The sequence below is a fragment of the Pseudonaja textilis genome, chromosome 8 (genome assembly GCF_049901715.1).
Source record: "Pseudonaja textilis isolate UNSWEBS1 chromosome 8, rPseTex1.2, whole genome shotgun sequence".
Classification (NCBI taxonomy): Eukaryota; Metazoa; Chordata; class Lepidosauria; order Squamata; family Elapidae; genus Pseudonaja; species Pseudonaja textilis.
The window spans coordinates 28,588,965-28,710,860 of record NC_141997.1 but is presented as its reverse complement, the minus strand read 5'-3'; the positions used below and the strand labels follow the sequence as shown (position 1 = coordinate 28,710,860).

The following is a 121,896-nucleotide window of genomic DNA, read 5'->3' as shown; positions in this document are numbered from 1 at the left end:
TGATCACACACTGAGGTGAGCTAGTCATTTCTTCCAAAGGTTAAGGGTTGAAAGAGCTCTTTCTCACCAGCGAAGTTAAGTTTGGATCTCCTAGTATCGGTTGTCAGGTTTTATTTTGTTCCAAGTAGTTTACTTTGTCCAGAGGTGTGCGAATAGCAACATACTTGTTATAAAACGTTTTGCTCATTCATCTGTATTTTCCATACTGTATGATAGTATGGAATGATCACATAGGTCTTCCAAGTAAGGTACGTTTCTTAAACTGCATTACTTCCATCTAGTGGCAATAAGCAATACAGAATGGTCACCAAGAGCATTTTATGAGAGAAAAAATGGGAAAGATTTTGTAGAAAGTTGAAATGTTTTGATATGGCCATCAGGATTTTATAGAGGTCCACCTCTTCAAATTCTTAGTACTGCTCCCAAATGCGTTTAAAACAAAACAACAAAATCATGAGAAGCAAGGATATAAGAATATCTGCAGAATCAATTAACACAGAAAATAAGTAGAAAATTGGGTTTTCCCCTTTTTTAGTTGATAAAACTTTCCAAGTTTCACTGGAAATTAACTAACAGCACAGAATTTAGAAGATTTGTTCTGTAACATACAGTATTCGGTCTTTAGAAGTAACTGTTCCAGAAAATAAAAGATCCCTCTCTGTCCTCCATCACTTCACTCAAAAATATTTATTACTCAAAGTAATTCAATAGAATTTATAGAAAATCTCAGTGTTTTATCATTCTAAAATGGCTTACTCTTACAAAGAATGCAGTTATCAATGTACAGGGAATAAACCCCATTGAAGTTAGTGGCACTTATTTAATTGACATGCACAGATTTCAGTTAATTGGAATAATTTTTCTGAACCTTGGAATGCTACAGTACAATATACAATGTGCAGTTAAAACCATGAATGAACAAACACATGAACTGACTGAAGCCAAGATCACCTTTCCACAATAAGTTAACTCCTAGAGATGAAGTACTGCATGCAAGAGCAAATCTTTGGTCCTGGTGATTGACCCAGATTTGATCTTATATCACTTTTAGAAGGCATATGAAATTAAGCCAACATGAAAAGTTGAATATAAACATAAACAGGCTCTCCACAGCTTTACAGTGTAGAAGGGTAAAAACATGAGTGATTGAAGAGTAACTATTTGGAATGTGGATTAATATATGAATTTGGAAACAATTTATTTTTACTGGAAGCAAAGAAGAAACCACACAGCACTGGACTTTTACACAAACTCTGACTGTATTCAATGTCATTTATTGAGGGAGTGGATGAGATACCGTCAGACATGCCAGACACTTCACATTCAAGGCTGAGAACTCAATGGTTTTCTTGAGCCACTATACAAGCCTGGTTCAGAAAACTGAATTCGATATCAATGAAGTCTTCATGCTTGATGGTGCCTTCAATTTATAGATCCTTAATCTATTGGATGGGTGGGCAGAAGGAAGTTTTCTACCCTACAAAAATACTCACTCCAATATGTTTCAACACTAGAGGGTAAAAATGCATGTAATCTGTTTTATAATGGGTGCCTACGAAATACCTGCTTTAAAGCTGTCTCAATCAGTTTATCCTTAAAAAGAAATTTCAACTTGTTTCCCTTTCACTGCCATACAGTTGGTTCATACCATTACAAAAATACTCTTCAGTGCTATTGTAGGATTTATAAGGAATTGCGTCTGTGCTGATGGGGTAGAAATTCTTAGCAACACCATCTGTAACCGTTTCTTCCTGCTGCTACAGCATGTAGGTTGCAGAATGACTTACATGCACTGCAGTTTTCTCTTAGAAACAAAACAAAGAAACCTAAACCGAAGGGTAAATGTTTATTTGGAGTTTTTGTGGATGATAATTAAGGCCCTTTATGGAGAGTTCAGGAGCTCCTGTATGGCTGCCTTCTGTTCTGCATTTAGCTGAGATATGCATTCTGTCCACAAGCCTCCAGAAGTCTACAGAAGAGAGATAACAGATAAATGAAGCATGAACATGTGCGCACTCTCCACATGCCTTAAACTAATTTTTGACCAACTCTGGGTGGCTCATTAGATAAAAAGAACTAAATAACAATATTCAATAGATAGAAATTAAAGAACAGCATGGAAAATCCATCCACACAACACCAAGAATATATGCAAAATGTATTTTCAAACAGGGTAACATGGAAATGACATTTTCTGTTAATCCCCACCAATATTTAAGATATCCATGTTAGTTTTAAATGTGATCCAAAACAGATTTAACAATTTTATATGGCTGATGAAAGGGAAATAATAAAACCTCTCTAATATAATCAACAATGCTATTATATATTTTTCAAAATTCAGCATCTTATAAAGAAAGTGTAACATACTTGTAACATACAAGAGTGAAAAACTTTTAAAATAACATTTTTATAATTTTTAAATAGAATAGCAATAGCACATAAACTTATATAATGCTCCATATGCTTTACAACACTGTCTGAGCAGTTACAAATGTCAGCATATTGCCCCCACCAATCTGGGTGCTGATGTTTTAAAAACAATGCACCATTGGTATATGATACCAGGGAAATTACCTAAAATATATAAAAATACAAATCTATGCTGGAAAGGAGGAAACCAACATGCAGGGTCATTAGTGAAATTGTAATAAAGATAGAAAATTGTGGGTTCAGATACATATAATGATATAAAGTATTTTAAAAATTAGTATTCAACTGAAACCCAAATTTTTCTTGCTAAGGGCTAATGAGTAAACAACTCTCCGCATGACACTAAGTGAGATGACCAAAACTGATTTTCACGTCATATTCTCTTCCTTATTTCTAATTTATGAAAGTTTTTCTTTTTTGCCCTTAGCCAAATCTGAAAATCTCAAGGTCTGAAATCTCAACTGTGGTGCCTATGAAATGCAATCTCATCCCAATCATTCCTTCCTTTCTACTATCTGCTACTTCTAAAATGCAATTATATTTTGTACTTGTTAGGAGCACAAAAGCACTGAATCTGCTATTCAAAATAAAATTTGAAAATTGCCTATATCTATAGTTCCCCATCCACTGATTGAGGGTGGAAATGAAAGTTCAATTATATCAAACAATACCATAATCTGCCTATCAATATTAATTTGCATTTACCTGTACTTGTCGAACTACATTTGCCAGTCGTTTGGTACATGGATCTCCTTTCTTGATTGCTTCACTAATTTCACCGTCCGCAATTATACCAAATATTTTGGGCAGATTAGTGTTGTTGGGACCCAGGACAATGGGATTATTACTGTTGAGAATAAAAACAAATGTTGAATGTTAATGCAAACTGAGAATAACCATCAGCAGTAACAATAAGTTTAAGCTCACCTAACCTTCCAACCCGTGCATCTGGGGTAAAAGCCATATCTTAAGGGAAATGTACACCTGATTATTATCAGCATATTGATGATAATTTGCCCCATGCTATTGAACAGCCTTGCCCAGCGGCTTGTGTACATGTTAAATAAGAGAGTGGAGAGTCCTAAGCCTTGATGCAGTCTGCAAAGAAATGGTTTTGGGGTCAATCTCTATCAGCACTGACTGGAACTGACCACGACAAAAGGAGCAGAATGAGCAAAATATTGTGTCCCCAACTTCCAACCTCTGGAGCTGGGGCAGAAGAATCAGTGGTATTGAAAGCTAGTAGGTTAAGAGCAAGGATGGACACACTATTCCCTTGATCCTCCTACCAGAAGTTATCCGAAAACTGATCAATACTCTTCCCCACCCCCATTTTTCTCATTAGAATGATAAAAAGTTGAGAAGGATGTATAAAAAGGCAAAACAAAACAAACCAGATTTTACTAGATCTGTCAAAACAGTACTAAATGCGCTAAATGATCTAATAATCATAAATTTCTTTGTTAAAAATGTTTGATCAATTGACGGAGTCACTATGTCTATGAAAGCATGCCTTAAAGCAGCTTTATCGAAACAAACGTAGCAATAAGAATTCAAAATAAATTCATTCGATTCTTCTGTTTCTAAAACATATAAGGATAACTTAGGATAAAGCTGCATTTGCTAAACAATAATTTCATTCATTAAAATGAAATCAATAATTCTACCTAGGGGATATGGATATATTATTTTGTCCATTAATCAATGGTGTAATTCAATCTGTGGACTGTGGACTCTGGCAGGCTGCAAAGTCATCAGTTCTGCAAAGGCTTGAAGAAATGTTATTATTTAAATCTTCAGTTAAGTCTTGATGGTCCACAAAAGGTATTGGGGGGTGAGGGGTGGGGGGCATGGTGAAGAAAAGGTTGAGAACCACTAGTGTAAATTATCTCTAATTATTTTTCCAAAAAAAGGAAAAAAAAAAGCTTTAAAATTCCCAACATTCAAATATGCCATCAAATTAAACAAATAGTGATGTCTACGTATTTTCTAATTACCTCTCTATTAAGTCACACAAGTAATTGAATGTATGGACAGCTTCCTCTTTGTCTTCATGAAGAGGAAGCCATGATAACCAATGAGGCAGAACTTCTTCAACATTTATACAGTCAGGTTTGAACTTCATGATTTTCCCCACTGCTGAAATGCAGTTTTCTGTTGCGTTGATATTTTCTTTGGTTTTGGCCTCTGCTGACTGAATTACTTGTACCAGCAATGGAAGTGCCTCTGATAAGGTGAAATTTAAAAAAAGCAAAAAACACCTTGAGCAATAATACTTTAATATCAGCATTTAAATATAGCATTTTAAAGCACTCGACTACTTGGACTTGCAAGAGAATACTTTTCCAGACATAATATGGCTTCTAATCATGGTACTGCATAACATAATTAAAAAATACATTCTTCTCAACAATCTTTTTAAAAAGTGAAAAAGGAGCAGTCAGGGATGCTTTCAATAAATGAGGACAATATTAAGTGAGGACCTCAAGACTGCGACTTTGACCTCCTGCTGGTTTCCCCATAGGTCTTGCTTGACGAAAGCAGGACTTTGGAAATCGTGAGTATATGACCATGGCTCACTGCAATGGCCAGAACTCCAAGAACCTTTCATAAGTTCCTCACTGTTAGTTGTTGAACAAGTAGTTGTAACCTGTACACACATTTCACTTTTTCCATTCAGCAGTGCTCATTACTCTGTGAATTACAGACATTCCAGCAAACATGTTTGAGATTAGAAATATCCTATATGCCTGTTACACAGTGCCAGGGCATACCAACTTTGAACAGTTAGAGACAGATTCTATATCCAGGTAACTATGCCTGAATATAGACAACAAATGTTAAGCATGAAGCAATGCATCATTCTATTGGTTATTCTAATATGCTAAACATGATAAAGCACTACTTTTAAACGAAATATATTGGTCAATAACGCTTTTATTTAGATCATGCTGAGAAATATCTTTACGTACCTGTACAGAAAGGCCGATAGTTGTCCCCACCAAACTGTGCCATAACTCCAATACCATATGCAGCTGCTTGCCTAACTTCTGGACTGTTATCGCACACAGACTGTAGCATAGGTCTCAAGAAGTATTCTGCGTATTTGAATGAGGATGGACTGCAGTGTTCTATGACATCATCAAAAATGCACAAACCCCATTGCCTGTCAGGCCATGGCCTATGTGGACACTATGAAGAAAAAACAAAGAAATAAATATCCAGCTTTCTGTTTATTTAAAATGTAACTCTACCATCCAACCACACTATATGAAGAGTAGTCTCCCTGCTGCTTGAAATACCTTTCATAGCTTTGAATATTCTTGTGATTACCCAGAGCATAGCTATTTTAACAGCTTTATTGTTTACTCAGCAGTACATATTGCTGAATACAGCACACACATACAAACTTTTCCTATAATACAATTTATTGCTAAGTTCTAAAAAAAACCACATTGCAATAAACATGTTAAAACATATTTACAAAACAAAACCTGACCTTTTTGCCTTCTTCAATATCATTCTATAGGTTTTTAAATCATTGTGGATTAACATATTCTTCTAAAGTCAATATGGAAAATCATTCCAGACCAAAGGAAATGCTAGAGGTGGATAAAGCCTACTGAGCTAGTGAAGAATAATTTATAATATTTCAGAATGTTCCATTTATCCAGGAGTTTGGGTGTGGATCAGATGTTTCCCCAAGTTAGTCCTGAACCAGAAGTTCATAGGATTCTGGAAATGTGTTGTCCAAAACACCATTAAATGCTTCCATTTCAAAAGAGTACATACATTCTACTATACTTTCTCTTTCAGATTAAGTACATTATTATTATTATTTCCCTTGTAGAAGAAAAATAACAGTACTCTTCTAACAATGAAGGATGGATGCAGTTTTCATATACATATTAAGCAAAAACACATAAGTGGTTAGAAAAGATTTCACTTTATAATTCTCTTGAGTACTGTATTCATCTTCTTTTAATGACCCCATAATCCCTTGTGGGATGAAGCCTGGACAACTGAATGAAGCTGAGTGTTTACTGTCTGGATGTTCTTCCATACCAATGCAGGGTTATATTCAGCAGATAGAGTCTCATTGTGCCCACAGAAATATCTGTCTACCTAGAATCTAACTCACAGCCTCACCGTGAGGTCAGTGCTCCACCTCTAGGCCACCACCTCTTAAGTACTGTATTATTTTTCATAATTCTTTTTAGCATACAGTAACTTCACACAACTGTGTAGCACCTTATAACACCTTCTATTTTTCTCTTTTCCATGCAGTTTCCATATCATCTTTCCTTAAGTCTACTTTCCATTCATTTGTTCAGGAGATTAATCTACCATCTAATGTTATTCCATACAGGAGAAACATTTTTCTTTTGGAAAACTGTCAGGTCACTCTTAAAATGGCCTGATCCAAAGAAATGGAATATTCCAAAGTTGTCTAGACTGCTCTACAACTACCATGGTGTGTGTGTGTGTGTGTGTGTGTATGGTATTCAGCTTTGTTCGGGTATTTTCCCACGTCATTATAGTTGTGCTTTTAAAGTTGTAGCAACGTTTCGGCAGAATCTCATCTGCTATCATCAGGCTTGTGTATTGTATTTGTCTGTGAGTCAGACTTTCACAGCCCTTGCTGTTTTAAATTTGGGGCTAGCCTACTGCTGTGCCAGAATGGTTTTTTCTTCATCCTGATTGGTTGGGAGTCTTGGTCTGTGTTTATTGGTCTTGGAGTTTGCTGTGTTCTGCTTGATTGGTGTTTCTAACATCTTCTGTCTGTTTTGTAGCATTTTTTTGTCTTGATTAGCTGGCAACATTGTGTTTCCTGTATTGGAGGCTTTTAGTGCGGCTTGGCTTCGAGTAAACGGATGGCTTCCTAATAAATGATATATATCATTTATTTTATATATATAATAAATGATATATATCATTTATTATATATAAATATCATTTATTATATATAAATAAATGCACGCATCGCAGAACACAAGAACGCAGTCAGAAAAGAAGAAAAATACTTCCTCCCTTTTCCAGCACCCTAAAGCCACAGGACATGAAATTAATTTTGAGGGAACCAAATTAATCTCCAATACTGAACACTTCAACAACAGAATAATCAGGGAAGCCATCGAAATAGAGAAACACCTCCATAACATGAATAAACGGGACAATGCCTCCCGCCTACCAGACATCTGGAAACTAGTCCTCACCAACAAACGAGTCCCAGCCATGAAAACCAACACTGGACCCAAAACAACACATGACACCACTACCATTCCCCCTCACCAGACTCAAACCCAAACCCATCCCATAGACGAAAGACAACCACTGTCCAGAAACCAGACCACGGCTGCCTCACCAGCTGCCACACAACCTAACCCCGAAACCAAGCAAACAGACACATGCCATGAACACATATCCAGGCCTCAAACTCGGAGCCAAACCAAAACCCAGAACGTCACATCACAGCCACCCGCTTAGGATATTACATCACAGAACTCAGGAGGTTATGCCACAAAACCTCAGGATGTTGCAACACAGCCAACGACCCAGGGGATTACAGCACAATACCCAGGATGTCACAACAATAGAAGGTCATCACACAGCCCATTACCCAGGTCGCTGCCAACACAGGAGGCGGATAGACAGACAGCCAATACCTCAGCCACACATGTTCTTACGAAAAAGCCAGCCAATCTGCAAACATCAGCCAATCAAGAAATGACAACATAGCCAACCTCCCCACCAGTATATATAGGGAGATGGCAGCTCTGATCACACTTTGCTTGCACAAGCACGAAGCCGAAAGCCTGAAGATGGCAAGTGGGACTTCGTTGAAATGTTGCCAAGATGCTCTCAATCTTACACGGGAAAAGACCCAAACACGCCAAGACTTGCATACCAGTACCCATGAAAATCTATGAAAACAAATATATGTATATATGTATGTATGTAGCTCTAGGTGTGTTCAGGTCTTTTCCCATGTAAGATTATCTTGGTAATGTTTCATTGCCAAGATACTCTTAATCTTACATGGGAAAAGACCCGAACACACCTAGACCTATATACCTGTACCCATGAAAATCTATGTATGTGTGTGTATATATACATATACATACTTAAGAAAACACACACACACACACATACACATACATATGTATATATATATATAGAGAGAGAGAGAGAGAGAGAGGGAGAGAGAGGGAGAGAGTATATGTCTAAGCTTTGAATTGATGGCATCAATACAAGGTAAAAATAAATAGGCAAACAGTTAAGCATCACTCCCATGCACTTTCTCTTATTGGTCTTTACAGTGACACTTTACTGCTCATAGAGGCTACTTACAATTAAGTTGACAATTTGTGGCAACAGCTGTTCAAACCATGGTAACACGTTTGCTTTGTAGCTACTGAATATTGAGTGCAAAATATCTGAAACTTTAGTCAAAATGTAGACATCACTGTCATGCTGATGAAGAGAACAAAGGTGGAATTTGATCAGATATGACAGGGAAACCTTTATATATTTGAATAATTGTAACTTTCTTAAATATTATACATTTCATAAGCTTTGTGTTTAAAACAATTTGTGTGTTTCTTAAGAGGAAGAATTGACAAATGAGCCAGTCTGTGTAAGGACATTAATGGGCTCCAAATACAAAAGTTCTAACACTGCTGCCAGCAAGGAAAATCTCAAAAATATATTGAATTGGCAGAAAGTAAAGCGTTAAATTGTACTCCAGTTGTAGTTGTTGGGTTAACTGGTCCATGGGATAATTTTTTTTTTAAAAAGCATGGTTCTAAAACCACTATTTCTATTGTTTATCTTAACATGTTTAAGAATGTGAAATTCCTCATTGCCTGCACTATACTTGTTTGAAAAGTAAGATTTCTACAGCAAGTAAAGTGCTACTAAGATTAGCTACAGTTTTATTGAGTGTTAAGGCAGTATGGTGGTGATAATGGAGATTGAATTAATTTTTTTCTGCCAACATTTTTAGATTGATTTGCTCAAGTAGGCCCTGTAAGCTATATACTGTATTTTATGTTCTGCTTTTTCTGTACACAAATTATTTTTAGGTATAAATATGAAAATTGTGTGCAGGTCAAAGCAAATCTGAATAATCTGACATTCCAGGACCTGTTAATGATTTCTGTCACTATACTGGACCAAATGACATGATATTTTTTAAAATTATTGTATACATGTCAAAACCTGGACAATCTTTTCCGTTTTTGCTGAACAGCCAATACTGCTGATGTATGCATTGTTTCTGACCACATGAAGAAAATTTTTATAAAGATGCAATACATGAACAAAGCTTTTGAAAGCTGTGTTTCCTTTTCAAATTCTCAGGTTTGTAACATGAAATTATACATTTCAACAATTATATCTTTAACAAATAATAAGAGCCTTACTTCATCTTGCAAGGACTCCTCAACTTGTTCATCATAGTCTTCATCTTGCCTTTTCACTAATTAAAAAATAAATGTATTAGCATGGCTTATTTTCATAAACATTCCAGCTTTCTGTAAGACAGATATACAAAAGGAACACTGAGGAATTATTTGGTATTATCCTAGCTAACATGGATAAATTATCACCAAGCTATCATGGAAAGCTCAGATTTGGACAAACTCAACTTTGAAACTAATTTGGTTCAAAATAGAGACAAGGAATATAATACATACATATAAAATCAGGAAATAAAAATGTCAAAAAAGTTTTGACTACTAAAATTGAAATGTGTTCCCCCACAGCTAATAAGCTACTCATACTTTTTCTTTATTACAATTATATAATAGGAAGGTGCCAGAGAGATTTTTAAAAACATATCACGACACCTTTTCTACTGAAAAATCATAAAGTTATCAGTTAATTAATAATCACCTTTTTCCTAGCAATAGTGTAAATAAGGAGGAACTTTTATTTTGCATTTACTCCTAATTTCTTTATAAAGTGTTGTGATAAATTCATGCAGAACTTCAAAGCAAATTTGGACGAATTTCTGAATTGCCCAGATTGCTATTTTAACTTTAAGTGTGAGTTATCATTTTTCTTTAAAGTATTTACATTTTAAGTTCTCTAAACACTGAAATTTGGAAAGATAAATACGTGTTTAAATTTTGAAGCTCTTGCTCTGAAATGCATATTTAATTAATATCTAGCAACATTTAATTGATTTACCTTGTCTTAGTTCTTGATTCTTAAAGTGCTCTTCTAATTTTCCTTTCAAAATTCCTCCAAGTTCTTCAAAATGTTCATTGTTTAGGCAGCCATCTCCCATTACTTCAATACACTAAAGAAATAACATTTATTTGAAAACATATTTAACAATAACTATTGCCATCACTGTAATTTCTTGCATCTCATATAATTAAATACTATAAAAAGGAGGCTTGATCTTGCAAGATGGATTTTTGTTTTGTATAGCACATCGAACTTCTGCTATTGGGTGGGAAATAATTAAATCGGAAAATAGCTTCCTTCTTGCATGTTGCAGCGAAACATGTTTTGGGTAATAGAAGTACAGGGTTTTGATTAACTAAGGAAATGTTTGCTCCTCTTTTAATGAATGCACATAAAACTACTGATCACATTTGTCTGGAATGGACAGATCTAGTTCTTCCCATTGATAAACATTGTTCTATCCCCATGTAGAAATTCCAAGATAAAGACTACTATATTAAAGAAATAGATGATCAGAAACCTGCAGTTTCATAGTTTTTTCCTCCTTTCTTTTCATTGTAAGAGGAGAAGATTAGAAATCTGACTTTTTGGTAAATCTATAAGGAAGCACCCCCCCCCCCCAAAAAAAGTTAGGAAATATAATGGTAAAAAAAATGTTAAGTTCAATGAAACAGTGGACTGAATCATTGTGATACAAAAGAAAAAGTAAAATGGCAAAACTTGGGAATTCGAAGATTAAAATTATCCATGTCTTCAATGAACATTTGAATAAAAGGATAGAAAAATTCAGCCAATAAACATACGCTGAATAATTGCGTATATGCTACTTTATTTTTACTCAATAAAGATCCCAGGAGATCAGCTATTATTAACAGAAGCAAAATGCTCTCCACGTAAAATAAAAAATTACCTTGGCAAAAGAATGCATGATTTCTGATAGAACATCTGAGTCAGGTTCTGTTCCTATAGCCTTGATAAGAGCATCACACATAAAATGCCACATCTGGGTGAGATACTCTGGGCCACGAACTCTTGCACATTCCAGAAGTAAAGGCATTGATTCTGCAGCTGCCACACGAACCCGTTGAATTCGTTAAGGGAAATCATTATATTTTTCTAGCAATGTAAAAATTATTTTAGAAAATGTGATCAATGTAACCATCCCACTTTTGTAGTTTAAAAGTCAAGGCATGAACATACACCATATCCCTTGGTCTTCCTATTTTCCCCAACAACCACCTTGTGAGGTAGGTTGGGCTGAAAGAAAGTGAGGGGTCCAAAGTCACCCAGATGGCTTTCCTACCTGAGACAGGACTAGAACTCACAGCCTCCTGGCTTTTTAGTCGGATGCTTCAATCACTAGACTAAACTAGTAATAAACATTAAATAACAATTAAGGATGAAGCAGTATAACTTTTATATTTTAATTTTGCTTAACTAACCCAGATTTAAATCAAGTGAAATTGAGAATGCTGTTTTCTTTTAAAGCCACATTCTCAATTTTAAGTCTCACATTACATTTTAAAAATATTTGCATCATTAAATGGCAGGAATTGCATAACTGATCTGGATTTGCAACAAAAGGATTTACTTGGACAAATAAGAAGGCTGGAATATTGTCATCTTCCTGAATAAGCTATATTAGAATGTCATTAAATAATTTGATAACAGACATTAAAAACTGTCACATTAACAGTTCATAGGAAAACAGAACAGACTTAGAAAAAGATATCATCATGGAAGTAGAACTTCAGCAAAGGAACCATTAGCTTCACAACTTGTTCAGTGTACTCCACAAATCCTTCTTTCAATTCTTTGGCATAACAGACCTAAAATCCAAACATAAATTTCTTCAGCAAAGGAAGTTAGATCATGAATAAACTACTAGTGGTAGACTTAAAACTGATAAAATAGATAAATAAATACCAATAAAGGAGAATAAAGACAAATAAATGTATTTCCCCAAATTGTGAAATTCTATTTGAACATGAACAGAGTACACATGCAAAAGAAAACTGCAGTGTTATAAGTGAATAGTGGAAGAACATATTTTTTAAAAGAATATATTTTCTTGCTAATAGTGATTTAACATATATTTCTTAAGAGTGGTGGGTGTTTCAATAGCTTCCTTTCAAAGTTATGGGATTCAAATATTTTTTACCACCAGTTAGATGGGTGTGGCTTGTGTGCATCCACCAAACACACTTTGCGCAGGCGCAGGTGTTCCAACTCACCTCCTGCAAGACTGCATTCTCACGGTCACTTCAACAGCTGCCACGCGGCACTCTGCTCTGCCGCGCAAAGCAGCTGCGCTTCAAATTCAGAGGATAAAGGTGAGTATGGGAGGCCGGGTGGGCAGGTTGGCCCAACAGCAGAGCAGCGGAGAAAACTCTGCTGCTCATCGCCGCTACCAGCTCGACAGAACCGGGCCGAACAGAAAGAATACCACCACTGCTTTCAAAGAGTTCTGTTAGGAATATAAGTCACCTAACAGGTATTTGGGTTAGAAATATATAAACCGGGATAAACATTTTAAAACTGTAACTTTAAGAAAATGCAAAACTGTAATTAGGTGTGGTTTCTCAAACGGCCATAAGATGGAGCCAGAAACCTGGTTTGTATTAGTCTTAGTCTCAGAAGAGAGTGTGTCTGAGTGAGTATCTCGGTTTCCTTCTGTTAGAAAGTATTGCCGTTGCTCCATTTTTCCTAATTGACTGATATTTTCTGGATTTAATGTAAGTTTGTTACTGAACTGTTTTTTGACACTGGACTTTGACATTTGGATTATCCCTGGATTGAAAATTGACTGATTTAACTTGTGAATGACTTTGGATTGCTTATTTTGGACTTTGCTTAAACCTTTCTGGAAGTAAAAACATATATTTACTGTACAGTGTATCTGTGTGCTCTGTGTGTATTATTCCAACACTACTCTCTATGAGTCTCCCTGTATGCACTCATTCTCCTACCGTGTTTCTCCAACAATACGGCCTCCACCAATAGGAAGCCCCACCATGTTTTATTGGCATAAAATCAAAGTAAGCCCCTCCACCCAAATTAAGGCCCATATTAAACATGCAAAATGGGAGGGAATGGCCGGGGGAGGGGGGCTTGCTGTTAGGAAGTACTTTTGTTGCATGCCCGGATATGGTGCTGCCTGCGTTGGTGGGGCACTTCATATCGGGAGACCTTCCACCGTTGCTTTCCCTTCTCCCTTGCTGCCGTGGCGTTAGAGCAACGCCTCGGCGTTTGGTGCAGCCACGTGTGGCCAGTCAGGGCTCCTCCCTGCAACCGGAGCCTTGAGAATACACTTGGCTTCAGGCGCTCCCGTCGCCACCTTCCCTTTGCTTTCGAAGGTAAAGCGAATTATTTTAAAAACGACACCCTACTACAACAAAGCCTCCCCTGCCCGAGGGCAGCCCAACCCCATGTGGGGAGGCGAATCTCCCGGGGCGTCTTCGGTTCTTCCCTGACCTCCCTACACTGCACGCCTCTGACGCGCGGGTCCCTTCAGCACAGCAAGCTCTTCCACCTCAAAGAAAGGCCAGGAGGGCAGCTGCAGAGCAGCAGCAGCAGCGGGTCCGAGCCGCTCGCAGCGGAAACAGCCACCACCTTTAGCCCGACGCGGGGAGAACGACCGAGGTTAGCGCCTGCCAGCCCACCCTTCCCGCCTTTGGCACCTGCACCAAACGCCTCTGTGGCCAGCCTAGCCATGCCGCTTCCGACCGACTCCTTCGAGAGCGTCCGCCAAGGGAGTCTTCGCGGCTCGGTTTCCCCTACTGGCGGCTCCTCCTTTCGTGCAGAGGGCTGCGGAGGAAGGCGCTCAACTGAGAGGATCTCTCCCTCTCTCTCCCCGCAAGGTCAACGTCTGCGCTGCGGCTGACGAGGAGGAGGCTGCAGCCGGTTCCTCCTGCTTGCTGAGAGGTGAGGAAGCCGCGGCTTTGCAGAGCAAGCGAAGCGCTGCTCGCCCGGGCGAGATTTGGGAACGAGGGACAGGAGGCACGCACGCACCCGTGGCTCGCTTTCCCGGCTCTGCTCAGCCCGCACAGCTCTGGCGCGGCCCTGGCGGGCAGCGAGCACCTCCCCACCGGACCCTCCGGTCATCCCGCCAGGGCCACGCCAGAGCCGTGCGGGCTGGGTAGAGCCGGGAAAGCGAGCCATGGGTGCGTGCCCGGCCTTATGTGAAAAACACGGTAACAGGGAATTACCTCAACAAGTTCCATCTTGTTTTTAACTCTTCAACTTTGAGGAATCTCATTCCCAAACATTTTGGGCATCAGGAACCAAATTTTTATTTAAAAAAATTAATTAAAATAGCACCTACCAACATCTGGCATGCAGTTGCTTTTTCTTCGAGACCTGCTGTCTTAATACCGAAACTCTGTTGATCTCCTAAATTTACAAATTCCCAGCCATCATCATCACTCATATTTTCCATATCTTGAGCTAGTGAGAAAAAAAGGTTAATTTTAGTAAAGTTGTACCATTCCTAATTAACTAAGAAATATAAATTAAAATATCAGAACCTACTGTCAAGAAGGGCCACTTCAGGTTTAATTGATGCAGTTTTCATTAAAGGACCCATAACAACAGGAAGATATTGTTGGAATTCCTTTCCAAGAATTTTGCACATTCTAGCCCATGCAGAAATCATATATGATATCTGTAAATTAATAAAATGAGATTTCATTTTCTTCAAGGATAATGACTATAAAACTATATTACAGCTGGAATTGTATAAAAACCAATCCCTAACAAACCTGTTTTAAAAGTTAACTGTACAGATTTGGGTAGTACTTTGAAATATCTGAAATGTCTTTCAAAAATACGTTTACAAAACTATTAGAAAATATTAGTGTCCTCCCAAAATTAATTGGCCTTGAGCTAACCAATTCATGGCATAAATGAGAAAAGAATCTTTCATAGGTCAGTCTTAATCACTATGGAATATGAAGTCTCCATTACAGAAGCTTGACATAAGCATTGCAACAGCACTTTGCTACAAGCTATCCAATTAGATTTTATCACATCAAAAGCGTAAAGGACATTTTTGTTCAATAATTTCTGTACAAAATATGTGAATATGTTTCTTATGTATATATGATAACTGGGACTGGAATTGCCACTGCTAAGTGATGCAGTGATAAGGTGTGACATTGTAAGAACACATTGTTTCGGGACAGCAATTCCACTAATTGCTGCCATGAAGCAAAATCACAGGTCGTTAAGTGAGAACCTTACATGACCGCAACTTATGACTTCTTCCTGGCTTTCCACAAGCAAAGTCAATGGGGAAGCCAGTTGAAGTTTCAAGTCCTGGGTTGCCTGCAAGCAGGTTGGGGGGTGGGTAGGTGAACACTATGGAAAGAGGTAGGGAGGTGCTGTGAGAGACAAACTTTGAGGACTGGTTTTAATTACCATTTGTTCAGTGCCAATACTTGCTGAACGAGTAGTAGTTACCTAAGGAGAACCTGATTGAGTAAAATGGGCAAGCTAACAATATTTTGAAATTGCAGAAGTCGCAAAAGCCTGAAAGATGTTGAGTGCATTTGGGGAAAAACTTCAAACTTTTCAGGCCTATCCTGATTATGCTTAGCAAGCTTTTAGGTGGTTTGGTAGCTAAAATGCTTCCTTGTCCCTACTGCAGTATGTCAATTAAAACTGTGCTGTCATTGGGTAAAATGTAGATTTCTACCATACATGGTTTGCAAAATATTGAATTAAGTTAAATGTGGTAAAGCAGATTATTATAACTTCATTTAGGAATTCTCTTCCAAATATATGTAGTTTTAGAAATTGGGACCAAACTAAGATATTCTCTGTCACATACCTGAGGATCATCATCTTCCAAGTCGTTAAAGTCAGTCTGCGTTTTCAGCAAGAGCTGCATCACATCAGATGCATCCTGCATAAACTAAAAACAAAGAGAGAACCCAAATCAAGCTGTGGCAGTTTTTAAACAGATACATCGTATCTTTATATAACGATGTACTCAAGAATGGTTTCAATTTACAAGTACAGAAACAACTCAATGTGCCTACAAAGCTGAAGACAGCAGAGAATTAACTTGATACCTACCTTCTCTTTTCCTACTGCAAGGCCTATTAAGCTGATACATTCTATAGTTTTGCCTCTTAAAAGCCTAAGTTCCTTTTGCACAGCATTTTCAACTATGTGTTTCAGAGAAGGCATAAATAGATCGTAGTATGGAACGAACTTTTCTTCTGCTGTATCAGCCACAGAGGCAATGGATGTAACGACTTGTTCCAAAACAAGCTTGGTGCCTTTTTCTATCAACTGTGAAAAAAAGTAGCAAGTAAATAAAAATAAAATTGAAGTCTTGCTGAAACAGTAACTTAAATATATTCCATTTCATCTTAAGATGTCCTCACCTCCTGTAGTTTTAATACCATAGTGGAATGAAGGTGCTTCACTAAGTTATCTAAATATGGAATAAGCAGTGATTTTGGACAGTCTTCAGTAAAGTTGATCAGAGCAGCAGCTGCGTGAGCCTGAACACGTTGGTTGCCTTGGTCTTCCATGGTCTGCAGAAGAGCTGCAATTACCTACAACAAAGATAGCAACCATGAGTGATAGGTCCCTAAATAAGCTTCGTTAATAACTGTGCAACACAAAGCTTTATACTTGCCTTCTCATGGAATTTTTTCTGGAAGCTTGGTGCAAAGTCTGTAGCCATTTGGCCAATTGCATTACAGGCTGCGTATCTTACTCGTGGATGCTGAAATATTTATATTTAATTAGTAAGATCATAAAATAAAACACCAAAATAAACATTTGGAGAAGGAAAATGCCATTCAACTTACAGGATCCTGAAGGAAAAGCAATACCAAGTTAACGATTTCATTCAAAATTCCCTCCATTTGTTGGTGGCAGCCTTCGCCAATAGCTGATAGAGCCATCAAGCCAGCATGCCTGCATTTCCAGTCAGCTGTAATTAAATGGAAGAATTCAGAGTCAGGAAAAAAAGCATACAGAAGATAACAATATGTTTTTATTCACAACATGAATTGTTCAAACTACTTTCTTTTCCATTCCAATTTCCAGAACGGCAACACTCTCCTCTCTTGCATCCCAGTTAGCAATTTGATAAAATTGGTTCAGAGAAGTGCAGTGTGCGGTCATGGGTACCTATTTCAATGAATTGAAAGAAACCTTCATGATACAGGCAGCTCTCAATTGCAACTATTTGTTTAGTGACTACTTCAAATTATCACAAAAAAGTTATATATGATTGGTCCATGTACAGCCTCCACATTTGTGATTTGGACACTCTGCAACCATTATATGTTTATACATATTTATACTTTCAAGTTAGTATTGACTCCTGGGGATTACTTGGACTAATCTCTGCAGTTTTCCCGGCACAATTTTTGGAAGGGATTTGTTTTTGTTTTCTTTCTAAGTCTGAGAGTGAATGATTGGTCCAAGATCACCCAATCACCTTGGTTGGCTTTGCTTTTCAGGCAGGACTAGAACTCAAGACTCCCAGTTTCTAGCCTGATGACCTATGCGCAAATACCAAACTAGTTTTCATGCAAGGGTTTCTTCACTATAAATTCGTTTAAACCCATTTTTAACTGCTCAGTTCCTATATCATTTAATCAGCAGCTGAAAATCAAAATAAAATTACTTACGATTCTGAAGCATTTGCATAATATGCTCTTTGATCATAGGTAAGACAAGTTTTCCACCAAGGCCACATGCCATTCTATCCAGTGCACTCTCACCAGCAACAGCATTGCTAAAATTTGCAAAACATCAGTAAGAACAAGGTTTAGAATATCAACTGATGCTCCTATTCCTATTGTTTAGACTTTTGTTTCAAAGAAAATCCTGCTTGAAAAATCTTGTGCTTAACCTTCGCATTTTCCTAAGCGAAATCTGAACCTCCAGGTCTTACGCTGCATAATTATACATCTTATCTAGCACTGCTTTCCTAGGGCTAATACAGAGTTGCTTCAACTACATTTTTGTTATGACAGAGAGCTTTCAACCCACATTGCAATCAGTTCCATACCAATTTATTATACATATTATCTGTTTCTGGGGCCTCATCTGATTTAGTTTTGACTCTGCTCTGGAATGCTATGAACTTCAGCAAACTTTGCACTTTCCTTTTAAATCATTGCACTACTTCATGTCCTATGGCAAATCATTCTATCCACAGACAGAGCCATCTGATGTTCACTATCTCTCATCTCATCTTCAATATTCTGTTCCTGGACTTTGTCTCCTACTGTATATATTGCCCAGATTTTAATTCACTCTGCCCAGTTCAGTGATTACTGCAGCATAAAATAATGGTCAAAGTTGTTCTGAAAAAACCTCCATTACAAAATTGTCAACCTACTGCCATACTACTTCACAATTAACAAAGAGTTTTTAAATGTAATGAATTAACTGTGACCAAGAATTTTGGAGCAAACTCGAAGGAAACTCTAAGAACTTCATACAATAAAGACCTAGGTCATGTGACACTTGATTTCTAGAGTAGATTCTTTGTATGGATTCTTCTTTGTATCAAATTGGAAATTATTATTTTTCTTTCTGTGAGGATGTTTTCTAACTTTTGATTCGCTTTTACTTTATTAAACAAATGGATTAAACTTTTATTTTTCTGTACAAACAATGGCTCCTCTCAATGTAATTTCTTAAATATTGTACATCTTTTTAATGAGAAAGAAAATGTGTCTACCATTGATCCTTAACCAGTTGAAATGGATGGTGCACCCATACATTTAGGGCTAGGCCTTGACATGAATTAAATGTCAACACAGATTAAAGTACAAAATAATCCTGGGAAAAATCGAGGACCCTAAGTTGAATTTCTAAAATAGGCATCTTTACCTGTCAAAGTCATCATCTTCCAATTCATCAGAATTTGCCCAATCTTCATCTTCTTCTAGATCAACCATCATTGCTAACATCTGAGGGACTAAAACAAATTTAACAGTGCTTATTAACAAATTTCCAACAATGCACTGGATGTTAACATAGCTTCTAACAATCCCAAAAAGAAATGTGGACTTTTACTTACTGCAATATACATTGACACAATGTGAAAAACTGATCAGTTTGATATTTGGAATAATTATAGCTAAGTAAAGTAAAATATGGATATACAATATGTTCTGAGTACTTTGAAATTGTAACAAAACATACATGCTCCCAACATTTTTCAAGACTCAAAACAAAACATATTGACTTTATCCTATCCTCAGCACAAAATACTTTTGTTCTGAACCTGAAACAAAATATTGATATTTTAAATGGCTTGTTCCAAGCTCTTGAGAATCTAATTGTTCTATCATTTTATACGCAATCTATATACAGTATATAATTTGCAGATCCTGGTGAGCCATAGTCATTTAATTGGCAACTAAAAGATTCAGCTAAAAGGTGTTAGTGAGTAGTTAGTGTTTGAAGTTGGTTAAAACAAAATGGTTCATAAATGTCAGAATTTTATAAAGTAACTTTCTGTTCTTAATTACAGCCATTAATCTATGACTTCATCATGATGTTTGATACATGGGATTTGTGCAAGTATGTATATTTACTGCTTTTCTATTAATCTAAAATGATCTTTTATCCATTTCCCTTTATGTTTTTTGTAGCTTATATATTAAGAGAAGAGAGTGGAAGGCTAGGCTACAAGTAACATATTTGGCTTCTCATTTAAAATTACAGAGCTGAAAAGAGCCATATATTTAATAAATAAAAGGAGATTAAAAGTTCTTGACGAAAGCAGTAACAAACGGCAAAAGCATTTAACATGTGATAAAAGCTCTACTGAAACAAATACCAGGTTTCTGGATATGCACTAATTCTTTGAACTGAACAAATTTCAAAGACAAAAAGACAAAGACAAAGGGAAGTTAACATTTTGAACCGATTATAACCAGGAATAGAACCTGATTAAAAAGAAGTCCTGTGTGGACACCATATGATCACTATAATCTAAACAGAGATGCTACTTTCAGAATACTCTAGAAAGAAGCAAGTGATCACCTTTTGCCGCCTTCTGACAAGTCAGATTCACATAGTAACTGTGTTACTAATTTAACACTTGCAATGATTCAGTTAACTGTGGCAAAAAAGGTCAAGAAATGGGGCAAAACTCACTTAACAAATATCTCACTTTGCAACATAAATGTTGGGCTCAATTGAGTACCTGTGTTATAAATTTGAGTAAAATAATGAAAGTGGCTTACTTACTAGCTTGTGCAACAATGTTGATATGCCTTCTCAGCATAGCAGCAGCAGTCTCTGATAATGTGACTATTACTTCAAGGGCCAGTTGACGTTGCATGTTATTGAGACTTGTGTCTGCGCATAGCTAGAATTGAAAAATATTTCAGGAAAACTCTAAAATCAAGGCCAGAGTTCTAACAAATAAATATTTCAAATTGAAGTGCTAGAATACAAACTTACTTTTAAACTCAGTTGTAATGTAGGTTCTAAGTGCGGGCGTAAATATTTTGGAACTGTATCTGCAATCTCTACAAGAGACTTTAGGACCGAATCATCATTTTGATAACACGAGTCATTGACTGCCTGAAGAAAAACAGTAATTAATATATTTTCCCTTGTAAATTTGCACTCAAAAGCATTTAAAAGGAAACCACTCAACATTTTGCAAGCTTCCACAACAAAGGCATTTGACCTTAACATCGAAAGTTTCCCTTAGTATGGGCAATTAGCACGGTGCTTCCAAACTTTTTCATTACCTAAAATTATCAGAAAGTTCTTTTTATCTCATGTAGGCAAAACACTTTAACTGGCCCTTTTGTAGTTTGGCAATAAATTCGTATGTTGCTACCCAAAGAAAAAAACACTTTTACACAATTCTGGGTGATTTCAGCTAGGTTTGGGAAGCACTGTTTTATCACATTTTAATCAAGTGAGGCTTATTCATGTTCACCTCTTCTATAACTCATCTGATGCAATAATCGTTTTTCTATGATATTATTTTGAGTGACACCCACTGTACAACAAAAATAATAGCAACAAGCTTAGCCTTTCAGTCACCATAAATTTTCTGAGATTTTACCTGCAAAATTCCAGGAAGTAAGTCTGCAAAATGTTTAAGAAGGGGAAGATTTTGCTCATTAGCAAGAACAAATGCAGCTGCAGCCCTAGCAGACAGTGTCCTGATCTAGAAAGAAAACCAGTGGTCAGTAAAGTATGGGGCTTAATTCTATTCAATCTCTACTAACATTAGGATGAGGACATACTCAGAGAGGGGAGGGGGATATGGATAGCTATCCAAATCCAATAAAAGTCATCAAGGGATGTTAGTGAAACACACTGACATCACCCAGATTTCCATTAATTTGGCAAAGAAAATACTGCTGTCTACGAGATTCCAAGGTCAGTCTTCTGAACTGATAATCTCTTAAATATCAGCTCTATGAAGAACAGATCACAACAATTCCCCAGAATCATTTATCTAAAATAATCCCAGTGTAGTTTATTTAATTTATATTGCCGCCTATTCGCCCATGGCGACTTGAGGCGGCTTACACAATGTAAAACCATATTCAAAACAAAAAAAACAAAAAAAAACAATAAAAACTAACAAAAAGAATCAAATAAATTAGTGAAGTACAATGGAACAAAATTTGGAAATAAAATAAAATAAAAAAAACAACTTCCACCCTCCCGCCCCGACGACAGCAGATCACACTAGCCATTTGATGGGCTCCATCCCTCTCTGGGTTCCCCAGGCCTGCTGGCAAAACCAGGTTTTCAGTGCCTTCCGAGTGCTAGAGTGGGGGCCATTTTAATCTCTGGGGCAATGATATTCCAGAGAGAGGGAGCCAGCATAAAGAAGGCCCTTCTTCTGGGTCCCACCAGGTAGTTATTTCATGTAAATTACTAAACAGAATGAAGAACTTTAAGTGCCTTAAACAACTTTTTTTTTTTGCAATGGCATTAAAATAAAAGACAAAATTAAATGTTAAATTACTGTTGGATTCTCCTGATCTTGCATACATTGCACCAACATTCGTTTGATGACCTCCAAATAATGTTGCTGTTGATTTCCAAAAATACCAGGAAAGTTCCTAAACAGAGAATAAAATAAATATTGAATTATTAAAATGTACTAAAAATTCACTTGTGGCCATTTCTTTGTCATTACTTATTTCACCGAGAAAGGCCCAATAGCAGCACAAGCAACCTAAATGAATTTCAGTGCCTATCTAAACAAAATTGCAAGCATTCTATATAAATAAATCTATCGCCACAATTTTTTCTTTGCAAGCCATCGAAGTCTTTGAACACTGCTTGTTGGACATGTAATACTCTTATTGCTTTTTTTAAAAAATGGACTAAAATATGTTAATAAAAATTTCTAACTATAATATCCTGCAGTTCCATGATATGAAGTGCATCCTTGCTGGGAAGCAATGTAAATGAAAGAGTAATCAAGACGAAGACATAAATTTTGCACCAATTATTCAACGATAGTAAAGAGGCATTTCCCAACTAGGCACAGATGATCCCTGACAGCCCCCTCCCCTGTTTTAATCAAGAATTTTTCATTCTGAATATATTGTGAAATAATGATCAGGATTGATGGGCTTGAAACAAAGAAACTGTCTAGCTGTAATGTATAATGTGCACGTGAGCCAGCGACAAGCTTTTAAAACAAACTGACAACCTTTCCTTCTTTCACAATTTCTATCAGAGTACATAAAGGCCTCATGAACTATTTAAGAATAATTATACCAAAAGATATGTAGAGCAGCTTCACGCAGTCCCACATTTTGAGAGCTGACTGAGTCAAACAAGAATTTCAGACCTTCTGGCCACTGGTTGTTGCCATCTTCATCTATGTGAGAGAGAAAAATTAACATTTTAGGTGTACAGTTTTTAAAATTAAATAAAAATAAAATGGAAATCATGGCATTTAACCGAATTAGATCAACGAAGTCTGATGCATATTCTTCTGCTTCAATGGCTTGTTAGCTCTGAACTCTTGATGAACACAGTGAATTTTCCTTCCAAAGACTTTTATCACTTCCTAGCCTGGTTGACTAGTCTTTGCAAAAATTTCACAGTACTTAGAAAATCTTCACTTTAACCTCCACCCTTACACTTAGGATTTCAACTGACCTTATACTGGCTGTTGAAAAAGCAAATGGAAAAGAGTAAGTAAAGCACCCACGAAGCATAATACTGAAAGGACAGTGGTTGCATACTGTTTCGCTAAATTAGAAAGTAATCTGAGTGAATGCCCCATTATTTCAGAAGAGATCATTCCACCAATGCAGAAATATCACGTGCAGAGATGCCATACTCACTAATGTCAAACAGAAAAGGCTGCACAGAGATCACATAAGGTTGTGGATTGCTATAGTCCTCAAGGCTTGCGCAGCATATATATTTCTAAATATGAAAATGCATATTTAAAGTGGTAGATGTTTAATCATTATTTAAAAGTGTTATCTTCATTTCAAAGCCAATAATGGAGCCAAAGCATGATAGAGTACAAGGAAATTAAACATTCCAGGTTTAGACACATACTATATCATAGCTTAATCATGCTTATATTTTGTCATGGGCTAACTTTAAAGAGTAAATCACAATTGACCTGATTCACCCAACATGCTAAAGGCAAATGAACCCTATTATGACTTAGCACAATCTATGAACATAGCTGCAGATCCAGAAAAGCATTTTTTTAACACAACAACCATCATGTCAGCTAAAATATTTTTCCTTTATGCATCTGTACCAAAATAAGATTTTATACCTATTAGATTCCTGGCCAATTCAGCTACAATATCACAGATTTTTCTCCTCATACTGGATTGTGTTTCCAACTGAATAATCACAAGCAGTTCACTTTTGATGGCAGTTTGGACTTCAGAGGGTAATGTTGGATAAACTTCCTCAAAAGAAGCTGACAAAAGTCTCCGCAGAAGGACAGCAGCCATTTGTCTAGCCTGATAAGACAAATACATGGTAAACTGTTTCCTTTAAAAACAAACAAACCCAATAGTGATTTTGTAAAGGCATTTTTCTTACATATATAAAAATTTAGCAGCTGAGCCAAAATGCTGACTCAGCTGATCTATTTTTGGTATCTTTAGTTATTCCATCCCCCTCAAATATTTCACTCCATAACTAATATAAGAACTAAATGAGACATCTGACTCTATAGCAAAAGCACTATGAACTAAGAAGCATGTAGTAATAAATTAAGCAATGACACTCTATTATACATTAAAATGTAAACATGACATCTAGACAAAGTAAAAACTATTAATGTAGAGGAATAAGGAGTGTTATTTTAAAAAAACAGAATGACTTAGTATATGAAGAAATGCAAAGTAAATAAAACTCTAGAACTAAAATAAAACTTTACAACAGAAAGTGTTGTTCAAGAACAAATGATAGAAGAAAGACACCTTGGATAGCGATATGGATATCTAAACTTAATAATAAAATAAAAAATTGAGTAAGGATCATTAAATCCCACACTGATTATACCAATCGCAGCTGTAACAATTTATACTACAGTAGGTTATAGGGACAGGGAAAGAAGACAATTAATCTAATAAACAGCCAAAATATAAACATATTATTGCATAAGATCACATAAATGGAAAATTTGGAGAACTGATTAACGATCTCCACTTGTAGTATGTAAAAATTATTACGTCATGTATTATTGTCTGCGTTCTTCTAAAGACAAGATTAGAGAACCTATCCACTATACAGGTAGTCCTCAACTTACAACAGTTAATTGAATGACCGTTCAAAGTTACAACGGCACTGAAAACAATGACTTACGACTACCTTTCAGTTACCACATTTGTAGCATCCCTATGATCATGTAATCAAATTTCAGATGCTTGGCAACTGGTTCATACTTATGACCATTGCTATGTCCAGGGGTGTTTGTGTGTCATGTGACACCCTTTTGCGACCCTAACATAAATATATAGTAATTTATCAACTGCAGTGATTCATTTAACAACTGCGGCAAGAAAGGTAGTAAAATGGGGCAAAGCTCACTTAACAAATGTTTCAACAACAGAAATTTTGGATTCAATTGTGGTTGTAAGTTGAGGACTACCCCAACAATTGACTGCATTTATATAAAGATATGCTTCATTCAATGTACATGCAGCTCATTTAAACCACTATTATTTTTTTGTATCTCTTTAGAAATTTAATGTAATCATAGTTACAGCTCAAGGAGTTTCTTCATTGAAATGAAGAATGAAACACATATTTGACTCCTTTATTTCAAAGCCCTTGCACCTAGTTGAAATGGGTTTTGTGGAAGTACAAGGGGCCACAGAAAGCAGAAAAGCCATGTGCTGTTCATGAAAAGAAAATTGAAATCAAGAGTATTTATCAATTTTATAATTATAAAGTCAAAATATTAAACACTGGTTTGTTACAAAACTAGGAATGAAAACTTCTATATATGTGATGTGTTAGGGTTTAGCAGTATGAGTAACAAACATTAATGCTGCAATTTCCTGACCATTCGCTTAAGTTGTAGTGTTAGTAATATATTCCACCTTAGATGGTATGACCATAAGTCACAATCACAAAATGATGTTTTACAACAGGGGTGTCAAACTCACATCGTCACGTGACATATCGGGACCCTCCCCACCTTCACTAAACCAGGTGTGGCTAGCCGGTGATGCATCCGGCCTGCAGACTGGGAGTTTGACAGCCCTGTTTTACAACATAAAACATTCCTGCAATTCTTATAAGTTCCTTAGGTGAAAAATACCTCTTCGGCAACCGTAGTATTTCTGACAGCCTGTAGAAGGAACGTAATCTTAGACTGGCCTGGTATGTTCTCATACGTTTCCTAAAAAAGAAAAGATCAGAGACAGTTTAGCATTAAAAAAATGAGGTATCAAGACTTAAACAGCCACTTAATACACTTTAAGTAGATAACTGTTTAAGATATACCAAAAAATCTGTTATAGTAGTTATTTTACTCAAAGCAGGAATATGAAGTACTATATTGGGAAAGATACAAGACCTCAAATCTCAAACGAAAGAGAAATTATAATATGAAAGGAACCTTTAATTCACAAAAAATAATTCTAAAGCATATAAGGAAGACACCCAAAGATTTTCTTCTCCTTCAGAGAAATATATTGAATTTACTAATGTAGATTCAGTCTGTTTCTTCCTCTCAAATATGATCCTGTTAACGAAGGTTATGAAGATATACAGCAGCTGGTTAAAAGAAATTATAACTTTGTTTTAATCCTATTTTTTTCTTCCTAGGACAGTTTAAAACAAAATTTATTGCTTTTTAGTACTATTAACATTAGTACATTATCAACATTATTAGCTATATGTCATAATGATGTCAATCTGGTGATCTTCAAATGACCTTGGCATAAATTAATATGCTGTACCCATCAGGGTGAATCTTACAAATTTTGGAAAATAGCCCAAGTTCTCTGGAAAGTACCAGGTTGCAAAATGTTCTAACACTGATGTGCTATGAAGTGCTGTTTAATACTCTTCCAGTTACTTGGAGCATGAGTGAGTAACATTTGCCATCCAGAGGCTGCAGTTTGAATTTTTTCAGCCACTGAAAGCCACATTCAATACAAAAGTAATAGAACTTATTTATTTATGGGATTTATAGGGCAACTCAATACATTACAACTTTAAACTTACCAGATACCATATTTCTTAAAAAAATAAAAATAATGAAAATCAGAAAGTTCAGAAAATAAGCAGCAAACATTAAAAAATCAAAACATACAAATGGTTCATCAGCTTTGACTTTAACCGGTAGGTCTTAGGGCTTATTTTTTTAAGGGCTCATTTAAGGAGGTGGATAATGTCCAATTAAACTGATTTATTGCTAAACAACCTTTGCACAGAAATCTTTTCAATTAATGGTTAACACCTGTTTGCAGTTAGATAAGGATCTACATAATTGGAGAGGGGGATTTAGTTTACTTTTGGCTATGTCGGGATTCTAGGGTGATCCTTCTTTTAACTCTGTCCTGGGTCTGTCACTCCTCCCATAATATCAGAAGTGTTCTAGAGATAGTAGGTGCCATGAGAGAAAAGACCACTTCTAGAGTCCTGTTGGATGACACTGTTTAAAAGTGATATTTCAAGCATAGTGACAGATCATGTGGGTCAAGCAGAAAACTATGAGGTACAGGTGGATCCTCAAAAATCAGGTCTTATGCCTTGAAGTGATAGCCACAACTCTGAGCATCACCAGTCTGTGGCAGTGTCTTTGATTACAGTTCAACACAATTGTTTTATTTCTTCCCAATAATTTTTTTTAAAAAGTCATACTTTTATTAAGAAAGTTTGCTGCTGTATTTTGGCAGTAGGATCTTGTGGAATTCTGGCAACCAGAGCTTAAAAGTCATCATTAAATTACTCAAGAAATGGTTATAATTGTTAAAAGTGGTTAGAAATGATTGCTTAAATTTATTATTTCATTAAATAAGAGGTGCTCAACTTACAAAGATTCCAGACATGCCAGGTTAGCTTTTATCAACAACTGTTTTTTATATCAAATTTTAAAGCTTCTGAGGCTTATAAATATGATAGTTTTTAGTTTTAGTAGTTATATAAATGGAATCAAGATCTTATTTCTTATACGTGTATTTTAACGAAGTCTGTGAATACATGTTATCTAGCTACCTGGTGTAAAATGCAAATGTTTGTGGATGGCGCTCCAGTTACTTATCTCATATAAGCATCATTGTTGTGTGGAATCTATGATGTAACCTGCACAAACAGCCATAAACTTGCACTAATGGTATTAATGAAGCAGCTGTCACTGCTGAAAAAGACAACATTTTCCTTTCTCTTAACATACACATAGATGATCATCATAGTAGCTCACAAACCTTTTCAGATGATACTGCCATTCATATAACCTGAAGGTTTTTTATTGATCTGGGCTTTTAGGATTTCACTATAGCAGTGTCCCACAGTGTGGTTTAGAACTATATGGTAATGAATAGGATTTATATAGCCAGTGATTCTGGAAACTCTCAAGACTATCCAGGAAACAATCCCCCTACTTTTTGTATCTAACATTTAAATATTCAGATATGGAACTCAGAACTGTTGCCACAGTAAAAACCCGGACATTATCACAATCAGGCAATATTTATACCGATAATTTGCCATCTTATTCATATATAAGTAATATGCCTTTTTCTACATCTTACTTCACAAAACTCTTTAGAATCTGGTCATACTTTTATTTTCCCCCATTTGCTGATTCTTTTGTCTAATTTTTAGCAGATTTGATACTCCTAGTACTTAAACAGATTGCAATGATATGCAGAATTTTGACTCTGAATGATGGGTGCCTATTTCAGACCAGAAAGAAAAATCAGACCATATTGTTTTACATTTGGGCACTGAGAACAGCTTTTTGTACAACTATTCACAGTGAAAGAATGTGCTGAACTCTGCTGATCGCTCAAGTGATGTCAACGATAAAAGCCCAGCCACAGCCATACAATGAGAAAACTCTAACCCAGGCACTGGCATTTATTTTGAGGGACAAAGATTCCCCACTATTTTTTTTTAAATAACAAAGAATGAAAAGCAATCTGGAGCAGAAAAAGTATTATCCCTTTATACTAATTATAGAGAAATCCTGCAGTTTGGAATTGTAACTTATAATAAAAAAGACTATTCAGAACCAGAGTAATAAAGCAGTTAGGTATAGCATGTTCCTGCATTATGAAAAGAAACCATGGTTTCAAGTCTAATTCGTGGGAAACAGCAGCCCTTTTACCCTTCTATATAATTTTCAATTCAGCCAGTTTCTGAATGAAATCTATCGCCATAATTCCTTTATTCAAGGCCAGCATCTTGAGCTCAGAATATTCTGAGAAGCCGAAATATTTCCCTAGCTTTTTGTTTTACTGGAAACTGTAAATGAACTTAGTCACAATGCTCCTTCTACTGCGAGTGTGGTACTTAAGGACAACAGCCAAGAGACTAGTTCGGATTCCTCACTTCCTTAGCCATTTCCAAGCCCGGCATAATACAAATATTATTAAGCACCGTAGAAACAAGAGATCAATTGGGCGGCCTAACAGCCGAGGAGTTTCCCTCCTTTGTAAGCATTACTTAACTTACTACCCCCTCCCCCATTTAATTACTCATCAGTTACAACCTTCGCTCTTTCACGTACAGTATTATCATTCTCATTCATCCCAAACAGGGAGGCGGGAACAGAGACTCTTTAAGTTAGTTGTTGAAGGGAGTTGGTGGAGGTTGTCGTTGTCCGAATCACAAGGGTCAGGACCGTAAAGCGAAGCATCGGATGGGGGTGGGGTGGGGAGCTGGGTAACAAGAGCTGGGGAAAAGCCAGAGAAAATGGGGACCGAGCAGGAGAGAAAGCCGGCTTCGCGGCGGAGGGAGAAGCCGGCTCCGCGGCCATCAGCGAGGGAGAGAAAACCTCCATGGGGATCGATCTGTGGGTGGGAGAGAGGGCGTCTGAACCGGGGATCGGAGCCGAGAATGGGCGAAAGAGAGCAACCAGGCGCCGGCGAAGAAGACTCGGCCGGAGTTTAGCGGGAAGCGCAGTTGGCTTCTTCTCCTCCCCGCCCCCCCGAACTGGGTTCTAGTTCCCGGCCAACGGCTGTAACGGCCGCCGGCTTGGCCGGAGCACGTGGGCCCGGCGGAGGCCCTCCGCGACGCGGCCACTGCTGACAGGCAAAGGCCAGGAGCGAAAACCTCGTGCGCGGCGGGGCCGGAGGAGAGGACGGGCGTAAGGGGGAGCCGCGCGAGTCGCTCACCTCGGCTTGTTTGCGGACGACGTTGTCCGGACTAAGCAGGTTGCCGAGAAGGAGGTAGAACTGCTGCTGTTCCTGCTCCGCTGCCGCCGCCATGGCTGCCAGAGAGAGAGGGGCCAGCCGGGCGGGGAGGAGGAAGAAGGGGACGCGAGGCCGCGCACCGACCACAGGAAGGCGGAGCCGCCGCCACTGCCGAGCTCTTGGGAACCTCTCCCCTCCCTCCCGGCCAGACAAACCACTCCTGCCGGCGCCGGAATGCCGCGCGCTCATTGGCTGCCTTATGGCGGGCGTGAGCTGCAATTGGGCGGCGAGAGCAGGGGCTTTATGATTGGGCGGGAACGACCCATTGTGACGTCACTTCCCTTTCTCCTCTGGTTACTCCAACGCTTTTTTTCCCCACTACCTAGGGGTCGCTTCGGCCCGGGCTAGTATTAAGAAGAGGCGGGGGGGCGGGTTTGCTGGGATAGACCCGCTCTTGGTGGCGGGAAAAACGCCGGCCGGGAAGGAAGCCAGTTCGGTTAATGGAAGCAGGCGGGTTGCGCGCCCGCGGGGGGGGTTCCCCAGGGCAGCCAGAAGAGGCTCTCTGGCGCAGTTCGAGTACTGTTTCGCTACTTTTCTCCCGGGACCCTGATAAAGCCTGGCTCGACCCGTTTGGCCGAAATGGTGACCCGGGTTGCCGCTTCCCTCATTGCACGAGTCCTTCGAAAGGATGAAGCGGGTCAGGCGCCTCTTTGCTATGGAGGGGATTCTGTGCCAAGGCTGACCTTTCCCGAACGGCTCTGCCCGGGATGAGTTGAGCGTCCGACCGTATCTGAAAGAACCACTGCCTGGCTTCGTCATCGCCGCTTTCATATCTCGGAAGCAGGCAAAAGAAGAAATGCAAATCCTGGGTGTTTGAACTAATTTTGTCAACCTTTTTGTTTGTTGCTTATCTGAGTTTCTGTCTGAGCCAATCTTTCTGAATGGATTACCAAACCCTACTCTGATTCTAGTTTTTGTTTAACCTTAGCATCCCACTCTCCAATGGTAAAGGAATGGGGAGAAGGAATGCACATGTTTACTGGGAAGTAGTTCAGGCGTTCATAACAGCTTGCTAGCCTGATCTTAAAAAATTAAGTGGGACAAAGCTGGTAACATTTGAATGGGAAAGCCAGAAAACGCTAGTTTCGGAAGAACTGGGGGTGGGGTGGGGAGCAGGAAAAGGAAGCAACAAATTACATTACGTCGTGTTTTTGCTTTTAAAAAAAAAATCGCCTTGGATCTCTACCCTTATTTTTAAGTAATTCTGAGCGCGTCTGTCGTGTGTAGACTCAGAATTTATGCCAGCTGCTTTTTGATCCTAGTTTCTCAGCAAAATTCTTCCAATGTTAAGGGACAGCAGAAGGGAAAAAAAATGAAGAAATGACATTTCTGCGGTTGCAAAAACGAGAGAAGCGCTCCTTGCGTGTTTCTCTCGTCCTGATGCTCTCACAGCCTCTGTAAGAACTACATCTCCCAGCGGGCAGCGCAGTCTATTTGTGACGTAATAACATGGCGCTGTCTGGGTGAGCGGCGCTTTACGTTCTTCCCTGTATCTTCTAGGTTCCCGGATGGATTCGGCCGACTTTTTTTCACGTTTTATTTTATTTTCCCACTCAAGAGCTTATCTTCGCTTTACACCAATTAAGGTTCGTCGTTCTTTTCGCCCTGCGTTGCAGCAAGTCCCTTTTATTAGAAGTTACGCCCATGTGAATTCTGGTTTCGGTGTCGGAAGTTTGATAGGCAGCAGGAGCGATTACACAACGACCATAATGGCTTTACGGAGTTGTAGGAAAAAGTAAAAAATAAAATAAAATCCCTGCGTCCCGGAGAAGATTGCATTGGGGAATTTGTCTTAGGAGATCTAAAGCACAGAGGAGAAATGCAAAATGCAAAGCAGGTTAAGGGTTTGTATCTGCGCAGTTAAGGCAAGGCACTTAAAAGAATTGGAGTTGGGATTGGATTTCCTCTTCAAAGCGAAGACATTTGATAGCATTTCCAAGACTACCAGAAAAATTGTCTTACCAACGCTTTAATGGCACCAGATCTCTTATTTGTCCTTACGAGGAAAAATCCTTTTAAATAATTCAGACCAGTGCTAATTCAGGATTAATTAAAAATATATACTTCAAACCCTTAAACAATCTTGTAATTTGATTAGGACTTTTTCTGCTTGTCAGCTGCCATCTTGCTGAGGAAATGGAGCAAGAATGAATTATTTTAGTAAAACTGCAGAATAATATTTTACGAAGTTATTTATAATATATTTATTTTACACAGTTTTACGTGTGAATACTAATGTTGATTAGGTAATGTAGCACCTGAGGTGGATATGTATTGTAGTTGATGCAAGGATTATTTCTATTTTAAAAAAACTGATTTAAAGCAATATTCATAATTGGTTGAATTAAATCAAAATATATATGAAGAAAGCAATACTTTATAAGTATTATTCCTTTTCTTGTAAGGTTTAACTATTGATTTATTGGTTTATAGGTAATGATGTGAGGCAGGGTGTTGCTTTTTCTTGACCAGTTTTCTTTTCATTTTATCTAAGTACTATTGTTTTCACATATTTTTAGTAGAAAAACTGACATTTTAATAAATAAACTATTGTTTAAAGTTCCTGTTCAGATAAATCAGGCCTTCCCTAATTGTGCAGTTACCTGTAGGTTTCTTAACTCTGTCATTATTCAACATGGCTAATTGGGGAGGAAACAATTTCTTTGGAAGGCACAAGTTTGGAAAAAACTTGAGTTAAATATTTTTAAATTGTCTAGCAAGATTGCAGTTCTGCAGTAAGCTAATAGATACAATGTTATGATTGGCATATTTAATATATAAGCAATTATCCATATTTTATTGCTTTCAACAGATTTTACTTTCATTATATTACTTAACGAACAATGGGAGTTCATGGGCTTTGGAAGTTACTAGAATGCTCAGGAAGACCTATAAACCCAGAAACGTTGGAAGGAAAAATTCTTGCTGTTGGTATCCTTTAAAAAATGAGCTTCCTTAAGAATGTTTTAATAGATTTCATATATAATTGCTGATTTTCTCCAGTCAATAAATATTGAACGCCAATATTTTATTTTCAGTCTTGTTAAATTTACCTGATATATCGGTTTTACAGTCTTAGGAAAATTAATAAAATGTGCTTCGTAAAATGCTGATTATGTAAGCGTGAATGATTGGTATGTTTAAACAGATCAATGCTTCTTTGTATATGTCACTTTTCTGTTGTCTTCCTTTAAATGCTTTCTTAAGATATTAGTATTTGGTTGAATCAAGCTATTAAAGGAGCAAGAGACCGTCATGGGAATTCCATCCATAATGCTCATCTCCTCATATTGTTTCGCCGGCTTTGCAAGCTGCTCTTCTTTCGGATCCGCCCCATTTTTGTTTTTGACGGAGAAGCTCCTCTGTTGAAGAGGCAAACTTTGGTATGTAAGCCATACCTATCCCGCTCACAATTCCATTGAAATTGGAATTACTAAGTTCAATACATGTTACTTTCAGATAAGCAAATTTAGGGAAACCAAGGATTAGAGAATTTAGCAACTGTGGCAAGAATAGAATAAAGGAATAGGAGAGACTGGAATTAAAATCCTGTTTTCTTTATGATTCAGACTGTTGTATTTAATCCCTCTGACTTGCTTTTGAAACTAATGGTCTGATTTTGGGATAACTTGATTTGTATTTACCACAACAAAATGTGGGCGGTATATTTAAAAACAATGAGTACCCAAAGTGGAAACTGGAAGGACGAATTTTGTAAACAAAACAGAATTTGTAAACAAAATTTTGTAAGGACAAATTTGATAAACAAAGCAAAAGAAATTTTTAGGCAAAGAAAAGAAACACAACATGGCGACATTCTGTAGAGGAGCATCTTGTATCCCTCACCAGCTGGGAATCTTATCCTTTTTAAACTGTTGCCCAAATTATTTCATCTAAAGCATAGTATTATTCCTAAGTTAGCAGAAGCTCAACTTTAGAAGGAGTCCAAGAAATTATGTAGTGTTCCTTTACCATTACTCATATTTTTAGTTAAGTGCATTTATTACAGAGGCTTCTTACTTATCAATTAATAATTGCTACTGAGAGAGCGGTAGCAAAACAAAAGCCTCCTTGTCAGTGACTGGCTTTGGCAAGCCACTTATTTATTATATTTATATGCTGCCCATCTAGAAAGAAGAAAGAACATTCCCAAATTAGGCTACATCAGAAGATGCAGGGTGGGGCAGAGGGATAGACGTTCTTGAAGGCTTTCTTTTAGAAAATTAAGGCCTTACTTGGCTAGGCTGTGCAAGAGAATACGGAAGAAAAGCCATTTGAAGCAGGGACGCATAGAAAGACCAGTAATTTCAAATTTCAGACCAATACAGTTGTCTTCCACAGTCACAGTCAGCAGTCTAAGGAATACTTTAAAAAGAAAGGCATTTGTCAATCTACTGTCTTCACTGAAATGAGAATTAAATTTAGGAAAATAATCACAGCAAATTTAGCTTCATTGGGCTTTGCTGCTGCTTCTAACAGCAGTTACACTAGGTATGGAATAAGGTCATGCCCTCATTCAGATGAGCCACCACTAATTGTGGGCTTTTCCTCTGAGCAATTTCCAATCCAGTGGGGTTTGCACTAATCCCTTCCAGTAATTACAACATTTGTGTATCATTAAGAATCGGTAGCTAAATATCCCTTTTTCTGTAGACTCTTCTCAATCCGTTTCCTTTTTTGTGCGGTAATTCCGAGGACAAGAATTGCCTTTTCTTGATCTCCAAGTTGCTGGAGCAGCCATGATAGCAACAAGGTGAGAGACAAATAAAGGCTTTAATAAAAGTAATGACTACAAAGTATTTTACTCAATGTATTGCAGGCTAAACGTAAGCAGCAAAAAGAAGCTGCAGTCACAGATTCAAAGAAAACTAAGGAGAAGCTTTTGAAAACCTTCCTGAAACGTCAAGCGATCAAGGCTGCTTTATCAGGAAAGAGGCAAGAACAGCCTTATTTATAAACCTCTGTTTATAAATGCCTATGGGGAACTTTCAATTTTTAAGTATTTTGGTTTCCCTAACATGAAATATCCTTATATTCCCAGCAATTCTGAATTTCCTAGTCTTGCAGAGGTGAGAAGGAAAGAGGTGGATGACATTTATGTGCTCCCTGCCTTACAAGAAGATAAAAAAGACAGGTGAGTGAAACAAGTTTAAAAAAAAATAGATTATTATGTAAACAGTAAGAAGCAATATAATCTAAAATACTCTTTCATTTTATGTGGACAAATTTTGTCATTTATTAAATTAGTTCTGTTTTTTTGAAATGACCTAGCTCAGAAGAGGAAGATGAAAAAGAGTGGGAAGAAAGGATGACCCAGAAAAAAATATTGCAAGTAAGGCCCCTATGTATTTTATATTACATTGCAATCCTTTCAAAACAAATGGGTAGTAATAATAATGGTGATATCAGTGGTTACTGGCATATTGGGTGCCATACCAAAAGATCTTGAACAGGACTTAGAAAATCTGCATATCAGGCAAATTTCCATCTGTCATTTATAAATGGCCACACTGTTTGGATCTGCAGATACATTATGCTGATACATTATGTCATCCTAGGTTCTTTGGAAGAAGTCAGTGTGCGTGAAGGCCAACACCAACTAAAGACCTGCAGCTGTGACCTCACATTGTATATATAGTAATAAAACTACACTAAATTGTTTTTCCCCAAAAAACTTTCATTAACCGATTGAAATGTCAAATACAGTCTAAGCAACTGGCTTGGTGTGATCAACATAATATTAAAAGTTATTGCATTTATTTGCTGCCCAACTCCCTGTGATTCATAAGGATCAAGAAGTCCGTATGCTGCACTGAAAAACACTAGACCACTTTACATGGCACAGTAAGCTAGAACTTTGAATAACTTCTTCCCATGGTTTGTTCAATTTTGGTTTAGAACTAGGAACCATGGGTCCTCTAATACGCCAGAATTTGAAGCTACAGTTTCTCTGAATTTGGTTGTTTGCACTTCATATAGTGCTAGATCTATGAGCTGTGAATGATTTCAGTGGGATTCTCTCAGATGGCTCAAAAATTGGTTCCAAATTGTTGTCTTTAATGACAGGATACATATTAAATATGTTGAGGAACTAATGGTTGGTTACATTTACTTAGTTAAAATGAATATACAGGTAGTCCTCAACTTACAACCATAATTGAGGCTGAAATTTCTGTTTGTTGTTGTTAAGTGAGTTTGGCCTCATTTTACAGACTTTATTGCCACAATTGTTAAGTGATTCATTGCAATGTGAAGTTGGTAACATGTTTGTTAAGTGAATCTGGATTCCCCATTGACTTTGCTTGTCAGAAGGTTGCAAAAGGTGATCATATCACCTCGAGATGTTAAATACATGCCAGTTGCTAAGCATCTGGATTTTGATCACATGATCAAAGATGCTGCAATGGTCATAAGTGTGAAAAACATTCATAAGTTCACTATTTTCAATGCTGTTGTAACTTTGAACAGTCACTAAACAAATGGTTGTAAGTTGAAGACTATCTGTAGATTTGTCCCTAGCATACTCATTTTTGAAGCAGAGCTCTTGGCTTGTAAAAGACTGTATGATGTAAGTTAGAAGATTACATATTTTAAAAGCAGTGGAACTGGTACAGATTTTAGCATGAGATCATTGGAAACTCATTCTAGACAGAGCAGACAATACTGGTCTAGTTGAAATAGAGGCTTAACCCTCACAGGCTTGTGATGCTGTCTGAAATTTAATAAAAAATACTTTATTTCTATTTTGGAAAATGTCCCAAAGTTCAGTTCATTGTGCTGCAGGATTCGGGCAACAGCACACATAAATGGAGAAGAATTTTAAGTAGGAAACTTCTGCATAAACTTTTGGACCTATAAAATACTGGGTTTCTTAAAAACTAACTTTCATAATGCAATTAATAAGGATAGGATAGTGTAACAAAAAGGGATTAAGCTGCAAATCAGGAGGAACAAGGTTTTGATGCTGACTCTAATCACTTCATTAATCATGTTTGCTATAATTATATTTTTTTGTCCAATCTACTCTAGCATTTTGCTTTCCCACTATGGTCAACCAAGTGTTTCTGGGAAATTCATAGGGGAAGATTTGTGAGGACAATAGTCACTTTCCTGCATTATTTCTAGAAACTGATATGTCAAAGCATATTAACAGATCCTTGTGATAACAAGCTAGGTCTCTTGGCTTTCCTTCCTTAGATATACAAGAGGACCCTATATTTCATATGTACTTTCATCTTGTGGTCTGTGGCATGGCATCAGAGATGCCCTATAGTTTGTCTTTTTTTTAAAATAAAATTTTATTTGGGTTTTCACACATGCAAAATACAAATAAAACATCTTTTTTGAAAATAGCATGGTCCCAGGTTGAACTTCTTTATACAGACACAAAACTCAATTTCATGCTCCTTTTTGTGTTCTATTCCATATCTTATACTATTCTACATTTTGTATATAGTTTTCCCCCTCTTTTAATTTTCTCAATTTTATTTTGATTATCTCATCTCAATTCAAATCATTATATTTATACTTTTGTCTGTTCTGTTTCAATTTCATATTATCTTTTCTCAATAAATAAATTTTCTCCTGTAGTTACTAATTGGAGTATGACACCTTTATATCTTTTAATTACATCCATTCAACTCTTATTTAAACTTCAATAAATACCTTAAGGTTATGACCTTCAATGTAATACATAATACATAACTTCCAATCAAATTCTGCTTGGTACATTCTTATAATACACACTATATTCTTTAAAAAAAAGATTATAAATATATGTAATTATAAACCCTCATTCCAATCCAATTCAGTTCTATCATTAATAATTAAAATCTTAACATCTTTAACATTTCTTTTCAATTAAATATCATACTTCCTTAAAGACACATATAATCTCCATAATTAATTTTTCCCTTATTTCTCTTCACATGTGTTTTGTAAATAATTAAATATTCATTTTGTTACATTTATTTATTGACAAGCATTCTACTGAATTACGATAGCTATTTTATCAAACATTTTAATCATACATTGTTTCATATTTTCTAAAATTATTTTTGTTTCTAATATAACAATACTATCTTATGTACCTTTGCAGAATCCCTTTTTCCATTAAATTTTCACCCATTATCTCTAAATAGGCCCTGTTTCTCTATATTTTGTTTCTGTCCCTTATAACTTCTTTTCCTTTCTTTCTTCCCTCTCTTCTTCTCCCTCCCCTTTTTACCCGCTTGTCTCTAATTCTCTCTTCTGCTTTTCCCTGTTGCTTTCTGATTTTATACTTATTTTTCACTCTATTTTTTGTTTCTTTTGCTGTTTGACCCGGTCAACCAAAACTTTCTTTTATTATCTTCCTCCTGCATATTCTTTTCCGGTCAAGTTCACCTTTGTGGTGACCATTTCTGATCACCGCTACAACCACCTTTGGGAAAGGGAGTAATGGCCAGCTGTGGAGGAAAGATGCGGCTCTCCTCAACCCTGCAGACAGTCTCCCCCTTCTTCACCACCTCTATGGGGTGGCTTAGCCCCGAAACCACCCAGCTCGGGGCGCTCCAGCAGCGAGCACGGATCAAAGCCTCGCAGAAACGAGGTTTCGGTCTGTCGCCGAAGAAGCTCAAACCAGAAGTTCATAGTTTGTCTGATTTTTCCTCCTCTTATAATAATAAAAAACAGTCTTAGAAGGGTAAATTTTGTCTCAGACTTTAAGGAAAACACAAGGGGCAGATTTGTTCTTTAATCTGAAAACATCCCAATTCAGTGTTGTCTTCCCCCCCCCACCCCCCAATATACCAGAGGTGTACTTTGGACATTATTGACAAAAGTTGATACTGGATGGACTCTTTTTCTAATGCTGATCCACTAACTTCCTAATGTGTGTTTACAACGTTCTGCTACTTGTTTCAGAAAACCATCTTCAATCAGTGTAAAGGAGGTTTGGTTAATCCTTTTTATGCTTCTTGCCTAACCTACGTGCGTATCTTATGTCTCTCATTTTACAAAATGTTTTTGTGCTCCTCTTTCCTCCTTTCCAAAGAAAGAATTGCTTGAAAACCCTCGTTCTGTAGATGTTGAATCCGACGATTTCTTGAGCTTGCCTCCTGAAATAAAACACGAGATCCTGACCGACATGAAGGAATTCACTAAACGAAGAAGAACATTATTTGAAGCCATGCCTGAGGTATTGGACAGACTTTCCTTTGCCTTTTCAAGCAGAAGGGTGCCTTGTATCTTTGTTAAGTAATAACATTGAAAATACTTAGGTAATAATATTGAGTGTAGCGGTCTTAATAGTATTTCAGTAGTAGGACGTTCATACGATGACTACTTAAACAAGGATACCTTGGGAAATAGGATATTTGTTATCATTTATAATCCCTGGATAGTTTGAATGACAATTTACAGTAAGTGAAGTTTCCTTTTAGGCAGATTTTATTATTTGTGCACTTAACTGCTAGCTTTGTACTTATCTATAGATTCTTGTTACATTTTTATCTTGGCTGTTTCGAAAAACAATAAAAGCAGGTGACCTAGTATAAACAGTTAAAATACCAATTGTAAAAGTAATAGCAAAAGTAAAGTTTTGGTGTTTCCCTGGTGAGTTGTTTTTCAGATAGGTAGATTAGATAACTGGATGGATGGAGACATACATACGTATAAACATACACACACACACACACACACACACACACACACACATACACACACAAGAGAATATCTAGCTCAGGGTTGAACTGTAGAGTTCTTGGTGTTCTCTGAGCTTGGTTGTTTGTTTGCAGACATTTCATTCCCAACTAGGCAACATCATTATGCCCAACTTATGAATAATGACAGCACTGATGATACCCTCACTCTCATACATCCAAACGTACACAAGCATGAATTATGTGTCTGCATATTTCATTTAACCATCTAAACCAGGGGTCTCCAACCTTGGCAACTTGAAGCCTGGCGGACTTCAACTCCCAGAATTCCCCAGCCAGCTGGCTGGGGAATTCTGGGAGTTGAAGTCCGCCAGGCTTCAAGTTGCCAAGGTTGGAGACCCCTGATCTAAACTATGACCCCTGAGGTCAAACCAATGAACCTACCTCATAAAAGCAATGAAACTTGCCCAATCTGTTATGGTTGGGAGAACAGACGGCTCTTCAGTGCCTTACTAAAGGCTAACAGGCCGCCTGGATTTCCAAAGGGATACTGTTCTATACGGCATGTGCTTTCATAGAGAATGCAACCTTCTTTGCTCTCTGGCTGCAGGGTCTCCAGCCAGGGGCTTAGTATAGGTAGTCCTTGAGTTACAATAGTTCATTTAGTGACAGTTCACTAAATGTTTCACACTTATAGCCATTGCAGCATCCTTCTGGTCACATGATCAGAATTCAAATGCTTGGCAAATGGTTCATATTTATGACTGCTGCAGTATGCTGGATCATGTGATCAGCTTTGGAGACCTTTTGACAAGCAAAATCAATGAGGAATCCAGATTCACTTAACAACTGTGTTACTAACATAACAAATGCATTGATTCACTTAACAACGATGGCAAGAAAAGTCATAAAATGGGGCAAACTCATTTAACAAATGTTTCACTTAACAACATACATTTTGGACTCAGTTGTGGTAGTAACCCGAGGGCTACCTGTATGACACTATGGTAAGGACTTGTCATATACGAGGAAGAACTATTCCTACTCATGTTCAAATATTTCAAAGTCAGTAGATGTGCTTTCATGTTAAGTTCATCCTACCAATACACAAAATGTTGGTACTGTTAAAAAACAAATTAAAGTCCTTAGAGGAAATTTTTAAAGCGATGTTGCTTTTGCCCCTAGAAATCCTTTTTGTTGCAAACCCTGTTTTTGTCAATATATCTTTTCTACAAATATAGGATGTCTAGTTCTTTCAGACCGTCATTTAATTCCAGTATTTCTTTTAAGGAATCCAATGACTTCTCCCAGTATCAGCTCAAGGGTTTGCTTAAGAAAAGCAGCTTAAATCGACACATAGAAAAAGTGCAGAAGGAGATGAATGAACAACACTCTGGCCAAATCCAGCATCAGTATGAAGAAGATGGAGGTTTCTTGAGAGAATTGGAAACCAGGAGGGTTGTATCTGAAGATACCTCTCATTACATCCTCTTAAAAGGTATCATGGGAATGCTCCGGATTCAGAGTACGATTGAGACTTCCACGATAGCTGATTACTGTAGCTTAGTTTCAAGTAATGTTTTTTAAAAAATTGCATTTGAATTTTATTCTTTTAACATTTGAATCAAATTCCTTTGTTTATGCCTTTTCTCTTTCAGGTACCCAGTCCAAAGGAAATACTTCTAGTTGTGTGACATCTGCAATCCATTCTTCTGCAATGCCGAAAGATTTAAAACCTAGCAAAAATATTGCCGGTAACGACATGCAAGTTAAGCCAGTTTCATGTGACCTTTCAGTGGAATCAACCAGTAGTACTCGTGAAACGCCCCCATCTCCCAGAACGATGCTTGCTATCCAGGCTGCTATATTGGGAAGTGATTCAGAAGATGAGTTGGAAGATGGAAACAAGAACCACCTTAATTTAGACAAGTGTGAGTCCACATCCAGCGTAGACAGCGGTAACATGTCTCCACGAACAATCAAGGCTATTCAACAGGCATTATGTGAGGAAGAGGAGGAGGAGGAGGAGATTATCACAGCACCATTTATCAATAGGACTAATATTACTCAAGGAGAAAGAATGTCCAGGAAGGACCATCTTGCTAACAGTTCAGATGAAGAAGGAGCAGTTCCTGAAGATAAGAATGAAAAACAACTTTTACCAGTACAGAAATTGGAAGGTGGAAATATTAAAAAAAGCCCATGCATTCCTGCTGTGCAAAAAAGACTTTTGTCTGGGGCAGGAAATGAAGAAAAAAATGTGGAAACAGGGATTTCTCAAATAGATGGAAGTCCTGGACAACGTCAGAGTCCAAACAACAGCATAAAGCAGCCAGAAATATCTTTGTCTCCAATTCCATCAGTTGGCTCAAGTCATTCAGGTTTTGCAGAGTTAGCCCAAACTGGAAAACTTCAGTGTTTAAAGGAATTGGCTGGCCATTCAGAAAAAAGTGTACCCTGTACACAGAATGAATTTTTGTTTGCTTTAGATACCCCTAAACTTGAAGAGTGCGTGGAACATCAACAGTCTGAAGAAAGTGATTCTGATGGTACGTCGGTTTTAATGTAACATTAGATTACTGGAATAATTTTAAAAGTATATAAAAGTACATGTCAGAAAGTAAGAAATTATATGAACCTTACTGATAAATTGGCTTGTGAATATGCATGTCCAGGTAATTCAGAGATTTTCATCTGTTCAGTTTAGGAAGGCATGCATTTTTTTCATTTTTTAAAGTTGGCTATTTAAAGTTATGCTATTTTTTAACATTGAAAAATTTTTTAGTTTCATGAAAAAAAGTAAAGCTGATTTAAAAGTACAGATAGAAAAGATGTGCATATTGTAACCGTAGCCAAAGTTTATTAACTAAGTAGTGGTAAAATGAAAAAAATATTGTGGCAAGCAATAGCTAGAGGGCATCTAATGTAATGCCACAAAACCGGTTATACACCATTGTCATGGTACGTAATATATAATGCAATATATTTGCAGGTAGTTTCATTGAAGTAGAGACTGAACCAAATGGTGAACAAGATCGAACATCTGAGTCATCACTTGCCTCCATTGAAGAGGAGGTTGGAGCGGTGTCTGAAGCTTCATTGGAAATGAGAGAGGGGAGTGAGGACACTACGGAGAATAAATCAGAAAGTGGTGAAGATGCAGAGCTGACTATGCAACAAAATGCTGGAATGGAAAGCACAGAGAAAGCTGAAATTAATGAATGGCAGAATATTAGTATGGTAATTATTTTGCAACTATCTGTATTTGTGGAATAACAGGCCAGAACTGTGAGCTGTGAACCATTTTTATTCTGGGAACTTTGTGGAGTCACATGGAAATAAGGAAGAATGAGATGACTGAAATTTGTAGGGATAATTTTTTCCTGTAATCGTGAGCATCGGAAAAGGTGTGTGTGTTTATGGATTTAAAGTTGAAAATTCTGGATTCTGTTGGTGGGAGCTCACCTAATGTAATATTACTACCTGTGACATATCTCCCCTAGATTTAATTTTTATGTGGTCCTTTGGCAGGAAGTGAGAGAATTGGTTTCTAATTATATCTATCTATAAGAGGCTTAAATGAAGACAGTTAACAGACCTCAGTACTTTAGATTTAACAATGTTTTGATTTGTATTTTTGTAGGAGGATTTGGAGGTCTTGGAAACAAACTTGTCTGTTGAGCAAACAGCACTTCAAGCTCAGAAACAGCAGCAGGAACGTACGGCTGCCACTGTGACAGGACAGATGTTCTTAGAGAGTCAGGTTTGTGTTTATGATTGTGTCTATTTCATTTGTTCTCAACGGGTGATGGAGACGACCTTTTTTTTTTGCAATAATTTTTTAATTTTTTGTTACAACCAAAGTATCATTGGGTGAACAGTGTGATTCCGTAGTGTCTTACATTTTGATACAACTATGACAATATTCCTCTTGTTTAATATAGTTGAAAATCTTTTAAAAATTGATATTAATACATATATTTTGTTAAATTATCAATCTTGATTATTCTATATTGGAGTATGTTATTTTTTGTGTCAATCTCTATAGTCTTAATCTCACTCCTTTTACTTCCAATTATATATTAATAATCATATTTGCAGTGTTTACCAGATTACATAGTTCTAATAACAATTCACACATTTATATTAAATTATAGTTTTCCATTGTTTATCCCCTTTTTAGTTTCTAAATATGCCACTATTATATTTCAAAAAAATTCCCCCTTCTAGTGACATTTTAATATAAATACAATAGTATTCATCATATTTACATTTAACAGGATGTGCAATTCTAATAATACAGTTTTTATTAAATTATAGCCTTTCATTTTCTTATACAATACCTCACAATATTATTTTTATGTCAATCAAACTCCATATGTCATTCCTTTTCCTACAATAGCATGTTAATATTCTTATTTATTACCTTTAGCAGTTATATATATTAACTACTAATACACATTTCTATAAAATCATACTCTCCTTTTCTTTTTTTTAACCATCATCTCTCACTTGCGTTAAAGAGAGACGGTCTATTATATAGAGGAGGAAAATGAGAATATTGATTTGGCAAGAGTGTCTAGAGAAATCTGTATTTTAGATGGGGAATGAAGTACCCGAGCAGTGTGAAAATATTGAGAAAATATTCATAGTAGCATTGTAGTGTCTCTCAATCATCCAGGTCATGGTTGTCCCAAAGTTGCCTTTTCTGTTCAGAACTGAACTGGAAGGACCGCTTTGGTGGGAAAATGACAGAGACTTGAAGGGAGCCTTGGTCATCCCCTGGGCACAGGTGATGCACTGGCTAATCCTTTTAACCTGAAAGGGGTTTCCCTCATAGGGGTTTCCAATACAAATGTAGCAGTAGAAGCAAAATGTTTTAAAAGGAAAAAGTCCAGTTGCCTTTTGGAAAAAAACACCTTTGGGACGTAGTAGCATTAGATTTTTCCCATGTCCAGTTTTCCCTTTTAAGATGGAATTTGTGTCCAATTCATTTTGCAAATTGTATTTAGTAGTAATAGGTTCAGAGACTCAAGAATTCAATCTCTTAATTCTATAAATTGTGTTTGGTTTTCAATCTAGAGATCAGTTCCATTCCTCATATTGGACAACTAATCTTCCTGTTTAAAAAAAACAAATAGGAAGAGAGAAAACTCAAGAAGTGGACATTTAGCCATCTTTCTTACGTTTCCAGATTTCTCAGATAAACATTAAGCATCAATTTGAAATAGTTGATGCTACTTTTTAATGTTGGGGAAGAATAGTATATCCTTATCTGATAGAAAATCCAGTATCGACACAGTTAAAATGAGAATTGGGAAATATTTGAATTCCTAATGATATGAGTTATCTTCAATGAAATCCATCAAAACAATATTTCAAATTTAAATGTGCTTTGTTTATATCTTATCCTTCTTTGTGTTAAAGAAAATAAAATGTGATGATGGAATAGAGAATTTTAGAAATAAAAATAGGCATATATCACGATTCTGTGAAGCAGTACTAATAACAAATGCTGACTTTATTGTCATTTGTAGAGAGTCACAGTTATTTATTTTGGGGGAGGGGTATATCTTCGAGTCAGTGATGACTCTTGGAAACTGTATGGACAAGTCTGCATTTCAGTGCACAAGATTTCAGAAGTAGTTTGCCATTATTTCCTTGCTAGAGAGTGACTGGCTCAAAGTCAATCAGCTGGCTGTATGCTTAAGGTAGGATTAGAACTCACAGTCTCCTGATTTCTAATGTGATGTCTTAATCACTACACCGAGCTGGCTTTTTATTTTTTACTTGGTGCCAATTTTAATAATAATTACTCCTAGGTGTCTACATTAATCAGGAATGTTACAAATTAATTGTTTTTTAAATTGTTCCTGTAATTCATGATCAGTGCTAATTAACATAGCATATGTTATATAGAAGTTAACTTCTAATCCTGTCACTGAATAAAATAAATTTCAAATTGCAGCTAGCTTATGAAAATATATTATCTGCCCATTATATTTTATTGTTGACGCTTTGTTTTTTCTGATAGTCTGCGCTAGAAATTTTAAAATAAGATGAAGCAAAATAAAAGAACGGGAGTCTTTATTGCTCTTACTCATCTGAACAAAATATATGCCTCTGATCCATATATGCTAATTATTGCTTGTTCTAGTCAATGAATCTGACTAATTGTAAAAATAATGTCCAAATCTTGCTTTGAAGAACAATTTTAAAGATGTATCTTCTACAAGTCCATTCATCTCCATGAAATTAGCACATGTGATGGATGAACCGACCCTTAGCAGATTTCACCACCAACTAATTTTGGAACTGTTTTTCCTGCTTGTTCACAGGAACTTCTGCGCCTGTTTGGCATTCCGTACATCGAGGCTCCAATGGAAGCAGAAGCTCAGTGTGCTGCCTTGGATCTTACTGATCAAACTTCTGGGACAATCACAGATGACAGTGATATCTGGTTGTTTGGGGGACGTCATGTGTACAAAAACTTCTTCAATCAAAGCAAGTACGTCGAATATTATCAGTATGTGGATTTCCAAAATCAGCTAGGTAATTCATTATATGAAATCTTGAATCTTGGCTTCTTTTATTTTTTTCCAAAGATATAACTTAATTTCAGTTGTGAACTCGCACGCCCATCACATGATTCCCTTTTGAGATAAACAACTTTAAACGAAAGGGAGATTACGAGGAAGAAATAGAAAATCAAAGGAATTGAATCATGAGATAAGGAAAAAGAAGAGGCTAAATCTAGTTTATGCCAAACTAATAATTATTTCTTTCTATACCATTCTGCCTTGCAAAAAAAATTTGCTGCCATTTTATCTGTACACTTTGTCATACATTCCATTTTATTCTTTAGATTATTATTTCTCTCTATTTGATGATCTTATCAGCTCCATTTCAACACAACTTTTTAAAAATCTGTCCTTCCCTGTTGACTTATTAATGCTTCTTCCATTTACTTTGGGATTTGGCCATTATTCACTCTGTATGATCAAACAGCTTCAACATACTATTTTAAAGTGATCCCTCACTTTTATATTCAGTCTTCAAGATCAGCACCCATTTATTCTTACAGAATCACAGAATAACACCTCTCCTTGGTTTACTCTAAATATTTCTAAAGCATGCTATTCCTACTTCGCTTAATTTACTTGTATGTTTCTGCTGACATTCCCAATGCTAAATTCCATGTAACAAAATGGATGTAAGCCTGTCCTGCTTCCCCCAACAATTTTTCATTGGGTGGGTGTGCTCCAGATTTCCCTTTTTAAACATTATGGCTTATAGAACATGTACCTTTTAAACATTATGGGACCTAGGACATGAGCATAGGATTTATAGTATAGCTCTTTCTCCCCTCGCTTCAGGTATTTAGGTCCAGTTGACTAGAGTCCTCTTTTAGTTGACTAGTTATCCCCCATTGGTCATCATTTCATATTTTCTAAATTGGGTTGTTCTTGCTAACATTGCATGATTAGCTTCCTTTGTTTATTGTTTGTTTTTGTTGTATTCTGCCTCGAGATAACCTTGTTTGAATCCCTGAAATAAATAAAACAAATGCTTGTTTTCTGATACATTATAAACTTGCAGATGATCATTTCCTTTTTTCTCCCTTAGGCTTGGATCGAAACAAGTTGATTAATCTGGCCTACCTCCTGGGCAGTGACTACACCGAGGGCATCCCTAATGTTGGCTATGTAACTGCAATGGAGATTTTGAATGAGTTCCCTGGACGAGGACTAGAGCCTCTCTTGAAACTCATGTAGGCAGTTTTCATCATGGAACTTTCATTTTTCATTTCTAAAGCCTAAATCAGATTTTTTTTAAATGTGCTTCTTTTTTTTTTCTCTTCATTTTCAGGGAATGGTGGGCTGAGGCTCAAAAGAATAAGAAAATACGTCCCAATCCATATGATACTAAAGTGAAGAAAAAACTGCGGCACATAGAAATTGCTGCTGGTTTCCCAAATCTTTCTGTGGCGGAAGCTTATTTGCATCCTGTGGTGGATGAGTCAAAGGCATCCTTTGCTTGGGGAAGACCTAATGTGGAACAAATTAGAGAATATCCTTTGCACTGTTTCTTCCCTTAACAAGCACATAAAAGGAATGATATTATAATGCAAATGTTTGCATAGGTGAACTGTGCTTCAGTATGATAGTTTCTTGTTTCCTTCTTTGAGTGGAAGAATTCTAAATTCTATAGCTAGTAAATTACTTTATCTGGCTAGAGCAAATTTAATTTTCCTGAATACTAATTAGTAGACTTCCTTATTTATTATTTGTCTTTTGTTTGGTAGATGCAGTCTCTACCCTAGTATAAATAAAATTAAGAAGTCAGCATATTAAATCCTGTATTTGGTTTTTACTGGTTTTAAAAAAAGTGATTGTTGTTTACTTGCCTGGTGTACCTGTCAGCACAAAATAATTCGGGAATACAGTTTTTGCATGTGAAAAGTAAGTTCAAAATTAGCAAAAGGACTTCAAATTGTCTAATTCAGACACATCTTTAGAAATGTTTCCGGAGTGGTTGCTTCTTACTGGTCCTTAACTGTTTGCATATTTTGTCAAAGTCATTTTGGATGGACTAAGTTAAAAACTGATGAAGTTCTCTTTCCTGTTCTCAAACAACTGAATATTCAACAGGTATTACTAAAATGAAACCTTTTCTTTGTCTTGGTGGATTTGAAGTCTCATACTCAGGTTTGCCATAAACTTACAAAAGTGTTTATGTATGTGCAATAATGAATAAAGCTATCCCTTCTACAAAATATATAAGTTATCATACTATATCAACTGTGGAAAAGTAGCTTGTCTGAAAATAAATTTTTAAAAAGCAGATGATTAATTAGAAATTTGGTATAAAAATTGGTTGGATCAGATGAAAATATAATAAAGAAGTTAGCTATGTGTTTCACCATTTCAGAACTGTTACTTTATATACATTCTGAAAAGAGCAGTACCTAACCTTAATACTGAGTAGAGAAAAGTTATATCTAGACCACTTGTTTTCATGGGTCAGTGTCCTGGAATACAGCAGGCTATTTCCCCCAAAATATTCCTGTTTGTTCAGAGATTGAAAGCAACCATAGGGAATGGCAGAATTACTGTTTGAATGCACAGTGTTTATAATCCCAACATTTAGAATTAGTTAGATGAAGGGCTCATTGTCAAAAGACTAGGCTTCAGTCATGGAAGTAGTTGATTAGAAATGGCAAAAAAGATTATAGATGAAGGGAGTCTGATTTTATATATCCCAGACTTGGTTAGGGTGAAATCTAGCCAAATATTATATAGAGAGAAAAAGCACAAAAATATAAGTCTTGACAATTGTATAAGTTGTTGGTTGCCGCTATTTAGCAATCTGCATGGTTTTTTTCTAATAATTTATAATTTTTCCAAGTACACTCTGACAGGAAAGTAAACGTGCAGCCATTAAGAGTTAATATTTTAATGACATCATAGCAATACAAACAACAGCAGGTTGTACTAAATGGTTGCTTATTAAAAGTTGTCTAAATAAGTAGGTTGCTATGCACCTTTGAAAGCAATCTAGCATCAAGCTCTGGGAAAGCTTTTAAAAAGTCGTGTAGGTACTTCTAAGAGCAACTCTCAGCCGGTCTTCTAGATGCTCACAGATTTGTAGATACAAGCCAACAAACAGCAAGCTTAGGAGAAGTTTAATTTACAAGCAATGAACATCCCATCTGGCAAGAACGGCTAATATCTGATCTAGGTTAGTGCTGGGAGCGTCTGCCTTCCAGTGCTATTTATAGTGCACACACGCCCACCTAATCTCAGCTAACTCCTGTGTATCGCCCCATTCAAATTACCCTAATTAACCTTGTCTACCATTATATATGAGCCTATCCCTATCCTTCCTACTCCGCTCTGATTCTCTATCTAGCTCTGACCCCTCTCTAATCCTCAGCTTCCCCCCGCCCCTGGTGTGTGTGTGTGAGAGAGGAAGGCTCTCCTTCATGAGCCCAATCATCCCCAAAGTGCCTGGTGCTAACATTCGCTGCACAGGGAATCCCCGTTGTTACAATGTCAACATCATCTACTCTTAGGGATTCCCTATTTATTCGCCGCCCTTCAGCAGATGTCACAGCATAACATGGAAGATTGGATCTCGTTAGCAATGCTGGCGGGCTCCGTGGTTAATATCGTCATATTCAGAGCCTGACAAACTGTCCGTTGCAGCCTGTAGTGGATCCAAAACATGTACAGGACACGGATAGGTTATTTATTTCAGTGGAATCCTTCTGTACCAACAAAAATGAAATCTAAATGGGGCTACTAAGAGATTAGAGTGGAATATTAGAACATCGGAGCAACCCTAATGGAAGCTGAATATAGAGTTGGGGTGAATTGGCCTGCTTGACCTCCACAAAAAGCCTTTAGATGGCAGAGAATATCTGGCTATCCAAGTGTTGTGAAACTTCATTTCCCAGCACTCGTCACCATTGTCAATGTTAGATGAGGCTGCTGAGAACTGTAGTTGATCTTAAGCTGGAGGGCTAGATAGTCTCTACCTTAAATGTATCAGGACTAGGCAAAGCAACTGGAGTGCCACCTTTGGAAGCCATATTCCACGCTGCCACATAGCCTGAGAAAGTGGGAGGGGGTGATTTCAGTTAAGTAGCTCTAAGTAGACAAAATTCTTTTGTTAGTTCAAGGTCATTGAGTATGGCGCAGGATGAAATAAGGATCTTACTTTGGGACGGATCGTGATTGGGCCAGGTGATATGACGACGACCAAGGGATTTGTAGTTTGGGAAATTGTGGAAAGCCCGAAAACTTTTAGATTTGGGATTCCACAGATGGGCCAGGTGCTATTCTAATAAAGGTACTTTTGAGATACGTTTGTCTCGGAGTTACTGATTGGAATGGAGGTTTGCTGGAACGCTGACATGGAGCTCTGAACAAATATTCTCTTGACAATGATGTGAATTTTGTTGCATGTTTTCTCTGCTGCAAATAGTATTCTCCATCACCCTTACCGAAACTTACAAGGGTACTTTTCTTTCTTTTGTAGACCCAGCTGCGTATTGACTCTTTCTTCAGACTGGCACAACATGAAAAACAAGTCATCAAGAGTCAGAGGGTTCGCCGGGCTGTGACCTGCATGAGGAGAAAAGAGAAGGAAGAAGACGACAGTGAAGTCCAGGAGGCAACTGCTGTTCTAGAAAAAGAATTGAAACAGAAGAAAGGGCAGGCATTCAATAAAGGAAGGGCTGGATGCCAGAAACGAGGAAGCAAACGGAAGAAATGTCTGCCATCTCAGCAACAGAGCGTTCTGTGTGGTGGCTTCGTAGGAGAGGTTCTGCTCTCGGAGGCATCCAGCGAGTCTTCAGCTGGTGATTTGGAGAATGAAGCTTCCAGAAAGCAGAGAAAAGGGGAGAACGCAAAAATGCTCGAAACGAACGTGACAAGTCACAAAACTAGCCTAGAAGTTGCATCTGCGCAAAGTGAAGCCAGGAGTAGCAGCTCCAGTGCAGAGGAAGAAATGCAGATGGTGACAGCCAGGCCAGTGTTTGAGGGCAAAAAAGCAAGAGGCAAAACTTTAAGGAGGAGGTGGAAGAAATAACGCTCGCTGGAAACATATATGGGGCTTTAAAAATTATCTCAATCTTGGCAACTTGAAGATGTATGAACTTCAAGGCTGGCTGGGAAATTCTGGGACTTGAAGTCCATGCAGCATCTTCAAGCTGCTAAGATTAAGAAAGACTACATTATCTTACAAATATTTGCTTCACTAGAAAGATACTATTTTCCACTTTCTTTATCAATCCCCATCTTATATTCAACAGCATGATATGAATTTAGAGAAACCTTTTAATATAGGAAACACCTGTTTTGTATTTCATCTGCTTTTTCTGTGTTGTTAGATGAATGTCAGTATGCTTGGACAGAAAACTGAAATTCAGTTAATGTGAGGAATTCAGTTAATTCAACAAATGTACAAAGCATTTGTTTTATAAAACAAGAAATGAAACCAGTATATATTTTGCACATTTTTGTCTGCAAAAACTCTGTGTGGAATTTCCTTTATATTGGTCAACTGAAGGGAGATGAACTAGATTGATACAGCGGGCTTCCTAATTTTAAATCTAATGTAAACTTTGAGTCTAATCTTTGCTTTTCGTCAATTTATTTATGTTTGATACATTTGTTTAATATCCATTTGTAGCAAGATAAAAATGATCAATTCTCCTCTTTCCATTTAAGTTTCTTTGCACTGCAAAATGCTCACATGGACTACCCTTGCAATTCAATGAACACTTAGATCATAGAATAATGGAAGGGACCTTGGAGGTCATCTAGTCCAACCCCCAGTTCAAGCAGGAGAGTCTATTCCAAATATTAGCCTCTACCTAGGATTGAATTCACAGTTTCCTGATTGTGAGGCAAGAGCTCCACCTCTAGGCCACCGGATCTGCCCTCATGCCTAATTATTTATTATTATTAATTCCCTAATGCACAAAATGATGTTTAATATAAGTGGCATGGCAAGATACGTAGGAAATTAGGCTGTCCCACATATTGCCTACTAATGAACTACAAAAGCTCTGAACAGTAGGTCACTTGTGTCTCTTTTGTTTTTGGGAAGTGTGAAGCTTAATGGCAGATTAGAAGCACCATACATTGAATTCATTTTCATTCTGAAAACCATACAGGTCACAAATCACCTTCAGGTAACTCTCAAAGCTGACAAACTTAACAGAGGCTTTCTTGAGGAGAAAACTAAGCTTTAACCACTAAGAAGATGGTTGTTATGGGATCCAATAGAATAATAGACATTTTGGAATCAAACACTCAAACCAAAAACATAAAATTATGTGCAGATTATGCTGAATTTACAATTATTTATCCAAACAATTCTTAATAAAGCTTAATAGAATATATAGAGCAGTATGATTCATTTTCAGTTGATTGGATTAATAAATACAAGATCCAAATATGGGTATGGAACTTATTTAAAGAAGAAAATCTATAGCGAAAAATAAGGTTTAACATCATTGCTAAAAAGATCATTTATATGGAGATTTATTTAACAAACAATAAAAATTTATTTAATAACAATTACTCAACGTAGAGAAATATAATGCTAAACATTTCAAGTTAGGAAAGGCAGAAACTCTTTGATAGGAAAAATTGCATGGGTAAAAACGCAAATCTTAACTTTTTGATCTAAAAGATCCCAATAAAAATGGATGAAAATATACAGTATTAAATGACTGACAGCAAAAAAAACCAAAAATGTATACATGGCGTAACAAAATACCCAGGATAAAATTTAAAAACAAAATATAAGACTTGAACAAATAAATAGGCTAGTAGCAACAAATCGTAATTTGTATTACCAGGCTAGTTGTGTCAGATAACATTTGATTGTAACATTTGATGGCTGGATTGCTTGTGAGGAAGGAGTAGGAATTTTAAAAGGACTGCACAAATATGTCTGATAGAGGCAGAAAAAAAAGATCAATCTTTTAAAATATGAGATAAATGGAAACATAATCTGTTCTATCTATAATCTGTTCTGCTTGAGCAAAGAGTTGGTCTAAAACAGGCTTGTCCAACCCGCGGCCCAGGGGCCGCATGCGGCCCAGGTTACCTCGTAATGCGGCCCAGTGCCCACCCCAACCTTCGTGCCAGAGCCAGCGAGGAGGAGGAGGAGAGGCAGGCGTGAGGCGGGGCGAGGCAAGCGCCAGGCCAAGCAGCAAAAGAAACGGCAGGCGCCGTAAGAGCGCCACCTCCTGCTGTTGCCGCCGCCGCCACCGCCGCCGCTTCTGCCCCCACCGTCGCCGCCGCTTCGCCGCTTCTGCCCCCGCTGCCGCTTCGGCCCCCACTGCCACTTCTGCCCCCACCGTTGCTGCCACTTCTGCCCCCGCCACCACTGCTGCCACCGCTGCCACCGCTTCTTCCCCCGTCGCCGCTTCTGCCCCCGCCACCACTTCTTCCCCCGCCACCGCTGCCCCTGCGGCAGGGGCAGAAGCGGCGGTGGTGGGGGAAGAAGCGGCGGCGGGGGTGGCAGAGGGGGAAGAAGCGGCGGTGGGGGAAGAAGCGACGGGGGCAGCAGCGGTGGCAGGGGAAAGCTTCTGCCCCTGCCGCTGCTGCTGCTTCTGCCTTCCAGACCTGCCTCATCCAGCCAGGCCATTTGCAGGAGGAGAGGTAGGCGCGAGGCAGGCAAGCTTTCTCCCCCCCCGCCCACAAAATTTGGCCAGAAAATAAACCGTGATAAAAAAACTGTGATAAAAAAACCGTGATAAAAAATAAATAATTTTTAATAATAAATAATAAAAACATCTCACTAACTTCATTTCCAAATAAATTTAACATGTTAACTATGTTTTCTTTGGTTTTTCTGGATGATCAGGTATCGTTACTGTTATTTTATTTTATGTGCGGCCCAAACCAAATTTTCATCTTCTAATGTGGCCCAGGGAAGGTGAAAGGTTGGACACCCCTGGTCTAAAAGATTCCCCAAGGTCCATTCCATTTCTGTTACTCTGTTATCTATTGCCCCTTGCCTTGGTAAAAAATATTTTTATGGAAAATATATAAAGAAATATGAAAAATAAATAAAGAATATAAGGTATAATCATATAACTGCAATCTTATTAATAAAGCAATCTTTCATTGTGTTCCCTTATGAATGACCAGAATAATTTGATTAATTGGTGTCAGATTTTTTTCCTTCCATTCAATCATGTCCTATCCTCAGAGATTGACCAGTCTCTTGGCAAGATTTTTCAAAAGTGATTTGCCAACCCTTCCGAGGGTTGAGAGAAAGTGACTTGCCCAAGGTCACCCAATTCATGCCCAAAGTAGGACTAGAATTCACAGTCTCCCAGTTTCTAGCTTGATGCCTTAGCTACTACAATAATTTCGTTCTCATCAGATGTTTTACTAGTGGTGTATTACTTTAGTGTTGATTATCAGAATAGACAATTCTTAAAATATTCTGGAAATGCTATAGTATATAGGATCATTTTTTCTGTGTGATGTTATGTTGTAAAGTCCAACAGGTGTGGAAAATGATTTATAATAGAATGAAATAAATGCTCCATTCCAGCCTGTCAGCTTTTTGTTAATATTGCTAAACTTTATATTCCCCTATACTGATTTGGGTCTGTACATGCAACAGCTACAAGAATTTTGTATACCTCCAACTGAAAATACAATTTCTTCCATAGAAGAATGAGAAAGCAAATTGTAGGAGTATGTTCCACTGTCAGGTTAACTCTGTCAGTCTATTGTAGCTCTTTTTCAGACGAAGAAAGTTTATTAAAATACATAAACATTTGTGAGTTATAGCTCACGTTATATTCATTGAGTGGCTAAACTGATGGTTGAATTGGGATGAAATAATGTCAATATTAATTTAATGTATAAAAAATAAAGCTGATATAGAATTTACCACCATATAGAAACTGTTTGAATTATAATTCTTACAAATAAGTTCAGATCACATCCAAAGTTTACATTTTCTTTTACATAATATAATTGTATGGTGATCTAAATGTATTGAACATAGATGCTGCCTTTTTTTACTACTAATATATGAAATAGTTATACAGTACGAAGAGAAACTACTAATATAACATTTCAAATTCAAATGAGATATTCCAACATGCAAATTAGATTAATGTTGCTTTGAATTTTAGCTAACTGTAATACTTGTAAATCTCCTTTTAATGTATTTTCTGTTCTTTTTATTCTTTTATTGCTTTCCTTTATTGTACTTAAAAATTATTAAATGAGGAAAAGATAGTAGTTATGATAATGCAGTGATATTTCTCCTTTTTTTATTCTATGGAGTGACATAGAAAAGTGGTTTTAGTTATTGAATGGGCTGTGTTGTGTACCACAAGCAAATAATGGGATGAAGTATTGTCAACTGGCTTTGCTTAACTTTGGTGAACAACACCTGGGAGTAAATTGGATGTGAATTTGGAATATTGTACAGCTTGACTTCCTGCTTCATGACTACAATGAAGTGTTAAAAGATGCACTGGACAGAAACTCTGATTATCTCACAGGATAGAGAGATGCTAACTTTTAGTTGTTTTCCTCCCTATGATCACTAAATGTGATATTTTGATCTGGAGCATTACATAATGTTTGTGTGTCATTTCAGCTTATTTGATATGACAATCTTACTTAACACCCAAAAAGTAAAGAACTTATAATTGACTTCAGGAGGAAGAGAGATGTATATTTACTACTGTACATACATGGTGAGGAGGTGAAGAGGGTTGGTAGTTTTAAATTTCTGGGCACTTATATCTCAGATGACCTCTCATGAACTATGAATGCTAACATGCTTGTGAAGAAGGCACAGAAGAGGCTGTCCTTCCTGATAATGCTCAGGAAGATAAGTCTATCTCAGTATCTACTTCTGTCCTACTACCGCAGCACCATTGAGAGTGACCTGACATATGACATTCTGGCATGGTATGGGAGCAGCTCTAGCAGATAAAAAATCTCTAAAGAGAATCATTAAAACTGCCCAGAATATCATTGGACTCCCGCTACTAGCCCTGGATGACATCTTCACATCTCGCTGTTTGAGGAAGTTGCACAACATTCTCAGTGACTCTTCCCATCCTGCTTACAATCTTTACGAACTTGCCTTCTTGCAGAAGATACAGAACAATTAAAACTCGGACCACATGTTTTCTGACTAGTTTTTATCCCAGAGCTATAATTACACTTAACAATGAACTTACTTAAGGACCACCATTAGTGAGCTATTGGACAGTATTACTTGGTCTGTTGTGTTGATGCTTGTGTGTGTTTAGGAGGCAGGGAATTTTGGTGGGTGTTTGGGGATTGTCATGTATGTGTGCATGTCTGGTCTCTGGGTGTTATATGAATTTCATTGTACGTATGCTGTATATATACATACAGTGACAATAAAGAATTAAATTCAATTCAACAAAAACAGGATTGCCTCTGAGAAGAAGAAGAAAGGGCTAGCAAATTTCTCTGTTCATGTGTCTCCTCTAAGCCCAGATTGGATTATATTAAATTTGGAAGAGAAATGGAGGTAAAAATTGAGTCCATTTTTACCAGCCTTTATAACTTATAGCCAACATGAATCTTGAGGGTGATGGAATTAACACAGCTGGTATACTACAGGTAGAGAAAAGTTGTGCCAGTTCTGTGATCGCCCTGTTGTCTCAGATACTGCTTAGTACAACCATCCCATCCCATCCATTTCCTTGATTCTAACTTTTTTTTTCCCATTTACTCCTACCTTCTCCAACTTGATGCCATGTGAATGACAGTTCCGAGAAACTTCAGCTGTTGTACCTAAGCCATATTGTTGGGTAGTTCTGAAAGATTGCACGAGACTGAAAAAGGCTGATGTAGGTGTTTCCAAACAGCTTAAAACTTGGAAGTTCAAATCCTTCTTGTATATTGGTGTCATCTCAACTCTTCTTGAGAAAAACGATATCTGGACTGTGAGGATGCTTTAATTTCAGTTTCACTCAGCACCTGCCTTGTAAGTTCTAAAATAAGAAAAGAATCGTATTTCTGCAAAGACCGTCACTCAGTATGGTGTATCTGGCTGTGGGATACGAGGCATTAAAACACCGTTCTGTAAAACTAGGTGTCAGCTCAAAATTAAGCCCTACTGAGTTGGTCTTCATCAACTTGGGATATGCAGTAGGACTCCAGTCTGATTTTGCTAATTTGAGTTCAGCACCTGACTGGCTTGCTTGCTTGTCATCACTGTCTCCTCTGTTTTACGTAAGTGTGCTTTGTGCCGTTTTTTCCCCAATGAAATTCAAGGGCAGCTGTTGGTTTTATTAATTCTCTTATTGGAGTTGTTGACAGATTGCAGTTCAGACAGATCTGTTGCTTCTAGTGCTTCATCAATGCTGGAGAGAGTGAGAATTAACAGCTTTTTCATCCTGCCTCATTTTACCTCTACTTTTTCTGAATATAAATAACAACAAATGGTATGTTGCTTGAAGAGATTGCATGCATTTATTTTCAGATTCTGGAAACAGTTTTTAAAGTTATTCTGAACTATTTTAGTAATGCAATTGTTGCTAGAATACTGTAGTCAAAACAGTAAACATAACCCAATAGCTAGAAAACTACTGGGTAGCTCTTTTTTTAGGCTTTGCAGGCTATTTTAGATTACAGATCATCAGATCATATGGAAAAGAAAAACATTTTGTGAAATGAAGGGGAATTTATTTACAACTGAGGAATGAGCAGTGCAGAAAAATCCTTTGATAATTTTTTTCCTGCCACTGCAACAAATACAATGAACTAGATCTAAATATGTTTATTTCTTCTGCATAAACATGCTTATCACAAATTTATCACAAATCTATGTTCTGTACAGATACTACTATACTTGCTTCATTTTATAGCTTCAGTCTTGCTTTGCTAGCTTAAATCAATGAATACATACATTGCACCTGCAAATCTAGACGTTACTATATAAGAAGAAGCTTTTGTAAGTGGCTCAAACCATTTCCAATGATACGGCAGAAAATGCTCTCGAAATGTGTTAAACATTGAGAAAAAGATTCTCTAAGTCTACTGTTGGCACGCGGTTGTGTTTTTAGAAGCATTTGGCAAACATGCTATACTTCCTGCTACTTGCTCTGCTGTATTAATGGGATAAATGGAAACGGAGGACCAACAAGATGGTCCCCCCAGAGCTTTATGGAATGCAACAAATACTTGAATTGTTTGGGGAAATTTTTCAGAAGGCAAAGCTGAAAATGCTTCCCTGGTGTAAGTCAGTCAAAATCTTAGCTGAATTTCAGGAGGTAAGACAAAACGAATGAAGTTGCCTCCAAATGCCCTTTTTCTGGAGCCTAAGCTTGCTTTTCTGAGGAGCTCCAAGCAATGAAATAAGCCAAGGGACAGCTGGAGTGTAAATGGTGCAATCCCCACTCTGAGGCCAGCTGGACAAACATAACAATGTACAACATGACTATTGCATAAGAATAAAAAAGTTTGGCTTTAGATCCTGCAAATGAAGTGCACAGGCTTGCCTGCTGCTCGCATGTGAGGATGTGCATGCGTGCTCACTCGCCGACCGTTTCCACAGTCCAGTTGCAAACCCCTCACGGTCCACTAGAGGACTGCAGTCCACAGGTTGGGGACCCCTGATGTAGGATTCCTTTCATCTTTTGAGACTGGAGAGCATAGACAAGAAACGGGTAGCTAGTTAGCCTACAGTCTGTTCAACTAAGCCTTACCCATCTTGGTTTATTCAATGTAGCTAGTGTCTGTATGACGAGTGGATCCAGTGAGTATAAATGTTTTATGTAATAAGTGGTACTGCTAGTCTTACAAAAGATAGTAATGCATCCACATCTTAAAAATAAAAACTTTACTGGATTCAGAAATTTCTAACAATTACTGTCCAGTTACTAATTCCCCACTTTTAGACACTTGGAGAAGACAGGCAACATTTTACAAAGAAAAAATAATCTTAATTCACTTCTATCTGGATTGAGAGCTGGGTATATGAATGAATCCCTCTTCATTGTCCTGATAATGACCGCAAGTGGGAAATAAGTAGATATTTCTGCTTTCGAAGGATCTTTCAATAAATTTTATTATTAATCATCTGATACTAATTTGTGCTCTGGCATTTATGGGCAGTTATGCTACCAATATTATAAGGCACCTTATCTTGTTCTCTATGGGAGCAATCATTAGGAGTTGTCATCAATGTACTGGTGATTATGTCTACTGCATCTGATTCAGCAGGATGTATGTGTGCTCCAAAGTGGTATCTAGAATTGGCTGGATGAGAACAAAGAAATCACTATTGATTCTTGTCAGTGGATATATGTGAATGAATGGATCCTAGGCATAGGAATTTGGGAGTTTTTCTTACTGGCAAGGTACTCTCAGCACAGGAAATATGCCTTGGGTGTTTCTAGAACTGTCACTGTTACTACAGGCCCAAATGATTTCTAGGTTGAGAATGCCTATTTCTAGTTTCAGTTATTTTTTTCAGCCAGACATGGATAGCTTAAGAACTGTTGTTTATGCAGCTCTGTATTTAGTTTACTAGAGTGTCTTCTTTGTGGAATTACTCTTGTGTAGAGTGCAGAAGATGCAATTGATGCAGACTGTGCTGGCCAACTGGTTGAGATCACTATCTACATATTTCATCTAGATTGAAGCAACTTCAGTTCATATGAACAACAACAATTGGTTACCAATTAGATATTGGGTCAAGTTTGATATTTTAATATTAAATATTTTATAAGGCATATAAAGCTTTAAGTCAACTTGAAACAAGGACACAAAAATCACCTTCCCTGGTGTAAGTTTGCAGGATCACTACTAATCTGCGGAGATCTTATTGCAGTGTCATTAAATGTGGATTATGTGTTATTCTCAGCCTTAGTGCCTACTAATTGAAATATTTCAAAAGCATCTACCATTACAGTGCTCCTACTATTGAAGAATCATTTTTTACTCGTATCCTTTCAAATTGAATACATTTTCTGTTGTTATTATTTTATATTTTATTTTTTCCCCCTGTATTTCCTCCCATACAATTTAATGTATATGCTGTTTGGTAATGCTTTAATCACTGCAGGATCCAGTCTGGGTTGGGTACTGGAATCAGGTTGGGTACTGGAGCTTTTGGATTCACGCTGGAGCCCATATCCTTTAAACACTTTATTACAGGGGTATTTTTTGTGTAAAACAATTGTAAGTTTTCATGATAATGTTGACAGTACAGTAAAGAGATTATTTCTGGATAATTATTGTGAAGTATTTGCCAATATATAACAAAACATTCAACCTGGAGCTGTCAGTATTCACATGTGAAATAAATTAGTTAGTAAAACAAATATATCAGTCAAGATATTTCAATTAAGGATTTGAAGATCTATCTAGATTTATAAATAACTCATGTCATTTATAATTTTCTAAAACCTAAAAACTATTTGTTACATTTTATTAAGTACATGGATTCAGTTTTCTAAATATGACTTTTATAACATTTTCTCAAATGAGATATTTTTTTATGGTGTGCAAGTTTGAAAATATGCAGAGTATTTGAGATCAGAAACACAACTATCTCTGTCATAACTATCTTTTTATAGTTCTTGCAATTTTGTTGAGTAGGAGTTTATCTCAGGTGTTTTTGGGGTTGTTACTGGATTGTTTTTTACATCTCTTGGGTAAAGTTCTTTTGGAGAGATTCTGGAATCTGTGAAAACTTGAAATGTGACATAGCTCCACAAAGTTTGTCCGCAAAGTTGGCTTTCCTCAACATGAATTTAGACTTGTTATTTGCTGTCGGAGCTATTCCTGTCAATAGCCAATAACAATCTAACTGCTAAATTATCACTGGATGTTGACCATTGCAGTGAAATTCTTATTTATTTATCCAATCAATCAAGGAAGCATTATTGAAGATAATGGGAAGGCTCTACTTTTTCACAGAATCAAATTGGCTATTATTATTACTTCATATATTATTAGTGTTTTTGGTTTCATTTATAGGATTGTTAAACCAGGACTTTGTATAACATGGATTCAAAATCCTCTCAAGAAAAGTATGAACTACCTAGAAAGTCAGACCATAAGAAAGGTAAATATTACCCACTCTTCTACCTGGTCTTGTGGCTAGCTTGCTATATTTCATATTTGTTAACTGGTGATATAACAGATCTTACAACAAAACCACCAACAGTGGTAGACAAACTGGGTTTAGTTGATAACCACATGTTGACATTCTGAGATGAATATATATTATTTTCAACATTCTGGTAAATAGTAGTCTCTCAGTACAGGTAATCATCAAGTTAGAACCACAGTTGGGACTGGAAATCGGTCATAAGTCATTGTGATCATAAGTTGAGGCACTCATGTAAATTGAACCATTTTTTTGACATTTTTGCAGTGAATGTTATGCAAATCACTGCAGTTATTAATGAGTGGTGTGGCTGTTAAATGAATCCATGCTTCCAAATGTGTTTTTTTGCTGGAAGTGGCAACAAACCCCCACAGCAAATTGTGGTCATTTCACTGTGGGCTGCTGCAATTAGTTGTAAAGGCTAGTTGTAAAGGCTAATTGGTTACCAAATGCACAAAATGAGGTCATATAACTGCTGGGGGTGGCCATGCACAAAACTTCATGATGGCCATTTTGAGGTTGTTATAACTCTGAAAGGTCATAATATGATCAACCATAAGTTGAGAACTACCTGTGGATGATAGCTTCTGCTTATCTTTGGGCTTGGAAACTAAGCCTGGTTAGTATTGGATAAAAAGTTATCAGGGAATACTAGGCTGGGAAGCCAAAAAACAGTGTAGAAGATGAAACTAATCACCTACTCTCATTTTTGCCAAAAAAAAAATATGTGGAAGTTTCTATGAAATCACCAAGAAATGAAACTGATGCAAAAGAGATTTCACTGTTAAATGATATCACAAAGGAGAACATAGTGAGATTGTTCTTATGACTCACTCTGGTCCTCCCAGGATGCTGTCTATTCTCCTCCAGCTGATGTCTATGGTATAGGTCAGAGAATGCCGTTCCAAACAATTTTGGATTATAGTCACCCATCATTTCCATGTTCTCAAAATATTATCGTAGAATATAGTAGAGGCAAGGAATTTTGTGGATCATGTCTCTTAAGGAAGCACATCTGGTGGGACCCAGAAGAAAGGCCTTCTTCGTGGTGGCTCCCTCCCTCTAGAACATCATTCCTCCATAAATTAGACTGGCCCCCACTCTTTTGGAAATTCCTGAAGACGTGGTTTTGTCAGTGGGCCTGAGGAACCCAGAGCGGGATGGAGCCCATTAAATGGCTGATTTGAGTGTGTATTGTCACCAAGGAGGAGTGAGGGATATTATTTTATTATTTGTTATTATTTTAATTTCTTCTACATTGTTGTCATGTCCCTGTTGGAATCTGATTCTGAGAGGGAGGTCAAGCAACTGACAGGGAGTGGAAGTGTGGCTCCAGTGGCTGTGGAAGAAACTGGGGAAGGGAACAGTCTGGCTGTGCATTCAGAGGAAGACCCAGGGCCACCCCCTCTTCATCCTAGGGCACGCAGGGAGGAACGGAGAAGGGAGTAATGTGAGTTACATGGATTATGGGGGAGAAAAGGGCCCTGATTCCCTTCATTAGCTGTAGCTGGGAAAACAAAATTTTAAAAGGGCGTTTGCGCACAGCACCTTGCTGGAAGCAAAGTGTGAATCATCTTTGTTTGTCAAGTCTTATCTGGGTTCTGGCATCCTCCCAACTGTGTGTGTTTTGTTATCTTTTGAAGTCTGCAATTCCTTATCCTGCCCTGTCTCGTTGACTGCTGCAGCGTGGTTTGTATTGGTTTTTATTTATAATCTATATGTACTTTGGGTTTGGATTGAATTTCTTCCCTTTAAAAACTGTTCTTGGGAGAGTTTTTTCTCCAGCCGATGATAACTGGACATTGGGGGACAAATTGGTGGTATTAAAGGGACTTTGCCTACTTTTGTGACTTTGTTGCTTTTGTGCCACACCCAGGGTTATCATAATTGTTTTTTTGTCCGTAAGCTGCTAGAATTGCCTTGAGCGAGTAGGCAGCTATATAAATTTTATATAAATAAAATAAAATAAATATTTTAGGGACACAGATTCACTTAATAATCAGGTTACTAACATCAACTTCAGTGATCAACTGTGGCAAGAAAGGTTATAAAATGGGACAAAACCCATTTAACAATTATCTCATCGCAGAAATTTTGGGCTCAATTGCAGTCCTAAGTCAAGGACTACCTGCACTAAATTCATGCCCCATGATCACTGCTGCCCACTGTTTAGTCAGGAAGAGGCAATTAGGAGAATAGAGGCAAAATTAATGAAATAGCAGAGTATCACAGAGTAAACACTAAGCAGGGCTGTGGAAATGGCATTACAATAGAGATGAACAACTAATACGTTGCAAAAACATTGCCCTTCCTTCAATGAATTACCTATTACCTATCCATGCCCAATAATATAATCTCCCTTAAGAACATGCTGGCTCTTTGGTAATTGCTAGATCGGGGAAAAGAGGTGGAATCATACAGTGCTGGGATCCAAATTGTTTTATCACTGGTTCAGTGGGCGTGGCTTGGTGGGCATTGCTTGGTGGGCATGCTTTGCCTAATTCTGACGCACAGCTTTCCACACATCAGCGGAGACCTGGAGCACTAATCAGCTGAGAGGATAAAGAAGAGAAAAGTGCAGAGGTGAGTGGGAGGGCCGATCCTGCGCTTTTCTCTTAATTTTCCTCTCAGCTGATTGGAGGATTTTTTTTCCTCCTCTCAGCTGATCGTCGGCTTTTTTTACTACTGGTTTGGCTGAACCAGGCCGAACCCGGTAGCATATCAACACTGGAATCATAGCATACATTCAAGGTTAGGTTTATGTTTATGAGGGACTCTTTTGAAAAGAGCAACTAAGGTCCCCAGGTCATTGGGGACTTAGCAGGAGTATCATGTTCCTTGGCAATATTTTAAAACGGTTGATCTGATAACCCCTGTATCCTGTTTCAGTGTTTGCAAAGGGTGTGTTGCTTTCATCCTAGTAGAGATGTTTTCACTTGCTGAAATCTCTCACTTCGTTAGGATGATGGCCCAGAGAAATCCAGCTTTTAGAATGTATGTTGAAGTGATGAGGAAAAAAAAGATTATTACATTAGAAAGGAATGAAAGTTACTGAAGGATGATATAGTGAATAGGGACTCATCATGTAAGGGGTTTCAGTTTCCTTAAAATAGAAACAAGAAAAAAAGAAGACAGACTTATATAAGTAAAATGCTTGGATGAGCAATCTAATAAGTTAGAAAATTAGTTTACAGGGTTTTAATAGGATCTGATAAAATGGCATAGAATATGCACAAATATTAACATCCTAAGCTGTTAATTGATGGTTCAAATATTCATGTGAAAAAAACCTGGTGTCTGTGATTTATTCTGATCCTCAGTTTCCTCTTATAAAGCAATCAACGTAAATTTGCTTGATTGTACCCTATTGCACAGGACATGGAACCATATCTTACTGAGTTCAAGGGGATTTATTCCTAACTCTCTCTGTGTGTGTGTGTCTGTGTAATATGAGAGAGGTAACAAAAATTTAACTTTTGCAAAACCACACACGTCAACCTATCTCACATTTACATTGTTGTGAGGACTGTTTTTTATTGGGCATCAAAAATATATTTTAAAGGGCAATCGGGGTGACATAGTTGAGGTCTAAAATAGTTTTAACTGGATCTCTTTTTAAAGCCAAGCTATACAAATATGACACAAGACTAAAGTTAGAAATTCAGATGACCACTAGATGTCAGTAAAAAAATGTGGAAGTTTCTTTATCTCATGGCTGCTATCTAGTGACCATAGGTATTTTTTTTCAAGTCATATCAGGTATAGAATGTTCAGTCTATATTTTTCCAATATAGTAAAATTAATACTTGAAGGAAAATTAGAAGTTATAGGTGTGATTTTAACTAGAAAATGATGCAGAAAGGGGGTAATTTCCCTTCATTTCAGCCTGACCTACATTGAAATTGAACTTTTTTTTAACCCATTGAAAACATTTTTAAATGCATAATATTTGGAAAATAATTTGCCCAATTTCTGTATAGGCCATTTGTCATTTCCATCTAGAAAAAGAATGTGGCCAAGGAGCCAACTCTATCACATAAACATCTTGCCACAATATAGGGTTTCTCTAATTGGACAGGCTGAGAATTCTTCAAAGTCATGTCATGACTTGATTACATGACTTTGAGGGCATGATGCTCTTGATGTTCATTGTTTTCTTGCAACTGGGTACCAAAACTAATTTGAGAGGATAAGCATAGTTCATTCAAAGCTAATTCTTAACATCTAGTAAAAGCTGAAATTTGCCCTAAGATCCGTTTCTTGTATAAGAAGAGTTACACCGGATATGTCCAAAGGCTAATGTGTTCCCTCAGTATAGGTCTTATTTTGAGGGGATGTCTTAATCTGCTTTCCTTAGGGCCACCACAGCCATGCCTCCTATGCCTCGACTGCTGTCTTGCTGCTGCTTGACTTCTGCGGCTGTTTGCAGCGGCTCGAAGCTGTCTGCTGTGTGGCTCGTCATGCTGGTGTCACTGCTCACAGCAGGAGGCTGCATGCTGTGTTGTGCTGTTGCTCCCAAGAGTGGTGGCACCAGAGCAATGAGGCTTGTGGCGTTTTGCCATGAGCAGTGACACTGGAGCAATGAATTTTTGCGGCATTTTGCCCTGAGCAGCGTCACTGGTGTGACAAGCCATGCAGCGTCACTGGTGTGACAAGCCATGCAGCGTCCTGATGCAAGTGGTGGCACCAGTGCAATGCACCATGTGGTGTCTGCCCACAAGCAGCTGCAAGCGGCTGCAGAAGAAGTTGGGCTGTGGTACGACAGGTGTTGGAGTGTGGGAGGCCTGGCTGCAGCAGTCCTAAGGTAAGTGGGTGAGGGATCCATGGGGCAGCTTCTCCCCGCACCCTTGCACTAATTTGATTTTTACACCTGTACTTCACCTCACCTCATACAACCAGACCGTGGGTGGGGTTTAACATATTTTGGGGGTAGGTCTTATATTAGCTGCAGGCGTGAAAATCAGGCTAGGGCTTGTTTTTGGGGTAGATCATATTTTTGGGGAAAACATGGTATATAACTAATGATTATTAGCCATTGATAGCGTTCAAGAGCATGAGTCTTATTTTAAATTTGTCCTGCTTGGTAATCAATTCTCTTTTTTGCAATAGTAAATCTCTTAGTCCTTTAGAACAGAAACACTTTCCTGCAATCATAATCTGATTTCTGCAGTATGCAAATGAAATTATGACTTTTTTTAAATAAAAACATCCCAAGGCAATTTATCTGAAAATTGATTCATGCCACACCCTATAACATATTACTATTTTTTTAAAAATGGTGTTAATTTCTCGGATTTGTAAATAGGACATATGGAGACTGACTGACAATTAATACTTCTGAATTAATTGAACCAATATTTCTACCTTTTCACCTTTATCTTTTGCTCATGAGAAGTCTTTCTGACAGGAAAAGGAGTGGCAGGTCACTACTGGTTCCCAGTGCTTTTCTCCTCCCCCCATTTTCTGTTCTCATGCTCAAACTTGGAATATTTTTACATAAAGCTGCTTCTTTCCCAAATTCTATCCCCTGACTCATTAGTTGAGCTATTCAATGCTGGTCAAATGACCACCTAGATACAACTGATCTAACAAGCAATCCAGCTTGTAGTTCATAGACCAGGGGTCCCCAATCACTGGGCCCCGGACCGGTACCAGTCCGTGGATCATTTTCTACCAGGCTGCCGGTTTGCTGGGTGCCGCCATCTTGTTTTGACAAGAAAGTGCTTCCGGATGAGCTTTTCTGGTTGGAAAGCAGCGTTTGGGTCCTGAAGGAATCCTCGCGCCTTAGTTTCATTGAAGGGGGGGGGGCAGCTTTGAACGAAGAGCCGTCCTGACGGCGGAGGAGATTAAGAAAGCACAAAAAAGGTACAAAGGAGGAGTTGAAGGTGGCAGGGAGAAGCGGGGGACGGCTGGGTGGCCGGTCACTTGGCTCGCCTTGCCTTGTTATGCGTGCTGATGCCGGTACAGGGCCGCGGATCATTTTGTGATGCCGGTACCGGGCCGTGGCACACAAAAGGTCGGGGGCCACTGAACTAGACAATCCATGACTTGTTAGGTCAGTCTTCGTTCCATATAGACTTGTGCTTCTTTCTATCCTTCATGACCCTCAGGAGAGTCCCAGTGAAGCTTCATGACCCTCGTGACCCTTCAGGAGAGTCCCAGTGAAGCTTCATCCCCTTCACAGCTGATCCAAGGAATTGCTTGCCACTTTGCCTGGGAAAGGAAGAACCAAGGGAGCTATCGACTGTGAGGAAAACTACACCCTTGATTCTTTTTCTGGTGTGTTTCCAAGAGCCCCCTCCCTCCAGGGAAGAAGAGGGCTCACCCAGTGACTGCCAGTGCTCTCAAGCCAGCTCTACCTTGCTCGTTGAGCCTTGCTGCCATCCAATTAGATACAGGGGCCAAAGGGAAACAGGAAGGAGGGTGGGGATAAGCTTCTCCCATCTTAGACAACCTTGAACTACGCCGGCTAAGATTGGACTTAAGCATAGTCCACAAAATCATATGTTACAACGTCTTACCAGTTAATGAATATTTCAGCTTTAACCACAACAACACAAGAGCACACAACAGATATAAACTTAATGTAAACCACTCCAAACTTGATTGCAGGAAGTACGATTTCAGCAACAGAGTGGTCAATGTCTGGAACTCGCTACCTGGTTCTGTTGTCATCTGCTCAAACCCCCACTCCTTTACCCTCAAACTAACCTCTATTGACCTCACCCCATTCCTAAGAGGTCTGTAAGGGGCGTGCATAAGCTCACCATCGTGCCTACCATCCCTGTCCTATTGTCCCCAATTATTAGTTCCTATTTCTTGGATTTAAACTTATGTTTATTCTTATTTCTATTATATTGTAAGCTTTTGACAAAAAATAAATAAAAATAAAATAAATAAATCTTCTTTTGTATCTCACAACTTACAGGTTTCTGAGAAGTACAATTGGAAGATGTCACAATGCTGAAATGGCCATAATTCTGCCAAATTTTAATCCCAAGTGATGGATTTCGGACATATTCTGCAAATTAGCCCATTTGGTGATTTGCTGAGGGACACTTGTCCCTGACCAGTTCGCAGCACAGGACAATTAGCTGTGCATCCGGGCTGCCAATCTGCATGCCAAGGGGTTGTTCTCTGCCTTCCCCTTGGATGCAGTCCCACCGACTCTGAATGCTCAAATTCCTCCTCTGGCATCTGAGGTGGACTATGGATAGATAGGAGGGAGTGACTTTCTTCGCCTTGCTGGAAAACCTCTCAGGGTCAATTGTTCCCATTGAAGCTCTTTCACCCTTAGGAACTCCAGTTGTAACAGCTGGCAGAGGCAGCTTCAGGGACCCGTCACCCCATCTACCCTTGCGCTGCCCTGAATCCTTCACCTGCTACAGGCACCCACTCTCTTTCCAGACACCTCTGCTGCTGCACTCTAAAGAGTGAAAGAGCTTCAATGGGCACAGTTAAAGTGATTGGCACATGTCTTCTTGATCATGCCCAATCTGGACCTGCGTGCTACAGCTGCCAGCCGTTCCCTGCCTGAGACCAGCTTTTCAGGGAAGAGATTGGAGCCCCCTCACCCCAATTCTCCACAATGTTTTCTCCCCCCCTCCACACCCCACACACCATCTCCGTGCTGGGTGAGGACCTGAAAAGTTTCCCATCGAGGCTAAGTCTCTCCTTCCTCCCCTGTCCAATGCCTGCCCAATGCCAGAGAAGGAACTTGAGCATTTCAGAAAGCCAAGCTGGCAGGATTGCATCCAATGAGAAGGCAGAGACCCACTGCTCAGTGCGGGGATTGGTTGCCTGGATGTGCAGCTAATTGTCCCGCACTGTGAATTGGCTCAGAGCAAGTCTCCCTCGACCAATAGTTCAAGATGAGGGGGAGGGAGAGGAGCGCGGGGGTGAGAGCTAGCGGAGGGCCAGCTAAGGATGAATGCCCATGGTGGGTCAGCTGTGGTAAGGGGGGCAGGGTGAAGTGAGCATGGCCATGTGGCTGTGGCCAGTTGTCCTAGATCCATATCTGTCTTCTAGTTACGAAGATTCATCTTGTTACTACTGTGGTAAACTTTTTATTTCATTGTTGCTGAACTACAAAGGAAGTTATGTTATTACAGTTTTATGAATATCTGCATAATATCTACAAATACATTAAAATTTTTATTGTGGGGAATCCTTTACCAGCACTGACATAAAATAAATATTTTGTTATTTAAAAGGGATATCTACCATTACTATTTTTAAAATGTCTGTTATTCTTATTGTCACTGTCATTGTTACATGCTTGTTATTATTTTAAATTAGGACAAAATGGAGATGAAGACATAGTTGCAGAGATCATGGGGCGATATTTCTGTCCCTCTTTGATAACCACCTACACTTGGGAAGAATTCAATTTTGCTGGCCACAGGATCAAGATTACAGAAGCTACAGACAGTTATGGAGCTGTGGTTTGGCCTTCGGTATTGTTGTCATGCAATATTATTGGCTTTGGTATCTGAAACAAAGTACAGCAGTATATTCCATAGGCCTACATCTGCCTTGGAAATAAGGCCATCGTAGTAATTAGCTTAGCTTACTTCCTTCTTGTTAATGCAGAGGGGACTGTTTTCCCTCTATCAGTCAGCTGAATTTCTGATTTAGTTTTGGGCTAAGAGCAGTTAGCACAGGAAGCAAGCAAGTTGGCTGACCAGGGTGGAGTCTTGTCTTTCCTGCACTAGTTCGCTTGCGTGGCATGGTATTTCTGATCACCTACCCTATGGCCACAAGGAAAACGATTAGTATATGAAATACAGGTAGACCTTGCTTATCAAATACCTCATGGAATGCCCAGTTGAAACTATAAGGATGCAAAAAAAAAAACCACCTTTGCAACCAAGGTGCATATTTATGACCTTTGAACTCTGTCTCTCTCTCTCAGTCACATGTTTCACATTACAATCATTTCATACATATCTTGTGCCTGACCTGCCTTTTCCTCTTTTACCCTTCTGCAGTGTGAGAATTTGCTTAAAACGCTATCTCTTCTGGGCCTGACCATTTTTTTCTTCTCCCAGAGCAGATAAATCGGAGAGGAAGGGACTAAAAAGGAGTAAACAGGCACACAATGGGAAATACACCTCAAAAGGAATGAGTAAGTGCCAGCTGTTTGCCAAGCATACTAGGCAAGCAGATGATGCTAACACATTTTTTTGATATGTATTTCCCTTTGTGTACTTCATTACTCTCTTGTTGTCCCTTTCTCTCCAATGAATGTAAATATAACCATTAAATTTCTTCCTGCTAATTATCTCAGTGCTGGAGTGAATGATCCAAACATGTGTCACAGAATTGCTGATCCCCACTCTGATTGCTAAACAAGCACTACATGTATTTGGATTTTTTGTGTAAAATTTGAAAAACATAATGCTCAAAAATATAAATGTGGAAAGTTCACACACAGTGGGATATATAAGATTAGGACTTCCACATCTCTATTCTTGGGCAGATTTAATATTCACGGATCAAAAGGGAATCTTTTGGCAATGTAATTTACCAGAGGTCAGAAGCATTAAATTATCTTAGATTTATTAAAAGCATAGCCCACCTCTTTTTTTTATCCGTAATGCTTCTAGGCAGTTTCAGTCCAGATTCTGAATATATTTTATTTGCTCTACATTGCTTTTTATGACCGTTGCCTATATTTCAAATTTAAAAGTAGGCCATTCCCATGTTGCATTTTCAGAAGTATTTAACCATCTATCATTCATTAGATGATACTTAATTCTGTTGTAACATCCAAATCTCACTGTGTGACTACTTCTTTTGGGTTAGATCTCCCCTCCTCTGGCCTGTTTGATTCTGTCTACTTCTCCTTTTGGCTCTTGAGGTCTCAATTTTTCTGCACTAGACTTTTTCCTTTTTGGTTAATATCCACCAGCTTTTCCCTATCTTTCCATTGATAGAACTCTTCTCTTCTCTTCTCTTCTCTTCTCTTCTCTTCTCTTCTCTTCTCTTCTCTTCTCTTCTCTTCTCTTCTCTTCTCTTCTCTTCTCTCCTCTCCTCTCCTCTCCTCTCCTCTCTCCTCCTTCTCTTCCACCACCACCTCCTCCTCCTCCTCCTCCTCCTCCTCACCTCACCCTACCTTACCCTACCTTACCCTACCTTACTCTACCCTACCCTACCCTTATTGCTTTTATTATTATTTATCCATACTTCCAAATACACTTGCAAGGATGGAGCCCCAGCTGAGCAGAATGCCGCATGGAGAGGAGCCTTGTATTCCACCCCACTCCTTATCTCTTATTTACTCTCAAATAGCCCCTTTTCTGGTCTTATTCTCCTTAAGCTCTCCCTTTCTAGAGTAACCTTCTAGACTAAATGTTAAGTTTGGGAAATGAGAGGCTGAACCAGGGCATGGATGCAACAAATACTTTATTAGAATAATAAAGGACTGAACGTGCCTGCCAAGCCTGGAACTGGCTCGCAGCGATCAGCAACTGGTTGGACCCCACAGCCTGCTTTTATAGCTGGCTGCTGGGGAGAACCAACCAATGAGAGAGAGGGCAACCGCCCCCGTATCACGAACGGACCTGGGTGGGAACTTCTTTAAGTTCCAGGGACATAACACCCCTTCCCCCCAGATGCGAACACGCATAGTCTTTAAGGTACGCGGGAGGCTTGTGCTGGCGCCCAGAACGTCGCAACTCTGGGGAATTGTCTGGTAGATCGGAGTCTGCAACTGAAGGTTGGACCGGTGGGGTGTCACGAACGCGTTCCTCGGTCAGTGCCGGATCGGGGCTTGTAGGGCTGATTGTTGAGGAAGTGTTTCTGTTGGCTGGTTCGGACTGGTCAGCCATCAGGTGGTCACGGGTCGTATTCGGGGTCCCCGACTCGGCTGCAGGCTTGAGCTGGTCTCTGGAATTGGTGCTGATGTGGGGTTGATGCTGTAGCCCTGCACCGGTCTGCAACCATGAGTCACTGCTAACGTGAGTGTCTTGGCGCTTCCGCAGCTGATCCAGGTGCCTTCTCCAGATCCGGCCATCCTCCAGTCTGACTCTATACGACCTGGGTCCGGTGATGGCCACGACCTCGCCCGGGATCCACAGAGGGTCTCCAGCGAAGTTCCTCGCGAACACAGGTTCCTGTAAGACAAAATGCCTAACCCCCGATGTGGAAGCGAGGGGAGCGTCAGGGCAGTAATGTGGGTGCAGCCTGTCCAATACAGTCCGCAGGCGTCTACCCATCAGGAGTTCAGCCGGGGACTTATTAGTGACTGTGCACGGGGTTGAGTGCTGGCTCAGCAAGAAACGGGAGAGTTTGTGGTGCCAGTCATCCTTGCTGAACCTAGCCTGAGCCTCTTTAGTGGTCCTAACGGCTCTTTCTGCCAACCCGTTACTGGCAGGATGAAAGGGAGCCGTGAAGATGTGGCGGATGCCCAGATTGGCAGCGAAGCAACTGAACTCAGCCGATGCGAACTGGGGGCCATTGTCGGAAACAATTGAGTCAGGTAGCCCGTGCGTTACGAATAGGCGAGTTAATACCTTGGTGACCGCTTGCGTGGTGGTTGTGGACAGTTGTGCCACGTCAATCCATTTAGAGTAAGAGTCCATGACCACCAGGAACATTTTGCCATGTGTCGGGCCCGCTAGGTCGATGTGAATCCTGGACCAGGGTGCGCTGGCGCTTTCCCACTTGGTGGGGGTGGCAATTGGAGGGGATGGACGGGATTCCTGGCAGGGATGGCAGGAGCTTACCCATCTGCTGATGTCATCGTCGAGGCCGGGCCACCATACGTAGCTGCGTGCTAATGCCTTCATTCTGACGATGCCAGGGTGGCCCTCGTGCAACGCCTCCAAAACTCGGGTACGCAGTGAGGTCGGGATGACCACTCGTGTGCCCCACAGCAAACAGCCCTGCAAACTGGATAACTCCTGTAGGCGGGTCTTAAAAGGCGTGAATTTGGTTTCAACATCACTGCCCGGCCACCCCCTCCTCACCCAGTCCAGTACCTGGGCGATCGTTTTGTCTGCCTTGGATTTGGCTGCAATGTCAAGGGCAGTGATGGGGAGGTCCATTTGGGTGACCTCAAAGATAGCGTGGACCGGGGCCAGGTCCTCAGCTGGAGCAGGTAGGGGGCAGCGGCTGAGGGCGTCTGCGTGAGACAATGTTTTACCTGGACGGTGTATGAGTCTATACGAGTATGCTGCTAGAAAAAGAGTCCACCTCGTCATTCTAGGAGACAGGACTTGAGGGGTCTGTTTGTCACCTGCTAGTAGGCCCAGGAGAGGCTTATGATCCGTGACCAGCTCGAAAAAGTGGCCAAAAAGAAATTCATGGAATTTCTTCACAGCTGCGACAGCTGCTAAAGCTTCCTTATCGATTTGACTATAGTTGCGCTCTGTTGCAGAGAGCGTCCTGGAAAAAAAAGCGATGGGGGCCTCGGAGCCATTGGGGAGCCTGTGGCTTAACACTGCCCCAATTCCAAAGGGGATGCATCCGCTGCTAGCACTAATGGAAGGTTGGGGTCAAACTGAATAAGGACCGCCTCCGACGTGAGTAGTGATTTGACTGCGCAAAAAGCGGAGTCTTCCTTGTGACCCCAATGCCAAGCCGATTTTTTATCCAAAAGTCTGTGCAGGGGTTCCGCCACAGATGCTTTATGGGGCAGGAACGATGCGTAAAAATTCAAGAGCCCCAAGAAGGCCTGTAGTTCCGCTTTGGAGGTTGGAGTGGGTGCCTCGTGAATTGCCTTAACCTTGGACTCCAGGGGGTGAATGCCTGAGGCGTCAATTTTATAACCCAGAAAGTCCACCTGTCTAGTGGCAATGGCACATTTTCTTTTTTTAATTTGAGGCCATGCTGTCTGAACCTCTCTAACACTGCTCGAACTCTCTGGAAGAGTTGGGGTCTGTCCCTGGCCGAGACTAAGATGTCGTCGAAGTAGGGTACTACACCAGGGAGGCCCTGCAAAATCCGCTCCATGAGGGATTGAAAAATGCCTGGGGCAACACTTACGCCAAACTGGAGACGCTTGCACCGGAAAGCACCCCTGTGGGTGATGATGGTCTGGAGTTCCGCTGTTTGGTTGTCAACAGGGAACTGTTGATACGCTTGAGACATGTCCAATTTGGCAAAAATGCTGTCAGGTTCAAAAGTGTGTAATAAGTGCTGAATGACGGGCACTGGGTAAGCGCTAACTTGTAAAAATTTATTAATTGTGGTTTTGTAGTCCGAGCAAATTCTCAGGCTACCATCTTTTTTGAGGGGTGTGACAATGGGCGTCTCCCATTTGGCGAAATCTGTTGGCTCAATGACCCCTTGTTTTAATAATTTATCCAGTTCCGCATCTAATTTAGGCCGAATAGCGAATGGGACTCTACGAGGTTTTAGCCTGATTGGGACTGCTTGGGGGTCGACTGAGAATGAGATAGGGGTACCGTTATAACACCCCAGTTCATTGCTGAATACGTCTGAGTAGTCAGCGAATAAGGAGTCGGTGTCTGAGGTTGAGACAGCATGGACTCCTGTTAACCCTAGTCCGAGATGGGGGAACCAATCAAGCCCCAAGAGTGTGGGGAGGTTGCCGTTAACTACCACTAGAGGTAGGTGGCCTTTGAAAGTTTTAAAATTGACAAGAAACTTGCCTCTGCCGATTACAGGAATGTCCTTCCCCTGGTAGTCCTTCAGGCTAAACTGGCACTTCTGGAGCCGGGTTCTGGATAGATTGGGCTGTAGTCTCTTGATGGTGCTCCAAGAGATAATTGAGAGCGCTGACCCCATGTCAACCTCCATGCAATAAGGTCTACCTTCTAACAAAACGGAGAGAGAAATTTTACTAATGGCATGGCAAGCGTGCTTAGCATGGTGGCGAGTGCGACAGTTCAATACTTGCCTTTGGGGTCCAGAATGTGAAAAGGAGGGGTGCCTTTGTGCCGAGTTGTGAGCGGCCTGGCAGACTCTAGCAATGTGCCCCTTTTTGTGGCAAATGTTGCAAGTGGCTCCCTTGAATTTGCAGGTGGTCCTCAGGTGAGATCCACCACAGGATAGGCACAGGGTGATGTGCTTGGGTGGACTGACGCTTTCTTGCTTGGCTCCTACCTGCGGGGGTCTGGCGTGGGCTAGGCGGTGGATGTCGGCTGCATCGCTGGGGTCCTCTTCGATGACCACCTCTTCAGAGTGGACTGAAACTGCACTTTGCTTGGAAGCAGGACCTTGGATTTCAGTGGCTGAGTGTGCTGCCAGCTCTGCTGCCAGGGCTTCCTCGACGGCTTGTGCGAGGTTGAGGTCCTTCTTAGCGAGTAGGCGCCTTTGGAGGTGAAGGTCCTTGACTCCGCAGACTAGCTGGTCGAGGAGCATGTCCTCCAGGTAGGTCCCAAACCCGCAATGGAGAGCTGCAGTTCTGAGGGCAGCCATGTACTGGTTGATGGTCTCTTTGTCTGATTGCTTCCTCATTCGGAAAGTGAACCGCCTGGCAATCTGTGAGGGTCTAGGAGAATAGTGGTTAGTAAGGATTTCTAACAGTTCTGTCCAGGGAACGTTTTTTAACTCACGTGGAGCCACGAGTGCTGTGGCAGTATCAAAGACGATGGCTCCACAGTAGATCAGGAAATATGATTTTTTCCGGTGCTCCCCTGCATCAGCCAACCCAATTGCGTCGATGTAATGGTTAAAGCGATTCTTGTATGACTCCCACTTCTCCTCATCCGGCTTGAACGCTGGGAAAACCGGGTTGGAGTTCATGATGAAGAAAAAATCAGGTTGGAATAATCTGTTGAGAAAAATCTCTCTGGGGCAGCAGCAGGAAGGTTTTTGTGCCTGTGGCAGGCAAGTGACTTCAGCTCTGGAGAGGTTTTCACAGCTCTCTCTCTCTCTCTCTGGGTTAACACGAGGTTAGGCTGCAACGGTCGTTTTGAAATTCGTGCCTGCGTGGGCGTCAGTGACTTTGTAATACAGGGCGGAAATTCAAATGACAGCCGTTTGAATTTCGCGCCTAAAGAAACGAGCGGCTGCAGCTCGCAGTGCTTCACTTTTCCTGTAGCTTGGCTAACAAGCGGCTACAGACGCTTCTCACTCTCGCTGCTTGCTGACCGCTTTCTCTGGCTGCGGATCAGCGTTTGCTCTTATCGCCTGCTGATCGTTCTCTCTGGCTTCGGATCAGCGGCTAGTGATTCAGCGGTTGCATTGTGCCTCTGGTAGCTATCCCATCCTCGTCGCCAGTGTTAAGTTTGGGAAATGAGAGGCTGAACCAGGGCATGGATGCAACAAATACTTTATTAGAATAATAAAGGACTGAACGTGCCTGCCAAGCCTGGAACTGGCTCGCAGCGATCAGCAACTGGTTGGACCCCGCAGCCTGCTTTTATAGCTGGCTGCTGGGGAGAACCAACCAATGAGAGAGAGGGCAACCGCCCCCATATCATGAACGGACCTGGGTGGGAACTTCTTTAAGTTCCAGGGACATAACACTAAACTTCTTCAGTTCTTCTCCAGTTCCAGCTTTTCAGATGATTGTTACAGTTTTCTAATTTCTGACTATTTTTTATGCTACTTTACCCTTTGGGACAACTTCCTAATCAAGAAGTTTCCAATTCTATATTCTTTCACTGGCTCCAAGTTGTCCTACTTTTTGTTTGCAGCAACAGTTCATTTCCTCTTAATCTCATCTTCTATTTGCTTTTTCTAGAAGTTTTTAACCCCATTTGATTCCAACTTCATCCAATTACAGCCCTTTGCAACTAGATAATATCATTTTCTACAAGTTTGCTCCAAACATTAACTTCCGCACATCATTCAGATTGTAAAAGCAGGGGTCAAGGCACATGGAAATGTACCCAGACAGTTAGAAGTGTCTGATATTAAAATGGTAATTGTCTTTATAGTATATTTTACTAGGGCTTCCAATAGACATTTGGTTCATTATTCTGGAAATTCAACCTGATTTAAATAGGCCTTTGTTCCAATCCTGCACAAACAACTTGTGTAATGGGTTTGTATGATCCTAAACATTTTATTAAAGAAGATATCAGAATCTGAAAATAACGTATTGTGTGACATTTATATTGTAATTTAAAAATGTTAGCTATCAAGGGTAAAAGATGTTATTTCAAAGCAAATGTTCACCTGCCAATTACTAAAGTGTACAGTTGAAACAAAGAGATGAAAAAAGAATGAAACAAAAATACATACTAGCAATTAGCTTATTAGCATTTTTCTTAAGGTTAAAAGACCTTTGATCCTGGTAGTTATTCATGGGTATTTTGCTACCCATGATTCAGCTAGATGGAATGATAATGGACGGAGACAGTTTCATTGTCTTATAGAAATTAGTGGCTCACATTGCATTTTATTTAAAGAAAAAGGAGAAAAATAAATCTCAAGAACTGCAGTTTTAAACCCCTCACATGGTATGCATGTTTTGCCCCATTTTAATTCTGAGCACTATATTATTCCTAAATATTATGGAGATTCTCAGTCTTCCAGGTCATGGTTGCCCCAAAGGTGCTTTTTCCAGGGACAACTGGACCTTCCTTTTTTTTTTTTCTTTGAAGACGTTTTGCTTCTCATCCAAGAAGCTTCTTCAGCTTTGGATGAAAAGTGAAATACATTGTTCCTAGTTTCCATTTTTGGTAGTAACATGCTGGCTATCCAGAATGGCACCAGTAACAATGTTGGCAAGGTTTAGAATAGACATAGTCAGGAATTAATTGCATCATTCTAGAAGACCCTTTGCTAAACAGGCCAGATAAACTCCCCTTGTAATTAATTGTGGAAGACAATACAGGAGTTTTACAGTTTAACAGCAGAGGAAGTTAATCTATTGGTCTCCTTATGTTTTGGGCTGCAAATCTCACCGTCCCCTGGCATGTTGATTAAGATATGATGGAGCATTATAATCCAAATAATCTGAAAAACCCTAGATTAGCCAATTGTTTAAAATCAGTTCATATAAAACAACCTTGAACTTCTGAGTATTTCACTAACTTCCTAAGATTCATGCTTTTCATACATATTTTTGTGTGTCAAGAGGTACTTTTGTTCATATAAACTAAAGTTTTTCCTCTTTGTTACTTTACAGTAATTAAAGGGTGGCCTTGTGGAGCTAAAGGCATTGTTTCATTATTCTTTTTCAGAATTGCCAATTGCCAATTTATTCTTATTCAAATTTGACAATTTGTTCTTCTTCATTCTCAGGCTCTTGTTCTCTGCTATTTTTTGGAAACAAATGTGAAGCTTTGTAACTTGGTTGACAAAAATGTGGTTGAAATTGGAGCTGGAACAGGCCTCGTGTCTATAGTAGCCAGCTTGCTTGGTAAGTGGTAGCATTTCCTGCTGTGGCCTCCATTTTAAAAAGAGCACATGTGATACTGGTATCTTGAAGGACATAAAACAGGTGGAAAAACAGGGGAAAAATTGATTTGTTCTCAGGGTAAAGTCTCCTTGAATAAGATGCCAATCTTGAAATTAGTATTTGTGGGGTTCATCAGTTTCTAAAGTAAACTGCTTAGGTGTTTGTACTTGGGCTGATGTGGATCAAATTCTAGTATGGGGAGCAATGGGCTTTATTCCTATGAACCTCTCCCATGAACCTCACTGCAGCCCTGTTTAAACACCTTGGATAGTAGCAGTTTAGTCCTCTTACATGGAGGATCCTGTGGTAAGTGGTCTGAAATTATCTAGGGAGCTTCTCGACTAGTTTGGCAATGTGGCCGTAAGCCCATATTGATTCATTCAGCCTACAAACTTAATGTACAGTTTTGGAGTGTCACATTATCAGAGAGAGAGTCTTTCTGCTTAAGTTTGCTCTGCTTACGGTTGTAAGCTAAATAAATATTACAAAAGTATAATCCAAAACTGGTCTGGAATTTCATCAAGTAAGGAATTGGAGAACACATAAAAGCATTGTATTTCCTGCAGTGGGCCACAGTTCATCATTTTTACTTATGCCACAGGGAATTATAAAAAGAATTTGCACTAGTTTCGTCAACTCTCCTCCATAAATAATATCATTGTGGTTCCTTTCGTCACAGGTGCGCGTGTGGTTTCCACTGACTTGCCTGAAGTGCTAGGAAACCTTCAGTACAATCTCCTCAGAAACACAAAACTGAAATGCAAACATGAGCCTCAAGTGAAAGCCTTGGTCTGGGGGGTGGACCTAGAGAAGAATTTTCCCAGATCTTCATCTCAGTTTGACTACATATTGGCTGCTGATGTTGTATACAGCCACCCTTACCTGGAGGAGCTGCTTCTAACCTTTGATCATTTGTGTATGGATAATACCACCATCATCTGGGCCATGAGGTTCAGACTTGAAAGTGAAAACTGGTTTGTGGACCAATTCAAAAAACTGTTCCATCTGGAAATGATTTCTGATTTTCCTAGTTTAAATATAACCCTGTTCAGAGCAAAGAGGAGACACCAAAAAAACTCCAATGAATGCATCCTGCCTGTTGGTTGTTAATAATTAGCCAGCTTAATAGAAAAGAATATAATTATTTATGGGCCAAGTGTGAATTTGTCTCCAGTTCATAAGCTCTTATTGTACATACATTAACAAGTGATAAATCATGATCACAAATCATAAAATACAAACATCATAAATCATAAGATACAGCATTCTGTCATAGTCTTAGGTTATTAAATAAGCAATCAATGTAAATAATAAAGTAAAAAGTTATAAGAAGCTAAGAAAATATGTACCGTGTTTCTCATAAAATAAGTCCGGGTCTTATATTTTTTTGAGCCCCCCCAAAATGGCTAGGCCGTCTTTTCAGGGGGTGACTTAATTCCCCCCCTTGCATCCTCATCTAGAGCGCCCTGCAGGCAGCCTCGCCACCAGCCGCTCCTAACGGGTGATCATGACGAAGCACAGAGAGTTCCCTACTCCCACCAAACACCTTTGCTGCAGACCCAAGACCTTTGGCACCCTCTGCTGTTGCTTTCCCTTCTGCCCATTCCCTTGCCACATTTGGAGCTGCCGCTTCCATGTTTGGAGTGCTGCTGCCATTTGGACTGCCACTGCCATTTGGACTGCCGCCGCCAATTGGAGCACTGCTGTCATGTTTGGAGCTGCCACTTCTGCATTTGGAGCTGCCGCCGTGCTTGGAGTGGGGGCGGCACTCCAAATGGCAGTGGTGCTCCAAACAGTGGCAGTGCTCCAAACGCAGAAGCGGCAGCTCCAAATGCGGACATGGCAACTCCAAACAGCGATAGTGTTCCAAACAGCGGTGGGGTTCCAAATGTGGGAGCGGCAGCTCCAAACGCAGCGGCAGCTCCAAATGCAGAAGCAGCAACTCCAAACAGCAGCGATGCTCCAAACAGCAGTGGTGCTCCAAACGTGGAAGTGGCAGCTCCAAACATGGCGGCGGCATGGGCAGAAGGGAAATCAACAGCAGCGGGCGCTGAAGGTCTTGGGTCTGCTGCAAAGGTGCTTGGCAGGAGTAGGGAGCTCTCCGCGCTCTGCCATGATCCCCCATTAGGAGCAGCTGGTGGCGAGGAATTGCTGCCCGTGGGGCGTTCCTAATGGTAAGTCCCCCTGCCCTTCCCCCCATTTTGCATGTTTTAAAATAGGCCTAAATTTGGGGGGAGGGGCTTAATTTCATTTTATGTCTAGAAAACATGCTGGGTCTTCCTATTGGGGGAGGTCGTATTGTTGGAGAAACATGGTAATAGGATCAAAATTAAACAAGTTAATTTGCTTGATTTTTCAGTTCTGAATCATAGGTGGTTTTCAGCCGGTTCTGACAGGTTCTGAAGAACCGGTAGCAGAAATTTTGAGTAGAACCAGCAAATCCCGCCTCTGACTGGCCCCGCCAACCCCATCTCTTCTCTGCTTCCCATTGAGTCCCAGCTGATTGGCTGGGTCTTTTTTGGTTGCCCTGCACAGGGAATGGAGCTGGAAAGCAGGTTAGTGGGGTGGAGAAGGAATGGGATTTTGCAGTATCTTTCCCCTGCCATGCCCAACAAGCCACGCCTACAGAACTGGTAATAAAAAACATTGAATACCACCACTGTTCTGAATGTGCAAAGTTGCTGGAGTACTCAAATATTTTATTTCTTATAACATTTCAGTTCAACAACAGATTCAGGCTACTGCAATGAATGAGTAATATAAAACTAAAATTCAGTTGCATGCTTTTATATTATTCATATAATAATTCATTATATGAATGAATTCATTATTCAGTTATGAGCTGCCAGGTTAACCCTACATTCTCAATTGACAATTTGAATATTTCAAGGGTGGCAGGTTAACCTGCTGTGATAAAGTAGAGAGAGAGATGGGTGCTTCAGGCAACACATATTGCGGGTGCAAGAAAGTCTGTGACAGGGTATAGGGTTTTGTGTCTATAGTTCTGATAAATGCTATTCCGTTGATAATGCCTAAGGAAGACTCAACTGCCTGCCTTATCAAGTTTTATTTATTTATTAAATTTATATGCAAAGCTTGTCATGCTTTCTGGAAAATAGTAGGAGGTAATGGCTAATTCCCATTAAGTAATAACCAGAACTGAATTTTAATAGTTGTAATAGTTATAGTAGCTGTCAGGAATTGGGATGCATTAAAAAAATGTACACCCTTAAATAAATATTTTGAATAGCAGACCTTGAAATCTTTCAGTCTCATTCTGTGACTCTCTTTCTCATCTAAAGAAAGGTATGAGTAACAATGTTTTTGAGTAACAATAGCATTTTAAATACAATGTTCAAAATCTTATTGGTCCTACAAGTGCTGTATAGAGTGATATTATTTTTTTAGGACATTGTGACAAGACTTACATGCATTATAAACAAACATTATAACAATTCTCTACAGAGAAGGCGCAAGTAAAAAAGTGTTTAGGTAAGTGTTTGATAGATGTCCCAGGTTCTGGTTTTGTTTTTGACAACTAATTCAGCTTTGAAGTTATTTCAGTGCATTGCTTCGTCTTGCTTGGACCCCACATTTACACAAGGTGGCAGCATAGATGTGCATTTCTTGCACAAAAACGAATCTGTATACATAATAGAATAGATTACTTAAGAATGAAAGTTACGACAACCGGAGAATGTTTCTTGATAATATATCTTAAATTATTTGACAAGACTTTTTGATCTTGTGCCTTGATCTCTAGCCAATCCTGGCCAAACAGGACATGCTGTACTATTTTGTGTATGATTTAGAATGAGTTTTGCGGGGTATCTGCTTCATGCTTTGATAGCATGGCCATATTTTGCATTTTTGATACCCTGGGGGTGTCGATATAACCAAAAGCAACCTATTATACTATTGCTGACTAGGACCAGAGGTGGTATTCAGCAGGTTCTGACCAGTTCTGGAGAACAAGTAGTGGAAATTTTGAGTAATTCAGAGAACCAGAAAATACCACCTCTGACTGGCTCCACCCCATCTATTCTCTGCCTCCCAAGTCCCAGATGGTCGGCTGGGTCTTCTTTTGTTGCCCTGCACAGGAGAACGGAACTGGAAAGTAGGTTAGTGGGGTGGGGAGGGAATGGGATTTTGCAGTATCCTTCCCCTGGATGGAGTGGGAATGGAGATTTTACAGTATCCTTCCCCTGCCACATCCACCAAGCCACACCACGCCCACCAAGCCACACCACACCCACTAAACCACGCCCACATAACCGGTAGTAAATTTTTTGGAATCCCACCACTGACTAGGACCCTCCTGATTTTACATGTCTTAACTCGGCTATTGGATAGTAGTAGCCTCAGAAGTAGGATCTTCTCTTTATTAGAACCTTTAGCTCAGGCAAGAGTGATGCCAAATGAGACCGAGGATTGCCCACATCCAATGTGAATGTGCCTCTTCTATTCAGAGGGGTTCAGACCTGTAGTTTTAAATTTTCTTCCCAACGTTTCCATAAATGAACATGCACTTTACACAGTATGACCCAAACTTGACTCTGAGCAGCTGTCAAGGGATTAATACAGCTACTAGCACTGGCTTGAGAACTGTTAGTTCTTAGCTTAAATCTTAGCCACTGTAATCTCCATCCCTTGCTGGGGCTTGTTCATAAAGGCTGATTGCTGTCTCTGGAGCAAGACAGCAATTATTTGAAGGCAGGAACTGAGGAAATGTATTTCTCACATTTACTCACTGCCCTCCCATCACAAATTCTACATGGAATGTGTTTTCCTCCTGCTGATTGAAAGCTTTATTTTTCTTTTACATTGCCTTGAACACATTTGTCTGTTTTTGATGGGATCTTGTATGGAATCATAGCCAGCAGCCTCTTGGCTACTTTGCATATGAAAGCAAATGTATCTTGACCTTTGGTCTTGGATGGGTTGCATCGCCCCAGATGAAACTGGTACCGTAATCTAAGGAGTCCTCTTGGACTCATGACTCCTGCTTGAGGAGCAGGGGGCAGTTATGACTTGGAAGGCCTTACTTCAACTTCAGGTATGCCCCTTCCTGATTTGAGAAGCTGTCCTTTTAATCATTCATGCCCATCTCCTGGAGGGACTACTGCAATGCACTCTATGGGAGGCTATCCAGGAGCTACAACTGGTGCAGAATGTAATGGCATGAATAGTTCTGGGCACCCCTAGGTTTCCTCATGTAACATCTTTGCTATGCAAGCTACACTGGGTGCCAATTTGCTTCCAGATCCAATTCAAGGTATTGCTTATCGCTTTTGAAGCCTGGCCCCACAGATTTGGGTTACTCAAGGAACCACCTCATCCCATCAACCAATCCCACCCAGGCAGGCAGAGAGGGCATACTGTGGATTCTGTTGGTTAAAGAATTACACATTTACATACTAGGGGATTCTTTGCCATTTAGCCAAGAGTTCCAGTAAGTGAAAAATCTCTTTCCTCACCCTTGCCTGTTCTTCCTAGCTTTCTTCCTTTTGTCTCCCATGAAGAACCAAAGGGTGCATAGGCCTGAAGCCGAACTGATCATTTTGCAGTGTACTTTGGTGAGCTGACGTTTTAATCAGCAACTGTGAGAAGAAATCTTCAAAGAGGCACTCAATACATTAAACAAGGGGAGGTCAGTTGGCGATCGCTGTTCATTGGGAAAAGGAACAAATCATGAATTTGAAGTCAGGGCAAGTTTTCAAGCTTGGGAGCATCCTGCTGGGAGATTATTTAAAAAGCTGAACGTCAAGGATCTTGGGATAGGAATGCCATGGAATCACTTTATACAGAATGCAAAAGAAAAGAGTTAATCTCTTATAAAAGAGGTGAACAATCCCTCTTTGACTCCCTTTAGCTGAGGGAAGATCTGTTGAGTGCAACGTAGTGGGTAGAACTATGTTTCCACCATTTGTTTTTTATTCCAAGCTGCAAGAAAAGACAAGAACACTTATCAGAAGAGTGGCCTGATTCCTTTGGAAGGAAGGATTTGAAATTACTCCAAAGGCTATATGGAACTAGTTAAGAAGCTTAAGTTTTCTACTCTTGTCTTGAAAGCCAGGATAATGACCTATCGTAATAGTCTTGCAATCTTAAGTGCAAGTTTGCAGTCTTGTAATCATAAGAGCTAGTTTGATCTAGTGTAAAGGTCTTCAAACTTGGCAAGTTTAAGACTTGTGGACTTCAACTCCCAGAATTCCTGAGCCAACATGACTGGAGGAGGAATTCTGGGAGTTGAAGTCCACAAGTCTTAAAGCTGTCAAGTTTGAAGACCCCTGGTCTAAGTGGTTAAGGCAACAGGCTAGAAGCCACAAGATGTGAGTTCTAGTCCCACCTTAGGCATGAGAGTTGACTGGGTGGTTTTCAGCCAATCACTCACTCACTCTCAGCATAACTCACTTCACATGGTTGTTGTGGTAGGGAAAATAGGAGGCAGGAGTATTGTGTGTGTTCACCACTTTGAATTTGATTTTGTGCACTTCTGTTTGTGATGGCCGTAAGGGCAGTACTGCTGCATCTAGTCATTCTCTCCCATTTAGCACCACCCAGGGACCCACATGTAGCTTAAGGAATGTTACAGACCTGGGTGACTATTGCTGCCCTTGGCTTTGCTTTATTCCACAACTGAATATTGTGCCAACATATGGCTTAACAGTGCCCACACCCAAATGGTCAATATCCAACTCTGCCAGACAATGAGTATCATCTTTGGCACATTGCATCCCAGTCCTGTGCACTGGTTACCAGTACATAGCAATATCATACCACCCCAAGTTCTCATTTGGGTACAGTCAAGGATGCTGAACAACAAGGCTCTCCCTATTCACCAGGACAATGCATGGCCCATCACAAGATTGAAATCCCTAGGCCAGCTTGAAAAACAGCTATTCATTCAACATCTACCAGTTTAACCCCAAGAATGCCTGGAGAGGGGAAAGGTCTTGTGGCCTGATCATTAGTGATCCCTCTACCAAACGACCTGTTTTGACTTGCCTCTCTTTGCTTGATCGAAATTGAAAAGAATTAGGTGTGATACTGGAAGAAGGGCCTCTGCCCTATTTCAGTCAAGATGGAAAGATTCCCCTTGTTGCGGTTGTGGTGCTAATGTGCAAACTATTCAGGGGTGTGCTTCAACATTTTTAGCAAGGGATTCTCTGCCCGGTTGCTGGTGGGCATGGCCATGGTGGGCGTGGCCTAACTGGCCTCCTGCACAATAGCAGGGTGTGTGTGTTTTTGCCCTCCCTGGGCTCCGGAGGCTTTCCTCGAGCCTCAGGGAGGGCGAAAACAGCCTTCCCGGGCTCCGGAGGCTCTCTGGAACCTGGAAATGGCCCATTTCTGGTTTTCTCAAACTTCTGGGAGGCCCATTTTTCACCCTCCCTGAGTCTTCGTGTTTGCCCTGCACTTACCTGCATCCAAAACGGGCCATGTGGGGACTTCTGGGAGGGGCGGGGCGGGGTGGGTGAGGCCAGCCAGGAGGAGATTTGGGGGTTCTCTGAACTGCACAGAACCTTAGCTAGGGGCTCTCCTGAACCCCTGCAAGGCCCCAGCAGCCCACCCCTGAAACTATTAAAAATATTGTGCAAGATTGTTCCCTAGATCTATGAAGCAATTGCAGAGGCGATCGCCCGAATGGCAGAATTGGACATTCAGTTATGAGGCCACTGCTATACCCTCATAGACATTTTACTTATAATTATATAGGCTGTGTATATATGTCTACTTCTCCTCTGTCATGTTCTCTTCATATGCTAAATAAATAACCACCTTGAATTATTTATACAAATAATAAAGATGGGATATAGATCAATTACCATTTTCCTATTGGATAGAGCTGCATCAGTTTACTGGGAAGCAGGTTCGTATGTCCCATATGCATACTTACCTAGTGAGTGTTTGCACTGATGATAGTCAGAGGAATCGTCGAAAAATTATTTCCATTTATTTGGATTGATTCAGGCTATTTGCTCTTCTTAATTCACTCCTAACCGACTTTGCTGACAGAAGAAAAACTCAATCTCTTAAGTAGTTGAACTATGCCCACAATAATTTTTGAAACTCATTGTGTCCATATTGACATGGAGTGGGGGTTATTTTTGGTCATCCTTTCTGGCAATTATAATGATAATTATGCACATTCTGTTGTTTCCACTTGAGGGGCTCTTCCCCATGGCTGCATTCATATTCATGCCTTTTGTTGGCAGAAAAGTATGCCTTCATAAGTGAGCTCCATTCTGCATGAGTGATGAGGCTGGAGAATGGGAGAAAGCAAATGGATCCCAATTCCCAATTAACTATAAACTCTCTGGACAGCGCAGGTGGACTTTCCTGGCTGCTTTTTCCTCCTGCGTAGCATTACCTGACAGCAGGAAAAACAGCCAACAATCCCTGTCACGCCTCTGTGATGGATGTGCTTGGGAGATTATGGGTGGGTGCCCATTTAGCTGGGATTTAGCTGCTTTTCAAGTTTCTGAGTATTGCTGGTGCCGGGCGAAACTAGATAGAATCTTCTGTTACATGTCCTGTTCTGTCCTGCATCTTTTCTTTACTTTACCAATTTGTGCCAGGCTACTTTTGAGCACAATTAAGTGGTTTTCCAGAAGACTGTTAACACTCATGTCCAGAAATAGCCAAAGTGACAACTTATCGATAAACTGGGAGGGTTGTGAGGTGCTTTGGATCCTCTGTTTCTATTTCTCCCCACGTCTTTCTTCTGTGCTGGTGACCTGCCACTCAGACTAAAGAAGGGAAGGAACTCTTGTCATTCCAGTTTCCATGTCCCCTAAACTGGTCATGTTCTCAAGGGAATGGCAGGACAGGCAATGAATGGCTTCAGCTGAAGGTTGGAGTAGAAGACCTCCCAGGTCCCGCCAACTCTTCTATTTTGTATTCTGCATGTTGCATGATATGAATTACATCAGGATAAGGGGAAGAACACTATTTTAAAAACTAGAACAGCAGTTTAGGGTACCTCCATTGGCCAGGGAGATGACATTAGGGATGAAATGGAGGCAAGCTCATGAGGACTTATATCCTCTATAAATGTTTATCAAGGCATGTTTGTGCTCTTGTTAGTGGCATACATTTATTTTTCCTCACAGCCCACAATTTGTATCAATGCCATGCCCTGGAATTTCCACTGTGTTTCCTTTCACTTGTTATTTGGAAAATTTTAATCCCACTCTCTGTCTTCCTGTCTAAGTTCAAACTGTTAGAGTTATATGTAATAAGATGGAGTCATTTTTCTCTTTATAACATGTCTCTTGCCTGTCTCTATATGTGTTAAAAATAAACTTACAAAGTTTTTGAACTTGGATAGATGTTTAAGCTAATTATTCCTCATTTGTTTTTGAACGTGGATGATGGTTGCTAATTATTTCCTATTTTAGAAGCAATTATTCTTCAAGGAGTAAAACAGGGCATAAAGATGCTGTGTGCATGATACATTTCTCCAAAATATAGCTCAGTCTGGCATTTTTTGACACATATGTGAGCTCAACAGCAATAAACGGAGAAAAGGTTTCTTGTGTCTTCATCTTCTATCCATAGATTCTTTTTCAAAAAGCTTGGAAAGAGTGTTGTGTGTGTAATTTCTGGATTAATGTTCAACATTCAGATTATAATGTTGGATGTATGAACGTGGTAATGAATGAATGAGTGAGAGAACGAAGAAAAACGGTAGGTTTTTTATTGCTTTCAATCTCATAGTGTGATTTTTTTTAATCACTTATATTCTGTCTTTCTCTGCTCATGTAGAGTTCACATATGCAATAGAATAGAATAGAACAACAGAGTTGCAAGGGACCTTGGAGGTCTTCTAGTCCAACCCCTGCTTAGACAGGAAACCCTACACCACTTCAGACAAATGATTATCCAACTTATTTTTAAAAACTTCCAGTGTTGGAGCATTCACAATCTGGGTAACAACCTGCTAATGTCACTTTATCATGTTTTGCAGACATCCTTCTATTAAGCATAGTTAGAGATGGTTTGGCTTCCCCACAAGCCAGGATGCTGCATTTTCATATGGAAGCTAGCACACATCCAATGAGAGCCACAGTGTTCTTTTAAGAACAATAGTTTTCTGGGAAGGATACCATCTTGCTCCAGAAATAGGGCTGAAGTTTTTTTTCTTCAGCACCACCAATTCACAGTAACCTAGAATAGTTTTACCAATAACAATAGCACTTAGACTGATGTATCACTCCATAGTGTTTTTACAGCGTTCTCTGAGTGAATGTCTATGGAGATTTTCATAGTTCATGGTTGTCTCTGGACTGTTTTTCCTTGAGGAAGAAGAAGAAATTTTGCTTCTCATCCAAGGAGCTTCATCAGCTTCTTTCAAGAAGATTCTACAACCATTTGCACTCTGATAAGGTGGCCTCAGAGGCTCTCAGAGAAAATGCTAATGACCAGATGACTGCAAAGAAATACAACCCTTCCATCCCCTCACCATCCAGTCACAACTGAGGAAGCTTCTTGGATGAGAAGTGAAACACTTGAGACTTTCAAGAAGAGATTGGACTGCCATTTGTCAGAAATGGTATAAGGTCTCCTGCTTGGCCTAGGGGCTGGACTAGATGACCTACAAAGTCCCTTCCAACTCTGATTATCTGTTATCGTCTTCCTCAAGGAAAAAGAGTCCAGTTCCTTTTAAAAAAGCACTCTTGAGACACTCTTTGGGTGGCATGTTAGCATATTACCCCCAACAATCTGGGCCCTCATTTTACTGACCTCGGAAAGATGAAAGACTGAATCAACTTTGAGCTCCATCAGGATTAAACTTCAGACTGTGGACAGAATTAGCCTGCAATATTGCATTCTAACCACTGTGCCACCAGGGTTACTCCAAGGCATAAGCCTCCAAACTTGGCAACTTTAAGACTTGTGGACTTCAACTCCCAGAATTCCTCAGCCAGCTGGCTGAGGAATTCTGGGAGTTGAAGTCCACAAGTCTTAAAGTTGCCAAGTTTGGGGACTCTTGTTCCAAGGCTTTACTATTAATACAGCACATGGATGTTCTTAACTCAAATGGATGTCAGTAATATCACTCAGTTTCCCATGTCAGACAGCAGGAGATACACTCTGGTACAGCTATATATCTTACACTGTTTAATATCCCAAATCAGAGAAGGGTTTTTAACCTTAGTCTCATGCAATGCTCTTTTTAATCTTAGTCCCATGCAATGCTCTCAACAGGTCTAGCTGGAAGATACAAAAAGATCCCATACTCATTAAGAGTATGTCTTTGCAACTCAGGACAGGTAGGAACTATTGAACATATTCTTTGATATTGCCAGTTTTAAAGCTGAATTTTGAAATGGTCTAATTACGCCATACCTGTGTCAGCCATGAAAGCCACATTTTTAAAAATTTGCCCTATATTTTCTTAGAAGCTTCAAGGCTGCCACAGTTAGTGTCTGGGAATTTGGGAGGGGGAATTCTTAGTGAGTAGTAGATTAGACTCAACAACATTCTTCTCACAAGTCAAGGACATGTCAGCCTGCACCTAGATGGGAGTGGGTGAAGGTTTGGCTTCAGATAGAACGATGTTTGATTGGGCCATGTGATGGACTGATCGGTGCCGGGGATGGATCTTTGATTTTCACTTGGGGAAAGGAAAACTCGGAAGTCTCAGATTTGGGTTTTCCCAGATGTGCCAACATGACTTCTTTAATAAATTCCTACTTGAATGGACTTTGTCTCTGAGTGCTGAATTGAAATGGGGAAGTTTCTTTGGAATGCTGACAACCTGATTAGCAAAACAGGATACAACAATCATATCAATAACCATATAAGCAATTTTTACTTTATATTGTATTGTTTATTTAATTGAATAGTCATAAGACCTTATCAATAACATAACGTAAATATATAACAAGACAAAATACAGATAAGTTAGATATATAAGAATACAGTAACGAAAAGATATGTGGAGAACTAGGGAGTCAGAAATCGGATAATAGATCACCCTTGCAGGATACACCAATTTGTTCAATAGCCTGAGTATACTTTAGTATATTTTGGTTTAACATGATCTTTTAGCTAATTTTTTTTGGTCTGTATGTACTTTTCTTAACTATCCTGACATTGTCAATTTACTTTGGGTTATTTTGGATATTTGAATACTAATTTACTTGTGCTGGTTAATGCCACAATAAAGTTAAGTAGGTTTTAACAGTATAGCTGAGTCTCTTGTTGTCTCTTGTTGTCTTGCAGAAAGAATTCTCACTAGGTCTAACAGCATAAATTCACTTACAGATTGCCCAATATTAAGACTTTCAAAACTTAGATCTACCAAGTAGAAGACCCAGCTAAGGTAAATGAAGTAAAACAATGTCTCATTACTATGGAGGAGATATGAAGATCATTGTAACTGGTCATCTTGATTTGATGAGAATTTAGAATGCAGTGGACTTAAAATTTACTTTTAAAATAATTTTATTACGACCTTTAATTATAATAGTAAATTTAGAGAAAGAAAAGACAATGGAAAGAAAGAAGAAAAAATGATTTTGTGTGTGTGTGTGTGTGTGTGTATTTCATCATAGCAAATATAAACAAATTTAATAACTCTTCACCCGATGAGGTTAAATAAATATCTCTTCATCCCCTCTCCCTTCCCTTATGTATAAACCAATTGATAAAATATCATCTTTCAATCCTGGTGTCAGCAAAAAGACCACAAAGTGTTGCCAGAACTTTTAAAAAGGTTGTATTTTAACCTTGATCAAATAAACCAACTTTATATTGCTTTATTTTACATCTCATAGTCTTAATCTTTAATTGAATTAAATATTCCCATAAGATTTGATTTCTTTTGAATTCTAATCTATTTGCACAGATTTCTCCAAAGCATTAACAAGCTTCTTTTGCACATTCAATATTAAAGCGCTTTCCAGATCATTCTGGTTTATCATTTGTATTTCTCTTTTCACTTTTAAAACTTTAGCCAGTTTTCTTTGTACTTCCAGTAAAGTGTTCTTTTTGAAATCATTCTCTTGGCCTGTCATTTCTAGTTCCATTTTTGACATTTTCTCTGTCTGGTCAAATAAAATTTGTTCTGCATTTATTATTCCATCATTAACATCTTTTAGACATGCTCTACTCTATCCACAGAACTAGATATAATTACTGACAGCATTGATATTGTAGTTACTAATCCCTGCTTCATTCTTGAAATATCTCCTTTAATATTTCCAGTGTTATAATATTTAATGTCATTTTGTGCATTTCAATAATTGATATCAAGAGTTGTCTACAGTTCACCATACCTTTCCCAGAGGTTCAGCAATGGATTTAATATTTTTAACCAACTGAGTTAAAGCAAAAGAAGCAAATTAAATTAAAAGCAAATAATATAATGGGTCTTTTCATAGGAGGATTGAAGAAAAGAGCAGACCCTGTTTCCTGGACATTATTTTATAGTTATCCCTCCTTATGAATTACAGTTAACTCCTGTAAATATTGTATTAGTAACTGGCATTTAGGAAATTGTGGTCTGGGATATCTTCACTGGGATGGACTGACTTTAAGACAGGAAAAGCTAGGATTGGGGTCAGGAGGAAAGGCAAAATATCTTAGGAAACATGATTGAATTTTGATGTCAGCAATGCTGGATCAGGTTATTAAATGTTTTAAAGTAATTTAAAACATTTGTGTGATCCTTTGGTGGCAAATTGTGAAGCAAAATCTGGAAACATCTCCTTGACATTGAAATCACTGCATACTCTATGATGGAAAGTCAAGAGAATGCTATAAAGCCGATCAAACATCAAAGCTGAAGATAGATGGTGTCCTTGTTGTCATTATAGGAGATAATGTTTTGCAGAAATGGTTCATGACAAAACAGTGACAAGGGAAAATGAACTGTCTGGAATATATACTCTCTGTGTAGATTAGTCTTGAGGCATGAGATACTGTTTGAAATAAACGTAAGCAGGAGACTGCAAGGTGTTGACCTTGATATATTCAAAATAACAGAACAATTGGAGACAGCAAAGTCATACTGGTACTCCTTATTCTTACACCCTTCCTCTCCTGTTCTTGTCCCACTTCCAAATACTCAGATTTTATCTCTTAAAAGAGTGCTAGATAGAAATAATCACAAAATAGTGCACTCCCTGTGGTATTTTTTCCCCTTTATTTTTCTGAGCAGTGAAGTAAGACTTGACATTTAGTCGTTGTTCTATATTCAGAGGCCCCACAAAATGTGAGAGTTATAATTCCTTATCTTGTAAGGAAACTGGCATTTAATATATGTGCACAAGAAAGATGATTGACCTATTTCAACATCCTTTGGTGATTTCGTGCATACATTTAATACTTCTTAGAAGAGTTACCAGTGGGGAATGTAGGTTTTTCAAGCTGAAGTTAATAACACAACTACATTGACACAGAGGGCATAGTCAGCCTTGCAATCATCTTGTTAGAACCTCAGTTGGTCCAGGCCTTGAAATTTCATGAAGGTTTTAGCGGGCAAGATGGTAGGAAAGCCATTGCTTTGATTATTCAGATAAAGATGCCAGGATCAACTGCGCATGCAAGAAAACTTACATTTTTCCATTTAGTTTCCTGAAAGTTAGAGTTTTTGAACAAGGCATGCTAAATGGTTCTTGCTCCACGGTTGATTTGATAGTGGTAGTGGAACGGTACCTTGAGAGGAGTAGAACAGGAAGAAGGCAGTACTTTCAAAATTTGGGCCCAAGTAAGAGGACATGTATCATTTCAAATCCTTGCTTACAAGAACCAAAAATGCTGAAAGTTATAGTCTTGACTGAGAATCTGAAATTTGGGCAACATGCCTCTCCCATTTTCCTTCATCCTTAGAATTTAGTAGACCTGCTGTCATATTCAATCACATTTTAAAACTGGTGTATTATATCTATAAATGCATTAGTATTTAACAACAGAAAATCAGATGGAGACACAGAAAATCCTCAGCTTATGTCCATTTTTTGTTCAAACTTGCTTTGGTATTAGTACTTATAACTGGTCTTCATAGTCCTGATTATTGCAGCATCCTTGTGTTCACATGATTACAAGCTTGGCCTGGATCATGATTACAATGTTGCAGTGAGCTGCAATGATTGAGATTTCGGATGTTCCCTGCTGGCTTTCCATAAGCAAAGTTATTGGGAAGCCTTCAGGAAGTCAAAAGTTATGATCAGGTCAGGTCCTCACTTAACAATGGCAATCGGGACTGCTGGAATTGCTATTGTTAAGTGGTACAGTCATATGACATTGCACTATATGACCATGTCATTTACAATGGATCATTAAGCATAACTATCTGCAAAATTGAAATTTCACCATGCATCATTTCTTGATTCAAGTCAGTTTTCTTCAGTGGTATTCCACGCTTTACACTCTGAGCATCTTTTGAATATTGATTTTGCTGCTACATGAGCAGCATATGGAAGCCATAGTCAAGATGACTCCATAATGGGAGGGTGAGGTTGTGCTTAATGGTTCTTTGCAGAAGACTGTGCGGGTAGCAGTTGTACTGAGTCCACTTTTAGATGACCATCTTTTATTAGAAAGAATTGTGATTATGTTGAGAAAAAGAACAGCCACGACTTAAAATGCAACTAAGGAAAAGAGCACCTGTGCCCCTATAGGTGCCTGATTTCCCTTCTTCTAGTCAGTGCTGGACCACTTTGCTGCTCTTCTCATCATGGTTGTGGGAATGGGAAATTTTGATTTAAGGCTCAGGAACCAGTTCTAACTACAACCACTACTTTCTTCTAATGTTCTGTCCTCACTATATGTTACTCTCTGTGCAGCTTACAATGACGCTAAACCTACCTATCTTCCAATAAAAAAGCCCATGTGCATAGATCTAGATCAGGGGTGTCAAACTTGATTTCATTGAGGGCTGCATCAGGGTTGTGTTTGACCTTGGGTGGGCCAAGGTGGGCATGGCCAGGATGGGTGTGTCCAGCTCCACGTCGCACATGTTAGGGCGCCTATGGTGGTTCGAGTGCTCTACCAGCATTGTTTTCAGCTGCGACAGCCACCTGCCAGCAAAAATGGTGTTCGGGAGGGCTGTGTGTGGCCTCCTGAGCTCCATTTTCATTAGCAGAGCCACCACAGGCTGGTCCTTCACTGTTTCCAGGGTGGCCCCATGGGCCAGATCTAAGCATCCCATGGGCTGGATCCAGCCTCAGGCCTTGAGTTTGACATCCCTAATCTAAATGCTTTATTAAAGGAACAGGATGGATGAAACTGGGAAAAATAGAAATACATGCAGTAAGAACCCAAATACAAAATAAGTGATGTTGAGCTGCTGGTGAGCATAACAATTAACAAATACAGATAAATCTACATCTCACTGGTGATGCTGGGTGTATGGGATGTGGATTTTTGGTCTTCAGATGAACGTATATCACTGTTTAAGCTAGATTCTTCTTGATGCTTCTGTTTCCTTGGAGTGATAAAAGAAAATGGAACCTGGCTTTCCAGGATGCATTTGTTTTTGGAATGGGCAGCGGGGTGATGGGAATGGAGATGTTAAATGGCCGGATCAGTTTCCAAATGATAAAGATTGGTATTTGACCCCGGCCACTAGATGGGGCCAGAGGACAACAACAGTATATTGGAGATTGGATCAGGGGTGTGATTCAAACAGTATTACTACTGGTTTGGGGAGAGAGTAAGTCAGAGAGAGAGAGAGTAGAACATTTGGAAGAAAACATCAACTGTGCCACTTGGACAGCTGACAAGCGCTGCGCGCGGGTGCGCAGCGTTCGAAAACCCTCTTCTTTACTGCTTTTTCAATGTCAGCTGTGCCATGCAAAGCAGCTGAGGTTGAAAAAGCGGGAAATAAAGAACAACCAAGAGCCTGGGCAGGCGGCTGGGTCAAACAGACAACCGAAAGATCATCACAGCGAACTGGTTCTGTGTCTGCTGCTCTTCAGAGCTACCAGTTCTATAGAACCGGACTGAACCGGTAGCATCCCACCCCTGGATTGGACTGTGTGCAAGTCCCATATTGGCATGGAATAGAGCACGAAGATATGTTCATGAATGCAAATGGAGCTCTGCTAAAAAGTTGAAGGAATGGCCTATTACATTTTTTTTACAGGTCATCTGTTTGCAACATTTCCAGAGAATCCCAACTGTGGCAAATACTGGCTGGTGCATCTGAAATTCTGCAATATATACGCATAAGTAATGCTTTAAAGAAAGTTTAACTGAGTTTTGGTTTGCTTAATGTAGGGTTTAAAAAAAGAAAGAAAGAGAATAGCATTTGTTGTTGATTTATTAAATAATAGCTTCCAAAGAAAGCTAAAAAGGCTTGATATCAATTTCATAAAGGTATACTATATTTGGGCATCTTGAGACTATTTTTGTTTTTTGTTCTTGTGTGCTGCTTGGTGACAATTCTGATGGTTTGAGGGTTTTTTTTTAGTATCCAAGCAGGAAGGAAGAGTTTGGGAAGACACATAAGCAGAATGTAGAGGGGAGAGAATAAATAAGGACTTAACAAAGGAATATGACATACCAAGCTTAGAAGAGAGTTACAATGTAAACAGATATTCTCCCAGGAGGATCAGCATCCTGTAAGCATGGAAGAGTTAGCAGCTGGAATTTTGACTTCACCTGTCTCCCCCCGCCACTTCCTTAAATTAGTTGAAAGTGTCCATGTTCTTAAGTAAACTTTCTCAGACTCCTCATGTTCAGTGCTTTCATGAATTATTCAAACTGTGCTGAAATAAAATTAATAATAATAAAATGTTTTCATTTTAGGTAGAAGAGAGGGGAGCTACTTACTTTTACCCACCTCCTTCAAACAAATGGGTTTTATTAAGAAGATTTATAGACAGGTGCACTGTCAGCTGCATTTTAATTAAGATATGACTTGCTAACAGAGCGATTCAATAATGAGTGCTTTAAAGTCAGGCCTCCCTAGTGTAAGAGATAATACAGCTAACATTTCAGCTTTGATGTAAATCCAAGATGCGGTGGATGAATCTTCTGTCTCTGGTTCCTATTCAGTATGTCACATTTTTGATAATGATCAGGGCTCAGTTACTTGCCACTTTAATTTGAATTTTTCTGAGCAGTCAAGGGGTTGATTGAACAAGAATAGCCACCAGGGGTCACTATGGCTCTTACGTTTTTGTTAAAATGTTTTGAAGGTGGTCCCGAGAAAGAGGCAGCAATAGTAATGAAAAAGGTAAAAATAGGAACAAATTCAATAAGCAATAAGAATACAGTATTTGTCATAAACAATTATTTCTCTCATGTTACCGTGAACATGCAGAGATGAAGGAGCTAAATATAAGCATAGACATATTTGCATGTGACAGCTTTACTCCATTTCAATAACAAGCGAAAGAAGTAGTGACCATAATATACTGATTTGGATTGACATAAATTATAGTATTTCTCTTTTTCTCCTCCTGTCTTGCCTACAGTTCTTTGCTGGTCTTCAAATATTAACAACAACAGCAGCAACAGCAGTAGCATTAGCTATTGTTTTCAGAAAACAAAAACTTATGTTTTTAGTTTGTTGACTTCTCTTAATAGACAGGAGAGGCTATCTGTTGAATTTATAAGTGATGCACATAGAAATTTTCTCTCTCCATTTTTTCCATTTTTACAACCCTGTAATCCTTTACTTTGGATTACTGGGTGACACCTAGAAAACCATGCCTTTTGACATGGTTCCTTATCTTTGGGAACTAATGACATTTCTTATATCAGGGGTTGCCACAAAGAAGAGGGAGTCAAGCTATTCTCCACAGCACTTGAGGGCAGGACAAGAAGCAGTGGACGGAAACTAATCAAGGAAAGACGCAACCTAGAGCTAAGGAGAAATTACCTCACAGTAACGATAATTAATCAGTGGAATAATTTGCCTCCAGAAGTTATGGATGGTCCAAAACTGGAAGTTTTAAAGAAGAGGTTGGACAATCATTTGTCTGAAATGGTATAGGCCAGAGCAGTGGTGGTATTCTACCAGTTCGGCCTGATTCTAGCAGCGATGAGCAGTGGAGACTGAACTGGTCTCTTTGAGGCTGCTTGTTGGACTCACCCGTCTGCCCGGGCTCCTATACTAACCTTTACGTCCTGCTTTTGAAGCGCAGTTGCGTTGCGTGGCACAGCAATTGCCATGCAAAGCGGCAGCTGCTGAAGCGACAGGGAGAGTGTAGGATTGCAGGTGGTGAGTCAAAACGCCTCTGTGCCTGTGCAAAGTGCATGTTTGGTGTGTGCATGCATGCAAAGTGTATGCGTGTGTGCAAAGTGCACCCACAAAGCCATGCCAACCGAACCTTAGCATTTACACTTTTGTGTTCTCTGGTGATAATGGTATTTTTGTCTCTCCTGTCTTAAAGTTGGCTGTTGAAACTAGTTTGTCTCTGTCAGTGGACAGAAACGACTGGCAAAAATAAAAACCTATGGTTCTCGATGTAACATAGAATATTCTTCTTCTAAAAACCTAATTAATTATACAGCAGCCTGTCTGTCTGGAATTTCAGGAAAATACCCATTCCCCTGCCTTCATGAGCCGGGTCCTGACAATAAAATAACATTGTAGTAAAGTTGCTCTCAATTTATTTTTGTGTCTTAAATTTCACCAAAGAACTAAAGTCTATCAAAGGCCCAATGTTCCATCATGATAAAAAATAAAAACAAAGAAATATTTTTCCTGAAGAAGGGTGTGTGTGTGTATGTATGCTCGCTCATGTGTGTATACTTTTAAAACTTAGTTAAAATTTCAGGGATTTACTCTGAATTTCACCCAGAATACCTCTGGATCCCACTTTTATTATGAGTACTATTGGTTAAAAAAATCAAAGTTATAAATAATACACTTTCTTATATTTGTTAAGGAGGATTCCAATTTTCATGGTTGATATCCTGAATAAAAAGCAAGGTTTACTTTGTCCTCTTGGAGAATTTAATTTTTATTACCAAGTCCCCTTTTTGAAATTGCTAGAAATTAAGTTTCTAGATGATATAGATCTTATGTAAATATCATCTTATAGGTTCAGGCCCATGAACAATAAGGCACTTATGATGTTGAATAGGGGTGTCAGACTCGCAGTGTCATATCTTCACATGATGTATTGTGACTTTCCCCCCCTTCGCTAAACCAGGGGGTGTGCATGGCCAGTGTGTGATGCATCGCCCCCCCTGGGCCGTGAGTTTGACACCCCTGATGTAGACACCTTCTGTTGTATGGGAGCTGTAATGGTGGTTCTTAATGAATTATTGCTGCAACATATTACAAAAAGATTCTTGTTTTACTTTATGTTACAGAAAAGAAATCTCTAAAATTAGTCCTATAAAATAAACAAATGCAACAGAAGAGTGGGTCAACATTAGCTGTCAAAAGTCAAGAATACTAGGCAGAAGACAAAAGGTTTTGAAGTTGGCTTGGTGTAAACAAGTATTATCTCTAGTGTGGTCTGTGAAATATTACAAGCATCATTTATTAGTCAAAGTCAAATGACACACAGGCTCCCAATATCAGCTATTATTTAAACACACCAGTGGCATGGCAGCCTGTGGCAAATTCTCAGTTTTCACTGAGGTTCACCAAAATAATAGATTTAGGGAGTAAAAGCCAAGATTGATTGATTGAGTGATTTGCCTGCCTGCTTTCCTGAGACATTGAACAGCTTTCAGTCATGGATGGAACTATCCAAGCTACATTGTTCAAAGAATACAAACTCTTTTTTGATTAATACATTGGCTGTGGATAATTTTCCGCAACGCTTGCCCTCAAATTGAGACTGGGATATTTTGTACCTTTTCCATTGCTTTAATGTTAAATTCTGGCAAATCCAGGTCAGGTTGCTTTACATAGCCTGTCCTCTTTCTCTCCCTTCCCATTATTCGGAAGGGAATTATCAGTGAAGTTTCTGCTTGTAATTTTGGCAAGGCATATTGAATGTGTCTGTATTGCAAAACACATATTTTATGTTCATATGTATAACAACACAAAAGTGTTTTTCTGAAAGCTGTTGAATTTGAGGTTGGTAACTGTTTTATCAATGCATAAAATCAGGTAGAGCAGGGGTCCCCAACTCCCAGTCCACAGATGGTAGCAGTCTGCAGCCCGTCAGGAACTGATCTGCGCAAGCAGCAGGCGAGCACACAAAGATCTATTAGCATTAGGGATTAGGTTGCACATGCGAAACCATCCTCTCCCCTCTGCTGCTGCTTCTGCCTGCTGTTACTCACTGCCACTGCCAGTCTGTAGAGTTTAAGGTTGGGACCGCTGAGGTAAAGCAGTAGTATCATAGAATAACAAGAGGGACCTTGGAGGTCATCTAGTCCAACCCCCTGCTCGAGCAGGAGAGTCTACTCCAAATATTAGCCTCTATCTAGGATCGAACTCACAGCCTTCTGATTGTGAGGCAAGAGCTCCACCTCTAGGCCACTAGCTTTGCAGACCAGCAGGGGGAGGGGAAATGGTTCTCTGTGAGTAGCATGCATGCGCGTGTACCCATCACTCTTGCAAATGGAGCTGCTCTCGCTTTGCTGCCACTTGTGTGGCCTGGTTCTGAATAGGCCTCAATCTGGGCTATGGCCTGAGGTTTGGGGACCCCTGAGGTAGAGAATTCCAGGTTTAGGGAAAAAAGAGAGTGTGGTTTTCATTCAGGCAAGACATTTTTTTTTTTTAAGTTTCAGGGAGAGAGATTAAACACGATAAGTGTTAAACCCTCTTTGGGGAATCAACAGGTTTCGAAAGTGTTGATTGTGGTCCTTGTGATTTTGATCAATGTTAACTAGAAGGTGCCCTCTGCATCCCTTCTATATGTAAGGTTTAAATAAGTTCACGTTTAAATGAATCTGTAAAGTCCTAATTTGTTAAGGAATGTAATCACTTTTGTTTCTTCTTCTTTTACTATATTCTAATTATATCACCAGCATTTACATGTTTAACTAATAGTACTAGAGATGCTCAAAGAGATATATAATGTGGGAAACAGCTAAATGCAGAAAACAATGTATTTAAGTGGAGGAATGCCGTGACAATGAAATGACATAAATAATTGAAAACTGCTATTTAAGAAGACCATTACTAGGAATTCTTCAAGCTGTTAACTGATACGAGTAAACCTCTTTCTTAAAATCATAAATTCCATTGAAATGTGGCTTGAAGCCCTTGTGTAATCTAAGTTTGATTTTCACTTGTAAGTACAAAGGGTTATTGCTTTCCCTTAGTCCACTTTCCTTGTGCACAAGGATTATAATGGACAGAGAAATGAAAGGCTTTGGCAATGAGTTATCCTCAAAGTTCTTCATGATTAGCCCGAGGCACATCACCATGTTCATCTATTTTTCTGCTCAGCTCCCTATCCATAGCTTGGAACATAGGAACATAGACACAATTCAGAGGTCACATGCTGATTTATTTTCTTTTGTGCTCTTTACACATAGGAAAAGCCACTCTGAAAGCTTAGGAGACATGCTTCATGCTTAGGAAGGGATGATTTCAAGTAGGATGGTCTTTTAACTGGTAATTTCATATAACATTGCCACTAATCTTGAAATTTAGACACAGCTTTGCCATTAGAAAGAGTCACTTCACTGGTTTCTCCCATTTTTGTTCCTACACTTCTAAAAGAGAGAGAAGCTCTGAATGTCTGTATGTATCACAATTATATTCTAGTTTATGGCAGATAAATGTATTGTGTACATGCGTACGTATACACACACACACATACATATCTGAATATTATAGATTTATTTTATGAAAGCTTGATTAGATGTAGTCCTATTTTCTGTTTTTTCCATATAAACATTGTTAGGATTGGACTTTTCAAAAATTATTTGTACTTTTATTTTGCTTGTATTTCATTTATATTCTGCCTTATCTCCAGGAGCTTAAGAAAAGGTCAATTCTCTTTTTTCTTTACATCTTGGTTAAATAGGTTAAATAAGACAATAATATCCAGATAATATAGAAGTATTTATGTGCTCATGTCAAGAAGTATAGTACGAGTAAACCTCAGTAGGATCTTTGTTCTGCACATGGCGATCCAACAATATTGGTTTTCTCTATCCCAACATGTAAAGTAATTTCTTGCCTACCGGTGTCTTTTTATACCTGCCATGAATGCAATTGGAGCACTTCCATGCAAAAGACATGTTCAAATCAAAATAATACTATGAAAAAACAATTTTGTCGAAGGTGGTATCATATCTAGTGACCTGATATGAGGAGTTGTGTTGTTTTAGATATGGAGGTCTGATTAATTGCACTTACCTAGATATCATGGTACTCTATTCCTAAGGCCCCCAGTTTCTCAAGCAGAACTGGTTAGTATGGTGGCGTATGATGGCCCTCCATAAGAGGAACTGTTGTGCTTTGGCATGAGAACAGTGCTATTTCTAACAGATACATAGTTCTTCAAAAATATTTATGTGCTAAATTTATATGTATAATACACATGAGCAGCATGATGGCCTAGAAGTGGAGCTCTTACCTCACAATCTGTGGGTTCTGTCCTAAGTGCTGCAGATATTTCTCTCTCTGAGCCCTTTGAACTCTGCACAGGCATCAGGAAGAGCATCCAGCTATTAAAAGCTCAGCTCTCTTTAGTTGCTCCAACTCCACCTTGATGCAAGGGGTTAGAGTTGTTAAAAGGAAAAAAAATATAATATAGACCTGAAATATAGTAATGTTGCTCAGTTATGTCCATTGGCATAACTTTCTCCTTATTAAATGAATGATGGAAACATGAATCTGCTTCCATGCCAAGGTCTATTTAGTTAAAGTAGACAGGTGTTTCTCAACCTTGACAAAGGCCTTGACATCCTTCTACAACAGGGGTGTCAAACTCGCGGCTTGCAGGCTGGATGCGTCACACGCATGTCCATGCCCGGTTTAGCGAAGGGAAATAAAGTCACAATATGTTCATGATGCCGCATCAGCTGAAAATTCAGAAAGTTGTAGTCTAACACATTTTGAGGCTCCACTTTGGAGAAGATTGGCTTAGGCCATGGATTTCTAATAAATCTTGAAAAAACCACTGGAGATGAATAAGATTGGAGTGATAATAAGTATGGCCATAGCTACTACATATCTTGTTGTTGATGTAGGAATCTCTGAAACGGGTAACCTTCTATGTGGCTTCTAGATACAGGGAACTTTTTCTCTTTTTAAAAAACAGCAAACAAACAAACACCCAAAACATTTTGGAATGACTAGAAACAACATCCAACAAAAAATGGTAAAAAAAACCTCTTTCCTTTTAATTCTTAAAAATTTCATTTTCTTGGAGTTTTCTGACTGAACTGTGGCCAGAAACCATCACAGAGAAGATGCTTAATCTGTTTGTTCAGTGTATTAAATTAGATATTTACACATGCCGCTTTCTGTGAATCAGCCAGGCAGGAAATCAACCTGACCTTTCAAAAGTAACTGACAAGATTGTGTGAAACACAATTAATTAATGAGGGAAGTTTAACACTTCACCTTTTCTGCTGGGGTTTATATAACAATATGGCAACAGTCCGCCCCAGTATTTGTGGAACTAGATCACTGTATATTGATCCTAGAATACCTGCTCTTGCAGAGCATGACCTAAAAACTATAAAATATTCAAAATGGGAACTATTTTCTCAATTACACATTTCTCTATGCCTGTTCTTATTCCCTGGATGATAATCTTTTTATCCACCTCACCCATTTCATAAATTTAATAAACTCTGGTTTAGTATCTGTTAAGGTTAAAATCAATGTCTTAAAAATAGAGTCATGATTTATTTGCCCAGATCAAAATATTGATAGTCTGATCTAATCCTTAACAGATGCATTCCAATTTTTAAGGAATGCAAGTTTGGCTACTTTAAAAGTTTATTTTTTAACCATTACACTGTGCTCAATATCCTGATCTGTATTCCTCAGTTTTTCCTAATTCATAGTCTGTACTTTAAATAAATGGTTAGGATAATCTTGTCTCAGATATGCTGGATATAAACCTGGTGATATGGCAATGTCACGGCATGTCTAATAAGAAATCAACTTTTTATAGGTTAGACATTTCAGGTGGTGATAGGTATCGTTTCCTCACTGAGAATTAATGTATTTTCTCCACTCTTTATTGTTGTGTATGTGCCTCAGAGATGGTGTTGATGCCTGGACTAATTCTTGCATTTTTCTGGGCAAAGTTTCTTCCTGTCTCTTTCCTAGTGTTGAGAGAGAGTGACTGGCCCAAAATCACCTGGCTGGTTTTGTGCCTGAGGCAGAACTAGAACTCACAGTCTCCCAGTTTCTAGTCTGCTGTCTTAACCACTGCATCAAACTTATTGCTGTCTTACTTTTGCTAAAATAGCTGTGCCACCACTCTTCCTAGCCAACTAAAGTGAAAATCAGTTATTTTCCTCCTGAACCTCAATGATGTGAACTGGGGATGCTCCAAAATATGAGCTGGAGGACCACATGTGGGGTAAAGTTCCCATCAAAATCTTTGCTTTCACCAATGGAAGTAAGCAAGTGGATTTTATGATAATTGCTTGATGAGGAAGGCTGTTTCTTGGCACCTCCCACTCCTAGGTGTATTTTGTATTTTCCTGTCTTAAGATTTAATGCTATTAATTTGGGGCCAGATTAAGTCAACTGATGTCCTAAGAATAGACCCAGCCATGGTGCCCCCTGACCAAAGCAAAATTCTCATATTGTAATATTTGAAATATTTGACAACACCTTCAAATCAAAATTTAACTTTAGTTACTCATCATGCCACAGAAAATTACTTTTTAAAAACAAATATTAAAGCTGAACATGGCTGATAAGGACAATGGCAAAAAATTAAACTAAAGTTGAGCGTGGCAGTGAAAGAATTAAGGGCATGATAGCTAGGAGAAGAACCTCAGTGGTATCCCTCTACCTTTGGTTCCCCAAGCATATGATTATTTTGTTTAATTGTTAATCCAGGCTGCAGTGATTTGCTGCTAATTAATAGATGGAGGATGTTTTAGTATTGTATGGTTGTTAAGAGTTGGCTCTCCTACTTAATTATAGTTATCCTAACCTATGGAGGTGCAAATAGCTTCAAATATTGCAGGTGTGGGTCAATAAATGTAGTATCTTATTTTATAGACAGTTAATTTTAAGTAGTTATGTATCTTTCTCCTTTTTGAAGCATGCTTTGGATTGAATGAATGTCTCCATCCAGAAGCTGGAGGAGATTCCCAACGGATAGGTGAATGACATGTAGTGTATGTAGCTGGGAAGAAGAAATAATGGAGAAAACAGAATACTTTTCCTGAATGGATAAATATATATGTGTTCATGCAAATTCATCTTCAATGGGGCAATAGAAGTTTAAGCAAAGCTCCGGGAAATAACCAGTTCAGAAAACAACTTCTGCCTTGATATGCATATTCCAAGTAAAATTCTCTCTTTTTTTAAATGTCTAAAATCTAGAGGCCAGAGACCTCTGTTTTTTTTTATTGCCTATATTATTCATGAGTAATGCTGAATAAAACAATTAAAACTGGGTTTCTCTTCTTTTAAAAAAAGTTGTCATACCATAAAAATAGTATGTGCAGTTCTTAAAAGTTATAAGGTGTGCAATCGCATGGACTACCTCCTGATGCTTCAGCCTTGAACAATTCACAGAATGACCTTCTACATCCCAATAAATGGTAGCACTCAGGAGTGGCTTATTGCACGCTAGGATACTCAAATGCATCATCGATTCTCTTAAACTTTGATCCCTGGAGTGGTTTTATTAGATAAAAAGAGTTGATGAACTCAAAAGAATATAATGTCTCAGGAACATTGCAGGAACTTAGTCATGAAACCATTACTTTTGCACAATTTCCTTGACATCATAATCCCATCCACTCCATCCCTTGAACATTTCACAGCTTCTGGAAGAAACTGAGAGAAACAAAATAAACTTTTGTCAAATCTTGTTTTAATGCATTTCATAACAGAATATGTTTGTTTTATTAAGTACTGAAGATGAATTTTAAACATTGTTTTAGCCCAAAGGCCTTCAAACTTGGCAAGTTTAAGATTTGTGGACTTCAACTCCCAGAATTCCCGAGCTAACATGACTGGAGGAGGAATTTTGGGAGTTGAAGTCCACAAGTCTTAAAGCTGTCAAGTTTGAAGACCCCTGTTTTAGCCTGTCATTGTTTAAATTGCAGACAAGTGCTCCACAAGTTAAGTCTGGTGCTTTCAAGCCATGCTGCCTGGCTCTAAGAGACCTACTATAGTTGAATTTTGATAAAACACTGAGTTTCTTCAAAATTTCCTCTTTGAAGGAAAGAAACCATTGGTCTTATATTTCATATATTTATTGCATTTCAACCTGTAAAAGGAGAGAGATGGGGTGGAGGGAAGGAGAAAAGGGGAGAGAAAGAGAGAGAGAGAGAGAGAGAGAGAGAGAGAGAGATTTTTTGTTATTTTATGTTAGAAACAGGGAGACACTGGCATTTCTTGGTTAGAGCGTGTCAAGGAAACAACTGGAAGAATACTCAGCATCCAAGAGTCCTTGCTGTTAGTAGAATGTTGTAGGCTTGTATAGGAGGAATTGTTCAGGATGCATTTGGGTCTGATGGGAGTAAGGTATTGTTTCCTTAAGCATATAAGTGATGCTTCTCTTAGGATTGTACTTACTGAAATAATTGTATACTTTAAACAAAAAGCTTGTATTTCCAACTAGAAGTACATTTTAAGTTCCACTCTGAAAGTGTGTATTTATTTTAGATTAAAAGTTGAACAAAAGTTGATGATATTATTGATATATTTTACAGTGAGAATTTGCAATAAATCACAACTGATTTAAGCAAAAATAGCATTTGGGTAGCTATGTGAAATGCCATCTTATTTCTCTACCTACTCTCCATTTAAAAGGCTACTTCACTGCTGCTTAGCAACAAATTTTATGTTTGGCCACTGAATTTATAAATCTTATTTATGTTTGGCCACTCAGCTTGATACTCCAGCCTATCTTAGTATTTTGATAAATATATTTGAATAATACACATGCTTTACGTGTATTTTATAAGAATGTTGGGTTTCTTTTTCTATTATATATTTTATTTTCAACTACACAATGACTCTTAGTTATGTACTTCAAGAATTAGAGTGTAAACCAGATTCATCTTGTTGGCATAATACCTTTTCCATTTTTTAAAAACCTTTGCTTTTATACTGGTTTGCTGCAACTTCAGGCTTAAAGCAGAAAGGAAAACAGATTCTGATTCTTGGAGCATGACAAGACAGGAAAAAGAAAGGTTTTCTAAACAGATATCAAGGTGTGAAATCCCAGAAATCCCACTATTGATTCAACATCTGGAGGGACATTCCAGAAGAGAACTAAAGTTATTGAAATAATTTTTTTCCAACTGGATGCTGGCCAGATATGTGAATTTAATCTCCCAGAATTTTCCAGCCGTCCTACCAATTTTTGACAGTTGAAGTTCTTGTTATCAGAGGTTACCCAAATCAGAGAAGGCTAATCTAAGTGATTTATAAGACTAACCTACAGAAAATTATAAAATATTTTCCAATTGGTTATAAATGAAAGATGCATAAGAAAACTCAGATGCAGAAATGTTTATTACTATTGCTGTTTGATTAAGGGAGAAATTAGGCCTTTGAATTTTGTCTTGGGTACCAGATAGGCTTAAGATACAGAAGGATCTTGACAGATCTGAACATTGGGCATTATCTAACAAAAGGAAATTCAATGGGGAAAAAAGTAAAGTTCTACATTTAGGCAGGGGTGAGATGCTACTGGTTCAGCCTGGTTTTATAGAACTTGTAGCTGCGAAGAGCAGCTGACACTGAACTGGTTTGGTATTTGGCCCACCCGCCTGCCCGGGCTCTAGGCTGTCCTTTATTCTCTGCTTTTTCCTCCTCAGCTGTTTTGCACGGCACAGCTGAGATTGAAAAAGCAGGAAACAAGAGGATTTTCAAATGCTGCGCACCCACGCGCAATGCTTGTCAGCTGTCCAGGTGGCAAAACTGATGATTTCTTGCAAACGCTGCATGCCTGTGTCCGCAGTTTGGTGAACTGGCAAATTGCTCCACTGGCTGGCTCCTCCTCTCCCCGCCTACTCACTCCTTACCTGGCATGCGAGCCATCCAACTTGCCTGGTTTGGTAAGTTGCTATATTTCCTTTTCTTCCCCCCGACCATCAACTGTTTTGCTCTGCCGGGAGATTTAGATTAGGTAGAAAGCAGGAAATCCTTGGATTTCTTGCTTTCTAGCTAATTTAAAAGCAGAGCTGAACCTTCCTTCGGATTGAAGCTTTTCAGTGCAAACTCAGATAGCTGATTGCAGATAGATAGATCTCTAAGTGAATCTGTGATTCTGTGAGCAACTCAATCTGCCTGCCTGCTTTGCCTGCTTTTGGGTAAAAGTTTCTCTTTTTTAAAATAAAATATTCAATATTTACATACATGGTGTGTTGTGAGTTAACTTTGTGAGTTTGCTTGCAAGTAAATTTTATGTGACAGACTCAGGGAGCTGATTGCAGGAAGATAGATCTCTAAGTGAATCTGTAATTCTGTGAGCAACTCAATCTGCCTGCCTGCTTTTGGGTAAAAGTTGCTCTTTTTTATAAAAAAATCAATATTTACATAAATATTTATAATATTTACATACACGCCATGCCCACCCAGTCACATGACCACCAAGCCACACCCACAAATTAGGCCACACCCACAGAACCATTTCTTAAGAAATTTGAACCCCACCACTGCATTTAAGTAAGAAAAAGAAAATCCAGAGGTACAGTATATATGTCATTTTGCTCAATAGTAGTAACTGTGAGAGGGATCTTGGAGTCCCTGTGGACAGTCATTTAAATGAGCCAGCAGTGTGCTGCAACTGCCAAAAAAGCCAACACAGTTCTAGGCTGCATAAAAAAGGATAGAATCAAGATCATGTGAAGTGTTAATATTAATTTATAATACCTCGGTAAGGCCACACTTGGAACACTGCATCCAGTTTTAGTCACCACGATGTACAAAATATGTTGAGATTCTAGAAAGAATGCAGAGAAGAGCAACAAAGATGATTAGGGAACCAGAGGTGAAACATATAAAGAATGGTTGCTGGAACTGGGTATGTCCAGTTTAATGAAAAGAAGGACTAGGGGTGACATGATAGCAGTGTTCCAATATCTCAGGGGCTGCCACAAAGAAGAGGGAGTCAAGCTATTCTCCAAAGCACCTGAGGCAGGACAAGAAGCAATGGATAGAAATTAATCAAGGAGAGAAGCAACAAAGAACTAAGGAGAAATTTCCTGAAAGTTAGAACAATTAATCAGTGGAACAACTTGCCTGCAGAAGCTGTGAATGCTCCAAGACTGGAAGTTTTTAAGAAGAGATTGGATAACCATTTGTCTGAAATGGCATAGGATTTCCTGCAGAGGATATAGAGTTTTAAGCAGGGGGTTGGACTAGAAAACCTGCAATGTCTCTTCCAACTCTGTTATCCCATCCCATCCCATTCCACCATTCTATTCTATTCTATTCTGTTCTGTTCTGTTCTGTTCTGTTCTGTTCTATTCTATTCTATTTAATGAAGTTTTCCTAATTTTCTTAAAAATAGATAAATTTTGGGTCAAAAATTGAAAAAGTAAAAGTTGAAAAACTTCCTCTAAATCACTGATATAATATGCATCTTTATGTTCAAACACACAATTTTTGAGAATCAGGACACTATGTAAATATTAATCCTAATACAATTATCAATACTTAATGCTTTGTTTAAGGAATGGATATGCTGGTAAAACAAAGAAAGTGACATTGGTAATTTCCCTCCTCCTCCTTCAGTTTCCTCATCCAGAATCCTTTTTTTAAAAATCAATTTTGTATGCCAATATTTATATTCTGCATACTGATATTACTTTAACTAATGGGCATCACCTTGTTGGAAAAGTCATTCCTGGGCTTTAAAAGCCTTTCATTTAATATTGTATCCATTGGTTTGTGCAAGATTCTGGAGATGAATGGAGGCTTTGAAATAAATAAACAAATAAATAAGAGAAAGAAAGAAAGAAAGAAAGAAAGAAAGATTGTATCTTCTTTCAAGGTTGTGAACCTTTTTGGAAGCTGTATCTGGTTGCCCATTCTGGCAGAGACATTTCACTTTTGTGAGGGAAATTGATAATTTCTAAATTTGATAAACAAAGAAACTTCCAAATGCTAGAATCTGGAGAATGACATGGCTGCTTCATGTGTGCTCCTGTGCATTCCCAAGAAGCCTTTTCAAAAGATTTCCTCACCTCAACTGAACAAACTGAATAGTCTCTTCAACTTCACCATGTAAAAGACACTAGTGGTGGGGTTGGTGGGCAAGTGAAGTGTTTTTTTTCTAAAAGAGTCTTGGATATCAAAATTTGTTTTCTTATTGAAGAAACTGCAAAAATCCTCCAATGCTACCATGGCTACAGTTTGAAATTAACAGCTCTAGAAATCTGCTATTAAGCAGGATCAAGTGAGACAGAACATTATATGGATAATAAGCAAATAGATTCTTTTCAATGCATTATTGGTGTAATTTAATGCATAAATGTAAATTTCATGTATAAATACAATTGCATACTATTACATACACACTATACAAATACTGCGGGAGAATATAATTACATACACACTATACAAATAGTGAGGGAGAACCATGAACTCAATAACAAAATGCTGGTTGTAGGTGGTTTTTTTAAAAATAAAAACACTCTCTAACAAGTGTGTGTAAATTTCACTCTCCTTATGGTGTGCCTTCTGATTTGACCGTATTTATTTTCTGAAGGTCAGCTCAGAAAAGTAAATTTCATTTCCACAACACTTTCTGAAATGAATTGCAAGGATCAAAAAAAATGTCACATACACTATTCTAATGCTGGTGCCCTGTATGATTCCTCCAAACAAATGGAAGCTAAACAATCAAAGAGTTGGTGCTTTAACATGCAATAATATTGAGCTGGCCTATTGATTGAAAATGCACAAATCTAAAAGCAACATTTCCTTCTTATATCATTAGAATAGAATAGAATAGAATAGAATAGAATAGAATAGAATAGAATAGAATAGAATTCTTTTATTGGCCAAGTGTGGTGGACACACAAGGAATTTGTCTTGGTGCAAATGCTCTCAGTGTACATAAAAAAAAAGATACATTCATCGAGAGTCAAGAATCATAAGATACAACACTTAATGATAGTCATAGGGTACAATAAGCAATCAAATCATACTAGGAAACAGTCAATATAAATCATAAGGATACAAGTGACAAAATTACAGTCATACAGTCACAAGTGGGAGGGGATGGGTGATAAGGAGTGATGAGAAGATTAATAGTAATAGGAGTGCAGATTTTGTAAATAGTTAGACAGTGTTGAGGGAATTATTTATTTAGCAGAGGGATGGCGTTCAGGAAATTTTTTTAGTTAAAAAGAAGATACATTAATTTGATTTGTCTGGAAAAGCCCTGATCTGTTTGTGATATCAATACTAATGATTTTTTGTCCACCTAAAGATAGAAGCAACAGGAAAAGCTTAAGGAAAGGCTTATTTTACATTTTCTAAAATGGTTCCCTCCCTCTGACTATTGCCTTTTAACAACTTGCTTTTTTAGTGTAACCACTTCTTCATTCTAAATCGTAATCTTGTTTGTGATTGTTTTGCTTAATCAGATAACGGGAACTGGTGCCCAATGAACCATGTCAAATTGATCACCTCCTCCTTCCTTGTAGTTTCAGGTTGGTGTCAGCCAGTTACCTTCCCTGTCCTGTCCTTCCTGAGTACCAACTTGGAAGGCTAAAAGAACGTCCTGCATCCCAGCTTCTGTGGTATTCATGATATTCAAAGTGATTCACACTAGGCGCTGCCTTGCACTAACATTCAAAAGACACTGCATGCCTTCCTTTCCTAAAAGAATATTTCACAGTATACAAAGAGGGAAGAAATGATGGAGAAATATAGGAAGGCTAGAAAGGGAATATGGACTGTCCTTCCATTAAAATCTTGGAATGGGGTACAGATAGTCCTCGGTTTGCAATCATTTGTTTGGTGACTCTGTGAAGTTACCATGACATTGAAAAAAAGTAACCTGTGACTAATTCTCACACTTACAACCATTGCAGTGTCCTCAAGGTCACATGATCAAAATGTGGGCATTTGGCAATTGGCATTTATGTATGATAGCTGCAGTATTCCAGGGTCACGTGATTGCTGTTTGTGACCTTCCCAGGCAGCTTCCAACAAGCAGAGTCAAAGGAGGAAGCCATATTTGCTTAATGACTGTGTGATTCATTTAACTACGGTGATTAACAATCATGACAAAAAAGGTTGTAAAAATTGGACATGATTCCTTTTACAACTGCCTTGCTGAGCAAGGGACATTCTGGTTCCAATGCTGCTCATAAACTTAGGATTACCTGTATGTGATAAAAACTTCCATTATTATTCCCAATCAGGGTGTGCTTGATCTTACATAAATAGATAAATAAATAAATAGCAGTATAGCAAGGCTTTTAATAATATTTTTGCTGATTTAAGTAATGTCGAATATTTCAGATAAGCTCTATGGGTGCCTATTCCTTTGAAGAAGTGAAAGGGAGGTTGTGAGATTCTGCAGTGTCATTTCATACTGCCTTTTCAGATTCAGTTTTTAAGAGTAGTTCAGATTTCTGTTTAGAGCTCTGTGTACATTCCCTGAAACCAGTTGCTTAGAAGGGAGAGAAGAGGGAAGAGCATACAAGAAAGGAAAAAACAAACAAGAGGATATCAGGGAGATAATCTAGTCTAATGAAAAGAAGGACTAGGGGAGACATGACATCAGTGTTCCAATATCTCAGGGGCTGCCACAAAGAAGAGGGAATCAAGCTATTTCCAAAGCACCATTTGTCTGAAGTGGTGTAGGGTTTCCTGTCTAGGCAGGGGGTTGGACTAGAAGACCTCCAAGGTCCCTTCCAACTCTGTTATTCTATTCTATTCTATTCTATTCTATTCTATTCTATTCTATTCTATATCCCAAACTATTTTGGGGCATCAATCCTAGCCATGCTTGCTTTAGCCCCTTTAACCATGCTAGGAACAATTAGCTCACACTGAAGGTGGTTTCTGAAATGTCCAAGAAGTATTGTTGCCAGAACTGAGGAAATGGATTTTGAAATAGTAGGAGGCAAGCAAAAACAGTAGAATACAGAACAGAATTTCAGAGTTGGAAGGAACCTAGGAGGTCTTCTAGTCCAACCCCTTGCTCAACCAGAAGACCCTATACCACTTCAAATGGCTGTCCAATCTTTTCTTAAAAGTCTCCAATGATGGTGGCTGAAGCAGGTGACTAATATCAGTAAGTTGTTGCCCTCAGTCAGCTAAAGTTAATATCTTATTCTTTAACATTCCTGATATGTTGAACTCAGAAGTAAAGCACTGAAAAGCTGTTTTGGCTAAATAGCTATCATTTGCATTGCTACCCAGTCAGTGTGGAGGCTGCCCATGGAGCAGAACTGCTGGAGGTCACTGTTAAGTTCGGAAAGAAGGGAGGCCACACCAGAGCTTCAGTCATAACACACGCTTTATTCATGGGAATAAAGTGGGGCTGTCGCGTCTGCAGCTAACAGCAGACCTACCAGCGAACAGCAGCTGGCTCAACCTAGCAGCCAGCTTTTATAGCCGACTGTCGAAGGGAGCCAGCCAATGGGGGCTAAGAACGCCCCCGAAGGAATTGTGGACCTGATGGAGAACTGGTGTCAGCCCCGAGGACATAACACCCCTTCCCCCCAGATACGAACATGAGTAGTCTTTGAGGTATGAAGGCGGTTTGTGTTGCCGCTCTGATCGTCTTAGTTCGGGTGCAGGAGCGGGTGGCACAGAGTTTGGGACAGCGGGGATTTGGTCCCTTGGTAGCTGTCCAGCCACCCGACCTTCCTCGCCGGTCGCCGGCCGGGTTGTCGGGTCGCTGTGGTCGCCCGGTGCAGTAGGGGAGCTGCTGGGGATGGCTGTTGATTCTGTAGGATGGTCGCGGTCAGCCGTCTGCTCCCTCGGTTCGGTTGGTGGAGGCAGGTTATTCTGAATGACCCAGCTAGGTACTGGATGCGGTGCTTGGAATGTTGCTGTGGTCTCTGGGTCGGTGGTGGCAAGCTCGTTCTGCCGGCTCCTCAACTGATCCAGGTGCCTCCGCCAAATGCGCCCGTCTTCTAACTGGACGTGGTACGACCTGGGCCCCGTGATGGTCACGATCATGCCAGGTACCCACAACGGGTCTCCCGCGTAATTTCTGGCGAAGACTTGATCCTGTAAGACAAAACTCCTGACCCTACTGTTAGACCCAATGGGTGTATCTGGGCAATAGTGAGGGTGCAGCCTGTCTAGTATTGTCCTTAAGCGTCTGCCCATCAGTAGCTCTGCCGGTGACTTGTTTGTGACCGTGCACGGGGTCGAGTGTTGGCTTATAAGGAATCTAGAGAGTCTGGAATGCCAGTCATCTTGGGAGAACCTGGCGAGGGCCTCTTTGGTTGTTCTGACTGCTCGTTCGGCCAACCCATTGCTCGAGGGGTGAAAGGGAGCCATTAGGATGTGCCGGATGCCTAGGTTGGTAACATATCGGCTAAAGTCTGTGGACGTAAATTGAGGACCGTTGTCCGACACAATGGTGTCTGGGAGACCGTGTGTGACGAACAAACGAGTCAGTGCTTGGGCGATTGCTCGTGTGGTGGTTGATAGTAGGAGTGCCACATCGATCCACTTAGAAAATGAGTCTACTACTATTAGGAATGTTTTGCCATGGAATGGGCCGGCCAGGTCAACATGTAGATGGGACCATGGTGCATTGGCGCTTTCCCATTTGGTGGGAGGGGTTGCTGGGGGCGCTGGCCGGGATTCTTGACAGGGATGGCAGGAGCTTACCCATTTTGCAATTTCGTCATCCATGCCCGGCCACCATACATAGCTCCGTGCCAACGCCTTCATTCGAACAATGCCGGGGTGCCCTTCGTGCAATGCCTTCAGGACGGATCGGCGTAGTGATTCTGGAATGATAACTCTGGTCCCCCACAGCAGACAACCCTGTAAACTGGAAAGTTCCTGCTGGCAGACTTTAAAGGGTGAAAATTCATTAAAAGGGTTACTGCCCGGCCACCCCCTCCGTACCCAGTCCAGGACCTGGGCGATCAGTTTGTCCTTCCTTGATTGGAAGGCAATGTCTCCCGCAGTGATTGGAATTCTGAACTCACTGGTGTCAAAGATGGTGTGGACTGGGGCCGGATCCTCCACAGGCGTTGGTAGCGGGCACCGGCTGAGGGCATCTGCATGGCTGAGAGTTTTTCCTGGACGATGCACTAACTTGTATGAATATGCTGCCAGGAATAAAGTCCATCTTGTCATTCGGGGCGACAAGACTTGTGGTGTTTGCTTTTCTCCGGAAAGAAGCCCCAACAGTGGTTTGTGGTCTGTAACCAGTTCGAAGTTGTGCCCAAATAGAAATTCATGAAATTTTTTAACAGCTGCTACGGCAGCTAGGGCCTCTTTGTTGATTTGGCTATAGTTGCGTTCTGTCGTTGAAAATGTTCTAGAGAAGAACGCAATGGGGGCTTCGGACCCGTTGGGTAGTCTATGACTTAATACGGCCCCAATTCCGAAAGGCGAGGCATCTGCTGCCAAAACTAGCGGTAGGTCCTGGTTGAATTGGATCAGTACAGCGTCTGAAGTGAGGAGTGACTTGACTGCCCTGAAAGCGTATTCCTCTTTGGGTCCCCAGTGCCATGGAACATTTTTATCTAATAGTCTATGCAGTGGTTCTGCCACTGATGCCTTGTCTGCAGAAATGATGCATAGAAGTTCAGCAGGCCTAGGAAGGCTTGTAGTTCTGGTTTGGACGCCGGTGTGGGCGCTTCGTGAATGGCTTTAACCTTTGATTCTACCGGGTGGATGCCAGAGGCGTCTATTCGGTACCCGAGAAAGTCCACCTGCTTAGTGGCTATGGTGCATTTTTCTTTTTTTTAGTTTGAGGCCATGCTGTCTGAATCTGTCCAACACCCCTCTAACTCTGAGGAAAAGCTGTGTTCTGTGCCGGGCGGAAACCAAGATGTCATCAAAGTACGGAACCACGCCAGGGAGGCCCTGTAGGATCCGCTCCATTAACGACTGGAATATGCCCGGGGCGACACTCACACCAAATTGGAGGCGCTTGCATCGGAAGGCCCCTCTGTGGGTAACAATGGTTTGCAATTCGGCCGTTTGGTTGTCTACAGGAAATTGTTGGTAAGCCTGAGACATATCCAATTTGGCGAATATCTTTCCGGGTTCGAATGTGTGCAGTAAATGCTGGATTACTGGCACTGGGTATGCGCTAGTCTGTAAATAGCGATTTATTGTGGTCTTGTAATCCGAGCACATCCTTATACTACCATCTTTTTTTAGGGGTGTGACAATAGGTGTCTCCCACTTAGCAAAATCTGTGGGTTCGATGACCCCTTGTTTTAACAATTTGTCTAGTTCCGCATCCAGTTTGGAACGCAGAGCGAATGGCACTCTCCTCGGTTTCAAACGGATGGGAACTGCCTGGGGGTCCACTGAGAACGAAATAGGTGTGCCCTTGTAGCACCCCAATTCATCGCTGAAAACGTCAGCGTAAACAGAGAATAGTGAGTCGGTGTCAGAGGACGAGACAGCATGAACCCCCATTAAGTTAAGGCCAAGAGAGGGGAACCAATCCAACCCCAAAAGACTAGGAAGGGCACCATCAACTACCACTAATGGCAGGTGTCCTTTAAAGGTTCTGAATTTGACTAGGAACTTGCCTGTTCCGATTACTGGGATGTTCTTCCCTTGGTAGTCTCGTAAGGATAGGCGACTCTTCTGCAGCTGTTTCCTGGACAGGCTGGGACATATCTTCTTGAGCGTGCTCCATGAAATAATCGAGAGCGCTGACCCGGTATCGACCTCCATTAGGCAGGGTTTACCTTCTAAATGAATGGAGAGTTTAATTTTATTGGGTGTTAAGAAGGTATGGTTAGCTTGATAGCATGTAAAACAGTTTTCTACTTGCCTGGATGGCCCCAAGGGGGCGTAAGATGGTGGCTTTTGTGGAGCCACGTGCGCTGCCTGGCACACCCTAGCGATGTGTCCTCTTCTGCTGCAGTTGTTGCAGGTGGCACTTTTGAACCTGCATGTTGCTCTGGCATGGGGACCCCCACAGGAGAGGCACAGCGGGGTGTGTTTGGGTACGTTGCCTTCTCTCGGTCTAGCTCCTACCTGTGGCTGCTTGAATGGTCTGAGACGGTGCACTTCAGATTTGCTGGGCTCTTCTTCGTTCACTGCCTCCTCAGAATGTACAGTGACTGGGTTACCTTTGGGGGTGCTTCCCTGTATTTCAGCCACTGACTGTGTTGCCAATTCTGCAGCCAGGGCTTCCTCGATGGCTTGTGCTAGGTTGAGGTCCTTCCTTGCCAACAACTGCCTCTGTAGTCTTGCATCCTTGACCCCGCAGACAAGTTGATCCAGGAGCATGTCATCCAGGTAGCCCTTGAATTCACAGTGCAGGGCTGCGGTTCTGAGGGCTGCCATATATTGATTTATGGTTTCTCCCTCCGCTTGCTTCCTCATGCGAAAGGCGAAGCGTCTCGCAATCTGTGACGGTTTTGGCGAATAATGATTGGAGAGGGTCTCCAATAGCTCAGACCATGGGACATTCTTGAGTTCTCTTGGGGCGAACAGTGCTGTTGCCGTGTTGAATACGGTGGCCCCGCAGTAGCTCAGAAAGAAAGACTTCTTTTTGTTGTCTGTAGCGTCAGCCAGACCCACAGCATCAATATAATGGTTAAAACGGTTTTTATATGAGTCCCATTTATCTTCGTCTGGTTTGAAGGGCTGGAACGCCGGATTCGCATTCATGACTGGTTCAGCTTTAGGCAGGTGAAATAAGTCTCACTGGGAAAACAGGCCCTGGAAAGGGTAGCAGCTACAGTTCGTAGTGCTGTTAACGAGTGTTCAGCTTCTGAGTTCTCTCTGGGTTGTACAGGTAGCAGCTGCACTCGCAGTGCAATTCGGTCTAGTGATTCAGCTCATGGAATCTCTCTGGGTTTTTCTCGCTCTTGCAGCCCTTGGCGGCTGGAACAGACGCTATAACTGACGTCTGTTTGAATTTCGCGCCCTTACAAGGGCGAGGCGGCGATGCTGCAGCTGCGCGCTGACAGCGATTTAAATCTCGCGCCTGATTTTAGCGGTTGTGAGCGTCGCGCTAGGGCTTCACTACACACAATTCCGGTGAGTTTGCTGTTGGGCGGCTGAGGCTCTCAGTGCCCTCTCTCTTGCAGCTATTTGTGATCTTGAGCGGCTGCACGCTCCGCTTCGATTCCTCTCAAATGGCTAACCGAGCTCTCAACGTCGCGGCTACGGTTCAGCGCTTCAGATTCGTGACTTTCAGCTCTCGTATAGCTGCTGGCTGGCCTGATCCCACCTTCGTCGCCAATGTTAAGTTCGGAAAGAAGGGAGGCCACACCAGAGCTTCAGTCATAACACACGCTTTATTCATGGGAATAAAGGGGGGCTGTCGCGTCTGCAGCTAACAGCAGACCTACCAGCGAACAGCAGCTGGCTCAACCTAGCAGCCGGCTTTTATAGCCGACTGTCGAAGGGAGCCAGCCAATGGGGGCTAAGAACGCCCCCGAAGGAATTGCGGACCTGATGGAGAACTGGTGTCAGCCCCGAGGACATAACAGTCACAGTCCCTCTTTATGTTCTACCTTCAAGCCTCACCTGTTCAAGTAGCCCCCTGAAGAAGGCCTTTCAGTTCTGTTACAAAGCAGGCTTTCAATGAGCTAGTCTAAATGAACAAAAATGAGAGGATGTGTTCTTATCTGCCCAAGAAAAATGTTCTTTGTGAAGAGTTTTATTTGGCAAAGAATTCTTAGATTGATAAACAAGGTAATTACTTCTGGGAAAAAAGTAGTCTCAGTGAGTGTGTTTATGTCTCTCAGATCAGTTTGTTGGGAGAAAGGATTCAGAGATACTTATTTTAGAACAACTGATTTGCTAATGGAAGTATAGAAATCAAAGGAGCTGTAATCATATAGCATCAGTAACTGATATTACTTTCATGTTGAAGATGGAGTTTACTTCATAATATTTTAGTAGCGCATCTCACGTCTCTCATGTTATTGATTTAGAAATATGTGGCTAATTTCCGTTGAAAAGAAAACCCAAGATTGAACACATCCATATCCACAAAAACATCTATACCCACACGTACAGAGTCCATTTTTACATTCTAATAGGATAGTGATGCAATCTATATATAAGGCACAACACTAATGATAGCTCTTGTTCTCTTAAGATCAGGTCTAGAAAAAAAAAATCAAAGAAACACTCTCCCTATATTCAAAACATTGAGCAGGACTTTGTGAAATATCCATAGAAGCCAAAAGATTGTTTAGCAACCACCACATCACAAATAAAACAGAAAAGAACAGAATAGAATAGATGAATAGAATAGATGACTAGATTAGACAAGACCAGGGGTGGGATTCAAAAATCCGAGCAACCAGTTCTCTGCCTAGTGGCTGAGTAGGTGTGGCCACAGTGGGTGTGGCCTACCAGAACTTCTGGGATGCTTGTTTTTCAGTGCTCCACAGGCTCTGGAGGTTTTCCTCAGGCCTCCCAGAGGGCAAAAACACCTCCCCCAGGGTCCAGAGGCCCTTTGGAAGCCAGTATCAGGCAGTTTCTGGACTTCTGGAACTTCTGGGAGGTGTGTTTTTTGCCCTCCCAGAACCTCTGCATGGACCCTGCACTTACCTGCATCTAATTTGTCTGTGAAACATGGCTCAACGCATCTCTCCCTAACTCCAGTACCACAGTAAGAGACTATCATGTTTACCGTTCAGATCATGAAATTCATAGAGGAAGTGGTGTTGCTATCTTCTATAAAAAGTCCTTACATTTAAAAAACATCCAAGTTACCCAGGAGCTTGCTTTTCCTGAGACCATCATCTGTGAACTATCCTTAAATATCATATTTCAATTCTTACTATGTTACAGAGCACCTGATTATGACATCGAACATGCAAACAAGCTAAATTCACTACTAACATGGGCAGCATCCTGCCCACATACTTTTATCTTTCTTGGTAATTTCAATCTACCTCATATTAACTGGACCCTAAACGAATGTACAACTGAACCCATACATGCCACCTTCTACAATGCTGTTACAAATCTGGGACTGAAACAACCAGTAACCAACAATACTAGACTTAACAACTGCCTCAATATCATCTTCTGCAGTAGTTTGAATTTAATTTACGGAATACAAACTAAAGAACCCTTTTCCAACAGTGACCACAATATGATTGACTTTTGTCTCAACATACGCCCAAACAAAATGACGCAATGATGTAATGCCCAATTATAACTTGAAAAAAGGCAACTATGATCTTATAGACGACGATCTCTCATCCCTTGATTGGCAATCTCTATTCACTGGATGCAATACTATTGAAGACCATTATAACATATTTTTACTTGAAGTCAAAAGAGTCATCAAACAATATGTACCAATAACAACTCCCAAAACAAAATAAAATCAGATTACTCATAACAATAAGGAAACTTCAATCCAAAAAGAGATCACTCTGGCAAAAAAACAAATACTCTGGTCACATTGCCAACTTCAAAAGCCGATACAAAAATGTATGCCACCAGATAAAGACTGAATGCACCAATTATCACATCAAACAAGAGGAAAACCTTCTACGCACCAATTCCACCTGTGCTTTTTACAATTTTGTAAACAACAAACTAAAAGACTCAAGGTCCATCCCACCCCTGATAGGACCTAATGGTAAAGACTGCAATGACACCACCATTAAAGCCAACCTCTTTAACACATTCTTTGGCTCAGTATTTGTAAACAACAATGGATCATGCCCAGTATTTCCTAGCCGAACCACAGAAAACTATGATGATCTAATACATATCGATTTTGCAGAAGACAATGTTGAAAAAGCACTACGCAATCTAAAACCATCTCTATCTATTGGACCGGATGGAATATGTGCCTACTTCTTAAAAAGGCTATCCACTGCCATAGCAGAACCTCTAAGCATAATCTTTGAAAAATCTTTCAGGATCAGCTCCTTGCCTAACTTATGGTCACAAGCCACGGTCATCCCCATCTTCAAAAAGGGAGACCCCAGCCTAGTTGAAAATTACAGACCAATCTCGTTATGCTGCATCACCTGTAAAGTCATGGAATCAATTATTAACCAATCCATTATTCTCCACTTAGAGACAAACAACCTACTCTCTAATAAACAATTTGGTTTCAGGAAAAAAACATCCTGTAATCTGCAACTCTTACACTGCAAAAACATATGGACTACACAACTTGATCAGGGAAAAACAATAGATGCAATCTACATAGACTTCTGTAAAGCCTTTGATTCAGTGGTTCATGACAAACTACTCCTAAAACTAAAATCTTATGGTATCTCTGGACAAACTGCATAACTGGATAGAAGCATTCCTGTCAAACAGACAACAAATGGTCAAAATTGGGAGCGTCCTATCAAATTCTGTACCTGTCAATAGTGGTGTCCCCCAAGGCAGTGTTCTAGGACCAACTCTCTTCATACTCTACATAAATGACCTGTGTGATCATATTAAGAGCAGCTGCATTCTCTTCACTGATGACGTAAAGCTGTTCAATACCACAGACAATACTGCTACCCTTCAAATAGATCTTGACTATTTATCAGAATGGTCAAACAAATGGCAACTTCAAATCTCAACAAATAAATGCTCTGTCTTACA

General features: G+C 39.4%; 3 protein-coding genes across 7 annotated transcripts; 2 read left to right on the top strand and 1 right to left on the bottom strand.

The window, feature by feature from the left end:
• Nucleotides 1–1,240: 1,240 nt before the first annotated feature.
• Nucleotides 1,241–30,656, bottom strand: IPO5 (importin 5). The gene is made up of 26 exons (XM_026708320.2): nucleotides 30,441–30,656; nucleotides 26,414–26,494; nucleotides 24,410–24,602; nucleotides 23,383–23,485; nucleotides 22,619–22,715; nucleotides 21,701–21,805; nucleotides 21,082–21,204; nucleotides 20,866–20,986; nucleotides 19,498–19,585; nucleotides 18,285–18,391; nucleotides 17,454–17,578; nucleotides 17,279–17,368; nucleotides 17,022–17,195; nucleotides 16,708–16,926; nucleotides 16,460–16,543; nucleotides 15,160–15,292; nucleotides 14,954–15,075; nucleotides 12,362–12,458; nucleotides 11,540–11,712; nucleotides 10,627–10,738; nucleotides 9,858–9,913; nucleotides 8,785–8,907; nucleotides 5,406–5,625; nucleotides 4,431–4,659; nucleotides 3,139–3,280; nucleotides 1,241–1,969 (listed from the first exon to the last, which is right to left on the bottom strand). The coding sequence occupies exons 1-26, from the start codon at nucleotides 30,531–30,533 to the stop codon at nucleotides 1,883–1,885; spliced, it is 3,297 nt and encodes a 1,098-aa protein (XP_026564105.1). The 5' UTR covers nucleotides 30,534–30,656; the 3' UTR covers nucleotides 1,241–1,882.
• Nucleotides 30,657–30,836: 180 nt separating this feature from the next.
• Nucleotides 30,837–53,421, top strand: ERCC5 (ERCC excision repair 5, endonuclease). Of its 5 annotated transcripts, none has more exons than XM_087938576.1 (16): nucleotides 30,837–32,104; nucleotides 33,331–33,449; nucleotides 33,726–33,901; nucleotides 35,338–35,453; nucleotides 35,560–35,652; nucleotides 35,790–35,850; nucleotides 39,553–39,696; nucleotides 41,450–41,657; nucleotides 41,818–42,708; nucleotides 43,152–43,399; nucleotides 43,803–43,922; nucleotides 46,498–46,711; nucleotides 47,786–47,930; nucleotides 48,029–48,231; nucleotides 48,728–48,810; nucleotides 51,203–53,421. In XM_087938576.1, the coding sequence occupies exons 2-16, from the start codon at nucleotides 33,362–33,364 to the stop codon at nucleotides 51,752–51,754; spliced, it is 3,342 nt and encodes a 1,113-aa protein (XP_087794702.1). In that variant the 5' UTR covers nucleotides 30,837–32,104; nucleotides 33,331–33,361; the 3' UTR covers nucleotides 51,755–53,421. The 5 variants fall into 5 exon arrangements, with proteins under 5 accessions (XP_087794702.1, XP_087794705.1, XP_087794703.1 ...); XM_087938579.1 differs by having other exon boundaries at nucleotides 30,906–31,272; XM_087938577.1 differs by having other exon boundaries at nucleotides 31,636–31,981.
• Nucleotides 53,422–57,929: 4,508 nt separating this feature from the next.
• On the top strand, nucleotides 57,930–80,777 carry LOC113441373 (methyltransferase-like protein 21E). The gene is made up of 5 exons (XM_026708362.2): nucleotides 57,930–58,142; nucleotides 61,684–61,771; nucleotides 70,115–70,272; nucleotides 78,983–79,100; nucleotides 79,819–80,777. Exons 2-5 carry the CDS (start codon nucleotides 61,711–61,713, stop codon nucleotides 80,247–80,249), a joined length of 768 nt encoding a protein of 255 aa, XP_026564147.1. The 5' UTR covers nucleotides 57,930–58,142; nucleotides 61,684–61,710; the 3' UTR covers nucleotides 80,250–80,777.
• Nucleotides 80,778–121,896: the final 41,119 nt, after the last annotated feature.

Excerpts from the sequence above, each read along its gene's own strand:
- IPO5 (XM_026708320.2), bottom strand. The coding sequence starts at position 30,533 with ATGGCGGCGGCAGCGGAGCAGGAACAGCAGCAGTTCTACCTCCTTCTC. Across the intron at positions 24,603-26,413 it reads ATACTACGGTTGCCGAAGAG|GCTAGACAAATGGCTGCTGT; the intron begins GTATTTTTCACC and ends TTGTCTTATCAG. Across the intron at positions 8,908-9,857 it reads AGGAGTCCTTGCAAGATGAA|CATGACAGTGATGTCTACAT; the intron begins GTAAGGCTCTTA and ends TCTCTTCATCAG.
- ERCC5 (XM_087938576.1), top strand. The coding sequence starts at position 33,362 with ATGGGAGTTCATGGGCTTTGGAAGTTACTAGAATGCTCAGGAAGACCT. Across the intron at positions 33,450-33,725 it reads AGGAAAAATTCTTGCTGTTG|ATATTAGTATTTGGTTGAAT; the intron begins GTATCCTTTAAA and ends TGCTTTCTTAAG. Across the intron at positions 47,931-48,028 it reads GAGCCTCTCTTGAAACTCAT|GGAATGGTGGGCTGAGGCTC; the intron begins GTAGGCAGTTTT and ends CTTCATTTTCAG.
- LOC113441373 (XM_026708362.2), top strand. The coding sequence starts at position 61,711 with ATGGATTCAAAATCCTCTCAAGAAAAGTATGAACTACCTAGAAAGTCA. Across the intron at positions 61,772-70,114 it reads AAAGTCAGACCATAAGAAAG|GACAAAATGGAGATGAAGAC; the intron begins GTAAATATTACC and ends ATTTTAAATTAG. Across the intron at positions 70,273-78,982 it reads GAGCTGTGGTTTGGCCTTCG|GCTCTTGTTCTCTGCTATTT; the intron begins GTATTGTTGTCA and ends CTTCATTCTCAG.